Here is a 144,179-nt window from a genome sequence, read left to right as displayed (position 1 = left end):
TTCTTAGTTCGAGAAAATCCACTGTGAAGTGTGATGTTACCGGATAATTCGATTATTACCGTAATTATTACTATCATTATCTTCATACCACTGCTGGAACACATGTGCTTGATGATCATTTAATGCCTTTTTGTCATTATCGAAATAGTTGTCCAAGAAGAGGTTCTTTCTCTGTCTACAGAGTCCTTTTCATGTTAATATCAAACACCAGCAATTACTCGTAGTTTATATTAAAACTAAAGTAATTGATGAAGACATTACTTGATAACAAAAACGCGCTACCTTTCTTCATTTAATTGCGCCTAGAAATGGCTGTCGAATACTGCCAAACCAAAAGCCAACTTACTGCCTTCCGATATACGTTGCTGTCAGTTCCCCCATTTGATTTGGTCAACGTGACCTGTTTCAAGTTGTGTATGACAGAGAATGTTTTAGAAAATCAATTGTTTTCCTTTGCAATAAACAGAAAGATTTTCATTCTAAGCTATCCAAGTTCAAAATTTTCGCAATATTAGTTCAAATTTAATATTTTTTTCTATAATGTAGGAAAGTATTTCACAGTTGCAAAACCCGCATCCGACTCATTGACCTTACATTTAGTCGCTGACCATAAATTCTATCTCAGAGTGACACCAGTGTAAGCAACCTAGTGTAGCGAATACTGTTTGCTAGTGCTCTTTCTCACCGGAAAATACACAGTTCATTTGTTGTCCTCCGTAAGTGCACTATGACAGTAATTTCTCTCTGTATGCAATGCATACGGATTGTAGAATTTAGTGGTGCTCTCTCTTCCATTTCTGTATACAATATGCCTGACCTAAATGGGCCCTTATCATTACAGGCCCTGGGCGGTGCAACATCATACTGAAAACAGTAATGTGCTTATACCGACAACCACACTGTTCGTTTTACATGATTTTGTAATCATTTAAATAAAACAACATGACCTTCCAGTGGGAGACATTTAGTCCCCCTTTTCCTTCTGTGAAAGTTGTCAGTAAGCTTTTTGCCTTCCAAGCAGCGAAATGCTGCAGAGTACAGCCGGTAAACGATTCATAAACCACGATTTAGTGCCGTTAAGATGATTTCTTTAAACATTGTCGTAGCTGAAGGAAATTAGTTTCTTCTTAAATCTATCTCAAATAGGAAAAGCTCTTTATCCAGGTACGAAGGCTGTAAAACAAACTTTCCACTGTCCGTGTCGGGTTGATCTTTTCATCTGATAGCACTGCATAAGTATTTTGTCTAAGAGGTATCACAAGTAGTGTTCCAGTAGCTGTGGGAACCATTGCTTGAAAACAAGTTTAACACTAAAGGGTACAGTACTGCTAAATATTCAGAATGATTATCAACCTAAGTCTGCGTTCATCCACAAACTGATGCGTATTTATAATATTGAAGCTAGACTGTGTATCCTTGTCTTCCTTGAGTGGGCATTGGCTCAAATGGCCCTGAGCACTATGGGACTTAACTGCTGAGGTCATCAATCCCCTAGAACTGAGAACTACTTAAACCTAACTAATCTAAGGACATCACACACATCCACGCCCGAGGCAGGATTCGAACCTGCGACCATAGCGGTCACGCGGTTCCAGACTGTAGCGCCTAGAACCGCTTGGCCACTCAGAGTGGGCATTGGAAGGCGTTTACACACACATATACAATACCATAAATACTTCGAACGCTATAGTTAATGTTGCTCTCATAAACTAATTTTGTTTTTCTTCAGCGTGCAATATGTGTTGTAGATACAGTCTTGGACAAAAAAAATTGAGCACCGAGCCGTTCACGTAAGTTGGACAATACAGTCGTGCTCCCCTCAGAATTCTATGTCTGACGATATGCTCGATCTGGCAACATTGTAGACTGTGGCACTTCCCGGAAGAAGTCTTGACTGCAGTCTGAGTACATCACTCTTGACTACAACCGTACTCTTGAGGTAAAACGCGAGATTAGCCAATACGACGTCTGGCAACCGAAAGCGCAGCTAGCGCCATTCGACGGCCAACACCGCGGTTCCTGGTGTGTCCGCTGTGCCGTGCGTGTGATCATTGCTTGTACAGCCCTCTCGCAGTGTCAGGAGCAAGTATGGTGGGTCTGACACACCGGTGTCAATGTGTTCTTTTTTCCATTTCCAGGAGTGTACAATATATTTCGCTTTCTTGGCCAGCCATCTGCCTCTGAACACCGCATGCGTCTGAGTTCTCTGGGACCCATTAGCTGCCTACCGGCGGGGACTGAGGCACTGCGCTGCCTCGCCTTCTGCCGACAATGTGTGCTCCACTCCTCATTCTCGAACGTGTAAAATGCTTTAATGTTGTTGAGTGGTGACCCACAAAATCTGTCTACAATTTGTGTTTCACACTCGATGGCAATGAAGGCACAAAACCGTTTTTATTTGATGAGTATTTTATTACACTAGTATGCAATACATCAATGTGGCACAGAATTAATTTCATCGTTTCTGATCCAATGCGCTATAATTAAAGCATATCCTGTTCTTTTTCCTTTCACAGGAGATTCTTCATATAGTTTATTTTGTCATTGATTCATATGTGTTAGTCAAGGCACAGGGAGTAAATGCAATCTACGTCTACATCCCTACTCCGCAAGCCACCTGACGGTGTGTGGAGGAGGGTACTTTGAGTACCTCTATTGGTTCTCCCTTCTATTCCAGTCTCGTATTGTTCGTGGAAAGAAAGATTGTCGGTATGCCTCTGTGTTGGCTCTAATCTCTCTGATTTTATCCTCATGGTCTCTTGGCGAAATCTACATAGGAGGGAGCAATATACTGCGTGACTCCTCGGTGAGGGTATGTTCTTGAAACTTCAACAAAAGCCCATACCGAGCTACTGAGCGTCTCTCTTGCAGTCTTCCACTGGAGTTTACCTATCATCTCCGTAACACTTTTGCGATTACTAAATGATCCTGTAACGAAGCACGCTGCTCTCCGTTGGATCTTCTCTATCTCTTCTATCAACCCTATCTGGTATGGATCCCACACTGGTGAGCAGTATTCAAGCAGTGGGCGAACAAGTGTACCATAACCCACTTCCTTTGTTTTCGGATTGTATTTCCTTAGGATTCTTCCAATGAATCTCAGTCGGGCATCTGCTTTACTGACGATTAATTTTATCTGGTCATTCCATTTTAAATCACTCCTAATGCCTACTCACAGATAATTTACGGAATTAACTGTTTCCAGTTGCTGACATGCTGTATTGTAGCTAAATGATAAAGGATTTTTCTTTCTATGTATTTGCAGCACATTACACTTGTCTACATTGAGATTCAATTGCCATTCCCTGCACCATGCGTCAATTCGTTGCGGATCCTACTGCATTTCAGTAAGATTTTTCATTGTTACAACCTCTAGACATACCACAGCATCATCCGCAAAAAGCCTCAGTGAACTTCTGATGTTATCCACAAGGTCATTTATATATATTGTGAATAGCAATGGTCCTACAACACTCCCCTGTGGCACACTTGAAATCACTCTTACTTCGGAACACTTCTCTCTATTGAGAATGACATGCTGCTTTCTGTTATCTAGGAACTCTTCAATCCAATCACACAACTGGTCTGATAGTCCATATGCTCTTACTTTGTTCATTAAATGGCTGTAGGGAACTGTGTCAAACGCCTTGGGGAAGTCAAAAAACACGGCATCTACCTGGAAACCCATGTCTATGGCCCTCTGAGTCTCGTGGACGAATAGCACGAGCTGGGTTTCACACGATCGTCTTTTTCGAAACCCATGGTGATTCCTACAGATTTCTTGTCTCCAGAAAAGTCATTATACTCGAACATTTCTTTCTTTGATTCCCTATGATAAATGGATGCGATACATTGTGTCAATACCTTTCAGAACCTGCTCTATAGCTACTCAGGTAAATTGTTTGTTTTGAGGTCGATACATTAATTAATGGAGAAGTGCATGTTGTTCAAAAGTGATATTTAAAATATTCAGTTGGATTTAAGGTGACAAAATTGCCTATATTTGAAGCTATCCAGAGAAAAAGTAAGTTGCTAGAGGCAGTGTTAGCAAATGTCTGCAGAGAGTTCCTATTGCTATTGTGGAAATTTAGCTTGGAGGCCCTATAGTAATCAAGAGGTTCTTTTCCTTCATACTTATCACCCTGGCATGTGAGTCTTAAGTGAAGAACAATATTGAAATTCGTATCGTTGACGGTCGATTCGAATTTCTTCAGAGACGCTTGTATTGTGAAGTGGCTTGGCAGTCAGAAAGCTGAGATCTATGACCATTAACACAACTTACTGAGCCAAGCCACCAAGAGAACTTGATGTGTAAAGGTTTTCTTCCGATTTCGTTACAGAATTTTTTCTGGAAATTCACAGCTCCATAAAATAAATCATAAAAAGAAACTGGCACACACTAGCCCCTACCACAGTTAGAACTGACGACTCATTGCGACATTGCGACACGAGACAAGGGCGGTACCACAGGGCTATGGACACACTGCTGCCAACACCCCTCTCCTCATGGTATTGGTTGCTCAGCCTGATAACGAATCGTGAAAGATAATTAAAGTTGTCACTTATGTGAAGAATAGCATTTCTTTAGCCTAAAAATTGAATTTTCTGTCTCAGTGTCTTAGTTTACATGAGGATTATATAGCACGAGTCATTCAAATGGAAAGGGAATATAAAGTGAATTTAGTGAGTCAGTTCAGTACCATACGCGGAAGTGATTAAACTGTTTCAGTGTTGCCAAATGTTTGTGATGATGTTGCCAATTCTCAGCTGTGCTAGGAACAGCTCTGTAGCGGTATGCAAAGAGAATTCCGTGCTCGTGTCATAGGAGGATACGGAGAGGAGGCGCGGGGTTTGGTTAATATGCAGCTTTTCTCCTACCAGTTGTGTCAAACATTCAGGTGTATAATCTTCCATCACGATTACAGTTTCCCACAAAATACATATACGAATAAAAGACTTACCTTGTTACTTTGTTACAAAAGATCATTTCAGTACAATAAAAAGTCTTTGAAAATCAACTTTGCCCACCTGTCGCGAAAAGTAAGATAACAAACACTTTGCAGCTCGAAATCGATTGCATCTATGTGTAATCTTGTGTTCACACAAGTAGAATTTCATGAATTACACGAGAATGTAGAAAAATGTTGGTGCGAATGGGAGCTATAAGAAACACAGTTAACTAATTATTCTGTGCCATGTAATAATGATTTCAGAACAGAACTAAAAATTATGCCCATTAAGACAGAAACTAAAGTGCATATGTGGGCACTGTGCAGATCTGCGCTTTTTCATCTTCAGATATATACAAATCAGCGTATTTATTGCTTTCATAATGTTTCCCTCTTATTTAGTATTCTAATGATGAAATGGATCCACACCCATGAGTCTGATTGTTTCATCGTATCCTTCCATCTACTATCTTTGTGTGTTATTGCTTGTGTTCAAAAAGCAAAATATTATGCCTGCTCCCACGAAGTATTAGAACGAGGTCGCAAGAAGGCTAACGAATTATAATCAAAATACACTGAGACGCCAATTTGTCTGTCGTCATGGTGTTAAGTCGACAGAAATAGTTGGGTATTATTGCCTGCATTGCCGGCATCCCATTGTTGTCTTCTCTTACTGAGATTTTGAAATTACCCTGATCACAAGACTCCGAGATAAATGTGTATATTCTGCATGACGAAACATCCCACATTCCATTCATCCTGATCCATTCGTTCCGTGCATTGGCAGCAATGAGTGATAGGAAAGCTGTTGTGAGGTGACGAATAACAATAACAACAGTAGTAATAACAAATCAGTAATCAAGGATGTTAACTGCATTACAGACAATTGTTAACGATTAACAATATAACCAAAAAAGGCTGATTGTTCAATTGGCGCACTGCACAGGTGTTCTTACCACTTTGTTACTGAATTCTGTTCTGGCTGTTTGCAGAGAGAAAAGAAAAAACCATGTAGCCATACATATCGCTAGTACAACGAGATATTGCCTATCAACTATCCCTGCTTTACATCACGAGACGAACGTGGTATCACCGAGCTGATATTTGAAATACATTTCTGTTTTCTCTCTCTGTCTCTCTCTCTCTCTCTCTCTCTCTCTTTATTTTTATTTTTTGAGGAAAGCATCGAGAAGCGCGAGTAATAAGCAAGTAGGCGTATAATCTATTTACAGTTATTTTCATCGGGATACATAATGCAAAAATACACCTTTTAAGTGTATTACTGCGTAATTTCAATTATTGACAGTCTATTCATGAGCATGCTCGCATTCAGTGGTGAAACCTATCACAGAAGCAACACACAAACGAAATCTCGCTGCATTGACGTGTTGTTCGATATATTGCTCGGAAAACATAACTGATTCATGTTGCTCAATACAGCTCTATCAGATATCAATTTGGATAAGTACCAAGTGTATAAAAGGATTTCTCGAAATACACAGAAAGGCACATAGAGGTATTACACTGAAACTTAGCTGACCAAGATTGTAACTGGGGTCGACAGCATCGTCGTCTACCACCTTGACAACTCTAATGGCGACAGTGCTTGGCCAGTTACTTACGTTTACTGGTATCAAAAGTACACCATGAAAACACAAAAATGTTAATAACCCGAAGATCATTAACTTTGGAACCCGTAGTAAAGTAAAGCAGTCATCAGTCGGAAGATTGGTTTGAACACCACAGTGCTTTAATAGGCACGGTCTTGTTGAACGTGATATCCTTTGGTTTCCTCCGACCTTTGAGTTGACTTACGTAGCCAGTTAATAGGGGAACCTACAGTTTAACGTGGTTTTCGGACCACAGTGCAACTAGGCATTTTTCACATCAACAAACACTGCCCGAGGGGAAATAAGTGTAAAATGGCACATAAAAACCGTGGGACTGAGGAACCGAACCCAAGACCTTTGCATTCGTAGTCTTACCACGACGTAACAGCTAGAACCCATAACTTACTAATAAAATGTATTATTTTTAGACGCTCTTTCGGTGTACAGCACTGAAAATACGATTGTCCGTCCTCAACTTTGGCCTCGATTTTCTCAAAAGCTAGGGAGTGTCTAGCAGAAAGCTAGAACGTCCACGCAATTGAAGCCCTATCATGTGCACACTGGCCTGCTAGTGAAAATTAATGCGCATTTTTAATGTCTATTCATGTGTTGCCAACAGTCGCAATAGGTGTCGTTATTTCTGGTCAAACACGCACACATCTTACTGTTGGTAAGTAAGCAATTGATACTCAAGCTATATTCGTGGATGATAAAAATGGACTGTAGGTGTGTTGTTCGATTGTCGCTCAGGGACAAAAAATTTGCATCCTTATTTTAGATTTAAACACCTTGCAGCTGGTAAGAAAAACCGATAATAACATTTGATTTCATTTAGTTAACAATCCGATTACATGTTGGGTTCGTATCTCCGTCACAGAACTTCACATCATGTGCTTCATCTTTAAATGCATGTACACATTGTTATTTCTGAATGGAGGTATATCAGACATCTTTCGTGATTAGCTAACAGGGACGAAAGGGTCTTGATAGGAGTCCCAGTTTATTACAAAAACTGTCGTCTTTTATTTTGAAGTTTGGATTTGGTTACTGATATTGGCGAAAATTTCGGTAACTCATGCCTCTTCTTGACTAGTCAGCAATATGATATGATTAGATTAGATTAGATCAGATTAATACTTGTTCCATAGATCATGAATACAACATTTCGTAATAAAGTGGAAGGTGTCACTTTAATGAAAGATTTCTTTATGTACAATGATTCTATTCCTTTACAACAATTATTTACTCTCTCTCTCATTCTTTTTTATTTTTATCTCTCTCTCTCTCTCTCCCTCTCTCCCTCCCTTCTCTCTCACTCACACACACACTCACATATTCCTTTTTATTTTTATTTGTTTGTTGTGCTTTACTATCAATGAGGCACGAAAACATCCATGAATCAGTTTCTTAGTTTTGAGTACACTTACAAAAGAAATATAAAAACAACTATGAGAGTGACTGATTTATGATGCTTAGTTTTCAACCAGTTCAAAATGGTTCAAATGGCCCTGAGCACTATGAGACTTAACTTCTGAGGTCATCAGTCCCCTAGAACTTAGAACTACTTAAACCTAACTAACCTAAGGACATCACACACATCCATGCCCGAGGATGGATTCGAACCTGCGACCGTAGCGGTAGCGCGGTTCCAGACCAAAGTGCCTAGAACCGCTCGGCCACTCTGGCCGGCAGTCAGTTCTGTGTATTATTAGTAACTATGCTAAAGTCCCTAAACCTAGTTACAGAAATGCAGATCAGACGCGTTATGTATTGCAATCCATAGCAGCCGTGTCTTTGAGACGCCACCTATGGTTACTTCCCAGCCCGCTGTAGGATCACATCAGTTCGTCTTCTTCCTGCTGGTACTGTAACTCAGATTTGGCAACAAGGCAAGGTATGTTTGGCAACTCTGTGATCGACAAGTTACTTCCTGGTATGCACGGAATTAAGCCTCAAAGTTCACTTGATTTTTCCTGTAATTTCCATTGAATAATCTGAGTTATTATCGCTTGAAGTGTAACAAAAGATTGTAAACTTACGGTTTCCAGCCCAGAAAAGTCGTTTCAAGTGGAAATCGCAACTAATGTGGTCCTTTAAATAGCGGCTTACGAGTTCTAGCCGTTATTGCCTTCATAAGAGGTAGGCAATACACATACCTCTTTGCTAGCTCTGTAGTAACGAGTTTACCTGTGAAAAAGCGTTTGTTATAGTTCACGGTTCCAGTCTCGCTGACTGTTACGTTTTTATCCCTTCTGTGAAAGACCTACAAATAGTCAGATCAAACATCGATAAGGAAATCGCAAGAAAATATTTTCAGCTCATAGTGCAATGGTGAAAAACTTACACCTCTTTCCGCTGCTGACAAGCAAATTTTGGGTTTCTAGGAATACATAACTTTATTTATGAAATGCAGCATTTGCATACCTCTTGAGTATGGCAAAGCATACCAATTAAACACAGACCCAATCGAAATCTAAGTGAGTAGTATTTTACTAATTCGTGCCAATACAGACTTTCATTGTAAGGTTATCGTACGTAGTTTTATTTCACTACTTATAATAGTGTGCACAATTTTCGTAAGGGTTTTTTTAGTGTTGTTAAAACAATAGTAAACGTGAGAGAGAAATTAATCATCAACGATATATGCGAATTCTCTGATATTGTCTATAACAGTCTGACAATGCACATGCAGTTTATTAATTACATGCATGTAGAAAACTTGTTCTGAGTTAAAACTGTCAAAAAAAGGTTTGAAGAAGAATAAAATGCCACTACCACACGACACCTAATGTAGGAAACGCTTTTATGACGTATTTTGGCACGATGTGCTCTCCCCATATATAATACAAAAGTTTCTAGGTGCATCCGCTGCCTGGTCGTCTATTAAACCTGAAAAGTACAGAATGTCACAGAAGTTAGCCCTTTTTTTACATGCGACTATTTTGGGAATTATGTTCAAAGTTCCTTTAAATTGATAACTTCAGCAGACAAATTGCCTTTTAAAAAAACGTAGCAGTGAATGTAATCAAACTCGCAACGTCTTATCTACGGTGCGCAACGATTACCATTACACTATTAGCTGACACGTAGTTACAGCAGTTCCAGAAGTCAACATTAATTCCTCCAGAACTTCCGCATTCCACAGTGCTCTGAGATAATGCATATGGCCAGATCGAGACTTCGGAGAGACAGACAGTTACAGCTTTTCTTTTGCACTGCATGGCTTTTTTTAACAAACATAGCGCAATACAGTAGCTCAAGTGGAAAGGAACACTTCCTATTTAAATCTCTGCATCCCACAGTGTTGACAGTTCTGTGTAGGTGGCAGTTACGTGATTTTATTTCAGTTACTAGAAAATAGTCGAATGTATGCAATGGGTAGCCGAGTCAGCTAGTTCATGAAGATTCAGTCAAGCAAGTAAATGAATGTACTGAACATGCTGCAAACCACTACAGGGAGCCTGTGTGTCAGAATTCTCATCCAGTGTGGCGCAAAGTCCCAGAGAAGAGGATTTGGTGGTCTGTTGTGTTTATGATAAGTTCATACACTTATGGTCTTGGTTCGATTCCAACTTCTGCTAATGATTTTTCACCAGTAACCTTTCTTATACAAAGTTATTTATTTCTAGTGACGAAACAAACGCTATGTAGGGTCACAGGACACTTATTCCATCTTTTATTTGAGCTTCTGTATGTCGATAAAATTGGTTCTGAACTGTGAATGCAACTCATACCGCCCTTAACACGAAATTAGATTCCTTCGTGACAATACAGCTCGACTCCAATATGTTGTTTGTTCAAAATGCAGATTCCTCAACATCTCCACATATTTCACATGAATGGGTTTGAATCCTGGCCCAGCACTAAAGTTTTCATTATGTATTATCAAGCTCTAGCATAAGAACATCTGTCTGCTGGTGGATAATAATTTTGTTTTTAATGTATTTTCATGCGTTATCAACCTAACGATATCTGACGTTTTTGACTACCATCGAGACAGAATTATTTGTGAGATCACTGCAAGTTCAAGGATGTTATTCCGAGATGCTGGTGGAGAAAAAATCGTTAGTTGACGTCTCTTCGTGTGTAGTCAACAACGATATGTGTGGGGTTCGATTCCCAGTCAGCACTGAACTCTTCGTCATATTATTTCTGGTTCAAATATGCTCACATGTCGCTGCTGGTATAACAAACCCATATTTATCGTTCGTTTTACCTAGAATATAACAGCAATAGGTGTCGTGTTGGAGACCTGGGAAGGAAAGAATTAATGTTTCGTCTCGTCATGTCAGTTAAAACATCTAGCTACTGCCGAGAAAATCCGATATGTCACAGTTGATTGTGCTTCGGTATCAATCCGATTAGGTTTTTGGGTTCGAATCCTTGTCCAACACAAAGCTTTACCTCAAGGCATTTCAAGTAAGTTACTTGTGAAGAAGCAATATTTAACATCTATCGTAGTTCGTTAACAGGCACAATAGATCCTGGGTAGGAATTCCCGTCCGTTAAAAATGTTTACTTTATGTAATTTAAAGTTGATATTTGCTATCTGATACTGTCTAAAATCTAGGTATATCACTCTCTGTATTTCTAGTCAGGAATGTCTGTTACTTTCCGTCAGTCACAAAAACTTTGCTTAGTATGCATCACCTGGGTTTGAATCCATATGCAGAACGCAACGGTTCATCGTGTCATTTGAAGGTCATACATATTCTCAACTAACTGTTCGTGAATAACTTAAATTTTTAATGTCATTTCGTGTTACATAATAAGTATGGTATGTTGCTTTGAAGAGGAAATCATGAATACGACGAACTTACTACGTGCATTACCTATCTACGTAATAATGAGAGTGGTAACATTTCAGATATGTCATTTATTGTAATAAATGTGAGCTTACAAGCTTCCCACGTACTTGAAGTTCTCTACCACTTGTAGTTTTTCCCCTCCACAAGTTATATCCACATTTGGCCTATTCTTCTTCCTTGTTGTGACAATTATTTCACTTTTCTTTGCAGAGAAATGCATTCCATATTGTGCTGCCGTTGCCTCCCATACATCTAACTGCTCTTGCACCTCCTTCTCGCAATTTCCCCATAACATCAGGTCATCGGCAAAAAGCACTGCTTTCATTTTATGATCTCCAATTGCATCTGATACTTGCTGTAGGATTTCATCCATAACAATAATAAACAATAAAGGCGAAATTGCACTTCCCTGTCGCAGCCCATTTTCCAGCTTGAACCATGCAGTACGTTTCCTCCCCACTTTCACACAACTCTCACTTCCCTCATACATTTTTCTGACTTTTCGTGTTATCTCTTCATCTATCCCTTTTGCGTTCAGCACATCCCAGAGCTTGTCCCTATAGATACTGTCATACGCCTTCTCAATATCTAATAAGGCCATGATTAAGTCCTTCCCGTACTCATAGTGCCTTTCCTGCAGTTGCCTTACCGCAAATATGAGGTCCGTTGTTGATCTTCCCAGTCTGAAACCATACTGCTCCTCTTGCAGTCTACTTTCAATACTGCTTCTTATTCTCTTCCCCAGGATCTTTTCATAGATTTTTCCACAGTGGCATAGCAAGGTGATTCCTCTGTAGTTCTCACATCTCCTTTTATCCCCTTTCTTGAAGATCGGGACTATAATTCCTTTCTTCCAATCCTCAGGAATTCTGTTCTCCTTCCACACCACCCTCAGCACTCTGTATAGCCACTGGGTTCCTACTTCTCCTGCTGCTCGTATCATATCCACTGTTACTTCGTCCCAACCTGGTGCCTTGCCCCCTTTCATCCTCTTTATGGCTTCTTCCACTTCATTCCAAGTTAGATCATCAATTTCCCCACTATTATAATCGTCTGCTGCCTTAGGCTCTCCATCGCTGTTAGTTACCCGCTTGACGGCATTCAACAGATCTTCAAAGTACTCCTTCCAAATCTTTTTGAGCTCATGCATTTCCTCCACAACTCTTCCATTATTATCCATGATCCTCAGGCACTCGCTTCTGTCGTTCCTCTTATTTCTTACCATGGTGTAAAGTACTTTTTTCTTCCCTTCACTGTCCTCTTCTAACATTCTTGTCCATTTTTCCATCCACTTCTTCTTCTCCGCCCTTACTATGGTCTGTGCCGCTTTCTTGCTTCCCTTATATTTTACCCTGGCTTCCTCTGTTCGGGTCTGGAACCATTCTCTGAAGGCTTTGTTCTTTCGAAGTACTGCCTCTTTACATATGTTGTTCCACCATGGGGTTTCCTTACTTCTCCTCTTTGTACTAGTTCTTCCGCACACAGTCTCAGCTGCCTCAACTAGAGCCCTCTTAAAATCTCCCCATTCTTCTTCCACTGTTCTCTGATCTTCCTTTGGCAGCTTCTTCCTGATCAGTGTCTGGTACTGGGTCCTCCGTTCATCCTATTTCAGCATCCATGTCTTCAACCTTTTCTCCTGTATGTCTGTTGCCCTCCTATCCTTTTTTCTCTCAGGGTGGCTACCAACAGCCGATGGTCACTGTCTAAGGCCTCAGATGGAATGACCTTAACATCTGTGAGGCTGCTCATCATCTGCCTATCCACTAGTACATAGTCTACTACTGAAGTTTGGGACCAGTCTCCACTGTACCAAGTTATTTTGTGGCTACTTCTCTTCTTGTACCAGGAATTTGCGATCGCCAGCCCATTCCTCTTGCAGAATTCCAGCAACAATTTTCCTTCTCTATTTCGGTTCCCCCAGCCCTCTGGTCCTATTATCTCCTCGAATCCTTTCCTGTCTGTGCCAACATGTGCATTGAGGTCCCCTATTATAATCTGATTACCTCCATTTAGCTGCTTTTGCATGTCATCTTCAAATTCTTCCTTCTCCTTTTTTGTACACCCCACCTGTGGGGCATATGCTTGGATGATTTCAATGCTTTTTCCTTTCACTCGTACTCTGGCTTTTATCATTCGATCATTGATACCTTCCACCTCCTCCTGCAGACCCTCTCTGACCACTATTGCCACTCCATTTCTTCCCCTCTCTTTCCCTATCCAGTACAGTTTACATCCTTTACTTAGTGGTTTTTCACCAACTCCTCTCCACCTAGTCTCAGCATGATTGAAAGTAAGGGGGGAAACGCAATGGAAATAAATGAAAGGTGCAGAAAAGCAGGGCAGTTCTTCAAATGCATTAGGGGGCTTATTTGGAGCAAGGAGGTGCCACAGAAATGCAAGGGAATTATATACCGAACCTACTTTGTCCCCATATTGGCATACGGAAGTGAGACATGGGTAATGCACAAAAGCGACAAAAGTAGAATACAAGCTAGTGAAATGAAGTTCCAGAGGAGCAGGTTGAGTGTAACCAGACGAGACAGTTTGCGAAATGTGTATGTGAGGGAAAGACTAAAGGAGGAACCAGTACAGGACAGGATAGAAAAATCAAGACTGCAGTGGTATGGACACATGAAGAGAATGGATGAGGGAAGAATTCCAAAGAGGATGTTTGATCTGCAACTGGAGGGGAAGAGGCCCAGGGGAAGACCAAGAGATAGATGGGTGAAGGGAGTGAAGGAATGTGTGACGAGAAGAGGAGAGAACTGGACGAAGGTGGAAGAGGGGGAATGGTGGAAAGACAGAACACGATGGAGAGGCTTGTGTTCCCGACAGACCCAGCCAGTGGCTGGAAACTGTCCAAGATGATGATGATGATGTGAGCTTACAAGCCTTAAGGACAGTCTTATCTGTGGTAAGGTGTTCTCTGATATTTTTAGTGTCATGGTATACTTTACATCTTGAGTTATTGCGATACAGAGCAGTGTTTTTTAGTGGTGACTTGTTGGAACCATTTTCAATAGTCAAACGACTGTACCGAGGAGCGATTAGAGGACCTGCTAGACAGCTGCGTTTTGCGGGTTGCATGCGAATCCGTCTTAGAGACGGACCAAATTCTGCTTCCGCCGATCCGCATATTAATATGTAACGCAGCCAATGAGATTGCTGCTAACGTAGAACCTTTTCTCTTCGCGGATCACACTCGCGCAGTGGTATCTGGACGCACAAGGTATTATAACGAGTGTACAGACCTCCGATCAGTCAGTCTGCATTAGTCTGTAGTCAAGTTTCAGTCTGCACCTACTAAGATTATCATATTCCTGTACATAGCCATGAAGAGAAATGTATAGACACTTTGTCAAGTATCAGAGATATGTGAGAATAAGATTAACGTACCAAGACCAAAGGAACTTCAGATTGTCAATTGTAAATAACATCCAGAACCAAGTTAAGTAAGGTCTATGCTTTTTATTATTTTAATAAATGTGTGTGAAAATTAATCAAGTTCTGTTTAAAGTTGCTCACCGTCAATCTCCTACTCTAAGCGTGCAAGTGGCATTTCTGTCATCTGACCTAACGGCAGAAGATAAACACGCTACGATAAGACCACGAGACATATTGCTGACACTCGCCTACTTCGTTAGAGCGACAAGTCAAATAATCTGATGGTGTGTGTACCGAAGGTCTTACAGTACGCACACCACAGATCCGATCAGACAGACGTAGTTGGTAAGAAGGGCGAAGGTTTGGAGCTTGAAGAGTTGAAGAGGAGACCGGAACGCCACACACGGTCATAGGTGCATTCAATGTCCAGGAGAGGAAGACAGGGCAGCGACAGGAGTTGAGCTGTACAGAGAGGAGGTGAGTGAGGTGAAGAAGGAGGTCATCGGTAGAGAAGGACGGCCGAAAACCACACTGGGTAAAGGGAAGGAGGCGGTGCTAGCGGAGATGCTGGTGGACGCGTAGGGTAAGGATGGTATCCAGGACCTTGCTGAAGACCGCGGTAAGGCTGATGGGACGGTAGGAGGAGACAGCGGATGGCGATTTGTCAGGTTTAATGAACATCAGGATACGGGAGGTTCTCCACAGGCTGGGGTAGTAGGCGGTGGACAGGACCACATTATAGAGCCTGGCCAGGGTGGAGAGGAAGGAGGCAGGAGCTTCACGAAGGTGGTGATAAGTGACACAATCGTGACCGGGAGCGGTGTTGCGTTCCATGCGGAGTGTAGTGATAGGGGCATTGAGTTCCGTGTGTGCAATGTTGCCCAAGTACTGGAAACCAGGAGCGAGGGGAGGGACAGAGGTGTCAGTTCGATCACGGACATCCGGGAAGAGGGAGTAATTGAACTGCGGATCATCTGAGTTGGTAATGATATTGGAGAGGTAGGAGGCAAAGTGACTGGCCTTACTAAGGTAGTCAGGGAAGGGTTGGTTATCATGAAGGAGAGGGTAGTAGGGGGGGGGGGGGGGGGGGGTTGATCCGGTAAGGTGGCGGAAGGCTGACCAGTACTTGGACAAGTTGATAGGAAGGGTAGCATTAAGACGGGTGCATGTCTGTCGCCAGTCCCGGCGTTTCTTAGCCGCGAGCAAGTTTCTGATGTCCACAACTCTCTTGTAATTCCCTTTTTAGGTACTCCACGTCGACGTCTGCTCGTAGATACGTATCGTCGGTAGGTTTTCCGGCTTTACTTCCCGACGTGGCAGTGACGACTCTCCGAGGAGGTGCGGGCCTTGTGTTTCGCTATTACTGCGAGTCTTGTAAATATCGCTTTTACTTAGTAATTTGCCCGGCTAAAACTCTCCCCTTTTATGATTAAGACAGCTCGCGCCACCTTTCGGAGGGAGTGGGGACGTCAAAGAGTCACAAAAGTTCATATTAAGCAGTCCGGTCCGTAAAACACGTAAACGTTCACTTCAGTTAGCGTGTTAGTTAATGCCTACGCTTTCCGCTAGGTGGTGCTGACTTACTGCTGAATAGCTTTGGTTCCGTAAAACCTTCACTGATTAGTACTAGGTAAATGAAATAAGTACAGCACTCTTGTATTTCACTTTCACTCTATATTCAAGGATTAAGATGGTGATGGATGATGGTCTATTTAAAAGGTTCCTAGCCTGGAGGTATCTAAATAGTCCGCAAATGCTGATATGCACGTGCTCTACGTCCAGATTCGCAACTAACGGCACACGACACTTTCAAAAGTCCACACATTAATATCTGAATACCGGTACCTCTGAATTCACTCGTATCAGCAGATAATTTTAGTTTCTGTCGTCCATATGTCTGTGAAGTTCCAATCTAGCACTGAAGTCCTAAAATCCCCTTAATACTCCCTTGCTACCAACAGTCAGAGATCGTACACTACATCACTTTTAATCTCCGTAATATTCTAACAGTTTATCTTTAATCTTAACACAATAAAGTCCAATCAAATTATTGTCTCGTTGACTGACATGGGTTCCCCACCCCTTAACGAAACAATCAAGGGAAAAAGGCGGCAATAATGACGATCAGGCCTTTTTATGGGTTTTTCATCACAAGAGTTTAACGTCACTGCCTTCTCCATGACGGAGCTTCCGTGTCTTTGCTGTACTTAGACATTAAACTACTTGCTGATATACTATAATTTTGATCTGCAATTACCGAACTCTTGATTCTATCCGAAATATGGAATGTGCATAACCGGGACTTTAAGGATAGAGTGAAGAAGATGAGCATACTAAATGAAATCTTGCCGATATTCGGCACATCTGTGAAAGAAGTACAGAGAAAGTAGCATAACTTGAAGACACGACCCCTTTGCCACTTGCATCCAATCGCTTGTTGTTTTAGGAGTCTAGAAAAAGACGATGTGTAATTATTACATGTTCTATTTAATTAGCTTGTCACTTTCCATTTTATGAGCATTAGGAAAAAAAAACATTTTATAAGCATATCATTCTGTAAAATGCAGTTTATTTCAATAAAAATTTAATTTCATTGTCGTGTTTTCACATACCTTCAAATAATTTTCCCTTTTCAAGATGTCAAAAATGGCTCTACATACATTGGGTATGATCTGAGAAATCGTCCTGACGGGAATATGAAACAAGTACATTAGGGAGTTGTATGAGTCTCCTACAAAGAAAAGATTACAAAATTCAAACTTTTTTTGGTTGTATGTTTCATATAAATAAATGAAAAGGCCTATTTTATTCGTAGTTCGCTTGTAGCTATAAATTGTAGAGTGACTAGCAAACGTGCCTTTGCTGAAATAGCAGTACGGAAGTTTGCGTCTCATTTGGATATGATGGGCGCTATTAACGTCAACAGACACTCCAGATCATTTGAGTACATTCTGCAAAAGTTTTCAAAAGAATCCATGCTCTCGATACAAAGTTCTTGCAAAAGGTTATTATAGGCACCATTTTGCGATCTTCTCATTATCCACTCTCTAACCCAAATACTTCCCTATTTCTTTTTCACGTTTTTCATTACAATTATAAGAGCTGCAGCATATCTCACCCGCCTACTTGTCATTTTATACTCCTACTTGTCATTTTATACTTCGACTGACACTGGTAGTGGTACTGAAAGCATAAGTAAACAGTATCAGCAAGTAGTTGACGCAAGTTTCTTGTCAAAGAACTTGCGGAAGAATAGTGCTTAGTTCTTGCACTGCTGTGTAAACACAGCTGCAAGCGGCTCACAATAACTTGTGGCAATAACTTCTGCAAGCGACTTGCTAGTGTAAACTCAGCTTAATACGTAAGATGGTTGCATAAAATTAAGTCACCACATTAAGTAAAATGTTAAATATGAATGTTACGCAGACGGCATACTTACTATAATCTGCGTTTACTGCTTGCAGGAAACAGAAATAAATCCTAAAAGCTGCAAGTTACTTGCAGATACTTCTTGCGTGGTGTTCACACTGGAAGCGGAAAACGTAGAGCAAGTCACTTCTGCAATAAATTGCTACGGTCGCAAGTCGACTTGGCGATATGTTTACACTCGCAACTCGCTCGGCAAGTTCCTCCGCGCAAGTAAATTGCTGAAAATAACTTGCTACTGTAAACCCTGTGTTACCGACGACACAGTGGCTCCCATCAGGTCACGACAGAGCCGCCGCTTACGTGGCGAGAAACCCGAGTTAGATTCATATTCAACAGATCGCTATCTATTGGAGACAGAAGAAAAAGATGATGACGTCACGATGACAGCAACTGTGTATCATCATATGATGACGCTGTGATATGCAAATGATTAGCTTTTCAGAGCATTCACATAAGGTTGGCGCCGGTGGCGACACCTACAATGTGCTGACATGAGGAAAGTTTCCAACCGATTTCTCATACACAAACAGCAGTTGACCGGCGTTGCCTGGTGAAACGTTGTTGTGAGGCCTCATGTAAGGAGGAGAAATGCGTACCATCACGTTTCCGATTTTCATAAAGGTCGGACTGTAGCCTATCGCGATTGCGTTTATCGTATCGCGACACTGCTGCTCGCGTTGGTCGAGATACAATGGGTACTGATTTCTCAGGATCTATGCACCCAAATTGCGTGAAAATGTAATCACATGTCAGTTCTAGTATAATACACTCCTGGAAATGGAAAAAAGAACACATTGACACCGGTGTGTCAGACCCACCATACTTGCTCTGGACACTGCGAGAGGGCTGTACAAGCAATGATCACACGCACGGCACAGCGGACACACCAGGAACCGCGGTGTTGGCCGTCGAATGGCGCTAGCTGCGCAGCATTTGTGCACCGCCGCCGTCAGTGTCAGCCCGTTTGCCGTGGCATACGGAGCTCCATCGCAGTCTTTAACACTGGTAGCATGCCGCGACAGCGTGGACGTGAACCGTATGTGCAGTTGACGGACTTTGAGCGAGGGCGTATAGTGGGCATGCGGGAGGCCGGGTGGACGTACCGCCGAATTGCTCAACACGTGGGGCGTGAGGTCTCCACAGTACATCGATGTTGTCGCCAGTGGTCGGCGGAAGGTGCACGTGCCCGTCGACCTGGGACCAGACCGCAGCGACGCACGGATGCACGCCTAGACCGTAGGATCCTACGCAGTGCCGTAGGGGACCGCACCGCCACTTCCCAGCAAATTAGGGACACTGTTGCTCCTGGGGTATCGGCGAGGACCATTCGCAACCGTCTCCATGAAGCTGGGCTACGGTCCCGCACACCGTTAGGCCATCTTCCGCTCACGCCCCAACATCGTGCAGCCCGCCTCCAGTGGTGTCGCGACAGGCGTGAATGGAGGGACGAATGGAGACGTGTCGTCTTCAGCGATGAGAGTCGCTTCTGCCTTGGTGCCAATGATGGTCGTATGCGTGTTTGGCGCCGTGCAGGTGAGCGCCACAATCAGGACTGCATACGACCGAGGCACACAGGGCCAACACCCGGCATCATGGTGTGGCCGTACACCACTGGTGATCGTCGAGGGGACACTGAATAGTGCACGGTACATCCAAACCGTCATCGAACCCATCGTTCTACCATTCCTAGACCGGCAAGGGAACTTGCTGTTCCAACAGGACAATGCACGTCCGCATGTATCCCGTGCCACCCAACGTGCTCTAGAAGGTGTAAGTCAACTACCCTGGCCAGCAAGATCTCCGGATCCGTCCCCCATTGAGCATGTTTGGGACTGGATGAAGCGTCGTCTCACGCGGTCTGCACGTCCAGCACGAACGCTGGTCCAACTGAGGCGCCAGGTGGAAATGGCATGGCAAGCCGTTCCACAGGACTACATCCAGCATCTCTACGATCGTCTCCATGGGAGAATAGCAGCCTGCATTGCTGCGAAAGGTAGATATACACTGTACTAGTGCCGACATTGTGCATGCTCTGTTGCCTGTGTCTATGTGCCTGTGGTTCTGTCAGTGTGATCATGTGATGTATCTGACCCCAGGAATGTGTCAATAAAGTTTCCCCTTCCTGGGACAATGAATTCACGGTGTTCTTATTTCAATTTCCAGGAGTGTATATTTGTCCAATGAGTACCCGTTTATCATCTGCATTTCTTCTTGGTGTAGCAATTTTAATGGCCAGTAGTGTATTATGGCGACACACAACGACAGAAGAGCAAGGGTGAAGATAAATTAAAGAGCAGGGCACAACGTCCAGGAGAAACGACAGCATCCTACATTCAAAACATCTTGGAGCTGTATAAAATAGTGGATCCTCAAATGAAGGAGCAAGATAAGATTGCATGAAGGGTGTTGCTGAGGACACGTATCAAGCCCTACTCCTGAAGGAGGTTTCAACGACAGACGATTTCACAACATGGTGTCAGTAGATCGAGACAATGTGTCAAAAAAGAATGATACGCAAGAAGTTTGAATGGCTTCTAAACGTCGTATCGATGTCTGTGATGGAGGAAGAAACTGGTTTCACAAGTGTTCTTCGTCAGATAGTGAGAGAGGAAGTTCAGAAGGCATTTGGGTTGTACAGCGAGCAAAAAACCGAGACGCTTCAAGAGGTCATAAGGGAGGAAGTAGAACAGATACTGAACCCAATCTCTCGTCCTTCATTTCCTTTTAAAACAGTAAAAAAGTCGAGACTCAGGCGAATTTAAGTTCCTACAATGCCGCATGAGGAACTTGTTTGGACAGCCAAGGAAGACTGATGTCTGGAGGACCCAGGATAACCAACCAGTATGTTTCCACTGTGGACGACTGGGACATGTGGTGCGCTATTGTCGAGGAAGGCGGCGGATATTTGATGACGCCCGCACTAGAAGACAGCACACTGATCTTAGCCGATGCCAACTTTGATACGACGAAGGTGAACAAGAAGATGTGGGTGCAGGACGACGTAGATCACCATCGCCGCAAGCTAGCCGCTAGAGAGGACGCTCCCCAACACGCCAATCAAGGTCTCCATCGCCGTTTAGAAGCTCCAGCCGATCACCTAGCCGGCACAACCTGGAAAACTAAAGGGTTCAACCTACCTTAGAGGTGAGGCCGCCGAAGAGAAAAATCCTCCGCCGTCGATCACTACAAAAATGATAGGAAACCACGTCGATATCCTCATAGATGGCCGACCAGCCCAACCTCTTGTGAACTCTGGAGCATCATATTCAGTCATTTCGGAGAAGTACTGTCGCCAGTTGCAGACAACCATATTCGTCAACAACAAAACATCTCTGCTGAAGGTGGCTAATGGGAAATATGTAAAACCTACAGGAAGATGTGTCATTTGTGTGGGTATTAGTGGCCATACACAGCCCTTAGAATTCATCATCTCACAAGATTGTAGTCATGACGTCATTCTCGGATGGGACTTTTTGAAAGTTTCTCAAGCGGTTATAGATTGTGGTTACTCGAAGATTATGCTAGACGAGATGAGATACTGTGGACAGGAAGGTGCACATCTGAGTGTGTGGATGAAGTGATCATTGCTGCAGTCAGCGCTAGAAAGGTAGCTGCAATGTGTCATACCATGTATCAGCTCATGGATCTTATAGTGGAATGCAAGAGAAGCATACCTACCACTGAAGAACAACTTGGTCATCCCAGCCTCTGTCGTCGTTTAAGAATGGATTCGGTGAATTGTGGATAGTTAATGTCGCCGAGAACCGCAGATTCTTTCAAGACACATGTTGTTGTTGTTGTGGTCTTCAGTCCTGAGACTGGTTTGATGCAGCTCTCCATGCTACTCTATCCTGTGCAAGCTTTTTCATCTCCCAGTACCTACTGCAACCTACATCCTTCTGAATCTGCTTAGTGTATTCATCTCTTGGTCTCCCTCTACGATTTTTACCCTCCACGCTGCCCTCCAATACTAAATTGGTGATCCCTTGATGCCTCAGAACATGTCCTACCAACCGATCCCTTCTTCTGGTCAAGTTGTGCCACAAACTTCTCTTCTCCCCAATCCTATTCAATACTTCCTCATTAGTTATGTGATCTACCCATCTAATCTTCAGCATTCTTCTGTAGCACCACATTTCGAAAGCTTCTATTCTCTTCTTGTCCAAATTATTTATCGTCCATGTTTCACTTCCATACATGGCTACACTCCATACGAATACTTTCAGAAATGACTTCCTGACACTTAAATCAATACTGGATGTTAACAAATTTCTCTTCTTCAGAAACGCTTTCCTTGCCATTGCCAGCCTACATTTTATATCCTCTCTACTTCGACCATCATCAGTTATTTTGCTCCCCACATAGCAAAACTCCTTTACTACTTTAAGTGCCTCATTTCCTAATCTAATTCCCTCAGCATCACCTGACTTAATTAGACTACATTCCATTATCCTTGTTTTGCTTTTGTTGATGTTCATCTTATATCCTCCTTTCAAGACACTGTCCATTCCATTCAACTGCTCTTCCAAGTCCTTTGCTGTCTCTGACAGAATTACAATGTCATCGGCGAACCTCAAAGTTTTTATTTCTTCTCCATGAATTTTAATACCTACTCCGAATTTTTCTTTTGTTTCCTTTACTGCTTGCTCAATATACAGATTGAATAACATCAGGGAGAGGCTACAACCCTGTCTTACTCCCTTCCCAACCACTGCTTCCCTTTCATGTCCCTCGACTCTTATAACTGCCATCTGGTTTCTGTACAAATTGTAAATAGCCTTTCGCTCCCTGTATTTTACCCCTGCCACCTTTAGAATTTGAAAGAGAGTATTCCAGTCAACATTGTCAAAAGCTTTCTCTAAGTCTACAAATGCTAGAAACGTAGGTTTGCCTTTCCTTAATCTTTCTTCTAAGATAAGTCGTAAGGTCAGTATTGCCTCACGTGTTCCAGTGTTTCTACGGAATCCAAACTGATCTTCGCCGAGGTTGGCTTCTACTAGTTTTTCCATTCGTCTGTAAAGAATTCGTGTTAGTATTTTGCAGCTGTGGCTTATTAAGCTGATAGTTCGGTAATTTTCACATCTGTCAACACCTGCTTTCTTTGGGATTGGAATTATTATATTCTTCTTGAAGTCTGAGGGTATTTCGCCTGTTTCATACATCTTGCTCACCAGATGGTAGAGTTTTGTCAGGACTGGCTCTCCCACGGCCGTCAGTAGTTCCAATGGAATATTGTCTACTCCGGGGGCCTTGTTTCGACTCAGGTCTTTCAGTGCTCTGTCAAACTCTTCACGCAGTATCATATCTCCCATTTCATTTTCATCTACATCCTCTTCCATTTCCATAATATTGTCCTCAAGTACATCGCCCTTGTATAGACCCTCTATATACTCCTTCCACCTTTCTGCTTTCCCTTCTTTGCTTAGAACTGGGTTTCCATCTGAGCTCTTGATATTCATACAAGTCGTTCTCTTATCTCCAAAGGTCTCTTTAATTTTCCTGTAGGCGGTATCTATCTTACCTCTAGTGAGATAGGCCTCTACATCCTTACATTTGTCCTCTAGCCATCCCTGCTTAGCCATTTTGCACTTCCTGTCGATCTCATTTTCGAGACGTTTGTATTCCTTTTTGCCTGTTTCACTTACTACATTTTTATATTTTCTCCTTTCATCAATTAAATTCAATATTTCTTCTGTTACCCAAGGATTTCTACTAGCCCTAGTCTTTTTTCCTACTTGATTCTCTGCTGCCTTCACTACTTCATCCCTCAAAGCTACCCATTCTTCTTCTACTGTATTTATTTCCCCCATTCCTTTCAATTGCTCCCTTATGCTCTCCCTGAATCTCTGTACAACCTCTGGTTCTTTTAGTTTATCCAGGTCCCATCTCCTTAAATTCCCACCTTTTTGCAGTTTCTTCAGTTTTAATCTACAGGTCATAACCAATAGATTGTGGTCAGAGTCCACATCTGCCCCTGGAAATGTCTTACAATTTAAAACCTGGTTCCTAAATCTCTGTCTTACCATTATATAATCTAACTGATACCTTTTAGTATCTCCAGGGTTCTTCCATGTATACAACCTTCTTTCATGATTCTTAAACACATGTGCATAGCAAATGCAGAACCGTTAATTGCAGAACAGCTGAGCATCATAGAAACCTCCCCTGACGAGTCTGTGGACGAAATTAACGCTACCACTATGAGACAAGATCTTCTAGCTCGACTATCACCAGAACTCACTAAGGAACAACAGAAGAAGTCACTTGCCATTCTTCAAGAGTTCTCTGAATGCTTCAATCCACAGGTGAAGAGCAAATTAGACAAATCAGTGGTGAAGCACTGAATTAGCACTGGAGACCATCAACCGACAAGCCAGAGAGCATACCGTGTGTCAGCGATGGAACGTCGAATAATTCGCGATGAGGTAAATGATGAAGAATGACATCATTCAGCCTTCACAGAGCCCACGGCCGTCACCAGTGGTTGTCGTCAGGAAGAAGGATGGCAGTTGGCGCTTTTGTGTTGAGTACAGGAAGCTTAATAAGGTAACTAAAAAAGACATTTACCCTCTTCCACGAATTGATGAACACTAGATTGTCTGAAGGGGGCTAAGTTTTTCTTAACCATACTGGAAAATTGAAGTAGATGAGGCTGATCGCATTCATCACCCCTGAGGGCCTGTATGAGTTTAAGGTAATGCCGTTTGGTTTGTGTAATGCACCAACGACTTTTGAACGAATGATGGATAATCTTCTAAGGCACCTGAAATGGACGATGTGTCTTTGTTATTTATATGACATTATAGTGTTCTCAGAGACATTTGACGAACACTTAAAAAGACTGAGGGCCATTCTTAAGTATCTCCAACAAGCTGGACTGAAACAATCGAAAAAAGTGTCTCTTTGGAGCAAAAGAAATCAAAATACTTGGGCCTCTTGTGTCAAACGAAGGTGTGCGGCTACACACAGAAGAGGTGAGAGCTATAGCGGAATTTCCTGTTCCTAAATGTGTTAGAGATGTAAGAAGCTTCATTGGATCGTGCTCTTATTACCGTTGCTTTATCAAAGACTTTTGTATCAAAGCCAGGCCAATCCAAGAGTTGTTAAAAGCCAATGCTAAATTTATCTGAGGTGGTGCTCAACAAGATTCTTTTGATGTGCTGCGAAAAGCTCTGACTACTGACCCTGTGGGTTCAAATGGCTCTGAGCACTATGCGACTTAACTTCTGAGGTCATCAGTCGCCTAGAACTTAGAACTAATTAAACCTAACTAACCTAAGGACATCACACACATCCATGCCCGAGGCAGGATCGAACCTGCGACCGTAGCGGTCGACTGACCCTGTACTTTTTGTGTCGTGAAACAACCCAATGCTTTCTGTTTGACATTGACCATTGTATAAAAGATGTGATGAGCAGTAATTGTTTGGGTTGACTTCAGCTACACAATGCAAAAAGAAAATTGCAAATATCTACCAAAACATCAGAGAAGATGTGCGTGACAATGCAGGAGTGTCACCCATATAAGTAAGATGTATTTTAACTATACAGAACTTCAGTCTATTAGAAGTTTTTCTAACCGTCCCTTTCATGGCATTGCAACAGCTGGAATCTGCTCTATATTGACGAGAGATTGTATAGCCTCATGATGCACCAGTAATGTTTTGTCAGTCATTCATATCAGCAGATCCATTAATCAGGTCCTGACTCACTTTTTCCAAGAAAGTTCACGTACTCATTTCACTTGTTTGTTTGCTTTTTTTGGAAAAACTAACCCAAACCCTGCTGAATGGATCTATTATCGTACAATTTATTCACATCTGAGTCATTTTTTCATATAAAAATTATAAGAAATTAATTTTTTCACAAGGGTGAATGAATCTTCTGAAAAAAGTGAACATAAAGCAAGACACTTAGAATTTGTGGAAAGAAGGTGAATGAAATTTTATTATCGAATTTCAGGATCTGTCTACCTGAATTCAAGTATCTCTTGTTATATTTAACTCCTATATGCCTAAATTTTTTCTAATTCTTTCTTCTTTAACAGCCATAATATTTTGAAAACAGCAAAATGATTTCAATCAAAACACCTACCACTCGTTTCTAAGTTTCGGGCCTCGGACCCCATGCACATAACACTTAATGAACACTAAGTTCAGAATTAACTGAAATGCTTCATTTTTTCGCGTTGTTATTAAGTTCACAGGCGAGTGTAGAAAATGTTTTGCCAGATGGCTAGCTCTCTCTACATTTGACACACTTCTGACTCCATCAGATCTATGGCCTAAGTCTTTCAGTTGACATATTCATGCAGAGTTTGACAGAGAAAAAAAGTTGGCAGTTTGTATATACAATTGGTATTTAAGAGACCAAATTGATTCAGATTAAGTAGTTTATAATAGTTTATTTTGTATGTAAATAAATTATTTTTTCCCATTATTGTATTCTATTTAATGGGATGAGATGCAAACAATATTTAATATCAATTATAATATTCAAAGTAATATTTTTAAAAGAATAGTTTATTGTAAAATGGAGAATGTCCCCCTATTAATTTAAATGGAACTTACTTCTACGTCATCTACTGACAGATTTTCACGCTACCTCGACCAAGTTTAAAGTATATGAAATTCAGTTGTTGTTATAACTTTTTTATTTTTACAGATAATGGAATTTGGATTCATTTTTTGGATAGGGATTTTATCCCTGAAAAACCACTACCTGCAATACACATAAGTAAGTCTCGTTGCATAACCCACAGGGGCAAGAGGTACCTATTCAGAAAAAATGTAATTAATAAAATCAGAAATCATTTAATGAGTAAGGTACTAAATTTTTCAGTTTAAAAATTCTCAGTTAATATTCTGTGTTAAGCATGGTAAATGATGTTCTTTTTATCATATATTTTTATTATGCCAAAGTGATTGCAGGAATTTTATCATTAAAAATTGCACAAAGTTTCGTAGTTGCCTTCTGACTTGTAATAATATTCTTTCTACAAGTCATATTAATGAAATAAATTGGATAATTTGATATGAAATTATACAGACTAATTATCTACATCTGTTTCAGCAGAATAGCTATTTTAAAATTGAGAAATGTAGTGTAAGCTTTCAGAAAATTATTTGGAGGATTAATAGTCTACATTTCCTCTGAGAAAATTTCATTTATTCCATTTTTCAGTATATATTCTGTGATTTAATGTGATCAAATAATGAACAGTCTACTGCTTACTTTTATGATTTGTCTGAAATGTAACAAATACGAAATATGGCATATCAAATTTTGTGAAACTATAGAAATTTGCAATATCTGACTAAAAAATCTTCTAACCATTTAATCCTGCAACTCTACAGCTTGAGATTCATAAAAAGAGATTGGAATTTTCACATATTTCAGTATATTTTCTCTTTGTTCAAGTTCATAATTCAGTTCATATTTAACAATTGGTACACTAATTTCCACAGATTCTACAACAACTTGTTTTGGGGGTGTGTCTTTTGTTTCAACTCCAGCTTGGTTGACATCAGACCATCGCAAAATAGCATCTCCAGCACTTAAACTCCAAGTAAAAATTGCTGTCAAATCTCCTTCCCACATAATTTCCATATAACCTTTAAGAAATCCACTAAGTATTCCAAGTGGGTAGTGTGCTTCATTTTTCTTACTCTTTATGTTTCCATTGTTAAGAATAAGACCTTCCATACCTATATTGTCAATAACAGATGAAATTAAATTCAGCAGAACTGATGAAAAAAATAAAAGGCTGTTCAATTCTAGATAAAATATAATTTTTTTTTCTTTAAGGTTATAAATTGTATGTTGGATAATCTGTGCCATCAACTCCAGTAATACTGAAGCTGATGTATAATTGTGCATGGATAGGATATAACTATACATAACAGATATTCACATTAATTTCTGTATCCTTGTTGGGTACATTCAAATGATTTTTACTTTTCCCATTCACAGGGAATGAGTAAAGCTGATAATTCTTGATGTTGTTCATGATTTATTAAGGAAACAAATGTATTGAGACATTTCTGAGACAACTATTACACAAGCACCATTAAAGTCAATCCAATTGTCATTTTCATCAGTTATAGTAATTTCTAAATTTTGAATATGATCAAAAATTGGAATATATACAGGATAATTTGGTTCACAAAGTACTGGTCCATTAAATTTAAGATTAGGCCTGGCTGAAGCAATAATATTAGTTCCTCAATGAAAATGATCAGTATGTCTTACAACATTCCATCAGCTAAATCAAATTTTATATTTATTAATTCGCTGATATTGAAACTTCCTGGCAGATTAAAACTGTGTGCTGGATCAAGACTCAAACTCAGGAGTTCGAGTCTCAGTCCAGCATACAGTTTTAATCTGCCACAAGTTTCATATCAGCACACACTCCACTGCACAGTGAAAATCTCATTTCGCTGATATTACTTTCAGTAAATTTTACCAAACGTTTTTGATTTATTTCAGTAATTTGATCTTTAAAACCTAAAGTTTCTCCAAAAGTAATTTTTATCCATATACAATTTAATAACACTCTCCATAACATCTCTGTTTAAAAATTCATCAGCTTTAATGTTTAAGCCAGGATTTTTTAATAAACAAATTGTTCTAAATTTTTCATACTATATTTACCGACAGGAATTTCTATTATTTCTTTATCTCCACACAGTTTATTATTTTTGGATGTAATATTTGGTTTTAAAAAGTTGAATAAAAACCAACTAATTAAATATTTTTTGTAAGTTTTTCTTACTGGAATGGTTAATCTTCTTTTTTCTTCTTTTTGAGAACAAATGACTTACCACTCAATTGAAATAGATGACCCATTTATATTAATAACAATTTATTAAGTTAAATGAAACCTGATTGAGAGAGAAAAATAAGAATTCCTGAGAACAAGCCACGAAAATAAACATGGTCAACTATTACCTGATTGTATTCAATGTTGAATACAATGAAGTGGTTGTGGAAAAATGAAGTTAATGATTGAGAATTATATCCTAGCATCTGGATAGTTGAATTGGAATAAAATTACCCATTTGAACATATATTCTAAAAGCTCAGATCAACCCAAATATCAATCATTTATGAAAGTGTGTGAAAAAACTGAAAATAAAATTCACAAAAAAATCACTACTTTTAATGAAAAGAATGAAGAAATTATTCTATTAGACGACTGTCAAAATAATTTGGTTGTTATATTTGATGATTCCATTCTTGAAAAACAAGATATAGTTAAAGAATATTTTACTAGAGGTAGACATAAAAGAATAGATTGTGTTTCCTTAGCTCAAACTTATTCAAAAATACCAAAACAATTAATCAGAGATAATACAGGGTGCGCCAAAAACTGTATGCACACTTTCAAGCATCATAGAAAATTTATTTCCCGTTCTACAATGTTAAATTTCTGGAAATGCAAAGCTTAAAGTCCAATTGGAAAAATAAGTGTACTTTGCAAATGTGATTAATGTTCAAACTGGTGGCCTTCAGCATCAATACATTTCTGAATACGAGTCACCACTGAGTCCGTGCATTGTACCAAAATGTCCAATGAGATTTCTGCGCACACCGCCAGTTTACGTTTGTACGCCTCATCTTTTACTGTGCCCCATAAGAAGAAACCCAGCAGCGTGAGGTCTGGAGAGCGTGCAGGAAACTCGATTGGTCCCCTGCGTCCTATCCACTTGCCTGGCACAATGTGATCCAGGTATGCTCGTACGTCCCTATGATAGTGCGGCAGGGCGCCATCTTGTTGGAAATAAAACTCATCATTACCATATAATGCACGAATGGCAGGGAATATGGTGTCAGCAAGCATTGTTAAGTACATTTCTCCAGTAACAGTACCTTCAAACCAGAAAGGCCCAATGAGTCCTCTTGCAGACAAACCACACCACACATTTACACCAGGCAAATTCACAGCCTTTTCAACTGTAATGTGAGGATTATCTTCAGCCCATTACACACAATTGTGCCTATTGACAGTTCCATTGAGTTTGAATTGGGCTTCATCCAACCAAATTATGCTACCCATAAATCCCGGTTCACATCTCACCATCTCCTGAACCCATTAACAAAATTCTAACCTTCGATCTGGTTTAGATTAGATTAGATTAGATTAATACTAGTTCCATGGATCATGAATACGATATTTCGTAATGATGTGGAACGAGTCGAATTTTCCAATAAATGACATAATTAGGTTAATTTAACAACATACTTAAGTTAATATAACAACTTTATTTTTTGTGTTTTTTTCTTTATTTTTTATTTTTATTTTTTTTTTATATTTTTGTTTTGCTTTTTTTTCTTTTTTTTTCTTAATTTATATCTAAAAATTCCTCTATGGAGTAGAAGGAGTTGTCATTCAGAAATTCTTTTAATTTCTTCTTAAATACTTGTTGGTTATCTGTCAGACTTTTGATACTATTTGGTAAGTGACCAAAGACTTTAGTGCCAGTATAATTCACCCCTTTCTGTGCCAAAGTTAGATTTAATCTTGAATAGTGAAGATCGTCCTTTCTCCTAGTATTGTAGTTATGCACACTGCTATTACTTTTGAATTGGGTTTGGTTGTTAATAACAAATTTCATAAGAGAGTATATATACTGAGAAGCTACTGTTAATATCCCTAGATCCTTAAATAAATGTCTGCAGGATGATCTTGGGTGGACTTCAGCTATTATTCTGATTACACGCTTTTGTGCAATAAATACTTTATTCCTCAGTGATGAATTACCCCAAAATATGATGCCATATGAAAGCAATGAGTGAAAATAGGCGTAGTAAGCTAATTTACTAAGATGTTTATCACCAAAATTTGCAATGACCCTTATTGCATAAGTAGCTGAACTCAAATGTTTCAGCAGATCATCAATGTGTTTCTTCCAATTTAATCTCTCATCAATGGACATACCTAAAAATTTGGAATATTCTACCTTAGCTATATGCTTCTGATTAAGGTCTATTTTTATTAATGGCGTCATACCATTCACTGTACGGAACTCTATGTACTGTGTCTTATCAAAATTCAGTGAGAGTCCGTTTACAAGGAACCACTTAGTAATTTTCTGAAAGACAGTATTGACAATTTCATCAGTTAATTCTTGTTTCTCAGGAGTGATTACTATACTTGTATCATCAGCAAAGAGAACTAACTTTGCCTCTTCATGAATATAGAATGGCAAGTCATTAATATATAATAAGAACAACAAAGGACCCAAGACTGACCCTTGTGGAACCCCATTCTTGATAGTTCCCCAGTTTGAAGAATGTGCTGATCTTTGCATGTTACGAGAACTACTTATTTCAACTTTCTGCACTCTTTCAGTTAGGTACGAATTAAACCATTTGTGTACTGTCCCACTCATGCCACAATACTAGAGCTTGTCTAGCAGAATTTCATGATTTACACAATCAAAAGCCTTTGAGAGATCACAAAAAATCCCAATGGGTGGTGTTCGGTTATTCAGATCATTCAAAATTTGACTGGTGAAAGCATATATGGCATTTTCTGTCGAAAAACCTTTCTGGAAACCAAACTGACATTTTGTTAGTACTTCATTTTTACAGATATGTGAAGCTACTCTTGAATGCATTACTTTCTCAAAAATTTTGGATAAAGCTGTTAGAAGGGAGATTGGACGGTAATTGTTGACATCAGATCTATCCCCCTTTTTATGCAAAGGTATAACAATAGCATATTTCAGTCTATCAGGGAAAATGTCCTGTTCCAGAGAGCTATTACACACGTGGCTGAGAATCTTACTTATCTGTTGAGAACAAGCTTTTAGTATTTTGCTGGAAATGCCATCAATTCCATGTGAGTTTTTGCTTTTAAGCAAGTTTATTATTTTCCTAATTTCAGAGGGAGAAGTGGGTGAGATTTCAATTGTATCAAATTGCATAGGTATGGCCTCTTCCATTAACAGCCTGGCATCTTCTAATGAACACCTGGATCCTACTATATCCATAACATTTAGAAAATGATTATTAAAAATATTTTCAACTTCTGACTTTTTGTTCGTAAAGCTTTCATTCAATTTGATGGTAATACTGTCTTCTTCTGCTCTTGGTTGACCTGTTTCTCTTTTAATAATATTCCAAATTGTTTTAATTTTATTATCAGAGTTGCTGATTTCAGACATGATACACATACTCCTGGATTTTTTAATAACTTTTCTTAATATAACACAGTAGTTTTTATAATTTTTGATAGTTTCTGGGTCACTACTCTTTCTTGCTGTCAGATACATTTCCCTTTTCCGGTTACAAGATATTTTTATACCCTTAGTAAGCCATGGTTTGTTACAAGGTTTCTTACGAGTATATTTAACTATTTTCTTGGGGAAGCAGTTTTCAAATGCATTTACAAAAATGTCATGAAATAAATTATATTTTAAATTGGCATCAGGTTCACGGTACACCTCATCCCAGTCTAACTGCTGTAGGCTTTCCCTGAAATTTGCAATTGTTAAATCGTTGACTGAACGTACTACTTTGGAGGACTGTTTAGTATTGCTGAATGGAGCTATGTCATATATTGTAACTAGCTGTGCACCATGATCAGAAAGACCATTCTCAACAGGCTGAGCATTTATCTGGTTAAACTTATCTTGGTCTATAAAGAAGTTACCTATCAGTGAGCTGCTATCCTTTACCATCCGAGTAGGAAAATCAATAACGGGTGTCAAATTGAAAGAACCGAGTAATACTTCAAGGTCATTTTTCCTATTACCCTCTTTTAGAGAAACTACATTGAAGTCCCCACAAATAATAATTTGCTTCCCCCTGTCTGACAGATAGCACAACAAGGAGTCCAAATTTTTCAGAAATAGATGAAAATTTCCTGATGGGGACCTATATACAGTTACAATTATAAATGTGCCTTTATTTAATTTAAGCTCACAGGCACATGCTTCTATATGTTTCTCTACACAAAACTTTTTTGTTTCTATACTTTTTGCACAATGATAACTTTTGACATATATGGCAACTCCTCCTTTCTCCATATTTTCTCTCATTACATGTGCAGAGAGCTTATAACCACTTACATTTACCTTATCCATATCGGTAACAATGTGATGCTCAGACAGGCATAGTATATCTATTTCATTCTCAGCTTCTAAATCTTCTAAACAAACCAGAAGCTCATCTACTTTATTCTTTAAACTCCCAATATTTTGATGAAATATACTTACATTATTTTTAATTATACTTTTATGAGAACCTTTCCTTATTCTAACATTTGCAGTACTCTCCTGTCTGAGTTTCTCATTGTGCTTAGGCCTAGTTCCTATACCAGTGGTCACATGGTGTTCAGAGAGGCAGATTATGTCAACTGGGTTGGGTGACTTTAATTCATCAATGCAATTACCTAGGACTGAGATACAACTTGGTGGAGATAAAATTTCTGGTGATTGGTGAAGATTTATAATTGGTGGCTGTGATTGGTTATCCAATGTGCTAGAATTGTGCTGTTTAATTTCTTTCCTAAACTGAAGATTTGTTTCAATCCTGACCTCTCATAGAACTTGACATCTTTCTGTCTTACCTATCCTAAAAAAGGTGCTGCTCCAACACCTGTAACCACTGGTATTTTGCCATTCATGGCAGTGCCTCCCCCCCTTAAATTTCCTGCTATTACCCCAGCCAGTTTCCCCTTCCCTTTTCTGTTGAGATGTAGGCCGTGCCTGGTATAGTCCCACCTACTGAGATAATCAACAGGAACCACACCAATATGAGCCCCCGCACCCGACCCAAGCAGCCGTTCCAACTCCAAATTAACTCTCCCAACAGAAGAGTTCAAATAAGGCCGGTCATGGCGTCTCAGGACAGATACAAATTCAACATTGGTGTGTCTCGATGCCGACGCAATCTTTACCAGGTCACACTCTATACTGTACCCAGGATCTCTGTCAATGCTGTTCCCTGGCCCTCCCACAATAACCACGGTATCTTCCCTGGTAAATCCTTTACAGAGTGAACCTAAATCCTCTGTCACCTGATCCAGACTAGCACTTGGTTTGAAAAAATTTGTGACCTGGTATTCTGGTCCTAATTCCTCCTGCAGAAGTTGGCCTACACCTCTGGCATGAGAACTGCCTAACAACAAAACTTTCTTCCTTTTCGATGACTTTCCTACATTCTTTTTCAATTTCCTATTGAAAGTTTGTTGTGTCCTGTCTACACCTACCTCTGCTTGAGGCTCATCAGTTTCTAACTGAAGCAACAGGTCAAACTTATTTTTGACATTCACCACAAAACTGTCAGACTTAGTTCTAGGCCTGTTCCTTCTGCTACCTGTTGCCACTTCCCACCTCTCTTTGCCCTTCTCCCTCCTTAACCTGTCCAGATCTTCCCTAGCCTGATCTAGCTCAGCCTGAAGGGCAGCAATTTTCCCCTCCTGTTCCACTATCTTCCTATCTCTGCTGCAAATCCTACATAACCACTGATGAGCCTGATCCACTTTCCCAACACCCACGCCACTGCAGTCCCCCCAGTGAAAAAAACTACTGCATCCATCACACCAAACCCCGGAACTAACAATTCTGCGGCAAGTCAGGCACTTCTCACTCATGGCAAAAATAATACTTTAGCTAGAATAAATCAATTAAATTACCGAAAATCAAAAAAGACGTTACAAGAATTAAGCCTATTCACAAATGTATATAAGCAAGTTTCTGATTTAAAATTCCGCTGTTTTTCTGAGATCTGTATAAAACAACGAAGGTATACGCTATTTATTATATATTTCACTCGATGGAATGAAGAAAAGGACAATTAAACGAGATACTTTAACTTTGATTCTCCAAAAACGTTACGAGAATTAGGCCTATAAACAAATGTATATAGGCAAGTTTCTGATATAAAGTTACGCTGTTTTTCTGAAATCTGTATTAAAATAATGAAGTTATACGCTATTTACGGTAGTTTACTTATTTGTTACCGAGAAACTAGTTAAATTACCGTGAAATAAGAAACAAACACGTTTACAAAATTTAAGCCTAAGAGCGACTTCGCGAAGTTACGATCTTTTCGTGTTTTCTGAAAAAATACGCAAAGAAAAGTCAAACCTTTAACGGCAAGACTAAACGATACACTAATGCACGTATTTAATTTGTTGTCGGCGTTAAACTAAATTATATTCCTGTCTAAATCACTTAACTTTCTGGAAATGGTTTCGGGCGTCACTTACTCGGCGGCCATCTTGGAAGGATCGTCGTCACTTAGCTGTTGCACCAGCCTTGGATGTACACACAAAACTTGCCCTTCTTCAGAATGTGTAGCACACTACTGGCACTTACATTCCTCTCACATGCCACTTGCCTTGAAGATTTTTGAGGCGAACGCTGAAATGGTTCCAAGGCCGCAGTTGTGGAATCAGCATTTGTAACTGTACGAGGTTGCCCTGATCGACCTTTATGCACATCACACACCATTCCATGAATTTTGAATTTGTCTCGTAGACGTGTAATTGTTAACTTTGAAGGTGGTTCTGTACCATACTCACTTCTCCACTGTCTTTGAACTGCAGCTACATTCTCAAACTTCCAGTACCACTTAATTACAATAGTGTGTCGATTATCCGAACGTTGGTCAACCGAATGACCGCTTAACCGAACTGTGTACTCGCTTGCACCTGTTACTCTCCCACCCTACCGTCCATCATCCCCCTCACTCCCAAACCAAGTTTCCCACACTAGTCGCCACACTGGGCCACCACTGGCGGAACATTGCTTCTAATGGGGCCTTCACAAGGCGCTGCTGACCGGCCAAGCCGCCAGTCGCTGTGTTTCAACAATCAGCACACTTCTGTTGGCTCAGCACTGGCAGTAGAAGTAGCGGCAGTATCAAAGCTGTTCACAGCAACAGCTGCTCGTAAGCTTGTTGGCTTGCTTAGACAGACCAAAATAAAGGATTTTTTTAAACGTTAATTTTGTATACTGTGTGTATTGTTCATGCAAAATGTATATGTAATATGTATATATTTTTGTTTAATAAACTGTGCCACATACAATATATTCCTACTGAAGTTGCTTTTGTATGTTACTTTGCAACACTAAAAGAGATGCCTGTTTTTATGAATAAATTTACTGTACAGTACATATTTTTGGCAAATAAACATGTACAGTTTGATTATCCGAACAAACCAGTTTTCCGAATGTCCCCCAATTACTTCGGATAATCGACGCTCTACTGTATCTGCTTCTGTGCTTCAAAGCTCAAAGACACGTCCGCCATTTTGCAGTTACTTCCTTGTCACTGGTGCCACCTGTTGAAGAAACATAACATTACCTTCTCACAGATATCTAACCTTGTAGAATGGGAAATAAATTGTCTATGATAGTTCAAAGTGTGTATACATTTTTTTGATGCACCCTGTATTAATTTTAATATTTTCAGACAAGATGACACAAATTTAAATATTTATCATAAGCTCATTGGAGGTGATTTTGAATTTGACAATTTTTTTTAAAAAAAAAGTAGAGTAAATGTTGGAATGATCAATTTGTATTTTTCATGATATACATGACTAGGAAACCAAATGAAGGCAAGTTCAGATATAAAATATAGAATTTCATAATAACACAAGGGTAACAAATCTTTATTCTTGATTTTCTAACAACATGAACATTAAACAAGAACATTGAACATAATTGTTGAACGTTGAGCTTTAAAATAAAAATTTAATATGTAACTGATCTTTTTTTTCATCTTTAGTAAACGTTTCTGAAATGCGACCCAGTAGTTGTTGAAAAAGCCAGTCAAAATAGAAGAGTAAAAGAGCAAGTAAAAGAGAGTTTAAAAATGGAAGAAACTACCAAGAACAGAATGTGAAAAATATAAAAAAGAAGATCAACCTGTTATCAATGCAATCAAACAAGTAAAATGAGGAATAGAGGGTTTAGGTGATAGTGTTCTGAAAGTTATTGAAGGAAATAGAGAGCTTGATAAACAAATGGTTCCTTATCATCATTTTCATCCAAAAGAATTTGATGTTCCAGATGAATTTCCATTTCCACCAATTAAAAGTCCAGATCATGACTATACATTAAAGGCTGATTGTATAAAGCATTTAACCACAGATTATGACCGAACATGACCTCAGATCAAAGCTTAACCTGAAAAATCTGCATTGTATAAACATTAATACCAGATGATATCACCATGAAGTCAGATCATATTTGACTGGTGAAAATTCGCAGTTCAAAGTCAGGCTCAACTCTAATCGTCGGCCTATAGTGTTGTGGCATTATGATTCATCGCTTTTTTTTTTTTTTGTAGATTCCAATTGAAATAATAAAAAAAGTTATTGTTAACACAACAAATGGTAAGTAAATATGATACTAAGCCACTCCCACCCCACTGATTCTCAAAATAATTTTTTGATCTGCAAGCTTAGGTTAAGGGAACTATCAGCTACAGTGTGTGCATAATGATCAATATTATAATAGCTTTTAGGAGACAACTTGTAATTTATATGATTAGTTCAAAGGCGTTATATAGAGACTTAACAGCAGAGTAAGAAAGGAACATTCAAAACGTTTGCAATGAACAGAAGTACAGGATTTTTTAACAGCAACTAGTAACTATTCAGAATCTATTATATATTTTCTCTCCCAGCCCAAGCAGTAGTAACTACGCAATTCAAATTAAATTTTTAACAACCAAACATGCCCTTAAATTGCTATGACAATTCCATGTATGTACGCCGATAAATAGAACATAAGCAAGTCTTGAAATACCTAACCTCACGACATTCATTCATATCAGTCAGTGGCCAAGAGCTTGCATGACTACTATGCAATGCGTCACGTGTTTGAACCCACGTCAGATCTCTGAATTTTTTTCTGTTTGTTACTACTTTCTCCACTTTATTATTCACAATGATAATTATAACATTATCATGCTATTCCATTCCATACATTGAAACCATACCATACTTCATGTTTTCCGAGTGTTCTGTACCATTGTTGGAAAATATTCTGTGTGCAACAACCCTACATGATATGAATTACATTGTTTCCTTTCGTTTACTTTACAGGTATCTGAGAGATCAGATGTGTGCACTGAGGACAATGATGACTAGGTCCTGCCAGCCGGTGTGGCCGAGTGGTTCTAGGCGCTTCAGCCTGAAACCGTGCGACCACTATGGTCACAGGTTCGAATCCTGCCTTGGGCATGGATGTGTGTGATGTCCTTAGGTTAGTTAGGTTTAAGTAGTTCTAAGTTCTCGGGGACTGATGACCTCAGATGTTAAGTCCCATAGTGCTCAGAGCCATTTGAAACATTTAAACGACTAGGTTCAGCAAGCTCCCTGCACCTTACATGAAAGGGTGAACCCACTCTTGAATTAAATAACACCTCATTTAAGCTGATGTTTTGTACATACGTACATACATTAATGCTTGTTCCATAGATCATGAGTACAACATTTTGTAATGATGTGGAACGTGTCACTTTAACATAGTTTTTCTTTACACAAAATAATTAATTAGGTAATTAATTAATTTTTTTACATATCTAAGAATTCATCTGTTGAGTGGAAGGAGTTGTCATTCAGAAATTATTTTAATTTCCTTTTAAGTGTTTGTTGACTACCTGTCAGACTTTTAATACTATTTGGCAAATAGTAAAGATTTTTGTGCCAGCATAATTCACCCCTTTCTGTGCCAAAGTGAGATTTAATCCAGAATAGTGAACACCATCCTTTCTTCTAGTGTTGTAGCTAAGCACTTCACTATTATTTTTGAATTGGGATGGGTTATTAATGATAAATTTCATAAGTGAATATATGTATTGTGAAGGTACTGTGAATATCCCGACTTCCTTAAATAAATATCTGCAAGGTGATCTTGGGTGGGCTCCAGCTATTATTCTGATTACACGTTTTTGTGCAATGAATCCTTTCTCTCTTAATGATGAATTTCCCCAAAAGATGATGCCATATGAAAGCAGTGAATGAAAACAGGCATAGTAGGCTAATTTACTGGTATGTTTATCACCAAAGTTTGCAAAAACCCTAATAGCATAAGTATCTGAACCTAATCGTTTCAGCAAATCATCAATGCGCTTCTTCCAGTTCAATTTCTCATTAATGTACACACCCAGAAATTTTGAGTATTGTGCCTTAGCAACAGACTTCTGTTCATAATCTATATTTATCAATGGTGTTATGCCATTTATTGTACAGAATTGTATAAACTGTGTTTTCGCAAAATTTAGTGATAGTCCATTTGCAGAGAACCACCTAACAATTTTCTGAAAGACATTATTTGCAATTTCCTCAGCTGATTATTGCTTCTTGGTAGTGACTCCTATACTTGTATCATCAGCTAAGCTCCTACGTTTAAAGACGGCCAAGATCTGTGCACGGCAGCAATATTTTTGGAAACTCATGTATACATCCTCTGTTGGAAACAGGAGAAATTCTGAAAGGGATACTTCTGGAAGACAGTGGCTATCACTGTTGCAAGCATTTGTTGATGCCACTACTTTGTGAAGAAACAGATGCTGAGTGGATCTATAATCGTGCCTAAAAGAATACATGGTTTTCTGCTGAGAGAATGTTTGGGTTACTGCAAAGATGATTTCTCTGTTTGAGTTTAGGACTCAGAGTGACAGTAAATTGTGCAGCAGTTACAATAGTTGCACAATATGGCTGTCAACACATCAGAGCAGGAGTCTGAAATTGATGACAGTGTATTTGCTGGAAGAGTGTATGCAGACATTCCAGTACCTGCAGAATGTGAAGTTAACAGGGATCATAATGCAGTGAGAGCGGTGTTCATTAAGAATGTATTTATGTAAAAAGTTAAAAAATTGGAATAAATGTGCAGAGTCAGTTTGAAAGCCAGATTTTCTTTTTCTTTCCTTTAGTTCTAGTTACTTCTCTAGTTACTTACGGAATTCTGTATCAGAACAAAAACACCTTGAATAATATTATAAAGTACCTGCTGCAAATTCACCTCAAAATATTTATCAGAGCATATGAAAATGTATCAAAACACAACATATAACTTCAGGATAAAAACTGTCCACAAAGAAATTCCATTAGGCTACATACTAACAGAGAACAGAGATAACAGCAGTCACAATGCAATGAGTGTGAAATTTATTAACAAGGTATTTACACAAAAAGTACAAGATTGGAAAAATTTACAGTATGTCAGATTAAAAGTCTGATCGTCTTTTTATTTCTTTAAGTTCCAATTCTTTTATTTCTATTTTGAGAGTTTCCATTCTTATCTCATATTCTGCAAGCAAGCACTGTACTTTGATGTTATGTTCACAGACAAGGCGTTTTAATCTTCTGTTGTAAAACTGGTAAGTCTTATCAAGAACATTTTTTGTTCTTTTGGTTTTGTGACAAATGCTGATACTATTACAGAATCCTGACTGGCCTGTTGTATATCTACCGGTAATTAGAGGCTGTGTGAAGTGGCCGCAGGGTTTGAGGTGCCATGTCATGGATTGCGCAGCCCCTCCCACCAGAGGTTTGAGTCCTCCCTGGGGCATGGGTGTGTGTGTTGTTCTTAGCATAAGTTAGTTTAAGTTCATTGAAGTAGTGTGTAAGTCTTGGGACTGATGACCTCAGCAGCTTGGTCCCTTATGAATTCACACACATTTGAATTTTTTTTTTTAAATTGGGGTTATTTTCCATGCTAAATACACAATGCTGTGCTATTACAGTAAAGTTGTTACATTGTTTTAGAGCATTACTGTTCTTGCCAACTCAATGTAAACATTCTGTCTTTCATTTTCATTTTCATTGTCTTCAACAAGAGCAATATTTTCGTTCGGAGTTACAGCTGTCTCCTCATTTATTGATGTTGTGAATGAATTGCGACCAGAGTTATCTGAATCTGTATTAGAACAAGAAATAACAAATAACATTATGAGCTATCTCTTACGTAGTAAACTTGCTTCAAAAGAATTTATGCAATCGCAAAATATTTACAAACCACTGCACCTAACTTCAGGATGAAACTCTGCATCGTCATCGTAGGGGTTGGAAATAGGGAAAAAATGTGGCTTCAGGGATGCAATTAGGTTTTGATCCACTTTCTGTAACAGTAGGCTTTACGAAATTACTGCCTCCAGTTTTATGCATTTCAACCTTGGAAAGATTTGATACTATTTTTGCTCCAATTTACATACAACATACATAAAAAATGAAATGTAATAGTTAGAAAGTACATCTTGAAATTATACCTTGTCATGTGCCAAGGCTTTCTTGGTCCTTTTCTTAAGATTTTTGTATTACATTTACAAACTTTTCCAATCATGACATGTCCCGGTGATTTGAGAATTAAAGTCAACAGCTACTTCTCTCCATGCCTTTACCTTGTTGGTCACAGTGACTTTATCTGTTTACTTGTATTCAATTATATCTTTATATTGTCCCAAGACAATTTCCAGCAATAAATCTTTCTTGTATTGAGAAAAGGTTTTTTTTCTGTTTGCTCACTTCCATAGTTGTAGCATGACACCATCAATAATAAATACTATGTTCATGATAAGAATAAACCTGATGTAGACATTACACCATGTAGTCTTCTTCATGTGCTTGAATCTCATTGGATTTTGTTTCACGTAGAGTGGAAGTCAAGCTGTGACCAGTATAGTAAAGTATGATCATAAGGATACATTTTATGTTTCACCGGTGCATTGAACTTGGGACAGCACTGTTCAGCCAGTGGTCCAACTAACCTGCAATGACATGAGCAGTTCCAGTTCAGACGTAAAAAGAGACGAGCAAGGAAACAGTATAGCTTCGAATGTCATTTAATTTTTATCGAGATGAAATAATATTCGGCAAAACTCCAGCGCTACCGCACGCTTCTCAGGTGACCAGATGCAAAGCGTAAAATGCTCTTGTTCTCATCTGACATAGTATTCTAATTACACAAAAAAGAGGATAAAAATTTTTGACTTAAGCCCAGGATAATTTTTCTGAGTGAGCTGTGTGTGATGCAAAAGCATACTGCAGGGATTTCACCATACTGTTGAATACTGAAGCCACTGAAGGTATTAATTACAGTCAGTCATCTGGTAATCTCTTAGATGCTTCCTTCTCCAAATTGTTGAAATAGTTTTCAGTTCTGGAAGTGTCAAATGCTATGTTGATAACGAGCCTATCAACAACAGAGTCCACGAAGCCAACCAGGATCCACATTGTAAGTTATAAATCTTTTAAATCTTTTTGCTTCTTCTTTTTTTGACTTGAAATTAAAGAATATAATCCAGATTCATCTATAATCCATGTTTGTTTTTTGTTATAAGTTAAACCAATATGGGAGACAAGTCTTACATTTTGTAATATCTTATGCAGGTCTTTATCAAGAATTTTTCTAATTGCTTAGTTTGTGTGTTTATATTGTAATATTTTGGCAATGTCTTTCCTTTGAACCATGGATTATTATCTGTATCTACAATCATTAACACTTGCTTATTATTAATGTTAACTTGTTGTAGTAATAGCATAGTGTTTACTTGAGCTGCAGCTCAGTTCCATGACTCCAACAGCAATCGTTATATTTAATTTCATTATATACGTGTACCTATTTTATTGTTGTGATATTATTGTAAACTAATTTATAACTTAAATATGTCTTGCAGTATTAAATTACTATCATAGTAGAGTCGTATTCATGTATTTTGATAATGTTGTGTCTTGACGCTGTCTTTCCAGCTGTGGCTGGTGAATGACATAGAATTGATAGTAAAGGTAATATGTACAAATGGAATATAAAGGATACAAGTGGTTCTACAAAGGAGTACCTAAAAAGTGTTAGAAGTAACAGAAAATGCAAATATACTGATATTAGACTTCATCTTGATAGCAATAACCCTGATATTTTAATTTCAAGCAAGAGTCGATCGCACAAAAATGAATATATGGTCACAAATGTTCAAAGGATCTAGACAAAAAAGGAAATGTGTTAGGTCATGCATTTTACCAAAGAGGAATAATGATCCAGTAGAAATACATATGGATGATGATGAGTTGTGGTACTTGTGGAGATTGAGATGAATATATCAAAAGGTGAGACAAATCTGCTTGAAGCTTCAGTTCATGAAATTGGTCACTAATTTGGTCTAGATCATTCAGATGTTTATGAATCAATAATGGTTTACATTTAGAATTATTTCAAGATGACATCCATGCTATTCAAAATTTCAAGGTAAAAAAAAAATATCAATACAACTATACTAAAATCTACACCAGTTGCACCAAAGGTTAATCCAAATGAATGAAAGCATTGTGTGAAATCCGATCACTTATTACTTGCAAATGGGTTTTTTAACATTTTTTTATAAGAAGTGAGTGTGGATAGATAGTGATATGGATGCAGAATTAATAACCGATTGGTTAAAATTCTTGCCACAGGATTTACAAAAAATAGATGGGGTGTTTCAAAGAGTGTATAGTGATGTTATTTTATATGTTTTTATTATATGTCTTATATGTTTTTATCAAATGGTGTAGTAAACTCAATTCTGCTAGAACATTTTTACTCTTTAATGAATTTTTCTGTATAGTTGGATGAATGTGGTCTTAAATATAAATAATGAGGAATTATAAGTTGTCAGTTTCCAGGCTTACCTACAGGACAAAATTCTGCATTCAGATATGTTAATGGATTATTGTATTTTTTCAAGGATGACATTTTTATGAATATAATGAATTCACAAACGAGCTGGTGCAACTGATTTGTCTTTATTTGGTATCGATTGTTATAAATCATCAGAACTAATTACAAAGGTAATAAATACATTAAAAGATACAGTACAAAAATTTGAAATTTTAAAAATCTATTAAATTTTTTTGTATAAATGGAAGCTCTTAAATCCAAACTGTCTAAATATTGTTAAACTGAGAAGTCAACACATAATTTTTACTACACAAAAATACACAAAAGATAGTACAGAACGATGTGTAGACAATGTTTAAATGAATATCGTGTAAAAGTGTAGAATCAAAAACGAGTTCCTTGTGTTTGCGGAAAAAATATTTCTAAATGTTATTACACAAATCATTTATAATGAATTCCTAGTGAAGAACATTTGAAAATATAATTATAGATGAATAATTATGCAAAACAATAATCTGATATATCTACAAAGAAGTTTGTCAGGAGATGATAAGTTTTGATTTTTTTAACTTAATCCATCACATAAAGATAACCATAATAATAAATGTAATAAATTTGTTTTAGAATATATGAGGAATAAGAAAGGAAATCATCCCATACTTAATTTTTAAATACCTAATTTTTAAATACGTACTAAGCAAGAATTCCAGTTGAATTTTGAAATCTTAACCTTTTACAAATCCAATAAATTTTGATTTTTAATAAAGAGGGGACTAAAATGGCGAATCTCACGGTTGTTCAACTTCATGATTATAGTAAAAGATATAATTTAAGAGGTTAGTAAATTAAACGAATCTGAGCTGATTACATTTATTAATAGACATCAAGGTGGAACTCTTTGGAAACAGTTACCTTGTTTTAATGGTGGAATTTTCGAAACTAAAGAAGATGAATCACTAAAAAAAATATTTCCAGTTTCAAAAATGGCTTTGAGTTAAAAGCAACCAGGGAAGTAGTTAATGATTATCTGGTTAATAAAGCATTTGCTGACAGATTACCAACTGTAAATTTTGAAAATAACAAACTCAATTGAACCTAACCATTTCTTAACTGCGGTAAATGCAAAAATTATGAAAATTAAAAATGATAATCTAAGAATACATCAGAGACTAAAAGTAACTTTTAACCTTTTTTGTGAGTACTAAATGCAAAGTAAAAATATTATGGATTTTAAGTTCTAGATGGAAAAGGATTTTAAGTTCTAGATGGAAAACTACAGGATCACAAATGAAGTGGAAGTTAATTCAAAAATGTAAGAATGGTAAACAAAATATTTTATCAAAAATGGGTAATATGGATCAGAGTGGACATTAAATTATCGATTTGCAATTAAGAATTGACAGGTATGTTCCACTGAGGAGATTGTCTTACATTGACTTACCAGATAAAATAAAAAAGCATGTATTAATGTACAGAATAATGAGCTGGTCTATAAAAACTGCATTATATCCTGTAGATAAAAACGTGGGAAGAGTTACAAAATATAAAAATGTTAGTAATGATTATGAGCAGAAACTTGAAAATTTTGAATTTCCAGTAGTGGTTGATAGCATTCCAAAAATTGTGGGTAAAATTAATGTATCTATTAATGTTTATTCATTTGAAGGAAAATATCAAATATATCCATTAAAACTTACAAAATGTATGAAAGAGGGACACGTAAATCTCCTTTATTTCAAGAAATAAAATAATTCACATTATTGTTACATAAAAAATTTATCTAGGCTGGATTTTTATCACATTAATAAACATGAAACTGTAACATTTGTATGTTATTTGTATTTACTCCTTTTCAATAGTAAAGAAAAAGCAGATAATCAGACATCAAATTGTTCAGTTAAAAAACCATTAAAAGCAAAAATGGCAGAAAAAGATCCATTTTAAAAATTATCAACATACACAGGAAGTTTCACTCGAGATTTATGCTGATTTTGAGAGTATATTATTGAAGATGGATAACTGTCAACCAACTCCAGAACATTCATACACAATGAAATATCAAAAACATGAAACAAGTACATTAATGTGAAGTACATTAATGAACAGTATAAAGATCCTGTTGTACCAAGCTGCCATAAAAATTTATTGAATGTATAAAACAAGAACTAAAATATATTGGAAAATTCATTCTGAAACTGAAGAAATGAGACCAATAACAAAAGAAGAACAATCATGATATGGAAGATAAAAAAATTGTACACTGTGTAAATGTCATTACTCACAGGAAAATAAAACTGTTTGTCATCATGATCATTTGACTGTGAAACTATATAAATCTGTTATGTAATAATGGTAATCTGAAACTGACACATCTGAGTTTTGTACCAATTTATTTACGCAATCTGTCAGGATATGATTCACATCTGTTTGTAAAAGAACTTGGTTATGATAAAAAAGAGAGATTTAATACCTAACAATAAAGACAGATGTATCAGTTTTGGTAAGAAGACAGAAATTTGAAGATGAGGTTTATCGACACATTTAAATTTATGGCTTCTGCACTTGACAAACTTTCATCAAATTTGAAGAGAGATGAAACGAAAAGCAACTGAATATTTATCCCAGAAGATTTACTCAGTCTAGTGATCGGAAAAGATGTTTATTCATATAATTACTTCGATTCTTGGAAGAAATTTGAAGAGACACAATTACCAGCAAAAGAAGCATTTTATAGTAAACTGAATAACTGTGAAATAAGTGTTGAAGATTCGGCAGAAACCACAGCTGGCATCTCACAGGCAAGCAAAGTCAGGTGTGGATGGTAGCAATGTCATGGAGACAGCTCTGAAAAGAGAATCCTGATCAATGGATTCCTTGTGGAATCACCGTTTGGCCCAGGAAATGCACTTGGAGTGACCAAGTCTGGTCTGTCCCGAGTGCTGCCCTAAATACCACTCAGTTCTAGGATACAGAAGAGAATAGGCCAATGCAGCTTGTTGCCTCTAGCTGTGCTTGGGTCGCTTCCTGATGGTCAGTCCGAGCATGGCTGCCATGTCTTCCAGAAAACTGTTCTCTGTGTGTCAGGCATCTTCAAATCATTGACTTGCTGATGCCTCAGGCATTAAGCCTTGGTACAGCAGCCACCATATCCTCCTATTGATGAATGGGAATATTACCTGTCCCGTGCATATATACATCAGAGAAACTTTCATTTGTACACAAGAACTTCTATCTACTTGAAACAAATAATGATGCAAATGATCACCACATCCATACTATTGGTAACATTCACCTTACTGAGTAAATGCTCTGAAAATGTGAGACACAGAGACTGTGTGCTATACAATGAATTACCTTGCTCAATCAGAAATAATAAAAACTAAATCAGGAAGAATGTCATAATTGTAAGGCTCCAACTTTTTTTTATTCTGGTGGTAAATTTATAGAGACCAGTTTATGTCAAGTGCAACTTTAATTTTGTCCACAATGCAATATCGAGGAATGTTGTGATAGTTTAGTTTCAGTCAATTCTTTTGTTGATATGTATGCTCTGACCTCTACAGTAAACACATCTTCAAATGGTAAATGCTTCTTCAGCAATCGCCGTAACATGTGACATGCATCTTGAATATGATTTTGTGGATACATAAATAAAACACATTACTGACACTTATGTATATCTAATTTATGACTAGTCTAACAGCACATTGACATTGTTATACACCCAGAGGACAGTTTGCAAGCAAAATTCATTGCTTGACATAAATATTACTGCATAAATTATAAGCCATAGTGAATAGTGTATTAAGCACAAAGGAGGCAACATTTAAAAGCTACTAACACCATATTATTCAATTTGCAAAATATTTCCTACAAACATGAATTGTTATATTAATTTTTCAAGCTTATAAATTACAACCTGTTGCTCCTTTTTAGCTTTCTTATACTACTCCTTTGCTTTCACTTTATCTCACTTGTGGCTCCTTTCTAAATATTTCACAGTGGAACACAACCCCAACCTATTACTTCACATACAGATTGAACATTACACCAAATTTTCATCATCTCTCACCAACACTTTTTTTTTTTTTTACATTTAATTTGTTTTCGGTTGTAGTTGAATAATGATAATCTCACTTCTACATTTCTATTAAAACAAAATACAGTATAGGTCATTCAAAATAACTGACACATCAACACTTTGTACATTACTTATTCTCAAATTGTTACATCATTTCCTACAATCTTAAGCAACCCTTTCATTCTCAATACATTTCACCCACAAAATGCTAAACTACCATCTTAAACCACAACATTTTGACTATATCTTACACACAATCAGACACAGCACAGACAATTCTTTCATTAATGCCAAAGTAACAAATCTCCCTCATATGATCATCTCTTTTTAATACGACTGATGATTACAACTGCTTTTATACATGAGATAGCAGTTATCTGTTTTAATATCCCTGGACTTACTATGAACATTGTATATCTTCTATTTAGCTGTTCATTGACAAATACATTTAGGTGAGAGCAAAATTTTTGACAGGACATTACATTTTCTTGGCCCCTTCAAAATTCTGTTTTCCTCTCAAATTTTTAATTCTACTATCTCTACTACAGATTCCAAAAACTGAGCACGTACTGCATACAAAACAAACAGTTCAGGTGGTAACTGAACAAACTTACAAGATCACAGCTAACAGACCAAGCCTTAATCTCACAACAAAGACTTATATTACACAATTTCAGATGACCATTTAGCATAAGAAGTAGACACTGACAGTCACAGACAGAATGAAACACAATGGCTCTTTGGTGTCCAGAGAGATAAATTAAAATGTGTGTGTGTGTGTGTGTGTGTGTGTGTGTGTGTGTGTGTGTGTGTGTGTGTGTTCAGTAAACCAATGCTTTTGTCACCGGATCAACATAATGAGATATTCTTCTAAGACTATAACAGTTAGTATATATATTTTTAATTATGATTCTAGAAAAGTTAATAGGTCACGAAAAGTAGTCACTAGACGTTAATGTAACTCCTTTATTTTCAAAATGTGTTTTGGGCATGGCCCAACATCAGATGACCTGCTAAATTAATGACACATGTTTACATTACTAGTGTAAACAAATGCAGAATTGTAGTTGTAAAGGCATGATGGCTTGTAAACAAAATTCAAATTTTTTTTACAGAACTACGTACCACAACACAACATGAGTACAATGCTGTGACAAAGATTTTTTTCACTTTATAGTACATGAAGTTAATATATTCTGTAAGAACAGAAATACTGATATGACAAGGGCTGCTAGCAGATGAATGCATGTAGCAGCTGTCAACATCGCATAAGTAAACTCCCTGACACTAGATGGCATGTGAGTTGTGGTACTGCTGTCTGCTAGTATATTACTTTTGCATAAGATTTGTTTTACAGTAGAAACAGACATTTGTTAAGTCTTAAAGTGGTGTGTATTTCATGCCAACATATAGGCAGAGTAAAACATATTACAAGTGGTAAAAGATAAAACATTGAAGTAAAAAGATTAAATCTATGCATAAAATCTAAGTTACAAAGGAACTTGTTTATTTGACACTATAGAAGATAGTACAATTGTACTAATGAAAAATGTAAAAGAGAAATTAAGCCAGCATCTCATCTCATTAAAAATGCTGAAAAACCATTGTCTATCATTTCTTTATTGATTATATTATCTGGATTAGTATGATGATGAGCATAAATTTCAGGTCTTCTGCAGTGTTCAGATCCCTACCTTTGGGTTCAAAATGCCCAAATGTAGAGTGTTTAAATTATCACAATAGGACATTACAAATAGTCATTTTCCCTCAAATGGCAGCCCAAAGCACTGCCATTACTCGCATAATTGTGTTCCCTTAACCTTGTTTTAAAATCCCTTCCCATTTGGCCTATGAAAATACTGTCACAGGACCCACATCTAATCTTATAGAGGCCTGCATAACTGAGTTTATCTAATTTTTTGTCCAAGCTGTATTGCAGAAGAATCCAACCTGCACTTTAGCCTTCACAGATACATTAGCAGTTTCTTGCACCAGGGACCAAAATATGACATGGAAATGCAGGTGACATTGTCTTTTAGTAAACCTATGTGCTCCCCCACATTATTAAAAACCTTTTTACCCAATTCTTGAATTATTCTTTTCTGCAAACCCATTAGGTAAACCAACCTGCACTATTGTGTTACTTTCTTTGTTAATTGTAACACTGTCCAGTCCTAACTTCACCACCCGATAGAACACTGAAGAAAAATACACAAGTTTGTGTGTCAAAGCATAAACTTTGTCATAATTACCCAGATAAATAAGAAATATATCATCAACACACATGTGGTAAAGGTACACTGCTCTTTGGAGATACCAAGAAATTTATTCTCTAAAATATTTATAAAAATAGCTGAAAGCAAGTCAGATGGACCAGAACCCATAGCAAGCCAATCTTTCTAGTTGTATGTTTTTTTGATTGGAGGTAAAATAGTTGAAGGAAAGAAACAGCCTAGTAAGCTCAATCAATTCCATTGCTTGAGTGTACTCAATTTTTCCAAACTTAAAAAAAAAGTACAATATCTAATGTTTCTTCAACAGGAATACTTGTATAGAGATTCTGGATATCAAACAAAGCAGGGACTGCACAACTTGGAAGTTCTAATCTTTTCAAAATGTGCAACATTCCATAACTACTTTTCATACTGCACAAATGATGAAATGTAAACAACTGTTTTATCCTGGTATTACAGAAGTTATTAACTAAGTAGTTAGGGATGTGACAGCCACTGGTAATTGAACGGAATGGATGGCCTATTTTATGGAGCCAAACATGATCACAATTTTGGCATTTGGCAAAGCTAAAGTGCAGGTTGGGTTCCATACAAAGAAAAAAAACTTGGATTTTTTGTGACAGTTTGTATGAAAAATTGTTTCTTTTTACATTTCGAATATAGCAGACAGTCTGAGCTATTGATACAGGTTTTAAGATCATTATTGAAAGCTGCCAATGGCTGTTTTTTTACTTCTTTTATTTCACTGTCCATGTATTCACTGTCATTATCTAATATTACAGAATTATTCTTGTCTGCTTTCGCTAATAGCACATTATTATCATGTTGCTTAGCGTTAAAATTTTAACAAATCAAATTATTTGAAAATTCCATTTCATGTTCAGTAAAAAGTAAAGCACAATAAATTTCTATGGGAATGTCAGCTTGTGCAAATTTTGGATCTAGAATGGTCAACTTAATCAACAATGAGTTTTTGAGTGATGAGTTAAATATTTTCAGTGAAGTCTTAAATGTCAATCTTCCTTCACAATGAAATGACAATGTTATTAAACAGTGATCACAGAAGTTAAGAGTGGATGTGAGCAAACAAAAGTTCCAAGCTTTCCATCATATGCTTGAAAAAATCTGATTTACAGTAGAATTTGAAACTAAGGATTTTTTAAACTTCCTAGACCTGTGAATTTCAAGGGTGGGCTCAAAACTGAACACAGACATTATCTGTAAGCAAACTACAACAGATCTAACAATTGCAGCTGATTACTGTCATCCAGTTGCACATTAGCATGTGTATTTCTCTTCAGTGTTCTATCAGGTGGTGAAGTTAGGACTGGACGGTGCTACAGTTAACAAAGAAATTAATATGACAGTACAGGTTGGTTAAACAAATGGGTTCATAGGAAAAACAATTTGAGAAATGGATAAAAAGATTTTTGAGTCAGACAGTTTTACTTAGACATGGTCCCCCACATTTCCATGTCATATTTTGGCAAGTGGTGTAACAACATTGCTAATACCTTTAGCAAAGCTGCAGCGCAGGTTGGCTTCCATACAAAAAAAAAAAACCTTGGATTTTTTGTGACATAGTTTGGATGCAAAATAAAGTAAATTCAGTCATGCAAGTGTCTATAAGATTAGATTCAGGTCCTGTGACAGTATTTACATACGCCATATGGGAAGGGATTTTAAAACAAGATTCAGCGAGCGTAATTATGTAAATAATGGCAGTGCTTTGGGCTGTTATTTGAGGGAAAATGGCTATCTGTCACATCCTATTGCGAGTAATTTAAACATTCTACATTTGGAACCCGAAGGCTCCAGAAGACCTTGAAATTTATGCTAATTGTCTTACTAATTCAGATAATGTAATCAAAGAACAAGTAAGAGACAATGGTTTTTCTACATTTTTGATGAGCTGCTGGTTTAGCTGCTCTTTTACATTTTTCATTAGTGGAGCTGCACTATCTTCTGTTTTATTTGTGATGTACACATAGTGTCAAATAAAACAAGTTACTCCACAACTTTGATTGTATGCATACAGGTTTAATCTTTTTACTTCGGTTTTTTTATCTTTTACCAATTGTCTTAAAAACTGAATTTTTACATTGCCTATATGTTGGCACAAAATATGCACTACTTTAAAACTTCACCAATATCTGTTTCTATTGCAAAATAAATCTTATGAAAAATGGTGTACAACCATGCTGCAGTGCCGTGCCGTTGAAAGCCATTATATTCATTTATCTGCCAGCTGTCAATGTGATACCAATATTTCAGTTTTATTTGAATACAATAACTTCATGTATTATAAGTCGCAAGACTTATTTGTCGCAGCATTGTACTCATACTGCATGGTGGAAGGTATTTCTATTTTTTTTTCTTTTTCTTAAATTCTGCTTAAAAACCACTGTGCCTGTATAAATCCAATACAGCATGTGTTCACATTTGTAATGTAAAAAGGTGTTATTAATTTAGCAGGTCATCTGATGTTGGGCCATGCCTGAAACACATCATGAAAATACAGGAGTTCCATTAACATCTAGTGACTACTTTTCATGACTTTTCAGCTTTCCTAGAATCATAATTAAAACATATATACTAACTGAGAAGCCCAATCCATCGTGTTATGATCTTAGAAACACTTCTCGTTGTGTTGATCACAAGACAAAAGTGATGGTTTACTGTTGCATTTTTTCCCTCCCTGCTGTTTCACAGAATTATTTTCGGGGGCAGTGTACCTAAGTTAAACAAAGTGTTTATTCAGCAACTCGCCAGATCTGAACCCGATCAAACACATCTGAGATGTGATCAAACATGGCATCAGAGCACATTGCTCCCCCTCCCTGTAATTTATAGGAATTAAGTGACTTGTGTGTGTGTGCAGATGTAGTGCCACTGTGTGAGGTAGATAATCATACAAGTTGCAGAAGCCCTTACGCTGATCAGCAAGAACATTATGACCACCGACCTCCTATTGATATAAACCTGTCCAGGCATCAGCATCACCTAGTGAGGAATGACTACTAGTCAGTCACATGCATGGTGCATGTGGCATCGGTGGGATGCTGTATGTGTGTAGAATGAGGAAGGAGCACACACTATCTAAGTTTGACCGAGGATAGATTGTGAAGGCCTGAAGGCTCGGCACAAGCATTTCGGAAATTGCGTGTCTTGTTGGGAGTTTGAGGAGTGTTGCGGTGAGTGTCTTCAACATATGGCAAAACCGTGGTGAAATCATATTCAGAGGGCACACGACCACCAGCACTAAACATTAACACAATGGCAGAGTGTTGCTTGGTCTGGTTAATCTCAATACCTTCTTCATCATGGCAATGGGGGGGGGGGGGGGGCACAAATCTGTCATCTTCCAGGGAACAGCTCTCTGACAACTGTACTGTGGGATAGAGGCAAGCTGGCAGCAGCTCCATTATCCTCTAGGGAACATTCACATGGGCATCCATGGGTCCAGTGGAGCTTGTGCATAGCACCATGACAGGCAAGTAGTATCGTACACTGGTTGCAGACCACGTAGCACCCCTTCATGACAATCAAGTTTGCTGGTGGCAGTGGCATTTTTCAGCAAGATAACGCACCATGTCACAAGGCCAAGTAATTTGAGGGCGTGGTATGAGGAACATAGTGGCGAGTTCCACCTGATGTGCTGGCCCTCAACTCACCAGATCCGAACCTGATCTAACACATCTGAGATGTGGTCAAACATGGCGTCAGAGCTCACTGACCACCCCCCCCCCCCCCCAGAATTATTAGGAATTAAGTGACTTGTGTGTGTGTGTGTGTGTGTGTGTGTGTGTGTGTGTGTGTGTGTGTGTGTGTGTGTGTGTGCAAATGTAGTGCCAGCTCCCTCCAGTGACCTATAAAGGCCTCACTGCTCCAACGCCATAATGTATCACCACTGTTATCCGTACCAAAGGTGGACATACTGACTGTTAGGTAGGTGGTCGTAATGTTCTGGCTGATCAGTGTTTAATTCTTACTCACATCCCAATACACTTAGTCCATAATGGGTTGTGTAGCTTACAATAAAAATCAGTTTCAGCTGAAATATAATTTACGTCTTCACAGTACAATACAAACAGTTTCCATTTAGACTTCACCTCCTTGTCGAGGGTTCTTCCCATTGTGTGTAACTGTCGACAAGGAGCCTTTAGCCTTACCAAGCTTGGTCCCTGACTCCATTCACACACTGCTGCCACAGTGTCATTTCTGTCACAGCTGCTGTCTGGGTAGCATCATAACAAACAATGGATATCAGACAGATACCTAGCGCTGATTAGGTTCACATGGCAGTTGTGTCTGCGCTTCACTGATGCTGTTGCCAGAATGGATTTGCAACTTTGTTCCTATCTATCATTCACTTATGCTTTTGCTGTGTTGTACATTTAGAAAGAGAGCTGTGATTTTATTTACATACTATAGCTATTCTTATCTGCGAGGTAAGGTAACTCTGTTTCTATTGAAACAGATTGCCATTTTCCTGTAGTAGTATATAGTACATATGCTTACTATACACTCAAAATACCATAACTTTTGCTATGTAGTTACATATTTATGATCACCTCTTGGTTTGTAACTTATACTAATCATTATTTAACAACACATGAAGCAATATATAACATACACAAGAAAAATTTTCGTATGGAACTAGAATACCCATTTTTCTTACATGAATTTAGTAACAGGAAAAATCTGTTCATCAATACCGCAATGCAAAAAGTTATTAGGCAAACAATGGCATTTTCTTTTCATTGTGTCTACAATTGGCAGAATTTTCCAGAGTCTGTCTTAGATTTTTCATTGATACTACAGTACTAACCAAGTGAACCTTAGGTTCAGTAACTGATCTCTATTCATACAAGGGAGGATTGGAAAGTAACACATAATAATTTTTTCTGCCCTGGTATTGGAGCTAGAATGCTGAAATTTCAGCTGTAGTTCAAACTTCAAACTATATTGTCATGAAATTCTAATTTTCATGTGCATTTCTAGCGAGAGAAGCCTGAATTATGAAAGAAACACTGCGCGCATTTACTGTTGTCATCTTGTGAAAAGTGTAGTTTGATATCTGTGGACCAAAGGGCATAAACCAACTGAAATTCACAGAGACATGTGCAATATGTAGGGGGATGACTGCATGGATTGTAGCAATGTCTCCAGATGGTGTGCATGCTTCCAAGAGGGCCCTATGAATCTTAGCGATTCACCACATTCCAGCCATTCGGTAACAGCTGCAACCCCGCAGAATGTTGAAGGCATTGAGGCATAATTTTGAACAACTGATGTGTGCAACTGTGAATCTTATCACAGCAGTTGGGAAGGGAGTGAGACAGGATTGTAGCCTATCCCTGATGCTATTCAACCTGTATATTGAGCAAGCAGTAAAGGAAACAAAAGAAAAGTTCGGAGTAGGTATTAAAATCCATGGAGAAGAAATGAAAAATTTGAGGTTCACCAATGACATTGTAATTCTGTCAGAGACAGCAAAGGACTTGGAAGAGCAATTGAAAGTGTCTTGAAAGGAGGGTATAAGATGAACATCAACAAAAGTAAAACGAGGATAATGGAATGTAGTCGAATTAAGTCTGGTGATGCTGAGGGAATTAGATTAGGAAATGAGACACTTAAAGTAGTAAAAGAGTTTTGCTATTTGGGGAGCAAAATAACTGATGATAGTCAAAGTAGAGAGGATATAAAATGTAGACTGGCAATGGCAAGGAAAGCATTTCTGAAGAAGAGAAATCTGTTAACATCGAGTATCGATTTAAGTGTCAGGAAGTCGTTTCTGAAAGTATTTGTATGGAGTGTAGCCATGTATGGAAATGAAACATGGATGATAAATAGTTTGGACAAGAAGAGAATAGAAGCTTTCGAAATGTGGTGCTACAGAAGAATGCTGAAGATTAGATGGGTAGATCACATAACTAATGAGGAGGTATTGAATAGAATTGGGGAGAACAGGAGTTTGTGGCTCAACTTGACAAGAAGAAGGGACCGGTTGGTAGGACATATTCTGAGGCATCAGGGGATCAGAAATTTAGCATTGGAGGGCAGTGTGGAGGGTAAAAATCGCAGAGGGAGACCAAGAGATGAATACACTAAGCAGATTCAGAAGGATGTAGATTGCAGTAAGTACTGGGAGATGAAGAAGCTTGCACAGGATAGAGTAGCATGGAGAGCTGCATCAAACCAGTCTCAGGACTGAAGACCACAACAACAACATCACAGCAGTTCAACGTTACCTGTGGTGCAGTGAACAATATTGTTCAGGACATGGTGAAATTTTGTGAAGTAGTGCTCACTGGGTGCCTAAGAACCTGACAGACAACCGCAAGGGCCACCAAATGATAACAATCTTGGGTCACCTAATGTACAACACCACAGAAGGGCATACTGAAAGGAATCACCACTGGTGATGAGTCAGGGTACTACTACCCATTTGAAACTGAACAGACCTCAATGGAGTGGAAACATGCTTGGCACCAGTATGAAAAAAATTCAAAGTGTCTCAATCTGTTATGAAAGTGCTTGTGGCAGTGTTTTGGAATATGCACAGAGTGTTATTAGTGGAGTTTGCTGAACATAGGATCACCGCAAATGCTTCAACCTACATTAAAACTTAACCATAGTTTCATTGTGCCCTTTGTGATAAATGCCAAAATATTAATTCTGAAGGTATCAGACTTCTTCATGACAGTGCTTGCCCCCAGATTGCTGCTCCTGCTCTTGAGAAAATTGCCAAATTTGGGTGTGAAGTACTCCAGTATCCACGATACAGTCCAGACCTTGCACCATTGGACTTTGATCTGTTTGGTTCCATGAAGAAATTCTGGCTGGCCAACGCACTGCACGAGATGCATAAGTGAAATCAGCAGTCCGCAGATGGTTGTACTCCAACCAGACACACTTTTACTAACAGTGCGTATTGAAACTAGTACCATGATGATAGAAATGTGTTGAAAACTTCGGTGACTATGTAGAAAAGTGAGTAAAAGATGTAAGTTCATTTGTTATCTTTTTTGTTTTGTTACCTATTAAACTTTTCAGTAATAAAATTATTGTGTGTTACTTTCCAATCTTCCCTTGTAGTATCAATAAGAGCACATGATGGAACGGATCTCTGTCAGCACACGGGAAGCTTTGAATACCTCTTACACGCTATCAATAAATTAATCCCAGATGTTATTACTCAGGATTACCCTTTCTTTACAATACTGTGTGTGTTTGTGACCATTCCTGAACCCTCAAAAAAAATTTTTTTTAGGTAGTCAGAAAAACAGTCTGCAGGAAGTCCACTAGTGGAGGATTGCAGAATAAAAAACAGGAATAGGGAATGATTTAGATAATTCACATCACATCTCTTACCTGTCTCTGTAATTATATTTTGGTTCATGAAAGTTTTCAATGAAATCTCATCTCGGGAAAAGCAATGGTCTGGCACTTTCTGAGATACTGTGAAGATTTGTATACTTCAAGAACTTCTTCAGCACAGATATCATCATTAAATGAGTCCTATACTTGGTAACTGTTTGAAGAAGAGGCCAAAAGTTTGTCATCTTTATCTGGCATAGTGTCATTAAAATCAGAATCCTCTAAGAGAGAACGAATCTTTCGAATCTGCATATAACAAAGCTAATGTGCATCAAAGCTTTCCCATTAAAAAAACTGCATGAGAAGCAGTGATAGAGAGAGCACATAAACCTGCTTACTCAGGGATAATGTTATGTAGTAAAAACCTAACCCACACAGTCAAGCTAGTAAAAAAAAAAAAAAACCCACAGAAATTGAGATTACTAATAACTATTAACAGTTTCCTTTCCAAGCAACTATACCCAGCAGATTGCTGATATAGCTCAATTTAACATAATTGTAAGCTACTGATATAGCAATGGCATAGTGCTTTCATCTTAGCAGAACTCAAATAGTTTGCTCTGACCTATTGGTGCTTAGTGGCAGCATAAACAAGAGAAATATGTAACCCAGAACATGCACAAACATTGCCAGGTCAGTTGGAGGCAAGGCGACTCAGTCGAGCCAGGGAAAGGTAGGGAGGGGGGCAGGGGGAATTGTCAAACTTGCACCATCTAATATATTATTTTTTTTATTACAAGAGCATCATTACAAAATGAATGCCTCTCACTTTTTATACTGAGCCTCGGTCAAATTATGTCAGTTGGTGCTAATTTCTGAATCTTCCCACTATGAAAGACAGCTGCAGCAGAAGATCATTCCTAAATGGTGTCTGACATCAAGGTGAATTTGAAACAAATGTGTCATCAAATTACTCATTACTAAAAAAGGTTGTACCAGTTGAAATCCATCAATAGTATTAAAGATGTATGGATATGCTACAGTAGATGTGAGTAATGTGATACGCGAAATGTATTCACATTTGTGAATATGGACAATCGTCAGCTGTACAACAGAATGATCACAATGAAAATTTGTGCCAGACTGGGTCTGAAACCTGGGTCTTCTGCTTATCCCACACAAGTGGACACCTTGCCATTACTGAGCCCACACATCCAAAGGAACTTTGCACCGCACTTCTGAACAATGCAGGCACTGCAATATCACGAGCAATGTGAGTTGATGTACAACATTGGGTTCCATTTTAGTGGAAAGGACGTGCACACTAAGCCAAGCCATGCCCAACACCACTCAAGTGCCATTCATCACGACAAACAGTGTCTTGATCAAATTATCCACAATGACTGGCAGAGTATGACTGAGAAATTGTGTGCACAGCCAAATATCAGCTGCAGCGTCTTAAAAAAGACGCTACACAACCTTGATTGTCTCAAAATCTGTGCGAGATGGGTTCCACAGTTGCTTACACGAGACCACAAATATCATCTAATTGGAATCATTTGTGAGCCACTAGACCGATGAAAGCTGAAGGTGAGAATTTTCTAATCACCACCACCAGAGATGACACATGGGATCGCCATGATGGACCGCATTCCAATACAGTCAATGGAGTGGAAACGTGGGAAGCTTCAGGAAAGAAATAATCTGAGGCATAGCCAAAAGCAGGCAATGTGAAGCACACATTCTTCTAAGGCAGGCAGGGTGGGACTCTTTTGGATGTCAGAGACACTGTCTATTCCGAATACTGCAGGGAGATACTGACTAAGCTGAAGGCCCAGGTTTCCAGAGGTGGGCCAAAGAAGAAAACAAATTTCTGCTTGAAAAATGATAATGCCAGGCTCTACAACAGTTATGCAGCCGTGGAAGTCACTGGCAAATTTGCCTGGACTATCCTAACACGTCCAGTCTATAGTTCTGAATTACCCTCTTCATACTTCCATCTCTTTGGGATATTGAAAGATGGATTATGTGGCCAGGAATTTCCAGGCTCTGACAGAGCTGTACAGCACGTTTTTATGAGAACACTACATGCAGGCTCTTGTTCATAATTGACAAAAGTAATAAACTAACAGTGGTGACTGTGTGGAAAAATTAAAGTATATATCTGCAACCCTGTTGTATTTAACTGTGTTTTTGTGCATTCAGTGTCTGTTATGTGTTCCATGAAAATAAATGGGAAGCATTAGTTTCAGAACAACTCTAGTGTATTTCAGCTGAATGTCACGCAAATTCGTAGCACTAGCAGCTTCAACTTCTTAGGACGTTATCACCAGATGATATGACTATGTTACACAGCACCTCATCAAGGTATTACTGAACAGTGTTTACACTGTGAAAGCAACACCTGACCTGTTCTGTTGAACTTTGATGAGGTATTATGCAACACAGTCAAAACATTTGATCATGACTTACTCAGAAAATGAAACTGGTAATGTTACCCATTAGTGTGATCTGAGATCAAAACATATATAAAAACAGTGTTAAGAAGTGACTGGATGATGGAAACCAGTTGAGTAAAACAAATCAGAAGGGATACAAAAGGGCCTCTTTTAGGAATTGTACAAAGTGATTTTGCATAGATTTGTGTGTGAAAATAAGATGAATTTTGTTTTTCGAATAGGAGTGAGTCAAAGTTTGGTAGGGATGTTAAAAGGGTTATTTCAGTAGTTAATAACAAACAAGTTACAAAAAAGAATAACATAAGCTCAGTTCAGATCAACATTGCTCATCTAACTGAGAGGGAGAGGGGTAGGGTAGGGTAGGGTAGGGTAGGGTAGGGTAGGGTAGGGTAGGGTAGGGTAGGGTAGGGTAGGGTAGGTTAGGGTAGGGTAGGGTAGGGTAGGGGTGCGGTGGGGAGGGGAGGGGAGGGGAGGGGGTGGGTAGGAGAGGGTTCAGGGATTGTACTGATGTGTGGCACCTGCAGTCTGAGTGGCATGCATATCTCATATCTTACTACTGAACTATGGTAGATGTGGAACTCTACAAAGAGTTAGTAAAGCCAACTCACAATTATTTAAGGAACTTGATTGTTGTTTCTTTTTTATAAAGGTTGTATTTTGTTATTTTGATATCTGTTCTGAGGGCATCCAAGGACATGTGTCTTATACATGAACAGACAGCGTGTCTACTGGGAGTGGGACAGTGAAATTCAAATCACTTGCTGTAAAAACTCTTTAGACCATGGAATTTTGGCATGAAGGAGTGTAGAATTTTATAAATCAGTGAACGGCAGGGGGAGACAGAGCAAAATGAGAATGTCGAGGAAGAGAAGGGTAGGGGTGGAGGAAGGAGGAAGGGAGGGAAGGAGGAAGGGAGGAAGATCAGAGTTAAAGGTCGTGTTGATAATGAGATCATTCGAGACATAGTAGAGGTGGAGGAGGAGGAGGAGAGAAGGTGGTGATGGTGGTGGTGGTTAATTATAGTCAGTATGAGTTTGATCTAGAAAGAACTTAATTGATTCTTTTACACACACCTATAAAAATACAATCAAAGAGATGTTCAACTGATCTAGAAAGAACTTAATTGATTCTTGTACACACCTATAAAAAATACAATCAAAGAGATGTTCAACTGACTTGAAGGTGTTTTATTTTAAATGAAAGTGGTGTACAGAATGCAAGTGCTTTTTAGTTGTTTGGTGTAACAGAAGACTGCCCAGGAGTGAAGTGCAAGAACATAGTCGTAAGAGTATGGTGGATAATCATATTTCAATGGACTACCCACTATTACGCACTATCTGATCAAAAGCATCTGTACATGCTAATGAAATACAGAACTGATCAACAGGTGTCAGAAGAGGTAGACCTGCCAATATAAAAGAAGGCAGGGCATATTTTGCTGTCAGCAGAAGAGCTCAGTAACTTCAAAACTGGACTAGACATTCAACTGAGTAACAAACCCATTAAGAATGTTTCAACTCGCATAAAACTTTAAAGTCGACAGTAGGTAATGTGACTGTGAAGCGGAAATGTGAAGATGTGACCACAGCTAAACTGAGACTGGCCATATCCCACATAGTGATGCACAGACTGTTGAGCACTGTGGAGGACAGCTGTAAAAAATCACATGAAATCAGTGGAGGGAAACACTCATGATTTCCAAAGTGCTACCAGCGGTCCAGCAAGCACAGTAGCTGTGTGTAGGGAGTTAAAAAGGAGAGGGTACAATGGTCGAGGACCTACTCATAAACCACACGTATCTTTAGTGATGCAGGAGGTGGTGTAAAGAGAAACACCATTGGACAGTGGATGACTGGAAATGACAGGCACAGAGTAATGACTCACGCTATACTAAGTGGCAATTTGATGGATATGGGTTTTGCGAATTCCTGAAGAACACTGCTTGCCATCATGTGTACTGCCGACAGTGAAGTATAGGGAAGGTGGCGTTATGGTATGGGGATGCTTTTCATGGTTAGGGTGTGGGTCCCCTTATTGTGCTTAAGAAAATGTTAAATGTGTACGGGTATGAACACAGTTTACAGCACTTTGTACCGTATAGGAATAGTTCGGGAATGAAGAGTGCTCATATGCCTGAAATTGACTGCCCAGCCCTAAATCCTGACCTGAAACAAGTGGAATAAGACTCCTTAAATGTACTGGCATTCCCAGAATCCCAGTCCGAACCCAGTAAAATACCTTAGGTACGAGTTTGAACGTTGACTCCACTCCGAATGCCAATTATCTACACTGCTTCCTCCTCTGGCTTTGGCTCCTGAGGAAGGATGGCTGCCATCCCTCTACAACTATTTGAAGACGTCACTGTTACTTTTCCCAGCACAGCTCGTGCTGTAATAAAGGTGAAGATTACACACACCTCATATTAATGCCCACTAACAGGTCCAGATACTTTTGATGAGAAAATGAATACAGAGAAATTGTAATCCCTCAGCTTATATTACTGTCTGCATATCCAGTAATAACCCAACTTGCACCAACTGCAGCTCTTCTCTAATGTTCCATTAATGTGTTAACCACTCATCTAAATATGTCCACTTCGACATCCTGCTGCCCCATAATGTCACGAATGCACAGCATGCAGTGAAACCAGTATACCCAAGACTCTGTATACTCACACAGACTACTGACAGGCACACTAAGATGCCTCATCTGGGGTGCCTTGTGTGTCAAATGTTTCCATTTTCTCCCATAATCACTTTAGTCTGCACAGTGTCACCATCACACAATGCTGTTTTGTTGATCTCTAAGCTCCATCACTTTGCAGGCATATATGTACCTAAAGGATGAAAGTGAAAAACTACAAATCAAAATGCAGAAAATAAATTACCAGTGTTTTTCTATTATAAATGCATGTTTCTAAGCATTAAAAACTCATACCAGTACAGTAAATTCTAATGCTGCTGCTGCCGAAGTTTTTGTTTACTTAATATGAGAAAATTTTAATTCAGTGCTTATGTGTCTAATGTTATATGTGATACTAAAAATGTCATATGTTGCTATTTTTCCCACAACACTTAAGTGTAATCTAATGTAATCAAATCTGCTAACAAACTACATAAAATCTAGGCTCTACTTGCATTTTACTAGCTGACAAAACATGTACATGATACAGGTATGTTATACATACTGGAAGGTATCCCCATACGAGTATCTTGATCTGAATTGTCATCTATGTCTGAAGGATCAGTTCAGTAATTTTCATCCCACTTCCTCTTCTTGTTCTTCTTTCTGTATTAAATGTAAAAACAGGCAATAAAAGCTACAATTCATTACAACAGTTTCAGCATGTTTCACAAAATATCAGTATCTTTTCCTTATTTATTAAGAAACCTATTTGCTTAGCTTCTATTCAACCTAATCACTTGTAAGACACACATTGTTTAACAGTTCCCCACATAAATTTGCACGAAATAAAACACTATTAAAATAATTAGAGAAGAGAATGGACAACTTTGTAATCTAAAATTATTAATTTGTTACATGAAACTATACACACTAATTATTAGTGTATTTTTGTTACCAGGAAACTAATCTTGCAAAGTGGTCAGAATTTTTGTGAAGTTTAAGAAGTAAAAGAGAGGTAGTGCTAAAACTTAAGTAGTGGCTGCATGACTCTCCCTTTCGTGTGTGTGTGTGTGTGTGTGTGTGTGTGTGTGTGTGTGTGTGTGTGTGTGTGTGGGCGCGCGCGCGTTTGTGTGCGCGTGCACGTAGGGGGAAGAGGGAGGCTGTAAGGCCTTGTACAAACTTTTGAAATGTTGAAGTTTATTTAAAAAATAGTGGACATTGCTTAACAATTGGTATTATGTTACAGGAACATTTTATAATATGGCAGTTGCATAAAAAAATCTACTTGATTTCACACGCATATAGGAAAAAAGATACTACTGTAGCTGAAGATAGAAATTGTCTTTGAAATTTAGTATTACATGTTAGATGGTGCACAAAAAACTACGTTTGGAATTAATTATAACCTTGTGCCAATTCCCTTCGGTGATGCAGAAGATGAAACAGGTTGATAAAATTAAATATTTAATCACATTTTGGAGACCACTGTGATGGGACACTATAATTAAATTATGTTATCTTATACTGTCCACAAAATGTAAACTGAAGATTTCACTTATATCTATTGCTTTTGTGTTTTACAGAGGGTTGGATAAGCACCTTCTGGGAGTTCATGCTGCTCTCAACAGGGAAATGGTTCCCTAACAGCTGTTTCATCAACTGCATATTGCTATGAATGTTGTTCAGATGTAATGACATTCACGTGGATCAGATTTATTGTAAATCCATTAAAAACTTGGCCACTCTTGTCCCCTCCTCCCTCCCCCACTTTAAAAGGCAAGCTTTCTGGTTTGATCCCAAACCAACACACAGTTTTAATATACCATAAAGTTCAAAAATTGTGCACATTCCACTGCAGAGTAAAATACTCATCGTAGAAGGCTGTTATTTTCAGCTTCTTACACTCTGATTCAAGATTCAGAATGAACATTTGCGGGACATAGCGCACACACATCATGTGAAATGTTTGTCCCATGAAATGTTTGAGGACTTCAGGTATTCTCAGTTCTTGAAGATGCAGTCAGAATATCAGTTTTTTGATGTTCATCAGGAGTTTTAGCACTGAATGGACATAACCTTTTTTGTGTTTGAGCCATAAAAAGACTTTTTTTTTGTCCAGTGTGATCTTCCAAACACAATTATTATTGTTATTATTATTATTATTATTATATGTCTCCCAGTTTAGGATTCCCTTTATTATTATTATTATTATTATATGTCTCCCAGTTTAGGATTCCCTCATGAAGTCCATGTGAGTACATAAAACACAAAGCAATGTTCACGTAGAAGTTTGAAAGCATTTTTAAGACTTGGTTGATGATAACTGTAAGACATCTCTCCGACAACGTGTCACCCCAAGAGCAGCGACACCTAACAAAAGGAAGTCACTTCAAAACATTGACTTCAACAGATCTATCTTGAATGGCTAATGCACAGACAAAATATTTGTAGCACTGTAGCATCTGTAAACATGACCTCCTTATTTCGACTGGGTGACATTATACATGCTTACAGTGCATATTCAAGTATAGAATGAAAAAATATTTAGTATGTTAACAATAACACTGGTTGGGTCCACTCCGCTATGTTTCAAAACTCATACTAGATTTAGTCTATTACCTGATCTCATTTACTCTGTTGTATATCTCTGGCTTCTTAAAAGTTCTTATAAGAGAATTCCAAGATGTTTCAATGATTTCTTGTCCCTAGGATCAAATTTTTAATTTGTGTGGCTTCTGTGCTTGTAAAATGGTGAGGTGTTGGTACAACATCAGCAGGTGTTTTGTGGTATTACATCTCGAGGACAGGGAATAGTATAGGTTGAGGCCAGGGAGGATATGTTGTAGAGAGAGTTCCCACCTGTGAAATTCTGAAAAGTTGGTGTTGGTGGAGAGCATCTAGGTGGCACAGATCTGGAGAGAGACTGTGTCCAATAGCTTAACCTCTCAACATAAAATCCCAGTTATAACATTTTTATTATTTTGACAGGAAATTAAAGTCCCGAGTATCCTCTGGCAATTTAAGAACAGACTTTTTAAAAAATAAACCCACATTTATATCCATTCCAGCACTGATAGTTAAGTGTTTAGCTGCTAGAAAGCATCTAGTCCTACATTAGTAGCCTGGTTGTCGTGTTTTGGTTGAGGTGGTTGCCACTACATATCGTTTTCACTGTGCACAGCTTTGGATACTTGACAACAAAATGCGTGCATTCAGCCTCTCTCTTGCATTATGGTTTAGACTGTAGTGATCCTGAGTTTGACACTGAATTTAGTGGCTCAGGAAGTAGAGAAGAATGTGACGTTACTTCACTGGAGACTGAAAGTGATGATATTTCATCAATTGAGTGACAAGTGCTCGGCAGTGGTACGAGATGAATGCATCAACTGTGCTCCAGCCAGCTCCTCAAAGATTTATGTTCACAGGAAACCACTGTGAAATACACTATGAGACCTCAAGCAACACAGAAACTAAAATATGACATCAAGTTTCAGGATATTTTAATCAGAGTCCAGTGCACAAGTATACCTCGGAATTCTGTTACTGGTAACCTTCAAAATTTTGTAACTCATTATTTAAAGCTTTAAAACTATCTTTATATGTTTAATATGTAATGCCATTCATATAGGGTGTTTTACATTAATAAAAAATAGTATTTGGGACAATTTGAAAAAAAAAATCAAAATGTTAATGTACTTTTAAATGTGAGTGTCTGCCACTCAATGCCTCCTGTATGTGGTAAGTAACATTCTATCCTAATGCAGATTATTGTGATTCCCTGAAGGATTTTCCACAAACCTACAGACCTTACTTTTATTCAATACTGCAGCAGAGCTTTAAATTTCAGACCTTAAAGGTGTAATTAAAAAGCAACAGTTCAAGCCATTGTTCTGTAAGTTGGTCAAGCCATTGTTCTGTAAGTTGACAGTACTGTTACCAGTGATATAAGGAATGCCCTACAAATGGCCGTATACCACAGGCAAGCAAAACATGGTGACATCCAAGCCTAGGTTGAGCGAGTGGGTATGCACCCCGTAAGTAGGGATGGCTGAGTTGTTGGCAGTGGCGATGAGGAGGAGGAGAGCAGAGGATCAGGATTTAAGAATAGTTTGCAGATGAATACGAATAAGTCAGAATCGGTGTAAATGAGGTAGTGGGCAGGGGGACTAGTGGCATTTAAATTCTCTTTGAATAGGCACTGTGAAGTGGTACAGTGACCGGGCGTATCTACTGCCAGTGGCTGCCGGGGTTTGGGGCTCGGAAGCATGAAAGTTTGCAGTTGGTTGCATTCTCACTGGACCTCTGTTGGTACAAGCAAGCTGTGCCTAGTTCACGGTGGTTGTCATTGTCAGGATGGCAGTTAGAAGTGTGCCTGCAGGAGCTGCTGTTTTCTCCTGGGCCGGCATCACATATGTGAGAGTGGTCAGCACCTGGCAGTGGGTGCATGAGGTGTACATGGGCGACGCTGGTGGAGAGTGGTGGTGTGAGTGATGTCTTGCATGCAGTGGGGTGGGGTGGTAGGGGTGGGTGAATAGCTGGTTGGAGCCGTGGGGAGGTAGCCAGCAATCTGTGCCACAGCTACAGTGGGGAAGGAGTACAGGGTTTTGAACAGTTTACAGGCCAAGACCGTTGCGTTACCTAACGATAAATGGGTGTGTGAGGCCACGGCAGCCAGTATGGGGGCAGCAGGGTGCACAAACCAGCAGTTTAGGAGCAGGCCTTTGGGGAGGATGCACAGTTCGACGAGTGCTCGGATGTGATCAAGCAACAAGGATGGGTGCATGTCGTTGCACTGGTTGGACGGTAACAAATTATGTGCACGTTGCAGCTCTGAGGGTGCAAAGCTGGATATGATGCATTCTTTTAGTTTAGTGTAGCTGCCACAGGGGGTTGCTATGAGATAACATCCCAGACTTGAGTGGCAAGGGTCGTGTTGAGCTGGCAAACAACCATTCTGAATTTTGTTGCATCATTCGTGATAGAGCAATCTCCAAAAACTGCCTCGATGGAAGCAAACCATAGGCATGAATCTTGTGGGTTGAAAGGAGCCAAGTGAGCAGCAGTGCGATCGAGGGGAGGGTATAATGATACAGCCTTCCCCAAAATTCATATGAAATGTCTGATACCACATTTTTTATATGCATTCGGATAGTTAACGGACAATTCAGTGCTTCCTAAGGCCTTGTATGTTTGTCTTTATATATATCATTCTGTCCTATTTGATAAAAAACTTTATATTCATTGCAAAGGCATGTGGAATATTCAGGAAGGATGGGCGTTGTCGTAATTATTGGTGGATTTTTGTCATTGATAAGATTATGAACATATACTAAATTAAGTAACTAGTCAAGAAACAGAAGTAATAAGTCCTTAGCAATAAATAACTAGAGGGTGCAGAGATGTTAGCATGAAAAATCAATACTTCTAATTAACAAAATAGTGATCTAAAAAATCCAGTAACAGAAGACCTCACTGTCTTGAGAAACAGCTTAAAAGTTATTACCAAGCAATGTATTTTCATTTATTATTTATTTTTATGTCTTCCTCTGGAATTAATATTCTTTGCAATTATATTTCTAATTAACTCTCCAATTGTTTACATCTCACAGTTTTCCAATTTCCAGAATTTGAGGCCTTATTTGTGCATTTTACGTAGGTAATTGGATAAAGCACGAGCTCTGTACTAGCATTGAATATTAGTAACCAAATCCAAACTGTAATTAATTACGTAACTAAAATAATACAAGAGACATTATTTTAATTAAAGTTCAGAATGATTTTCTTATGGAAAACAAAAGATATTACTATAAAAGGTTGTCACTGAATATTGTATTTTATACCTTATTTGGCTGTAACATCAGTTTCGTTACATTTTGTAAATTTTAATTGTAACATCAAAATTGTTAAAATTCAATAGAAGTGATGCAGCATTGCTGCGAGGATTCAGTTTTGAAATTACTTTTGGAAGTCAAAGAGATCAGTGAAGTCTGTCCGTGTTTTGGTTACACGACGAGTGTGACGTTCGGATGTCAATTAATGTGAATAAATTTTGTGAAGCAAGAAAATTTTGCATTCATTCAACAATGGACTTAAGTAACATTCAACTTGAATCATTGCAAGGGTCTGCAGCCAGCTCATGCTGGGCACGCAGCCCTATTAGCCAGTGCTGTCAATTGCATGTGGCGTTCTGACACCTCCAAAGTGCTTGTAGGTGCTGAAGTGGCTAACATGGGGCTGCTGGCTAGAGAGCCCATCAATCGTGACCACCATAGGGCTGGAAATATGTGGCAGCAACATTGAGACTGAATAGTGCAGGCAGTGTGCCACAGTATGCAGGATGGTGCTGGCAAGCAATATTGCAGAGCAGAAAGTAGGTAGCACACGCACGGCGTGGATCACACAATACAATCTTTGCCTTGTGTTGTTGTGGGAAGGGGTGTTCAGTAGGCTGCACGATAACACTGTGACCTGTCCGGGCACACCGCTCTCAGCTCAAGGAGGGGCGCGGAAGGGTACTGCGGTGTGCACGGTGGGACTGTGTACATAGAGGGGCACGGGGAGAGGTACGACAGGGTGCAAAGGGAGGGCATGTGTGAAGGGGTGCGGGAGAGGTGCAGTGACGCATGCGGAGAGGTGGCGTGTGTGGAGGGGTAAGGGAAGGTTGGAGAAGGTGAGGGGTGGGAGAGGGATGCATCCTGCCAACCTTATGGGAGCTGATTTTATGACCGTGTGTTTTGTATCCTACCTGGAAGGCAGTGCGTGGGTCTGCTCCTGTAAACTGAAGGGTAGGCTGAATGTAGGAAGTGAGTTGTTGTTGTGGTCTTCAGTCCTGAGACTGGTTTGATGCAACTCTCCATGCTACTCCATCCTGAGTAAGATTCTTCATCTCCCAGCACTTACTGCAACATACATCCTTCTGAATCCACTTAGTGTATTCATCTCTTGGTCTCCATCTACGATTTTTACCCTCCACACTGCCCTCCAATGCTAAATTTCTGATCCCCTGATGCCTCAGAATATGTCCTACCAACAGGTACCTTCTTCTTGTCAAGTTGTGCCACAAACTCCTCCCCAATTCTATTCAATACCTCCTCATTAGTTTGTGATCTACCCATCTAATCTTCAGCATTCTTCTGTAGCACCACATTTTGAAAGCTTCTATTCTCTTCTCGTCCAAACTATTTACCGTCCATGTTTGACTTCCATACATGGCTACACTCCATACAAATACTTTCAGAAACGACTTCCTGACACTTAAATCTATACTCAATGCTAAGAAAATTCTCTTCTTCAGAAACACTTTCCTTGCCATTGCCAGTCTACATTTTATATCCTCTCTACTTCGACCATCATCAGTTATTTTACTCCCCAAATAGCAAAACTCATTTACTACCTCAAGCGTCTCATTACCTAATCTAATTCCTGCAGCATCACCCGATTGATTCGACTGCATCCCATTAACCTTGTTTTGCTTTTGTTGATGTTCATCTTATCCTTTCAAGACACTGTCCATTCCATTCAACTGCTCTTCCAAGTCCTTTGCTGCCTCTGACAGAATTACAATGTCATCGGCAAACCTCAAAGTTTTTGTTTCTTCCCCATGGATTTCAATACCTACTCTGAATTTTTCTTTTGTTTCCTTTACTGCTTGCTCAATATACAGATTGAATAACATCGGGGAGAGGCTACAACCCCGTCTAACTCCCTTCCCAGCCACTGCTTCCCTTTCATGTCCCTCGACTCTTATAACTGCCATCCAGTTTCTGTACAAATTGTAAATAACCTATCATTCCCTGTATTTGACCCCTGCCACCTTTAGAATTTGAAAGAGAGTATTCCTGTCAACACTGTCAAAAGCTTTCACTAAGTCTACAAATGCTAGAAACGTAGGTTTACCTTTCCTTAATCATTCTTCTAAAGTCATAAGGTCTGTATTGCCTCACGTGTTCCACCATTTCTATGGAATCCAAACTGACCTTCCCCGAGGTTGGCTTCTACCAGTTTTTCCATTCGTCTGTAAAGAATTTGCGTTAGTATTTTGCAGCTGTGACTTATTAAACTGATAGTTCGGTAATTTTCACATCTGTCAACACCTGCTTTCTTTGGGATTGGGATTATTATATTTTTCTTGAAGTCTCAGGGTATTTCACCTGTCTCATACATCTTGTTTACCAGATGGTAGAGTTTTGTCAGGACTGGCTCTCCCAAGGCCGTCAGTAGTTCCAATGGAATGTTGTCTACTCCCGGGGCCTTGTTTCAACTCAGGTCTTTCAGTGCTTTGTCAAACTCTTCACGCAGTATCGTATCTCCCATTTCATCTTCATCTACATCCTCTTCAATTTCCATAATATTGTCCTCAAGTACATCGCCCTTGTATAGACCCTCTATATACTCCTTCCACCTTTCTGCTTTCCCTTCTTTGCTTAGAACTGGGTTTCCATCTGAGCTCTTGAGATCCATACAAGTGGCTCTCTTTTCTCCAAAGGTCTCTTTAATTTTCCTGTAGGCAGCAGCATCTATCTTACCCCTAGTGAGATAAGCCTCTACGTCCTTACATTTGTCCTCTAGCCATCCCTGCTTAGCCATTATGCACTTCCTGTCGATCTCATTTTTGAGACATTTGTATTCCTTTTTGCCTTCTTCATTTACTGTGTTTTTATATTTTCTCCTTTCATCAATTAAATTCAATATTTCTTCTGTTACCCAAGGATTTCTACTAGCCTTCGTCTTTTTACCTACTTGATCCTCTGCTGCCTTCGCTGCTTCATCCCTCAGAGCTACCCATTCTTCTTCTACTGCATTTTTCCCCCCATTCCTGTCAATTGTTCCCTTATGCTCTCCCTGAAACTCCATACAACCTCTGGTTTTAGTCAGTTTATCCAGGTCCTATCTCCTTAAATTCCGACCTTCTTGCAGTTTCTTCAGTTTTAATCTATAGTTCATAACCAATAGATTGTGGTCAAAGTCCACATCTGCCCCTGGAAATGTCTTACAATTTAAAACCTGGTTCCTAAATCTCTGTCTTAGCATTATATAATCTATCTGATACCGTCTAGTATCTCCAGGATTCTTCCATGTATACAACCTTCTTTCATGATTCTTGAACCAAGTGTTAGCTATGATTAAGTTATGCTCTGTGCAACATTCTACCAGATGGCTTCCTCTTTCATTTCTTAGCCCCGATCAATATTCACCTACTATGTTTCCTTCTCTCCCTTTGCCTACTCTCGAATTCCAGTCACCCATCACTATTAAATTTTTGTCTCCCTTCACTACCTGAATAATTTCTTTTATCTTATCATACATTTCATCAATTTCTTAATCATCTGCAGAGCTAGTTGGCATATAAACTTGTTCTACAGTAGTAGGCATGGGCTTCGTGTCTATCTTGGCCATAATAATGTGTTCACTATGCTGTTTGTAGTAGCTTACCTGCACTTCTATTTTTTTATCCATTATTAAACCTACTCCTGCATTACCCCTATTTGATTTTGTATTTGTAACCCTGTATTCACCTGACTGGAAGTTTTGTTCCTCCTGCCACTGAACTTCACTAATTCCCACTATATCTAAGTTTAACCTATCCATTTCCCTTTTTAAATTTTCTAACCTACCTGCCTGATTAAGGGATCTGAAATTCCATGCTCCGATCTGTAGAACGCCAGTTTTCTTTCTCCTGATAATGACGTCCTCTTGAGTAGTCCCCGCCTGGAGATCCAAATGGGGGACTGTTTTACCTCTGGAGGACGCCATCATCATTTAACCATGCAGTAAAGCTGCATGCCCTCAGGAAAATTTACGGCTGCAGTTTCCCATTGCTTTCAGCCGTTCGCAGTACCAGCACAGCAAGGCTGTTTTGGTTAGTGTTACAAGGCCAGGTCAGTCAATCATCCAGACTGTTGCCCCTGAAACTACTGAAAAGGCTGCTGCCCTCTTCAGGAACCACACATTTGTCTGGCATCTCAACAGATATCCCTCCATTGTGGTTGCACCTACAGTACAGCCATCTGTATCGTTGAGGCACGCAAGCCTCCCCACCAATGGCAAGGTCCGTCCATGGTTCATGTGGTGGGGGGGGGGGGGGGGGGGGGGTGCGGGGGGGGGGCGGCGAAGGGGGGGGCAGGGGGAGGAAGTGAGTAGGAGCAGGAAAAGATGAAATGCTTTGGTACTGCATTTAAATTGAAATCACCTTTACTATAGAAAGAATTAATTACATTAGGCTTACGTAACTTTGGATGAGATGAGCATGTAGGTGCGAAGCCATACATCAAGTTACAATGGGAAAATATGTAATGGCTTGCCCACTATGAAATAGTAATAATGTTGCTTGGTCGGCTACTCGGAATCAAATGGGCTGAATCTGGAGCGGCGCTCGTAGAGCTGCACAGTGCCAGCTAGAAGGCGCTGTCGTCAGTATCATAGTGCCAATCTAGCAGAGCGCACTGATGTTTTTGTATCATAGCTATCGATACCACAATGTGGGTTATGCTAATCAGAATAATAAAAATGAAAAGCAGCGAATTTTGGTGATGAGGCTTGGTGGATTGGGTTAGAGTGGGTCACCAGTGAAGGGACAGTTTATGTTCCCTTCTATATGATAAGGGGCATACATGACTAAGCAGTGTGCAAGTTAAAGAAGATGACAATATATGATGGGACATGCTGGAAGAGCCGTGCGGCCTGGTTCTGACATATTATACCTAAAAGCTAATGACTACAGTAAAATTCAATGAGCTAATACCTCTTAATAAGGAGTGCGCTTGTTTGGGATGGAGACTCTGGACAGGACACACCACAAATGGCCTTTGTTCGATGTCCTCTGGCGGCATGGGGAAACCTATTTCTATAGTGTGCTTGGTGGCAAAGGGGTGCCAAAGTGGTCAGGGATAGAATTGTAATAAACCCGCCTGATACGCCTGGTGTGCACTGGACTTCACTACACTATTTCCACTATGCTGCATACAGTATTCCAATTGCTGATACCGGAAGGACAAACAAGACATTTGGCAAGCACCTCAAGGAAACGCATATGAGGATGTGGTGCAGAAAAACACAGTAGCACTCCTCTTGTTAAATGAACTATGATAGGTCACTGACACTGAACGTAGGATGAGAATTCTGCGGTTTACACATACAACAGAAAAATGTGGCAGGTGATGATGCAAGCCATGTGGTGTTGTGTGGGCGAGCTGCCAAGAGCATGGCTGGGGGTGTTTCCTCATCGGAGTAGAACAAGAGATACTTGAGCGACAGTTCGGTGTGCTTCACATCTGGAAAGCACGGGTGTCTAAGTTCTCCCTCTGGCAAAAGTGACCAGTGGAGATGTTGGGGGCCTGGTTTACGATCTGCACAGCCCATCATTTGCTGCTACAGACGGAGTTGCAGTGTTACATGGCTTTATACTTAATTACAGACTTACTATTTTATCAGTTGATATGTTTTCACCACGTAACGTCCGCTGCTTACTCCCTTCTTCATTGCTGAGCGATGTATCACTTTTCGTTCTGACGCCGCAACTCTTCCTTTCCTATATCTTTACTACTTTTTATCTATATAAATGATGAACTATTGGTTTTGCCATTTAACAACTTTTTAATAACTGTGGAAGTATTACAGGCATCGGGTCCCACCTAATGTGTCACCCGCCTATACGTTTTACATGAACCTTCTAAGACTCGATCGATCTGTTTACAAAGAGGAAGCAGAATCTCTCTCTGCCTTTGATGCTGTCCAACAACGACCTAGGAAGCTTGACGCCCTCATGGCCCAGGCTCTTCTGTGGCTCGCGGTAGTTTGCAGCATTCATTTTATTCCTTGCCCACCTGCCGCTACGTCGAACTTTCGTGGTGATCGTTGGGCAACGTCTTCCACGTTATCTGCAACATAAATAAACTTTCTTCCCACAGTATTTCTGTAAACCCAAAAACAAACTGAAAGAACATAATAATAATAACTGTTCTTACAATTATTCGTATAAGTCTTGGTCGATTTAATGAGGGGTGGGACAGGCCTAAGCCTGTCGATCGAAGGAGTCGCGAAAGACTCTACTTGAAAATGGAAATGCTAACTGATGTAATGAGGAAAAGAAGACTACAATTTTATGGACACATACACCGAATAGATACTAACAGATTAACCAAGAAGATCTTCAACTTAATAAACCTTAATAAACAGCTACAAATAAAAACATACATGGTTCACTGAAATTGACAAAGGTATGAAAAACACAGGAATTGGAATGGACATAATAGCTAACAAAACACTTTTTAAAAAAGCAACACAAAAGACAGGATTTCAGGAAAGAAAGTGGTCTGCAAAAGAAAGAAAGTGGACACTGGAGGAAAAGGAGCAACACTCTCAAAGAAACCAAAGTTGATTTATTGTACCCTCCGAAAGGGTTATTATAATAAATAAATAAGATGAAAGAGAGTTTAGTGAATGTGGACTCTAAACTGCATGCCTTAAGAGCTATGAGGACTTCACCTTTGCTACTATGAAGCAAATTGCTTTTACTGCAAGTTCCTCGCTTTCCTGAAGAGCTATGACCTATTGTTCACCTTCAGTAGAACAGATTCATTTCACAGTATCAAAGATGAAGGGGTGCTCGTGGCTCTTAATGTATGCATTTTTGGAGCACATGTTTACTAGACTTTTCTTCTCCTTGTTATATGAGGAATCCATCCAAAGATTTTCCATCAAGTTTTGCAACACCATGTATATTGTGGTTGTTGTTTGAAAATACAATAAATCTAATTTCTTCCAGAATGCCCTTTAACCTGCTTTCCTCTTCCTTGCAAAGATTCATTGATGCTGCTAATATTATGATCATCATTCTGCAGGTGTGCAATAAATGAAGATTTCTAGTGCTTGCTTATGTTTGTGTGCTCTCTGAATCTGGTGGAGAAACATCTACTTTTTTGCCCCACACAGAAATTTTCACATTCACCACATTTGATTTTATAGGTTACATATTATGTAAATGGTTTTGTTTTGTGGGTGGTGTGTCTCATTATCATCCCTACTTTATTTTGCACAAACAACAAAGTAGGGAGCACACAAACATAAGTGAGAACTGTAAATCTTCATTTAGTGCACAACTACAACACTACAATCATAATACCAGCAGCACGAAGGAACCTTTAAAGGTACTACATACTGTAGAGAAAGGCAGGCAGATTAATGGACACTCTAGAAACAATTGAGATTTATAGCTCCTTCCAAGAACGACCATGATACAGGGTGAACATTAACAAAATTGCAGGGATGGATTCCTTACTGGAAATGGAGGAAAAGAGCCCTGTGAACATGTGTCCACAAATGCATTGTTGCCACAGTAGATGGCACAGACGAATGACAGTTCCTCTGATTACATGCCGTGTGTTCCTTGTGTGTTGTAGGTGACAAGGATAGTAGCGGCTGTCATGCGGGATACAAGTAACCGTACTTTGGCTATTGGCAGACTGCTTGCCTGGAGCTTGTAGTTGGGTTTGTCTCAATATCCTGTAGAACCCGGTCCTCCAGGTCTTGTGTACGCACAGTCTGCTACCTCCCTGCACGTTCATCTGTCTGAAAGGACCATCGATCACACAAATACCCAAAATGGGCTTGAAATGTTCTGAGATGTGGTTGGCGTTTGTGAGGGTAGTCATTTTCATACAGCCGTACTGCCTCTCGACCATTTCCGCCTTCTTGGCCATATACGAACACCATCTCGGCATGTTCCCAACATGAATACCGGACCATTTGGCTGCTTACAGTACACTGAATCCATCACATAGTCTGCGACATGCAAGGAACATATGGCATGTGGTCAGAGGAACTGTCTTCTGTCAGTGCCATCTACCATGGTAGTGATGCACTTCCGGACACATGTTCATAGGACCTTTCCTTTTTTCCTCCATTCTCAGTCAGGAATCCATCCCTGCTGTTTGACAGTTTAACTAATGCTGAGCCTTTATATTCTTAATGAACAAGTAGACCTCAGAAATAAAACTTTTCGCAACTGCTTTAGACATTTACTCTAATGCATTATAAGTGCACACTTTTGGACATGTCAACCATTCAAGATATACACTATTCATTCAAAATTACACTACATAAAATGTATTGTCATAATTGCTAATTGACTAGTGCCATTGACTGGTTGCTTTTTGATGCATATGCATTGTAATCTCTGTCCAACATCAACCTGCATGTCAAAAATCTCATAAGTACGTGAATGTCAACAAACTACAAAATTAGTTCTAACCCCATTTTATATTGTTGTCAGTACATTGTATTATGTTTTGCAGATGCTTAAAAATGGTGTAAATTCCATTATAACAGTTAAAAGCAATACAACACCATTTTTAAAGTAGTTGTTTTGTCTGTAATCCACTCTAGTCACCAAACTGACAATTCCTTGATGCCTAAGAATGTATCCCATCTAAATATCCCTTCGCTTTCTGCTGGTAAACCTTTTATGGTATAAGGTTGTGGTCTGTTCCTAACATTTTGTCCAGAACTGCACTGGGCATCTTCGGTGGTGTTGCTCCTCCATTGAGTCTTGCTGACTGGTGGGTTGGATGTCTGAGAATGACATATATATTACAGAAATGGAGCATGGCCAGAGTCACACATGATCTTTGACAAAGATAAAACTTAACTATCAATTGTCATCTTGTCAAAAAAAAAAAAAAAAAAAAAAAAAAAAAAAAACAGTTTAGTGACTCAGCAGAGTTACTGTCCATATCCCGCTAAGTTTCATGGTCTTTTCTTACCTATTAACATTATTCCTAAGTGTATATATTTCAATGGCTTCTCTACATAGCTGTGGATAATAGTTCACCATCTTAGACAAAATTTTAGTTTCAGAAAAGTTGACTGAAGCACAGCATGAAGTTTCTTGAAACAAAAATTTTATCTATGACAATGTAGTAGTAGTAGTAGTAGTAGTAGTAGTTGTACATTTGCATCTACATCTACATCCATACTCCGCAAGCCACCTGACGGTGTGTGGTGGTCTCTTCGCGAGATATACGTAGGAGGGAGCAATATAGTGCTTGACTCCTCGGTGAAGGTATGTTCTCGAAACTTCAACAAAAGCCTGTACCGAGCGTCTCTCCTGCAGAGTCTTCCACTGGAGTATATCTATAATCTCCGTAACTCTTTCGCGATTACTAAATGATCCTGTAACGAAGCGCACTGCTCTCTGTTGGATCTTCTCTATCTCTTCTATCAACCCTATCTGGCACGGATCCTACACCACTGAGCAGTATTCAAGCAGTGGGCGAACAAGTGTACTGTAACCTACCTCCTTTGTTTTCAGATTGCATTTACTAGTAGCAGCTTTATTCATCCGTAGGTCTCTTTTTACAAGGATATACGACATGTCAAAGTATTTACAAATTTAGACCAATTTAAAATAAGCTAATTCGTATACACATATATTTACACACTTATAGTTAGAGACAATCATTAGATTTACTCCTGGTATACAATACTATTTTTACAAATAACTTATTAAATAATGTAATGCCAGTGTTCACTCATACCTCATTATCAGTCACTGCACACACTATATGTTCATTGTTTCATAACATGAACTATAAAACATAGGGATAATTTCCATGGGAATGAAGAAACAATGAAACTTAGCAACATATGGACAGTGGCTCTCCTGAATCATTAAACAGTTTGTTATCTTTGACAAGACAACAATCAATAGTTAAGTTTTATCTCTGACAGGATCATCTCTGCTTATCACACGTAACTCTGGCCACGTACCCTTTTCTACAGCGCATATGTTGCTCTTAGATGTCTGATCCATGAGTTGGTAAGACTCAATGGAGGAGCAATGCTGTGGAAGATGTCCAGTGCAGTTCTGGGTGAAATGTTAGGAACAGAAGAGTTTCATGGAAGGTTTACCAGCAGCAATGTCATTCAGTCATGAAAGCCTTCATTCTATTACCCCTTCATTTACTCAAGTTGTGCCACAAAGCTCTTTTCTACTAAATTGAAATCAGTTCCTTTCAATTAGTTATTCCATCTACCCATGTAATATTCAAAAATTTTCAGGGACACTACATACCAAAGCTTCTAGTCTCTTCTTGCCTGTTTCATCTAAAGTTTATGTTTCACTTCTGAATAATGCTCCACTCCAGACAAATAAAATAAAAAAGACTTTCTAATGGTAAAATTTACATTCAATGTTAATATTTTCTTATTTTCAGGAAGGCTATTATCTATTCTACATTTTACATTCTCTTCAGTTCTACAGTCATCAGTTATTCAACTGCTCAAATAGCAGAACTCTGTTTACTACCTCTAGTGCCTCATTTTCTAATCTAATTCCCCATCCTCACCCCACCAGCACCTGGCTACACTTCATTACTCACATTTTACTTTTATTAACATTTGTCTGACAACCTGTTCTCAACATACCATCTGTTTCGTTTAACTGATCTTCAAGTACTTTGCCAAAACTTAAAATGATAATATTATCTGACAATTATGCACTTGCCTCAGTTGCCAAAATTTTGTTCTTTATTTTGAACTTCTAATGATGCATTTTGAGTTACCCCCTCATCAGAGCATTTCACTGTAATGAATATTTCTCTATTTTGTCTCACACTGAACTCTTATGCCACAGTTATGATGAAGGGGAAGCCCAAACATGTCATGAGAAGTTGAAAATACAGAATAATTTTTGGCGACCAATACAAGTGTATAATCATTAGTGTCAACACAGTCACAGATCTCTGAAAGACTTCTTGTCTAAGGTGATGAAATATTTGCCTCACTGGATATATGCAGATGTAAAACTGTGGTACATTTCTATACGTAACATTATGCTTAGTGTGATGAAAATTAGGTTCAATAAAATATGTTTATCTAATGGCGTTACAGCTTCGAAATTTACCCTAAAGGTGTCTCTAGTACATGTTACACTGTATTCTTATGCCACAGATCTGGTGGTGGGGTAATCTAAAACACATCATCAGAAATTAAAAATAATGAAAAAATTTTGGTGACCATGACATGTGTGTCATTAGTGCCATCATGGTTGCAGATTTCCTCAAAGACTTCTCATCTAAGGTGATGAAACATTATCTGAACAATATGAATATAAGTGTTTCATTATCGCAGTGATAGAACACATTGTTGTGCAAGGAAGAGTTGCTATTCACTGACATTATTTGAAACTGTCTTAAATACTGCTTTGAATGGAAGCAGGTGTATGAGAAACACACACACATGGTAACACAAGAGATGTTACAGTGGAGACCTCCCCCATTATTAGGTATGCGGAATAAGAGTCACTTATTGGTTTAAATGGCTCTGAGCACTATGGGACTTAACTTCTGAGGTCATCAGTCCCCTAGAACTTAGAACTACTTAAACCTAACTAACCTAAGGACATCACACACGTCCATGCCCGAGGTAGGATTCGAACCTGTGACTGTAGTGGTCGCGCGGTTCCAGACTGTGGCACCTAGAACCACTCGGCCACCCTGGCCAGCAGTCACTTATTGAAAATTAAATAAAATATAATACTGATTCTACTTTTTGGAACAGCAGCCATTTAACTGTGCTAATGATGTTACTATGTTACTGAAAGGAGGTCCCATCATCTTCAGTATGTCAATACAATCGTGTTGGGAATTCTTACAGCACAAGCTAGTAATGGACATAGGAGTATTTACCTAATCAGCAAATCACTGAAGGATTGACAAAATGTAATTAAACCGTATGGACCCAATACCAGAAGTAACACAAACCAAGTTTTATTTTGGAATGAAATTTTCACTCTGCAGCAGAGTGGGTGCTGATATGAAACTTCTAAACAGATTAATAACACTTGAATTCAGGATCTTTGCCTTACCAGTTTTGCACGAGAACTTCTGTGAGGTTTGAAAGGCAAGATATGACATACCGGTGGTGGCAGTAAAGCTGTGAGGATGGGTTGTTACTTGTGCTTTGGTAGCTCAATCACTTCCCCGCAAACGACAAAGGTCCCAAATTCGAATCTCGTGTGCTTGTGCTCCATCTCTAATGACCTCGTTGTCGACGGGACGTTAAACAGTAATATTCTTCTCCTTGAATCTCGCTCCAGCACATAGTTTTATTCTGCCTGGAAGTCTCAAATTTTATTCTGCTTCCACATGAAGAGATTCACAATAACAGTGAATGTAGTATGTTGTTGTTGTGGTCTTCAGTCCTGAGACTGGTTTGATGCAGCTCTCCATGCTACTCTATCCTGTGCAAGCCTCTTCATTACCCAGTACCTACTGCCCGCCTACATCCTTCTGAATCTGCTTAGTGTATTCATCTCTTGGTCTCCCTCTACGATTTTTACCCTCCACGCTGCCCTCCAGTACTAAATTGGTGATCCCTTATTGCCTCAGAACATGTCCTACCAACCATTCCCTTCTTCTCGTCAACTTGTGCCACAAACTCCTCTCCTCCCCAATTCTATTCAATACCTCATCATAAAATAACTGATGATGGTCGAAGTAGAGAGGATATAAAATGTAGACTGGTAATGGCAAGGAAAGCGTTTCTCAAGAAGAGAAATTTGTTAACATCGAGTATAGATTTAAGGGTCAGGAAGTCGTTTCTGAAAGTATTTGTATGGAGTGTAGCCAGGTATGGAAGTGAAACATGGACGATAACTAGTTTGGACAAGAAGAGAATAGAAGCTTTAGAAATGTGGTGCTACAGAAGAATGCTGAAGATAAGGTGAGTAGATCACGTAACTAATGAGGAGGTATTGAGTAGGATTGGGGAGAAGAGAAGTTTGTGGCACAACTTGACTAGAAGAAGGGATCAGTTGGTAGGACATGTTCTGAGGCATCAAGGGATCACAAATTTAGCATTGGAGGGCACCGTGGAGGGTAAAAATCATAGAGGGAGACCAAGAGATGAATACACTAAGCGGCTTCAGAAGGAAGTAGTTTGCAGTAGGTACTGAGAGATGAAGAAGCTAGCACAGGATAGAGTAGCATGGAGAGCTGCATCAAACCAGTCTCAGGACTGAAGACCACAACAACAACAACAACTTCCTCATTAGTTATGTGATCTACCCATCTAATCTTCAGCATTCTTCTGTAGCACCACTTTTCAAAAGCTTCTATTCTCTTCTTGTCTAAACTATTTATCATCCATGTTTCACTTCCATACATGGCTACACTCCATACAAATACTTTCAGAAACAACTTCCTGACACTTAAATCAATACTCGAGGTTAAGAAATTTCTCTTCTTCAGAAACGCTTTCCTTGCCATTGCCAGTCTACATTTTATATCCTCTCTACTTCAACCATCATCAGTTATTTTGCTCCCCAAATAGCAAAACTCCTTTACTACTTTAAGTGTCTCATTTTCTAATCTAATTCCCGCAGCATCACCCAACTTTCTTTTGACTACATTCCATTATCCTCGTTTCGCTTTTGTTGATGTTCATCTTATACCCTCCTTTCAAGACACTGTCCATTCCGTTCAACTGCTCTTCCAAGTCCTTTGCTGTCTCTGACAGAATTACAATGTCATCAGCAAACCTCAACGTTTTTATTTCTTCTCCATGGATTTTAATACCTACTCTGAACTATTCTTTTGTTTCCTTTACTGCTTGCTCAATATACAGATTGAACAGCATCGGGGAGAGGCTACAATCCTGTCTCATTCCCTTCCAAACCACTGCTTCCCTTTCATGTCCCTCGACTCTTATAACTGCCATCTGCTTTCTGTACAAATTGTAAATAGCCTTTTGCTCCCTGTATTTTACCCCTGCCACCTTCAGAATTTGAAAGAGAGTATTCCAGTCAAAATTGTCAAAAGCTTTCTCCAAGTCTACAAATGCTAGAAACGTAGGTTTGCCTTTCCTTAATCTTTCTTCTAAAGTCGTAGGGTCAGTATTGCATCACGTGTTCCAACATTTCTACGGAATCCAAACTTATCTTCCCCGAGGTCGGCTTCTACCAGTTTTCCATTTGCCTGTAAAGAATTCACGTTAGTATTTTGCAGCTGTGACTTATTAAACTGGTAAGTTCGGTAATTTTAACATCTGTCAACACTTGCTTTCTTTGGGATTGGAATTATTATATTCTTCTTGAAGTCTGAGGGAATTTCGCCTGTCTCGTACATCTTGCTCACCAGGTGGTAGAGTTTTGTCAGGACTTGCTCTCCCAAGGCCATCAGTAGTTCCAATGGAATGTTGTCTACTCCTGGGGCCTTGTTTCCACTTAGGTCTTTCAGTGCTCTGTCAAGCTCTTCACGCAGTATCATATCTTCTATTTCATGTTCATCTACCTCCTCTTCCATTTCCATAATACTGTCCTCAAGAACATCGCCCCTGTATAGACCCTCTATATAATCCTTCCACCTTTCAGCTTTCCCTTCTTTGCTTAGAACTGGGTTTCCATCTGAGCTCTTGATATTCATGCAAATGGTTCTCTTTTCTCCAAAGGTCTCTTTAATTTTCCTGTAGGCAGTATCTATCTTACCCCTAGTGAGATAAGCCTCTACATCCTTACATTTGTCCCATAGCCATGCCTGCTTAGCCATTTTGCACTTCCTGTCGATCTCATTTTTGAGACGTTTGTATTCCTTTTTGCCTGATTCACTTGCTGCGTTTTTGTATTTTCTCCTTTCATCAATTAAAGTCAATATCTCTTCTGTTATCCAAGGATTTCTACTAGCCCTTGTCTTTTTACCTACTTGATCCACTGCTGCCTTCGTTACTTCATCCCTCAGAGCTACCCATTCTTCTTCTACTATATTTCTTTCCCCCATTCCTGTCAATTGTTCCCTTATGCTCTCCCTGAAACTCTGTACAACCTCTGATTCTTTCAGTTTATCCAGGTCCCATCTCCTTAAATTCCCACCTTTTCGCAGTTTCTTCAGTTTTAATCTACAGTTCATAACCAATAGATTGTGGTCAGAGTCCACATCTGCCCCTGGAAATGTCTTACAATTTAAAATCTGGTTCCTAAATCTGTCTTACCATTATATAATCTATCTGAAACCTTTTAGTATCTCCAGGGTTCTTCCATGTATACAACCTTCTTTCATGATTCTTGAACCAAGTGTTAGTTATGATTAAGTTAAGATCTGTGCAACATTCTACCAGATGGCTTATGGTTTCCTCTTTCATTTCTTAGCCCCAATCCATATTCACCTATTACGTTTCCTTCTCTTCCTTTTCCTACTGTCGAATTCCAGTCACCCATGACTATTAAATTTTCATCTCCCTTCACTACCTGAATAATTTCTTTTATCTCATCATACATTTCATCAACTTCTTCATCATCTGCAGAGCTAGTTGGCATATAAACTTGTACTACTGTAGTAGGTGTGGGCTTCATACCTATCTTGGCCTCAATAATGCGTTCACTATGCTGTTTGTAGTAGCTTACCTGCACTCCTATTTTTTTATTCATTATTAAACCTACTCCTGCATTACCCCTATTTGATTTTGTATTTGTAACCCTGTATTCAGCTGACCAAAAGTCTTGTTCCTCCTGCCACCGAACTTCACTAATTCCCACTATATCTAACTTTAATCTAACCATTTCCCTTTTTAAAATTTCTAACCTACCTGCCCGATTATGGGATCTGACATTTCATGCTCCGATCTGTAGAATGCCAGTTTTCTTTCCCCTGATAACAATGTCCTCTTGAGTAGTCCCCGCCCGGAGATCGGAATGGCGGACTATTTTACCTCCAGAGTGTAGTATAGAAAGCAATAAAGTCTCATAACTATAGAATACATCAATATACAGTCTCGTAGGTGAGCATACAATAAGTAAGTAAATGTAAGTAAGGCCGAAGGTCTGCCAAACTGGGCTTATATTGGGCTGTTGCGCTTGCTACGTCATCTGTCAAGGTTGTGGTATGACCTCTCTAGGCCGACTGTGTAGTGCGCTGTTTGATTATGCGTGCTCATACTGCAAGCTTACAACACTCCTTCCGCTTGGAGAAAAGTGTCCTCTATGAAGATGTCCCCGTCTTCACCAATATGTGATAACTGCTGATGTTGTGCTGTCACAGACGAATACAGTCTGAAATGGAGCAGATGCAGACACAGGTGCAGCACCCACCGTAAGGGAGCATCAGTGATGGAGGTGCTGTGTCCGTGTCCACATTCAAGCAGGCCCTCAGCAATGGAGGCAGCAGAGAAGACTGCAGCAGCGACAGGGGCTGTATAGATGGAGGTGGCCCAGTGCCGATTCCTCCACCCGACAATGGCGGCACATAGAGTGAAGGGGGCACAGGAGTTGGAGGAGGCGTGGACCACAATGCGTGTGACAGTGAAGTTGGTGGAGGCAGTTGCAGGGGCAGAGGGCTCTCCAGTGCACGGTCAGTCACTTACGGACGGAACCGGTCGTAGTGTCGTGTCACCGAGCCATCAAAGGTCCACACGGCACAGAGTCAGCAGCCTCAGCAGTGGTGGATGCCTGCTGGTATCCACTTAGGGTGCCAGCCAAACCCATGGACCCAGACAGCGGAGCCCGGACGACACTGTGGCAAAGCAGGCTCCGGTGGCTGGCCACACATCGGCCACAGCAGATGGAGCAGTGTACGGGGCTGAGGTTTGTGAAGCAGCTCCGCTGGGCTACAGTCAGCGATTAGAGTGAACCTGTATGAACTCGAGAACCTATCGAAGGCTTCCTTGGGAGAAGATTGAGTGATAAGTTTTTTCATCTCGGTTGCGAATGGACAGAACAGCCACTCTGCCTCTTCATTGGACTGGATATGAAAGGGAAGGGCTGTAACATGCCAGATATCCTTCTTTGTACAAAAATATTCATAATATTGAGACACCAACTGTGAGCTGTTGTACATAGCAAGTGTATATGGCAGTTTTTCTAAGGAAAAAATCTTGGAGAGGGCTGTGACCACAGCAACCGTGGATGGGGATGGGCAACGGACCAGATGAGGAAACTTTTAGAGAGTGTCAACAACTACTAACCAAAAGGAGTTAAGGAACAGACACGCAAAACCAGTATGAATATACTCACAGGGGTGCTGTGGGGGGGATGGGCCATGGGGGAAGAGGGGCCTGTGGTGCTGCTTGATGGGTGGCAAACTGTGGACAGGCTATCACAATACACACGATTTCATTGTAAATACCTGGAAGGGTAGCAATTTTGTACAAGAAATTGTACAGATGATCAAAACGACTTGTAAAATGATTTAGATAAGATATCTGTATGGTGTGAAAAGTGGCAATTGACCCTGAATAAAGAAAAGTGTAAAGTTATTCACATGAGTACTAAAAGAATTCAGCTAAATTTTGATTACACGTTAAGTCACACAAATCTGAGGGCTGTAAATTCAACTAAATACTTAGGGATTACAATTACAAATAACCTAAATTGGAACAATCACATAGATAATATTGTGGATAGAGCAAACCAAAGACTGCGATTCATTGGTAGAACACTTAGAATGTGCAACAGGTCTACCAAAGAGACTGCTTACACTACGCTTGTCCGCCCAATTCTGGAGTACTGCTGTGTGGTGTGGGATCCGCATCAGGTGGGACTGATGGATGACGTTGAAAAAGTACAAAAAAATGGCAGCTTGTTTTGTATTATCGCAAAATAGGGGAGATAGTGTTACAGACATGATACGTGAATTGGAGTGGCAATCATTAAAACAAAGGCGCTTTTCATTGCGACAGGATCTCCTCATGAAGTTTCAATCACTTTTCTCCTCCGATTGCGAAAACATTCTGTTGGCATCCACCTACATAGGGAGAAATGATCATCACGATAAAATAAGACAAATCAGAGCTTGCACGGAAAAATTTAAGTGCTCGTTTTTCCCACGTGCCGTTCGAGAGTGGAACGTAGAGAGACAGCATTAAGGTGGTTCACTGAACACTCTCTGCCAGGCACTTTATTGTGAATAACAGAGTAATCACGTAGATGTAGAAACACCGCAGTGGTCCAGGTGGAGAAGGTGCATGATGCCCTGCTGCAATACCGAGATGATCACAACCCTGGGCACCAACTCTTCAGTAGGCAACAGTAACAAACCACCAAGGCCTGAGAGATGGTGGCAGACAGTACAATAATTATGCAAAGGATTCAATACTCAGCCCAGTGATTCATCAGACCAATTGTGGTGGTCCAACTGAACAACCTGACATAAGACAGGATCAGCCGTGATATCCACCAAAATCAGACAACTGGTAATGGGAAGACCATCCACAATGTTTTGGGCTTCTATGTCTACATGCAAACACAACAATTCAGCCCGATCAAATGTTGGATAGTGGCCAGCTGGCAATGGAGAAAGGGCATCCACATGAATGTGTTGTGCTGTGGGTCAGAAATGAATCTCACAGTTATAGCGTGACAAAACAGAGCTCAGCACTGCATGTGATGGGCCATTTTGTCCGGCAAAGAGGCCAAAAGACTGAAAAGAGACACTAGAAATTTATGATCAATAATCAAATACAACTTAGAACCATACAGGAAAACACAAAATTTTTTGAGCATGTCACAACAGCAAGAGTTTCTTTTTCTATCTGTGAGTAGTGCTGTTACACCTGATTCAGAGATTTGGAAGCATATGTAACAGGGAGTTTGGAATCATCCACATATTTGCATACCAGAACAGTCCCAAGGCCACACTGGGAGGTAACTGTGGCCAGTACAAGATATTAGACTGGTTGGAATGTAACTAAGCAAGGTGCAGAGTGTAATTTTGACCTTAGAAGGGTAAAGGCAAGCTCACAGGCAGGCACCCAGTGAAAAGGAACTTCTTTAAGTGGCTGGGTCAACCAGGAAAAAAATTTATGGTAGTGGTACACAATCATTCCGAGAAAGGCTTGCAACTCTTTACCATTAGCAGAACATGCATCAACATGCCGTCATAAATGCTGGACAGCAGAGACTTCAAAACTGAGATAAATGGTACAATACGAGAGAAGGAAAGTTGCTACTCACCATACAGTGGAGTCACGATAGGTGCAATAAAAAGACTCACAGGGTCATTGCTTTCAGCCATTAAGGCCTTTGTCAGCAGTAGACACACACACACACACACACACACACACACACACACACACACACACACACACACACACACACACAAAAAAAAGCACAAGCACAAGCACAACTTGCACAGACGTCTGCAGTCTCAGAGAGCTGAAACTACACTGCGAGCAGCAGCACCAATGCATGATGGGAGTGGCGACTGGGTGGTGGTGGTGAGGAGGAGGCTGGGGTGGGGAGGGGGAGGGATAGTATGATAGGAGTGGCGGACAATGAAGTGTTGCAGTTTAGACGGAGGGTAGGAGAGAAGGTGCGGAGGGGGGAGGGGCTAAGTAGCAGAAAGGAGAGAAAGAGAAATAAAAATAAAAAGAAATTAAAAGACTCGGTGTGGCGGTGAAATGACGACTGTGTAGTGCTGGAATGGGAACAGGGAGGGGGCTGGATGAGTGAGGACAGTGACTAGCAGAGGTTGAGGCCAGGAGGGTTACAGGAACATAGAATGTATTGCAGGAAAGTTCCCACCTGCCCAATTCAGAAAAGCTGGTGTTGGTGGGAAGGATCCATGCGGCACAGGCTGTGAAGCAGTCACTGAGATGAGGGATATCATGTTTGGCAGTGTGTTCAGCAACAGCCCCATTGTGGCCGGTTACTGTGCCCCCACTGAGAGAATCTCTGCTCTCATAGACCAACACCTTCAATCTATTACCCAGAACTTATCCTCCTATATAAAAGATACCAACAATTTCCTCAACCGACTCTCCACAGTTCCTTTCCCTTTACCACACGGTGCCCTGCTTGTCACTATTGATGCCACCTCCCTGTACACTAACATTCCTAATGCCCATGGCCTTACTGCTATTGAACACTACCTTTCCAGATGCCCTATGGATTCCAAACCAACAACCTTCTTCCTAGCCTCCATGACCAACTATATCCTCACCCACAATTACTTCTCCTTTGAAGGCATTACCTACAAACAAATCCGCGGTACGGCTATGGGCACCCGCATGGCACCTTCCTATGCTAACCTATTCATGGGTCATCTAGAGGAATCCTTCCTAAAAACCCAGAATCCTAAACCCTTCACCTGGTTCAGATTCATTGATGACATCTTTGCTATATGGACTGAAGGTGAGAACCTTATTCACATTCCTCCAGAACCTCAACAACTTCTCCCCCATTTGCTTCACTTGGTCCTACCCAGCCAAAAAAGCCACCTTCCTAGATGTTGACCTCCACCTCAGAGATGGCTACATCAGTACCTCCATCCATATCAAATCTACTAACCGCCTACAATACCTCCACTTCGACAGCTGCCACCCGTTTCATACCAAGAAGTCTCTTCCACACAACCTAGCCACCCGTGGTCGTCACATCTGCAGTGACAAGCAGTCCCTCTCTAAATATACTGAGGGTCTCACTGAAGCCTTCACTGACCGTAATTATCCTCCTATCCTTGTACAAAAACAAATATCCCGTGCCTTATCTTTCCAGTCTCCCACCACCTCCCAAAGTCCCACAGTCCGGCCACAGAGAAGTATTCCCCTCGTAACTCAGTACCATCCAGGACTGGAGCAACTGAATTACATTCTCTGCCAGGGTTTCGACTACCCCTTGTTGTGCCCTGAAATGAGAAATGTCCTACCCACTATCCTTCCCACCCCTCCTACCGTGGTATTCCGCCGTCCACCGAACCTACACAATATACTCATCCATCCTTACACAACCCCTGCTCTCAATCCCTTACCTCATGGCTCATACCCCTGTAATAGACCTAGATGCAAGCCCTGTCCCATACATCCTCCTACCACCACCTACTCCTGTCCGGTCACTAACATCACCTATCCCATCAAAGGCTGGGCTACCTGTGAAATCAGTCATGTGATTTACAATCTAAGCTGCATCCACTGTGCTGCATTCTATGTAGCAACAAGCTGTCTGTCCACTTGAATGGCCACTGACAAACTGTGGCCAAAAAACAAGTAGACCACCCTGTAGCTGAACACGTTGCCAAACACGATACCCCTCATCTCAATGACTGCTTCACAGCCTGTGCCATATGGATCCTTCGCACCAACACCAGCTTTTCTGAATTGTGCAGGTGGGAACTTTCCCTGCAAAACATCCTACATTCCTGTAACCCTCCTGGCCTCAACCTCTGTTAGTCACTGGCCTCACCCATCGAGCCCCCTCCCTATTCCCATTCCAGCACTACACAGCCGTCATTTCACCGCCACACCCAGTCTTTTAATTTCTTTTTATTTTTATTTCTCTCCTTTCTGCTACTTACCCCCTCCCCCCTCCGCACCTTCTCTCCTACCCTCCATCTAAACTGCAACACTTCACTGTTTGCCACTCCCACCATACTATCCCACCCCCTCCCCGCCCCAGTCTCCTCCTTACCCTCACCCAGTTGCCACTCCCATCATGCACTGGAGCTGCTGCTCGCAGTGTAGTTTCAGCTCTCTGATACTACACACGTGTGTGCAAGTTGTGCTTGCATGAGTGTGTGCGTGTGCGTGGATGTATGTGTGTCTACTGCTGACAAAGGCCTTAATGGCCAAAAGCTATGACCGTGTGAGTCTTTTTATTGTACCTGTCGCAACTCAGCATCTCAGCTGTATGGTGAGTAGCAACTTTCCTTCTCTCGTATTTTTACATTCCATCCTGGATTTTCCATTGTTTGAGATAGATGTTAGATGGCAGAAAAAGTTGTGATTTATCCGTGTCACATTTCAAGGTGGCCTGCAGTGCCATGAACAAGGCATGCAGGTTTTACAAATGTTCATCTGTTGGGGAATCTGAGACCCCAATATTATCAAGGTAGTAAATGCAATCTGACAAGAAGGCCGTGAGTTCATCCAAAACTTGCTGGAAAATGGCAGGGGCACTAGCCACATTGGATGGCATGCACTGGTATTGATATAACTTGAAGGGGTAGTCACTATAAGGACACATTTGGAATCATCATCCAGAAGCAGTTGTAAGTAGGCTTCTGATGAATTTAGTTTGAAAAAATACTGGTCTCCAGAAAGCTGTGAGATTTCACATGGACAGGGTAAGGGATAGATATCAATAACAGACTGTGGATTTACAGATACTTTAAAATCACCACGGAGCTGAAGGTTCTCCCAGGTTGTTTGATAATTACCAATGGAGTAGACCATTCACTAAAGGAAAGAAGCATGATAACACCCAAAGCCATAAGTCAATCTAGTTCCAATGTGACATGCTCCCGTAAAGCTATTGGGACTGGGTGAGCACAGAAAAAAAAAGGGAGGTACACCATCAGTTTCACTGTGATGTGAGCCTTGAAAATTGGTAGCACACCCTAAACCTTCTAAAAACATGGAGGATTATTCCGAGCAGAGTGCATTCAGTTGTGTGTACAGAACCTGATCTGATACCAGATGTACTTCATCAGAAATAGAGTACTCAAAAATTCTGAATGCATCTAACCCAAATAAATTTTTAGTGTTGGCATCATCAACTACTAGAAAGGTCAAAGGCCGAGCAACCACTTTTTCAGTATGGAAGTAGAAAACTGTACCAGTATGGGTATCTGTAGTAATTAACCCACTGATGAGAGACAGAACAATGCCGGTGATCTCAAGAGGTTTGAGAATTAAACAAAGTCACTGCTGCAGCCATGTCCACTTGCATTTTTAACAAGTACACACATGTACACCAAAGTAGTTTGTTTGGGCCTACTGTGACTTTGGAAATACTGCTCACATTCATGTTCATGTCTGGTGAACAAGGTAGATAGTTGAACACAGACACAATATTCCCATATTTTTATGATGGTTGCACGTCATCCTGTGCTTTAGGCACAGAGCCTGCTCATACTGAACAGAACAATATAGGCATGACAGAAGAGGAGCAGACAGCTGCTGTTGTGACTCTTAACTGCAGCTTAGCACAGCACTGTCCCATGCAGCATAGAGGTTGCAGTTACACGGCCACGTCTTCCCCCTGTAAGCTAACTGACAGTGGCCGAGGTGGAGAGAAAGCAACGGTGGCTACTTCTCACTGTGCTTCTATCTGATTTTCTTATGTCCTACATACTTCAAAAGACTGAGCAATGTTCAGAACATCTGTGAGAGGGGGATTTTCACATTGTAAAGCATGTTCATGAACGTCCCTGCCAGAGGTCAGGCATATTGTAGCATCACAAACCATTGAATCAGCATACGACTCCTTGTGGACCTCAGTACAAACTGGCAATGATTGCTAAGCCCACAAAGTTCCACTGCTTGAGCTCTATACGGCTGTTGCGACAGCTTTTGACAGTGGTAGAACTCAATGTGAGCAACAATAATGTGAGTATGTTTCCAATGATAATTAGAGAGTAACTGACATTTCATCGAAAGAGAAACTGGCAGGTTCCTGAAGAGGAGCTAGCTGACACAAAAGGTGATGAACAAAAGGAGATATCCATGACAAAAATAAAGACTTACACAAGTTGGGGTCAGCAACTCTGAAAGCTTGAATACGTTGCTGTAGGCATTTTTCAAACACGTCCCCATCTTCATCATACAGAGGAAACAGTAGAGGTTGCACCAACGGTAATGGAACCTGGTGCATCAACGAGGCTGCCAAATTGTTTATTGCCACAGAAAGAGCCTGCTGTTTGTCAGTGGAGCTCACTGTTGTTGAACAAGAGATTGGAGCAATTCTTCAACTGACATATTGGCTGTATATCAAACCAAGAAACAAAACGTGCAGAGTAGAATAGCGCACGCATTGCCAAGTATCTTGTAACATTGTACAGACACAATATCAAAAGTAACACCAACCAAGTTTTATTCTGCTTCCACATGAAGAGATTTGCAGTAACACTGAATGGAGTATAGAGTGGGTCAAAGTCTCATAACTAAAGAACAGATAAATACACAGTTTTGTAGGTGAGCATACAATAAGTAAGTTAGAAACTTCCTGGCAGATTAAAACTTTGTGCCAGACTGGGACTCAAACTTAGGACCTTTGCCTTTCGCAGGCAAGTGCTCTACCATCTGAGCTACCCAAGCACTACTCACACCGTCCTCACAGCTTTACTTCTGCCAGTACCTCGCCTCCTACCTTCCAAACTTCACAGCTCTCCTGCGAATCTTCGCAGGAGACCTAGGTTCGCAGGAGAGCTTCCGCTGCAGAGTGAAAATCTCATTCTGGAATAAGTAAGTAAACATAGGTGAGACCCAAGGGCCCAGAATGCCGGGCCTATACTGGGCTGTCACACACATGGCACAGCACTTGCTGTGCTATCTGTGCAGGTTGCGAAGTAACCTCTGTAGGCCAGTTGTGGAAGCACTCATACAGCATGCTATTTGATTATGCATGCTCACACTATAGACTTACAACAATATATTATGTGAGACAGTTATAAAGGTTTGACAGATGTGGTGAGAAAAATAGAGATCTGTAGCTGATCACTCCAAGAAAAAAAATTATTCCAAATATGTGTTCATAATCTTAAAGCTTACAGGTTATGCCAAATGTATATGAGCAGTTCATGCTACTCACTAAGACATCCAGAGACAAATTTTTTTTCTTTTTTTTTTAGATCTGATTTTAAGGAACTTTTGACCCATTACTTGATAATGTGTTCAGAAATCATAACGTTAATGTGTGTACATTGTGGTATTGCTTTTGTAAGTATAACTGATGTGTGATGCCTGTCATTATTGGACATAATTTTTCCATGTTGAATTAAGTGTGCCTCCTATATGTGTTAATCAGCTGGTACCTCAAGATGATCTGAAAGCATCTGCTGGTGTGTGTACATACATTGCAAGTTTCATACTGTAGAGCTGTGGAACACTCCTTAGCAAAAATACCTTTGTCGTTCTTCTACCAGTTGGCAGATTCTCTCCACGGCTTCCCGGTGCCTCTCAGTTGCCTCACTCCACTCGCGGGTGCCCTTCACTACTTCTAAATTTGATTCGATGAAGTCCACAGTCCACTCCAGCAAAAAATCCCGCTCGTTCTCCAATGCAAACACAGCTGCAGTTGCAGTGACAGCGACAGCGACAGAACGGTCCCGACTGAGTTTCCAGATCACCCAATACTCACACTCGGTACACAGGAAGAACAATTCAAATCTGTGAAACGCCACCAGAAGTTCCACTGAGGCATCCCAATAAAGATTATTTGCTTCGGCCGAGTACATGTAATACAGAACCTTTTCTAAAATTTGAGGTTTCATATCTGGAAACTCCAGTCGTCCCTTCTTCGATACCTCCGAGCCCGGCTGCAGCATACGGGCAAAGACGGGGCTACGGGCAGCCAGTATTGCTCTGTGCGCTCCCATCTCGACAGTTCCTGCACACAATATGAAGTCTACGAAATTTCCTGACAGTCGCAATGACTGTAGATCCTGTTCGAAACTCGACTGCCGCACTGGCTTAATTGCTCCTACCCAGTGCTGTACAAGGCACACCGTACTGATTTCACATTCGAGCCTCACCCCTTCTGTATTCTGAAGGAAAAATTTGCAAGGGAAACAATGCTGTGACTCTGACCCTTCGTCAATCACACAATCTGTTTTTTGAGTGCAATTCATTCGTACTTTTTCCTTAACACTCAGATCTACTTTTATGCTACGACCTCCTTCACTTTTCAACAGGTGGAAGCGTACTTCGTATGCCCATTCACGAAGTTTGTAGAGTCTTAGCTCCCAACGAACTGACTCGGGATGGCAGAAATGAGGTGATGCCACAAACTCCCTGCCCTCGGGCCAGTAATTCAACCCTGAAACTGTCCATCCGTAGATCACTTTCTTTCTTTCACAGCACGTGTGGCCCGAATCACACACAGTGTCCGAAATGCCCTCACAAGTCATGGAAATGCTGTGCTCTGGCACACATTCTGAGGCTGAAGAATTTCCTGGTGTAGCATCCGAATATGAACCAGATGTAGCAGGTGGAGAGTGATACCTACGGAGAAGAATAAAGCAGCAATATTACTCTGTGATATAGGTGCATGCAACAGGGAAATTATGACACACACACACACACACACACACACACACACACACACACACACACACACATTGGGGTGGCTCTTATTTATTTATTATTATTATTTTTTTTTTTTTTCCAAGTTTGATTTATTCATCATGTTATTCTCGAGTTGTTTCGACCATGCTTGTGGTCATCTTCAGACCTACAAGTCAAATACAAAGTCTGATCAGAGGGCTACATACATTAAAGAAAATTTTATAAAATTACAAAGTGCTGAAACCATTGTAGAGCCATACACCACACCTGGATTGCTGAGTGGCATGCATCAGTCCACCAACAAAGATGACTCTGTAATGAACAAGTCGGCAGCATGGTGGATTACATGTGTGATGTGATCCACCCATTCCTAGAAGCTGCCTCGATGTTCAAACACAGCCACCAGCTGGCTTAGCATACAGTTAGATCTGTTGATCATCGATTTCAGCATCTTCCTTTCAAGTATTGCTCCATCTGGTAGGTGAATCCAGAGTGTAAGTGGTCACTCAAATGTAGGTCATCTGTTACTTCCCACTGGGCAGTGTCTGAGAGGGGTGGAGAGCAGAAAGAGAGGCCAATGGCTGAGAATGACCCAGTGCAGTATATCATGTAATTGTAAATTTTGAAATATATTTAAAATACGTACGAGTGTACAATTGATGTGGTGGCAAAACCTTTGCTTTGAGCGACTGCGTTCCAGAGAATCTACATTACTTACCAATGTATGGATTCTTTACTGCTTGCGGCATCCAGTCACTGGTTCAGTGAATATTATACAACTAATTGTAAAATGGCTTAAGACCCTACTTTAGTCCAATGTCTTTCATGTACAGTTGTTCTCTATTTTCTGACAATTGGTAATTGTTCATTTTGTTCATGGTACAATAAAAAGTGTTATCTTATGTACATGTTCTCTTTAAGTAAACAGAACCAAACTTCAACCTTAGCTGGTGTACTCAATTGATAATGAAATCCAATCATACAATTGCTTTCCATGAGACATGCAGGAAAGGCAACACGAGGCACACTATACCAGCAGTGGCACAGAAAAGAGTGGGATAGTGTATGTTGTTGATGTACAGCTCCTGAGATATCATGAGGGTCTCCTAAACTCAACCCCTAGGGCAAGTGTGGTCCAAGCCCCATAATACATTATGGGCAATTAAATTTCCCAATAGGAGAAATGATTGGGAGAGGTTCTGTTGGAGCCACAGAGTCTATTGCACCTTGTAGAGGTAAATACAGTGAGCAGACAGTGATCCTCTGATCCACACGAACTTCAGCTGCTACTGTTTGTAGGCCAGTAACCAAGAAGAGTACAGAGGAATGATGACAAACACAGCTACACCTCACTTGGCCCTGCCCCAGTTGGGTCCTCCTTGCTGTGGAGGGCACAGCCTCATAGCACAGTGACTTCAGTAAGCTTAAAATTATGTTTCCTTTAAGCACAAGTATACAAGACGCTCCTGGGCTACGATTTTCAGTTCCTCCATGTGTGTCCTGAACCCACTGATACTCTACTCTAGTATCAGTGAGGTTTTTCTTTCACCCAGTGTGTGCTTCCTGTAACAGATGGAGGCTTTGTCTGAGGGCTGGAGAGTGTCCCAGGAGGACTTCATATCCCCTTCGCTCCTAAGCAGAATTGTGAGAACTGTCAGACAGAAAGAGCTCAACATGGTCAGATGGTTTACTTCCTGTCTTCATCTGTGGTTCATACTTACCATTAGGGTCTTTTTTTGCCTGAGATAGCTTTGGAGGAACAGCTGTGGCACTAGTAGTTGGATTGCTGGTCTGTTAACCACATTCTGCCTTTGGAGGTGCTGGGAGCTCCAGAATGTTGGTGACTGCGAGTTTTTCTGACATTCTGAGCGCGGGAAGAGCTATGGGCGTCAAAATAACAGCAGATTTACAAGTGCCCTGAAAAATGCAGGTAGCAATGCTGACATAGCAACCTCAATTTGTGTAGAGGCCTAGGCTGCCATAATAGGCTTTTGAAGAGGTGCATCCAAAGAAGCAGTGAATGGAGTAGGCCACGTGGCCTTATAGATCCTTTCGACCACACCATACAGGATGTGCTTCAACGTTTTGAGTTCCTGTATCTTCCTTTCTTCAACATAGATGCTGCAGTCTCTAATCCAGACAGCATAATCCTCCGAGCAATTTATAAACTTGGAGGAAAGGAACAAACGATGCCGTCATGGGTCTCTTTATCACATATGCCACAAGTGGCTTGACTGCACATTTCAGTGAAGAAGGAAACCTACCTTGACATGCACTGGAAGTTTCGTGCTATCAGATGCAAGGATAAAGGAGTCTGATTTGACCAGATTGCCTTCTGCCATTTTTATTGTATTTTGCACATCAATTATACCTTCTGGAGCCCACTAATCTCTAGGTTTCTCTTTTGGAATATCTACACAATCTGTGCAAGACACAACACCTTTGCTGTACTTTAAGGTGTTGTATAGCTCCATTTCAACTGCATATTCCCTAAGGTGTTCAGCTTTCTGCAGGTCCACTGCCTATTGGGAACTAGAAGTTGAACCAGCAATGTCCAATTTCGTAGTTGCTTTACACATTCTAGATTCCCAGCAGTGCCCTCAAAAGACTTTCAAATGTAGAAAGGTGAAATCTTCGCAAAGCTACCCTCTTTCCTTGAAACTATTAAAAACACATTCTGACTAGCAGCATATATTCTGTTACTAAAATCAAAAGTACTGGCATTACTTCCCGTATCAGTACAACTGGTGACATGAGCCCTCTTGTTAGGCTGGGTGTTGATATATATCAACAGTATGTCCATTCCACTGGGAGCTGAAATGGCAGGCTCAAGCGTTCCATCTCAAGCCCACAAGCAACTAGGAAAACTAAGGCTCCACACAGACGTAGCCCCTCTTGCCTGCGTAAGCCTTATATAACCAAGATTCGGCAGGTTCAACAGAGGTTCAACTTTTCCATCTCAACAGCCAGACATGTGATTGGTGCACAGTTCACTTTGAGACTGAGGTCTTTTTTTTATAGAGAAGTTTATACTAGTCTCGCAAAATGGGTAGCAAAGCCGAGATCCCTGTAACACACAACACTCCATTGTCCCACTGCACAGTGCTCACTGAAACATGCCCAGAGCTTATGGTTATAGAGGACTAGTGAAACTTACGAATCTCTATTTCAGGACACCTGGGTTCACCTAGCTCATACCCAGGAAATGAACACTGTGCTCCCTGAGGTGCTCAACGTTTGGCAAAATCTGGGGGCACTTGAGACTTATTCGATGCCACAGGTGTGCCAAGCAATACACCCCAAAAGGAACTTGCAAAACTGTGTACACAATGTCTACAGGAGAAAACAATTCCCCAAAACTGGAACAATGCTGCAATTATTTTACTTCATAAGGCAGGTGAGAGAAAAAGAAACAACTACAGATTCATCAACCCACTCTCTGTACAAGATACTGACTAAAATTATCACCAGTGGCATATAAATAGTTTCATATTTAATCAAGCAACGGAGTAAGCTGACTGCAGAAGTGTGTGTGGTAGACAGACCATTTGAAAGTTGTGAAGAAACTACAGAATGGAGCAGTGAATATGAACTATCACCCTGTCTAGGATTCAAAAGTCTTAGAAACTTTTTATTCAGTTTCAATAAAATCTGTCCTGACAGTGCTTGAGAGGCTGTGCATTCATACAACCTACCCCAATCCACTGAAGAACATACGAGACATAGCCACAAAGTCTTATTAACTTGAAAAATCAAAGAGTCAAAAAATTTTGTGCAGTACATTAAAAAAATTGAGTAATAGTGAGTACAGTACACCAACAAACAAAGATGTGCCTATCTGTTATAAGCTTCACTTATTGGTGGCTGAAATATCTCATGATTGTATATATAATAAATAGATGGGCAAGAGCCACCTGGACAGCCGTGTGCTGGCTGCAGATCGAATCCGCACTACGGGTTAACAATGAGGCAAGATGCGCTGGCCAGCCTGGATGTGATTTTTAGGGAGTTGTTCATATCCCACTAAGTGAATACCATGTTGGTACCAAAGACCTGTGTCAGTTACATGATTCACAAGCTTTAGAAAACTTTCACTTACTTTCACTCACTTTCACATGAATAACACTACACCCAGACTACTGGGGTACACATATTCTGTCCCAGGAAGTAGTGGATTGGCAATAGGAACATCATGCAGCTAATCCTTAAATTAAGCATTTCAAATTTGTTAGTAGTCATGCTGACCCTGCCACAATGCAGAACAAAGGCACGATAAAAAGAATAATAATCTGGTGAGCAAGATGTGTTCCTGTATAAAAAGATTTATGTTAATTGCCTGTTAATCATTCAAAAGTTACACTGAAAATTTAAATAGCTTCTTTTTTTCCATCTTATCAGATAGAGATCATGCCTTTCCGTGAGTTTCAAACATATTGTATATTACTGCAATTTACATTAAGAACTGAATAACTATTAGGTCTACAATTTTGCTTCCACTGTTTTGCAATACACGGCAGTAGCAGCAAGTGGGTTTCAGGTGATTGGTCATAGGTGTAATTCAATAAGCTTAGGCATCTGTAAACATAATGCCATAAAAATATTAGTCGATTTGCGATTGCATCATAAGGTTATTCTCGATTAAGTACGTCAACTTATGTACCCATTTCTTGCCATTAATTTTCTGCTTTAACATGAAGAAATCTGTGGCTGTGGCTCTTAAAATGCTGGTAAGACCAATGGAGAGGGAACTATTAGTGGAAGAACATGCAGAGAATGTTTTCAATGCCTTAAGAATGGTGATTTTGATGTCAAAGACTGGCATGGCGGTGGAAGACAGAATGATTTCGTAGCTACTGAAACAGATGAAGACAGTCACAGGACATCATTATCAAAAGCAACTAATATGTTCAAGTCCAGCACTGAAACACAAATGGCCACAATACAGCGATAGACACATAAAGGTAACTTTGCAGCAGGTCAGTGCTCGACACCATGTCGCAAACCCCATCAAAATATACATGTAAACGTTAAAATGAGAAGTCCTATCCCTCCTGCCGTATTCTCCATATGTTGCTCTCTCTGACTACCACCTTTTTCGATCAGTGGCACACAGTCTGGCTGACCAGCACTTCCGATCATATGAACAAGTGCAAAATTGAATCGATTCATGGATCCCCACAAAAGATGACCAGTTATTCCACCACGGGATTTGTATGCTATCCAAAAGTTGGGAGAATGTAGTGGCTAGTGATGGGCAATACTATCAATCATAATTTTTTTGCAAGTTTTTCACAATAAAGCTCCGAACTTCGAGAAAAAATGGTGGAAGCAAAGTTGTAGACCTAGTATTTTTGTGAGATAATGCCTTCACTCCCTCCCCACCATCTTCAGACGAATCTCACATCTGTAGCAATATGGTACTTACCTATGCCTGTGTACAATATACCATTAACTGTCATGTGATATTACAATGAACACTGGCACTTACAGCCACCAGCAATGACAGTCATTGGATATGAATAGTTAGATAATTTGTACAATGAGTGGCAAGATATGTTTTTCATTTTCTTTTGGATTAACAAAAATTCCCAATGTCTTGCTTTATGTCCATTGAATCCTGTCGAATATCTTTGCACCCACCCTCTGAATTTTACACAAAGAGGCAAAGCATTATTTTTGTTTAGTATTTTAACTGTTCACAAGAGATTTCCACTGAAACTGATTTCTACGCCAGTAACAAATGTCATTGAAAATAAAATGTATGAGAAAGTAAGAGTAAGACTTCCATGACTATTACATAGACTGCATCTGCTGTTATCTACTTTAAATAATATTCTTCCTCAAGTGTGGCTGATAGTTAAAGTTTCTGAGTTGGAGAAGGCCCAAACTGTGTATAAAAATACATTTCTCAAAAATGAATTACAGAATTATCAGGATGCATTTCAAACATTTCCCACACAAATGTACATAACACAGACCACAGTTTCAGACATGTTGATGACATCGAGTGAGGTTTTTTGAACAGATAGTAGCCAGTCTGAATGCTGTGCTTTGAAATGCCAGTTACCTATATGTAGAGTGTGGCCTCTGCACGGTACAGCTCTAGTGGGCCTCCCAAAGGCTCAGTCCCTCCAGACGAGCTGTCCTATATGACAAACAGAATTTAGGAGATGACATATAGGATTTCGTCCTAATCAGCTAAAGCTCATATTTGGTGAGTTTTACATTATAACTTATGTTCTATTAACATATGCTGCTCCAAATCACCAGCGCATTGAGGAGCTCTTGAAAATGCCTTGTTTTGGTACAGTTTGTTGTAAGAAAATGATGGGAAACATCATATAGGTCATTAAGTAAATTTCAGATTTCTTTGTTTTTGTATTATAACTAGCATCTTATAAAACTAAGCTGCTTCAACACAACAGTTTACTGAAGGTACATCAAAACTGTCTCATCCTTCTTACTATTTTTCACAATTAAATGTCAGTTAATGACATACCAGAGATTAATGTCATCCTTCAGGGGGATCACAGAACAAAAGAAGTTCACAGTTGCACAGTGGTTAGAGGTACAGACTTACTTTATCAAATGTGGTTGGTTCTTGTCCTGCTCTCTCAATTTTTTTATTCACCTTTGAATTTTCTAAAGGATTCTAGGACTTTTTTTATCAATTTCAAAGAAGTATGGTCTGTAACATTAGACATTATGTCTCTCTCTCTCTCTCTCTCTCTCTCTCTCTCTCTCTCTCTCTCTCTCTCATGAGTGAGTTTGCTCCACTGTGTGAGCATTCAAGGGAATATAGGCCAATGAATTGCAACATTGTTTTCTATGTCACTGCCTAATTCAGCTGCAATTCAGTATTTAATTATTCATCCAAAAATCACATTCACAGAACAAGAGCCATGATGTCAATGACTCATTGCCATTTTATTGCTCAAACTCAATCACCGAGGACTGAACACATGCAGCTTAGAATTAAAGCGCTAAAACACTAAGCATGCACTGAAGCTAACATACACAGCATTATAGATCTCTTGAAAATGCACTTTTCAGTAAAATTTGCTATCCCTCGGAAATCTAGAAATCCAGCAAAACAGATCGACAAAAGTGATTTCTTTGTTATCGGTGATTCCATGTTAAAAAATGTAGTGGTTCCGAACTGTAAAGTCAATGTTCGCCCTGGAATCCGACCACAGCAGATTGTGAAACATTTCAACAACATTAGGAACACGGAAAAATCCAACCAAAACAACAATGATTCCAACACAAATTTTAAAGGCGTGATAATTCACGTAGGGACAAACTCTATTAGAAGCAGCAGACAAGAAGAAATCATAAATGATATTCGTAATGTAATTCGGTCAGCCAAAGGTTTGTTTACAAGCTCTAGAATTGTTATCAACGGAATTCTACAAAGAAGATCGGTGAGTAACGCGTATACAAACAAAATAAACACCGGCATTAGGGAACAGTGTGACGAACTTGGTGTTTTATTTGTTGACCCAAATAAATTTCTCGACGACAAATGTCTGGGTAGGGATGGCCTGCACCTAAACAGACTAGGTGCAATGACTTTCAGTAAAATGCTCCTGGATTTATGTAAAATTATAAAAAATAAGGGAAACTAATACGGTCTGCAGGGGGTGACTATCAAAGAATAACATATGCAAACAAAAAACATGAGTGTAATCGTAATAAGGAAGCAGTTGAACCAAAACAGAACGACATTAAAACGAAAAAAAGTGGGAATGCAAATAGCGGTGGAAAAAATTACTTAACAGTTGTTCACCAAAATATATGTTCCCTAGCAAATAAGACCCAACAGCTAGAAGTGGAGCTGGAGTCTACAGAGTGCTTAGTTGTTTGTCTCACTGAGCATTGGTGCAATGAGGCTGAAATTAATCAGTTAGTCTTGCAGTCTTATAATTTAGCGTGTGCATACTGTAGGACCTCTATGAAGTGTGGAGGGTGTTGTATTTATGTAAAACAAAATTATCAGTATAAGACCAGAAGCGATTTATGTGTAATCAGTGAAGAGCAACATTTTGAACTGGCAGCAGTTGAAATCAGGGACCAATACAGGTGTAGGAATTTGATTATCTTATGTATATACAGATCTCCTAGTGGAGACTTCAATATCTTTTTCTCCAAACTTAATCATGTTCTTGACAAGATATCCACTCCAAAGAACCACATTCTCATATGTGGAGACCTAAATGTGGATAAACTGAATCCTGATTCTACATGGGACTCATTACAAAGTCTTGCTCAAAGTTTCAATTTAGTTCCAATGGTTAACAGTGCAACCAGAATAACAAAATACTCAAAGACAGCTGTTGATCAGGTATTAACAGATTTAGGCAAAGAAAACTGCGAGGTGGTGGTAGCAGAGCTAGGATTATCTGATCACTCAGCTCAAATCATTAATATAAAAGTGGCTCCAGAAGAAACAAAGAAAATGCATATTTACAGACGAATTTTTTCAAAAAAAAATAGACATGAGTTTGCCAAACAGATAGCAGGACAAACATGGGACTCAGTATACTCAGAGGTAGATGCAAATGAAAAATTCAAAAATTTCATGACATTGTTTAAATTAAATTTTGAAGAAACATTTCCTAAAGTATTATGTCCACTACCAACAGCAGGAAAAAGCAAGTGGGTCATAAAAGGAATCAAAAAATCATCTGAAACTCTAAAGTATCTGAGCTCCATTAAACACAGCCAAACTAATCCCGCTTTCTCACTCTTTTATAAAAGATATAGGAAAACATATAGGAAAATATTGTTTGCAGCAAAGAGAGCTCATAACTCAAAAATAGTGCACTCTGCTGAAAACAAAAATAAGGCAGTATGGAAGATTGTGAAGCAGGAAACTGGTACCAGGAAAATGAATCTGTCAAACTTGAAAATCAAAGAGGAAGGGACTCTAATAAACGACCCAATATATTTGGCAAACTATATAAATGATTATTTTAGTAGCATAGGAATAAAATTACAGGAAAATTTTCTAACAGCCCCTCAGGTCAAAAAGCCAAATAATAGTGTATCACACTCAATGGTGTTATTCCCTACAACACAGGAAGAAGTCTATAAAGCAGTCAGCAAACTGAAAAACAAAAACTCAGCTGGTCTGGATGAAGTCCCCATTTTTATAATTAAGGACTGTATCAAGAGCCTACTTCCACCTTTAGTTGATATTATAAATCAATCTTTCAAGCAGGGCTACTTTCCAGACTATTTAAGATATGCGAAATTACTACCTCTCTTCAAAAAAGGTGATGCAGGAATAATTGAAAATTATAGGCCAATTTCCCTACTATCACGCTTTGCAAAAATATTAGAAACTATTATGAAAGATAGGCTAATCAATTATTTAAATAAATACAACTTACTGTCTGTTGACCAGTTTGGATTTCGATCAGGGAAAAGCACAGAATCAGCAACAGCACACCTCACAAAACACATTCTAGAAGCATTAGATAAAGGGAACTACACAACAGGTATATTTCTTGATCTAACTAAAGCGTTTGATACAGTAGACCACAACATATTGTTAAATAAGTTAGATGAACTTGGAATTAGGGGACTTGTGAAAAAGTGGTTCCAGTCATATCTAAAAAATAGAAGACAGATAACTGAAATCTCACATATTTCAACTTGCTCAAACTATATTGTAAAGTATACTTCAGACCCAAATTATGTAAATATAGGTGTCCCACAGGGTAGTGTCCTTGGCCCAGTACTATTCCTCATTTACATAAACGACTTCCCACAGAGCATCAAGCATGGACAAACAATATTGTTTGCAGATGACTCAAATGTTCTAATCAGTGACAAATCACCAGATGCACTAAAAGAAAAAGCCGAACAAACACTAAACAGTGTACGTGAGTGGGCATCCAACAATAAACTAACACTAAATCTTAAAAAAACAAATGCTGTTAACTTCTATGTCTGCAAAAAACCACACTTTAACAACTTTAAGTTAAACAATGAAACTATAGAATGTGTAGACTACACAAAATTTCTTGGTATGCATGTTGACAGTCAGTTAAAGTGGGAAGAACATATTAAAATACTTAGTAACAGAATCGCTACAGCATGCTATGCTCTGAGAATTCTGACTGCAGTTTGTGATACTACATGTGTCAGATCTGTATATTTTTCTTATATCCACTCTGTTATTACCTATGGAATAATATTTTGGGGAGTCAACAGTAAAAATATTAAAATAGTTTTCAAATTACAAAAAAGAGCAATTTGTATAATAACCAAGAGTGGCAGTAGGGCTCACTGCCTTGAACATTTCCAAAAGCTGGAAATCCTAACTGTCCCCTGTGAATACATTTTTCAAAGTGTTATGTATGTAAAAAAAAATATTGACTGCTATATGAAAAATTCATTAGTACACAGCTATGAAACTAGAAACCAATTCAATCTGCATCTAGAGAGGAAAAATAAAGTTAAAACTCAGCAGAGCTTGTTCTACAATGCTGTTAAATTATATAATAAATTACCCCAAAAAATAAAAGATATTGACACAATCGGACAGTTCAAAACAAAACTAAAATTTTTTTTACTAAATAAAAGTTATTACGCAGTAACGGACTATCTGAATTAAAACATGTAGTGTAATTAAAATAGCCTGCATTGTAATACATGAGGAAATAATTTTGATATGTAATCAAAAATTGTACAGTACTATAAGAAAATTACAAATTACACAAGGATATAAAACTAATTTAAGATACCTAAAAATGTGTGTAAATACTAATTTTATGTGTATAATTGTAGGTATATTGTATTGTATATGATTTTGCTGACGAAATCCACACAATGTAAATTGTTACATGGATTAATAAAGAAATCAATCAATCAATCAATCTTGGCTTGCTGTGATGGACAGATCAGTAGTGTAGTCAAATGTCTGGGTTAGATCTGATCAATAAATGTTGTAGGCTTGAACAGTATGAAAACCACAGGCTGTGTCTGTTCTTATACTCACTTCTACTTAATAAACATTTACTTCACATGCTTTGCCTCAGTGGTTCAGTGGTTAAGTGCCACACAGCAGATCTAAAGGTTTTGCATTTGATCACTGGTCAGTCCAGGGTCTCTGATCTTGCTACGTTGCCGTATAAATGCTGAGTTGCACCACAGTTCACATTAAAACATATGTTTATCTACAAAAATGTATGAACAGTACTGGCTACGTCAGTTCAGAGGCTGGAGGAACTCAAGGACATGGCCTAATAAAACACTTTGGTGCTCAAACAATGACTGTCTTACCTTTTAACCATTAGCTCAGAAGAAATTCCACGAAATGACAGGGAGTGAAAAGCATGAAAACTAAGCCAAGACCAATCTCTTAAGGTAACACAATTGCGAGAGTCTGGTAAATGCATATAATAAGTCTAAAATATAACGGGACTTTTTTATTTATCTATATCAATTTTAATCTCTTCAAAATAGTTACCATTAGATATTATAAAACTCAGGCCAGTGATTTTCAGAGAGCTTTCAGCTCTCTCACTGATGTGTTTTTTAATCTCATTTATGCTTGTCTTTATTTTTTTAAAACAGAAAAAAGTTACATAGGGCCATGTCTCGTGAACATAGGGCCATGTCTCGTTAACAGCGGGGTGAGGGCAGTGTTACAGCATTGTCTTCGGTGAAAAATTCACGAACAAGCAAGTCCTTGACAATGAGTGTTCATCAGAGATGAGGGTATCATCAGGAGTGTCCTAGGGAAGTGTGACAAGACTACTTTTGTACTATATGTACACTACCTTATTGCCCACTACTTTGGTTGTGTAAACTGTATGGTCTACACAGATTTTTTGTTTTTCTTTAATGGAATTTTATGCTGTTCACAAATTGCAACATCATCTAAACTTTTTGCATTAATTAAGGTCATAGAAGCAAGGTCTTTTCTGAATGTACTTCTGACCAAAAAGCAATTCAGGTAGCTGGAGACCAAGGTAATCATATCTTTTGTGTTCCTACAGTGATATTTCCCCAGAAACTTTCATTCCCTAACACAAATTTCATTCTATCTAACCAAGCAGTGAAATACCAATTTCCATAGATTTAGCTTCAATTTTTTTTTTTTTTTTTTTTTTGATATAACAAAATATTTTCTTAAATATTTTCATCATTCCTTATTTCACCTGCTTAGGGGTTTAACTTCCAAAAACGGTGAAACATGTATTTTTTATTTCTAACAGAGAAGCTAAATACAAATATTTATAGATTTAGCTTTGAAAATGCTTTTGTAACAAAATAATTTCATAAAATTTTTCATCCCCTGTTTCACTCCCTTAGAGGGTTGAATTTGAAAAAGGCTGAAGCACATTTTTTTTTCTTTCCAAGCCAGAAGTCAAATACAAATTTTCATAGATGTAGCTTTCAAAATGCTTCAGTAGGTCTTTAATAATGATTCACTGGTTTTTTTAAGAAAAAAAAGATCATCCACTATTTTACCCACCAGTATTTGAATTTCTAAAACTTCTGACTGAGATATCAAACACCAATTTTCATAGTCCTAGGTTCAAAAGTGTCTTAATAATGACATATTTTCAAAAAGCCTTTCATCCCCTATTTCACACCCGTAGGAGTGGAATTTTGAACAATCCCTTCTTAAATGATGCCTACGGTATAAGATCAACACCCTCTCCAAAATTCAAGTTTCTGTCCTTAGCACTTTGGGCTGGGGAATGATGAGTCAGTGGACCAGTCTTGTCCTGTTTCATTCTTAGCAGTTGACTTTCCAAAAACAGTGAAACACACAATTTTTTTTTCATTTCTTACTGAGGAGCCAAATACCAATATTCAAAGATTTAGTTTTAAAAATACTTTCACAATGAAATATTGTCATATAACATCTCACTCCAAATTTCAGCGCCTTAGTGCTTGAATTTCCAAAAACAGTGAAACACTATTTTTTTCCTTATTTTTACTGAGAACCCAAATTCAAATTTTTATAATGAAGCTTTAAAAATGTTGCTGTAACGAAATAGTTTAATAAAACATTTCATCCTGTAAAAACAATGAAACACACAATTCTTTATTTGTAACTGAGGAATCAAAAACCAATTTTCATAGCTGTAGCTTTAAAATACTTTACTACTTCTTTAATAATGTTTTATTTTTTTAAAAAAATATTTTAATCTCTATTTCATCCCCACAGGGGTAAAATTTCCAGTAATGCAGAAACACATGTTCTTTATTTCTGACTGAGGAACAAAATACCAGTTTTTGTAGGTCTAGCTTAAAAACTGCCTTAATAGTGACATATTTTCAAAAAACCTTTCATCCCATATTTCACATCCTTTGGGGTGAAATTTCAAGAAACCCCTTCTTAAATTACCTCAACAGTATAAGATCCACACCCTCTGCAAATTTCAAGTTTCTATCCTTGGGCTGAGTGATGACGAGTGAGTCAGCGAGTGAGTGAGTGAGTGAGTGCGTGAGTCAGTCAGTCAGTCAGTCAGAACGTTGCCTTTAAGAGATAAATGATCTGTCAGATAGGGTGAGCAGCAATCCGCAACTTTTTGCTGATTATTCTGTAGTATATGAGAAAGAAGCATCATTGAGTGACTGTAGAAGCATACAAGATGACTTTTATGGAATTTGGTGTGCTAGATGGCAGCTTGTTCTAAATGTAGTGAAATGTAAGTTTATGCAGAGGAATAGGAGAACCAGACCTGTAATGTTCAAATTGGTCTGCTGCCTGACACAGTCACACCAGTTAAATATCTTGGTATACTACTACAAAGCAATATGAAACGGAACATGCACATAAGGGCTGTAGTAGGGGAGAGTTGTAAGAAAGTGTAGCTCATCTACAAAGGAGACCATGCATAGGACACTGGACATCATATTCATAAACCCACCTCATCACTAACTACTCCTGAGAAACTTGAATTTGCTGCTGTTTTCATCTGAAATTCAGAAATTTTGCTGTCACATGTTTCATACCTAAAATAACTGAAAAAGTCATGAGATGAACAAATGATATGCAAACATCAGCAGCAGCTCCTCTGATAGTGATTCAGAGATTTCTCATTATCATTTCTTTCACTGCTTTATCGCTTGATGACGTGCTATGATGTCTGGGACACCTGTCATCGTCAATGACTTCACAGCCTTCTTTGAAACACTTATACCATTTGAAAACCCTTGTTTTTACCCAAAGCAGACTCACCAAAGCAATATTCAATATTTTCAAAACTTCCTTGCACATTATTCTATTTTGATAGCAAAATTTAATAGTTCTTTGATCCATTTTTATACACAGTAAATAACTGAAGAAACTAACAAAACACCCGTGGCCTGAAACTTTCTGGAAGATTAAAATTGTCTGCTGGGGCAGGACTGCCATTTGGGACCTTTGCTTTTCGCGAGCAACTGCTCTACTGACTGATCTACCCAAGCACGACTCACAACTTGTCCTCATAGATTTACTTCTGCCAGTACCTCATCTCCTACCTTCACAGGAGCTCTCCCATGAAACTTGCAAGACTAGCACTACTGGAATGTCCCAAGTTTGAGTCTCAGTCCAACACACAGTTCTAATCCCCCAGGAAGTTTTGTGTCACAACAATTCTGCTACAGAGGGAAAATTTCATTCTGGAAATATCCCCCATGTCTCCCTAATATCCAATCTTCCAGAAGTGCTAGTCTTGCAAGTTTCACAGGAGAATTTCTGTGGAAGGTATGAGATGAGGTTATGGTGGGAGTAAAGCTGTGAGGATGAGTTGTGAGTCATACTTGGGTAGCTCAGTCAATAGAGCACTTGCCCACAAAAGGCAAAGGTCTCAAATTCAAGTCTCAGTCTGGCATACAGTTTTAATCTGCCAGGACGTTTCATCTCAGTGTACACTCTGCTTCAGAACGAAAATTTCATTCTGGACACATGTAGCCTTTTTGACAATTCACAACAGACCAAATATCCAATATGGCTAACAGTGTGCAGACCCTTTTCAGGAATTTTTTTACATCATAACACTGAAAAAATTATGCAAACTGGAGTAATAGAAAATACAAAATAACAAAATTGGTGTTATTTTTTGAAAACACCTCACATTTGAGACACAAGGTGCATTCTTGTATATATACTGTTAATGTTAATAGCCTGTTAACCATTCCACTTTATTATACTGTGTCATATGGAATAGTTATAGAAAATGAAAGTACTAGAAGCTAATGAATATTATGAGGTTTGCCTGGAAAGAAATATCACTGGTTCCATCTTAATGCTCCTATTGGATGGAGGATGATCTACTTATCCAAGCTAGTTGGTGGGGCTGTTAGCTTCACAAGACGAGCAGTCTCAGTTTCCTCCAACTGCTTGGAGAGTCAGGATGTGTCCCTACCTGAACCTCCACCTGGTCGTCCAATTCCACCTGCGACAAAGTGTTCACTGGAACAACTGCATGCAATCAAATTCTGCAAGAAACTCAGGAAGTTCACTGCCAAAATGTATCAAACAACTGAGCGGGAATTTGGGAATGAACATTTGTCAAAACAGCAGGTGTTTCAGAAGCACAAGGCGTGTCTGGTAGGCCAGGATGAAACAGACAACAAAACTTGCTTCGGAAGCCACGCAATATCAAAAGAAAAAAGACAGTGTGACTCGTATCCTTCAACTTTTGAACGCAGACCATACAACGAGTGTTTCTCTCATAGCTCCAACTCTGGATGTGCCAAAACGATTGTCCACACAATTCTAATGAATCAATTTCAGAAAGAAGAAAGTGTGAGCGAAACTGGTTCTGAAAATTTTGACTGACTGCCACAAGTGCAATTGAGAGCTCATTTGTGAAGAACTCCTGGAATTGTGTAGAAATGTTGGACAATGTTATAAATGATGATGAGTCATGGATTTTTGAATATGACGCTGAGACAGAGACAAGATGTGGAGCTCTGTATGGCACACCTCATAGCTCTTATCCGGTCAACTCACGCCCCGAGAAAGCACAGATGAGCAGGTCCAAAGTAAAGGCAATGCCTATTGTCTTTTATGAACTAATGTTATTGTCCACTGCAAGTTTGCACATCTGACAGATAGTCAATTTTGCCTTTTACATGGAAGTGCTCAAAAGACTGGGGAGGGGGGGGGGGGGGGGGGGGGGGAAGGCACGGTTGTGCACATCAGGCTGCACATTGGCAGTTCCTGGAAGCTCCACAGAGACAATCTGTGCAGCTACAGTGTCTTCACAGTGAGAGGTTATCTGCTCAAAAACAATGTGGCAGTGCTGCCCAGACCCTCTACAATTCTAAGCTCACTCTGCAACACCCTTTTGTTCCTCAGCTTGAGACAGCCTCGAGAGGACACAGTTTAGAGACTGTTGACAGTGTGAAAACTGCTCTTACATGTGCCCTAAGGACATTCCAACCCGGATGTTCCAGGTTGCCTACAACTGGGAATCTCACTGGCAAAAATGTATTGAGGCAGAAGGACCCTACTGTTAAGAATTTTTACGTATTGTACATTTTGGTTAAAATGCAGTTACTGTGTTGTGGCTCTTCCTTTACGTGCTGCTGTTAAAATTCATTTCCATTTGAAAGTTGGTTACTCGACTTTGTACGTACCTGGTGAATGCCACATTTTCATTTTCAGTTATGTTTCTGTCAACCAGATTTGTTAGTGTTGGCGCAGTAGCAATCGTCTGTGCCCGTGGAATTGTTCCTGAGGCTACCGCCTTGAGTACGTATAGATTAACATGGAAAAACGAGAATGGTTGCAGGCTTTGTTAAAACAGACATAGCATACAAATGTGATAATGATTATGGCCTGAGTATGTCATCTAGTCAGTTTTAATTAACTGTGGGTATATGACTAAAAAGGAATAAATGTCTCACTTAATATACATGGTGAAACTTAAAATAAAGTTGAATTATGTGTGTTTTAATTTACAGCTGAGAATAACCTGTATTTCCACTCTGTATCAGGTATTGGCATAGCATATTAGCAGGTTATGTGAGGCTACAGAATCTGATGTCAGTGATGATTTCTCATGCTACTAGTTATGACAAACTATGCCAATTTTAAACTACCTAAGTGATGTGGCTCGCACTTGGCATGGCTATTTACCAGCCATCAACTTTGACTTTAAAGCACTATTCTGGAAGAATTACTTTAAGTGAAATATAACAACTAAACTAATCAGAACCCAACAAAAATATAATAATGAAAAGATATATGTCTTGTATTGTATGTTACATGGAACATGACAGAATTTCTTGGGATATTGTCATATTTCCTCATTATAGTCAGGTTTTGAGTTGGCAGAGCCAACAAATGTGACTGGAGGAAGACTGGCTGTGGTGACATACGGACCTGTAGTGTACCCCAGTGATCGTTTTTAAAAATTTGTGGGGTATTTTCAAAATGTCCCAATTTCCAAGATTGTGGTTATTCAGAAACCAAAGACTACAGTTTAAATATTACAGAGTACGCTGTTTTATATGACAACATTCTGCACAATATATTCCATTATGCTGCCATGTAATTTCATATTTTCTACATCATGACAATATGTAGTGAACACTATTTTCTCGCTGATTCTGCCACCGCCTCCAATCGTGTGACTTATCATTTGTCACATCCACTTCCCAACATTCACCACGCAAATAGTTATTCACTGCAACACAAGACGGAAAAAGGCACCAACATTGTAAGTGCACTTTTACCTACCTTTCTGATCGATGAATTAGCTTTCATTTACTTTAGTGACATTACTTTCCAGACAAACCTCACACTTTGTCAAATTCAGTGGTGCATTACCTCTCTGATCCTCCGGAGATCAATTTGCTGATCATCTTTGCTGCCACAGGGCACTGGTCAATGATGTCTGCCCAGCCTACGGTCCCCACCACCTTCTCAAGATGGGTCTTAATGAAAGCCAGGCACACCTCCTGTAGGTAGAAAGACGAGGTGAGAATTGCACACGCAGCAGTTACGGCAGCACTGTCTATTGTCAGCTTCCTCGCCAGCTCCGATTCGCACTCCGACTTTGCGTACGGGAGCCCGTACTTGTCGAATGCCACCAAGAGCTTCTCCGTTGTATCACTCGGTAACAGCACACTGTCAGTGTAGACATAGCGCAAGACCTCCGACACGACTTCCGGGTCCACGTCCGTGATCTCCACACGGCCTTCTCGAGCCTCCTTCGTATCGTGACGGAGCATGGCTGCAAAGACTGGACTGCGCGCACTCAGAATTGCCCTGTGTGCTTCCAGCTGGACACCTCCAGCACACAGTGTGAAATCTGTGTACTTTTTTGAGTCCCACAACCGCTTCAGATCCAGTTTCAGACCACCTGCGACTTCCCAGGTCGGAGGACTGATGTTCTCCGATACGACTTCCACGATCTCCACTTCAAATTCAAAAAGCCAGTCCTCCCCATTGAACACGTCCACAATGCACTGCAGAGGAGATCTCTCGCCTATTTGAAGAGTGCAGAACTGCAGCCGATATGCCTGGCATTCCGTACCGTCCCGACTTGAAACGGAAGCACTGAGGGTCACCCCCACAGGCTGCGAACCGGCGCTAGCCACGAGACGGAAGCACATCCTTGGCGTGCCAACATCATTTTCCAGTTCTGCACACCATTTACTTGAATTTGGATGAGAAAAAATGGGCGATCTAAGATCTTCTGTGGCCTCGGAACAGGCACTCAAGCCACAAACACTCCAGTAGTAGTTGGTTTTCTCCGGTGCCTGTAATGTTGTTGTTCCTAACAGACTCACAGTATCAAGCCTACCAACATCATCTTGAGGTGGGCTATGCCTTGCAGCTTTTACAAGATCCATCAATTGAGAATGTTTGCAATGTCTGTCCTCTAATGCTTGATGCCCTGTTAAAAAAGAATAGGATATTATTACTGTTATACATATGTACAAATTGAACAAATTAATAGAAATTTTCTCCAACTAAATCAGCATTAATTCATGTGTGGTACTTCACACTGTGAAGGAGACATTCCATGGATGAGGAATAAATTATGGTATTTTGACAGTATTTCAGTTAGCATTAACCACAATGTTTATTAACATTTCTGGCTGTTTTGAAACTGACAGATTAAAACTGACAATCACTGGGCCTAAGACCTGTTTTACTCAAGTAATTCACATTATGAGAAGAACAATGTGTTTCAGGAGAAGATTTCCATTCTCTAGGAAAACTTATAAAACTAGCATTCTAAACAAAACTGGATAAAAACCATTCTGCTCATTTTATAAAATACCAGACAAAGAGAATTAGTCTGGTATTTCAGAGGATAAATGGTCAGATTTTCATTCACTTCTGTGCAAATATGCTAGGATTCTTGTACGAGTTTTCACTGAAGATGTGGGTATTATCTCCAGAAATGTTGTTTACTTTGCTACCTTAAAAGCATTAATAAGCAATGTGTTTGGAATAGCATGAAATGACTTTCAAAACTGGATATCATAATCTCTTAGAACTAAAACCTAAGTTTTAAATTAAAAGAAGTGTGTCAGAAATAATTATGTAGGCTGCATTGACAAAAGGGTTTTGAAGAGGACTCTGCAAGATGCACAGTTATCAACATTGTACAACATACATTTTGAAGCTCTGAAATCTGGCTGTAGAGAAGAACAGAGAAAATTAAATGTTTGGACAGAGTAGGGAATGATGACATACTTGAAGAGCAAAGGAAATAAGAACTCTACTGCACTATGGCAAAAAGGTGAAAGTGAACTAGGTTGGATGTATTCTAAGGAAAACTGTACACACAAAAATTTTCATTTTAAGGAAAACTAGATGGAAAGAGAAGCAGACATTGAAGATATGATTTGCGGAGAGTTTTTGCAAAAGGCAGTTTTAGCAAGAAACACAAAACTAAGTACAGCTAAAACGTATCTTGTCAGATTTATATGAAAGGGGGAGGCAAGAATGAAAACCTTAAATATATTTTTAATTGAACAAAAATGGAGCACAAGTGTATCATTTTCCAACATAGTCTCCCTGTAATTCGGCATACTTCCTCCAGCATGTATGAAGTGCACAGATTCCTCTTGTCATATTGCAAAATAACACCTGTAGTCAGAAGTCCACATTGCTTTGATCTTATTGCAGGCCAGATCTGATTTTTTAATGTATTGGCATATGACAGACTAGTCGTGTCATGTTCCAAGACATCACCTCGCTCATCCCCAAAGAGTCGGGAAACACTTCCCTGAAGACGTTTGCATCCAGAACTTCTTGGGTTTCGGTGGTAAGGAATGGCATCATTCCTCTCTTGCTCTCTTTGTTTCATGCTCGTGGAAGTATACACAGGTTTCATCTCCTGTAACGATTCTCACAAAGAAGCCATCACCTTCTGCTTTAAAGCACCACAAAAGTTCTTCACAATGTCAATGCATCACTCTTTAAGTTCTGGAGTGAGCTGCCATGGCAGCCATCTTCCATACACTCAGTGAAACTTAAGCACTTTGTGAGTGATGTGATGGGATGGGCTGAGCCATGACTAAGGGTCTGCATACACCATCACAGCAATTGTGCATCACAATGGCTTCAATTGCTGCAGCAGACTCTGGTGTCACAACAAGGCATTCTTGACCCAGGGGCAGAGCATCTGTATTTCCAAACTTACTACTCTGTTCATGCATTCGCTGCAAAGGTAGACATGCATCATCATACTGGACTTTCATTCACCAATGGATTTCAATAGGTTTCATACCTTCACTGCGCAGAAAACATATGACAGAAGAATGTTGTTCTTCCTCAGGGTATGTCGCAAGCATGACACTCATTTTCAACAGGTACTGTGGTCGCATTTCACTTGAACATAATATGCTGTCACCTCTAGGGCATTCCTTACACCACTGGTAACAGTACTGCCAACTTACAGAACAATGGCACGAGATGTTATTTTTTTAATTACACTTGTAAATGATAATGAGTAAATTCACATCACTTACTCTTGTGTTGCTAGCTTTTGGACAAATCATTTTCTGGAATGCAGAATTCATCTGGAAGTTTGCATAGTTCTCAGTTTAGTTTACATGCCTTTCAACAACCAATTTCCTTTGCTATTTGGTGTGTTGTTATCTCTACTTCTTAAATTATTTACACTCCACTATTACTTTCCATTACTATACTTCTACTGAACAAATTTTTTTTATTTATTTTAAAGTTCATTCCACAAAACTAAAGAGAGAACACATACACAAATTATACTATCACTCTTGTACTCAAATTAATGCAATCAGACACTTGCTGCAAAGCATGGTGTACTAAACTTCACTATTTTCATCTACATGCTGGCTATTTTAACTTGTTAGCTCATTATCATCATAAGGTGGTGTGTCTATTGTCAGCTTCCTGAAGCAATTGTTGTCTCCATGTGATCCTGTTCCAGGTCAACTTCTTCATCATCCAGTATTTCCTCTTTCCACTTCATTCAGTATTTTTATTCCTTTTGTTCCTACTTTCTTCTGTCCTTCCACTGTACCTCTGATCCTCTAACTGCTATAATCAGAACACCTTTTCCTCTTAGTATGTGTCCCACCCAGTCTGCTTTCCTTTGCTCAATCACATTTACAAGAGATTTTTGGTCCTTTACCATTTACAGTACTTCACAGTTTTATGGTTCTTGTATGAATTTTAGACATTCTTTCATTTAGTCATTTATATTGATACTGGTAGATTGCTTAAATTTGTATAAAACTTCACATTAGCAAGAATGATAGCTAAATTTTGTAACATATTTTCATGTGTCCAGCTAGGGGGACAATTCCATGTTTAAGGAAAGATGACTGACGAGCAACATAGAGTGTCCACTTCCAGTCAGCAAAATCATAAGAAAACTGTGAACTGTGGTAGAAACATGGAGCAATGATAGCAATCATAAGGTACCTTGTCAACAAACATCTAACTGTAAATTCCGCCAATACTTGATACTCAAAATGGAGGCATCAAATCAATAGCAGCTTTCTGTGGTCGGATAACTAGAGTTCTCACAAACATGTATATTTAATGAGTATAGATACCGTTGATACTACATGTCATGTATTTAGGGTAATGTCTTCTGCAAAACAGTCATCCAGACTGCTTCTAAAGACATGTCTGAGACAGTTTGTGTTGGAGGAGCATGAATTTCATAAATCTTGTAATTTAAGGAAAATCAGAATACTCCAAGTTATACATTTTCTTACGCAAGCTCTGTGCCAACAAATCTCCCTTCACTTGTATGGTTGTTGTTCAACATCGTGTTTTCTATGCATGTGTCACAATAAATAATACATTTTTTTATAGGAATTTCAAATTTTATGTGGCATATTTGTCAGAAAATTACTTTACTGTAAGTCATATTTGTATCTCATGAATGTAATGAAATTTACATCTGAAACTGTTGCTTTTGCATATGTATAATTAAAAAAGGTGGGCTAGATTATGTCTTTGTGGCAGGGCAGTTCCTATCTTCACTCTCAGTAAAGTACAACCATATTTTCTTGGCTACTCTTCTCTCTGGTACAGAGTCGGTAGATGTTGCCGAAATTCGAGCCACTAATATTTTTATTCTTCTCGCTGCCAATGTAGACCTGACACTATAGTTGTCATTGTATAATGCTGAACTTCATTTTGATGCGAGTCATTTGTAGCAGTGAGTATCATTTGTATGTGACCTCTCTTACATCATCATATACTTGGGAAGAAGAAAAAAACAAGAAACTGAGCACACACAAACCACTTATTACAGAATCTGTAATAAAGTAGTGTTGCTAAAGATCTCAGCAACACGTCAGGTGGTGTCATTATGTCTGCAATATTTTGATTTCGCGTTCAGCTGTCACATTTAGAGAGCGGTGTCAAGTGTTGATGAAAACCCCAACAGGGCATTCTCGTGGCAAAATGTGGATACACATATGCAAAGCATCAAGTTCTTGACAACAAAGAAAATGTTCTCTGCACGTTATGACTTTAAGAGCATATCGGCAGAGCAACAGCCATTGCATTGTGGTGACACACTAATCCTTTATACACACAGTTCTTGGCTCTGGAATTCTTTTCTGTGGATAAAATAAACAAAATACAGAAAATTTTTTACACTGCAGTAAATGGTCATTGTTGTCATGCTCTTCAGTCTGAAGACTGCTTTGATGCGGCTCTCCACGCTAGTCTATCCTACCGAAACCTTTTCATATACATAACTACCACAATGTACATCCATTTCAACCTGTGTACTCTACTGAAGCACTGGCCCCTCTCTACAATTCTTACCCACCGTACATTCCTTGACACTTTCAGCTATGTCCTATCAAACGACCTCTTGATTTAGTCAAGCTGTGCCACAAATTTCTTTTTCCCCCATCCAATTACATACCTCCTCACTACTTACACAGAATGCATATCCGATCTTCAGCATTCTTCTGCAGCACCACACTTCACAAGCTTCTATTCTTGTCTTGTCTGAACTGCTTCTTGCTCACATTTCACTCCCATTCTAGGCTACACTCCTAATAACGCCTTCAGTAAAGACTCACTCACACTTATATCGATATTCGACACTGACAAATTTCTCTTTCCCAGAAAGGCTTTTCTCGGTATTCCCAGTTTGCATTTTATATCTCCTGAACTTCAGCCATCACTTATTTTGCTGTCCAAATAACAGAAGTCATCTACTACTCTATGTGTCACATTTCCCAATTTAACTTCCTCAGCATCATCCAATTTGATTTGCCTACATTCCAACACCAGTGTTTCACTTTTGTCAATGTTCATCTTATAACCTGTTTTCAAGACATTAGCTGTTCCCTCCAACTGCTCTTCCAAGTTCTTTGCTTTCTGACAGAATTACAATGTCACTGGCAAACCTCTAAGTTTTTATTTCTTCTCCCTGACCTTCAATTCCCTTTTCAAATTTCTACCTGATTTCCTTTAATGCTTGTTCAATGAACAAACTGAATAACATTGGAGAGAGCTACACCATTATCTTACTCCCTTCCTTCATACCCTTCAACTCTTATAACTGCTGTCTGGTTTCTGTACAAGTTGTAAATAACTTTTCATTCCCTATATTTCAACCATCCTATCTTTACAATTTCAAAGATTGTACTGCAGTCAACATTGTCCAAAGTTTTCTCTAACTCTACAAAAGCTATAAATGTAGATTTTCCCTTCTCAGTCTATAGTCTGGGATAAGTCATAGAGTCAGTATGGCCTTACACACTCCTACATTTTTCTGGAACCCAAATTTATTTCCCTGAGGCCAATTTCTACCAATTTTTTTCCATTCTTCTGTAAATAATACATGTGAATGTTTTGCAATCATGAATTATTAAACTGATGGTTTGGTAATATTCAAATGTGTCAACTTCTGTCTTCATTGGAATAGGAGTTATTACAGTCTTCTGAAAGTCTGACTGTATTTCACGTCTCACACCCTGTGTATGAGGTGAAACAGTTTTGTCATGCCTGGCTCCCCCAAGAATCTCATTAATACTGAAGGAATGTTGTCTACTCCAGAAGCCTTGTTTTGGCTTAGATCTTCCATTACTCTATCAAATTCTTCTGACAAAATCATATCTCCCATTTGTGATATCCAAGGATTTCTACTCGGACTTATTTACTACTTCTTCTCTTTCTATAACATAGCCTTCGAGGTCACTCTATGTGTATTTCTTCCACCTTTCAGGTTACCCTCCTCTGCTTAATACTGGCTTGCAGTATAAGATTTTGGAACTAATACAATTGCTTTTCTTTTCTCCAGAGGCACCTAATTTTCCTATAAGTGGCATCATTTTGGATATCTGTATTCCCTTTTGCCTGCATGTTAAATGCCAATCTTCCTTCTTTCCTTGCTTTTGCCTGCTTCATTTTTATATTTTCTCCTTTCATCAGTTAGATTCAATATCCCCTGTGATATCCAAGGATTTCTACTCGGCCTTATCTTTTTGAATATGTGATCCCCTGCTGCCTTCACTATTTCATCTCTTACAGTTACTCATTTCACTTCTATTGCAATTCTTACTCCTCTTTCAGTCAATTGTTGCCAAATACTCCCTTTGCAGCTCTTAATAACCTCTCACTCTTGTCAACTTATTTAGCTCCCACCTCCTTAAATTCCCACCTTTCCGCAGTTCATAATCAATGAATTATGGTCCAATTCCACATTTGTCCTGGAAATGTCTTGCACTTTAAAATCTGGTTTCAGAATCTCTGTCTTAGCATTAATACATTATTTGAAACCTTTTAGTATTTCCAGGTAACTACCACCCAACCTTCTTTCATGGTTATTAAAACAAGAGACAGGGGCTATAGCAATAATAATAATAATTAGTTGAGCTTCTTGTATAGAACAATTTTTAAAAACTTCAAGTTTCCTTATTGTACCAAGTGAGTGCATCTGCCATTCTGTTGTGTCCATCAGGAAAACTCTAAGTGTCTCACTAACAGTTCTCCACATGTGTGTGTAATAGGAGTCAATCTGGAATACCACTTATCAAGAAAAACTAACTAGCACTGTCTATCTGGGATTAAAATTTAATAATAAACTGCGCCCCAAATCTAAGGACCATGCTTTTCTAATTCACTATCTCAGTTGGTTATTCCTAATGTAACAAAAAAATTATACATTGTTCATTTACCCTCTTAACAATTTTCACTGCACATGAACACACACACTTGCAGATGACTTTAGGACCACAAACTGAAGTTAACTGAATTACTTAGTAATAATTGAATATATTTATAGTCATCTGATTTTTTTAATGTATCAATGTCTGTAAATCCAAACTGAAATAACTTTTACTGTTACTATTAGTACATAGATAATGTTTAAATATCTTTAATATGTATTTTTTTAGGCAGGTGAGCATCTGATTTTTTTTATTATTATTGCTGTTGAAGCTGTAATGTATGCATGGAGCAGTGTAGGACTAGACAGGAGATATGTGGGCTCAGGAAGTTTAATGAGACAGTGTTGCAGCAACCATTGTGGCATTTTCCTGAACGTACAGCATCTTGAACCACAGGCTAATATTTTAATAAACACGCTTCCAAAAGCATTTATACCTTGTGTATATAGATCTTACAAGTTAGCTCAAAGACTTGAAAAATGGTTGTACTCTATTCATTGGTCTCTCAACACTCCTCACTAGACAAACATGCAGAAAAACTCAGGACCATATCTCCACATCCACACTGCCACACATGTTTGATCTATCCCCAACAGAGAATAGCAGCAAACAATTAAAATAAATTTTACAATCTGAAAAGCCCCCCCATGAACCATGGACCTTGCAGTTGGTGGGGACACTTGCATGCCTCAACAATACAGATAGCTGTACCGTAGCTGCAACCACAATGAAGGGGTATCTGTTGAGAGGCCACACAAACGTGTGTTTCCTGAAGAGGGCCAGTAGCCTTTTCAGTAGTTGCAGGGGCTACAGTCTGGATGATTGACTGACCTGGCCCTGTAACACTAACCAAAACGGCCTTGCTGTTGTGGTATTGTGAACGGATGAAAGCAAGGGGAAACTACAGCCGTAATTTTTCCCGAAGGCATGCAGTTCTACTGTATGGTTAAATGATGATGGTGTCCTCTTGGGTAAAATATTCCGGAGGTGAAATAGTCCCCCATTCGGATCTCCGGGCGGGAACTACTCAAGAGGACATCGTTATCAGGAGAAAGAAAACTGGAGTTCTACGGATCGGAGCGTGGAATGTCGGATCCCTTAATCTGGCAGGTAGGTAAGAAAATTTAAAAAGGGAAATGGATAGGTTGAAGTTAGATATAGTGGTTATTAGTGAAGTTCGGTAGCAGGAAGAACAAGACTTCTGCTCAGGTGAATACAGGGTTATAAATCCAAATTAAATAGGGGTAATGCAGGAGTACGTTTCATAATGAAAAAAAAAAAATAGGAGTGCGGGTAAGCTACTACCAACAGCATAGTGAACACATTATTGTGGCCAAGATAGACACGAAGCACATGTCTACTACAGTAGTACAAGTTTATATGCCAACTAGCTCTGCAGGTGATGAGAAATTGATGAAATGTATGATCAGATAAAAGAAATTATTCAGGTAGTGAAGGGAGATGAAAATTTAATGATCATGGGTGACTGGAATTCGAGAGTAGGAAAAGAGAGAGAAGGAAACATAGTGAGTGAATATGGATTGGGGGACAGAAATGAAAGAGGTAGCCGCCTGGTAGAATTCTGCACAGAGCATAAATTAATCATAGCTAACATTTATTTCAAGAATCACGAAAGAAGGTTGTATACATGGAAGAATCCTGGAGATACTAGAAGGTATCAGATAGATTATATAATGGTAAGACAGAGATTTAGGAACCAGGTTCTAAATTGTAAGACGTTTCCAGGGGCAGATGTGGACTCTGACCACAATCTATTGGTTATGAACTGTAGATTAAAACTGAAGAAACTGCAAAAAGGAGGGAATTTAAGGAGATGGGACCTGGATAAACTGAAAGAATCAGAGGTTGTTCAGAGTTTCAGGGAGAGCATAAGGGAACAATTGACAGGAATGGGGAAAAGAAATACAGTAGAAGAAGAATGGGTAGCTTTGAGGAATGAAATAGTGAAGGCAGCAGAGGATCAAGTAGGTAAAAAGACAAGGGCTAGTAGTAATCCTTGGGTAACAGAAGAGATACTGAATTTAATTGATCAAAGGAGAAAATACAAAAATGCAACAAGTGAACCAGGCAAAAACAAATACAAACGTTTCAAAAATGAGATCGACAGGAAGTGCAAAATGGCTAAGCAGGGATGGGTAGAGGACAAATGTAAGGATGTAGAGGCTTATCTCACGAGGGGTAAGATAGATACTGCTTACAGGAAAATTAAAGATACCTTTGGAGAAAAGAGAACTAATTGCATGAATATCAAGAGCTCAGATGGAAACCCAGTACTAAGCAAAGAAGGGAAAGCAGAAAGGTGGAGGAGTACATAGAGGGTCTATACAGGTGAGATGTTCTTGAGGACAATATTATGGAAATGGAAGAAGATGTAAATGAAGATGAAATGGGAGATATGGTACTGCGTGAAGAGTTTGACAGAGCACTGAAAGACCTAATTCGAAATGAGGCCCTGGGAGTAGACAACATTCCATTAGAACTACTGACAGCCTTGGGAGTGCCAGCCCTGACAAAACTCTATCATCTGGTGAGCAAGATGTATGAGACAGGTGAAATTCCCTCAGACTTCAAGAAAAATATAATAATTCCAATCCCAAAGAAAGCAGGTGTTGACAGATGTGAAAATTACCAAACTATCAGTTTAATAAGCCACAGCTGCAAAATACTAATGTGAATTCTTTACAGGCGAATGGAAAAACTGGTAGAAGCCGCCGACCTCAGGGAAGATCAGTTTGGATTCCGTAGAAATGTTGGAACACGTGAGGCAATACTGACCCTGCGACTAATCTTAGAAGAATGATTAAGGAAAGGTAAACCTACGTTTCTAGCGTTTGTAGACTTAGAGAAAGCTTTTGACAATGTTGATTGGAATACTCTCTTTCAAATTCTGAAGGTGGCAGGTGTAAAATACAGGGAGCAAAAGGCTATTTACAATTTGTACAGAAACCAGATGGCAGTTATAAGAGTCGAGGGACATGAAAGGGAAGCAGTGGTTGGGAAGGGAGTGAGACAGGATTGTAGCCTCTCCCCGATGCTATTCAATCTGTATATTGAGCAAGCAGTAAAGGAAACAAAAGAAAAGTTTGGAGTAGGTATTAAAATCCATGGAGAAGTAATAAAAACTTTGAGGTTCGCTGATGACATTGTAATTCTGTCAGAGACAGCAAAGGACTTGGAAGAGCAGTTGAACGGAATGGACAGTGTCTTGAAAGGAGGGTATAAGATGAACATCAACAAAAGCAAAACGAGGATAATGGAATGTAGTCGAATTAAGTCAGGTGATGCTGAGGCAATTAGATTAGGAAATGAGACACTTAAAGTAGTAAAGGAGTTTTGCTATTTTGGGAGCAAAATAACTGATGATGGTCGAAGTAGAGAGGATATAAAATGTAGACTGGCAATGGCAAGGAAAGCGTTTCTGAAGAAGAGAAATTTGTTAACATCGAGTATAGATTTAAATGTCAAGAAGTCGTTTCTGAAAGTATTTATATGGAGTGTAGCCATGTATGGAAGTGAAACATGGACGATAAATACTTTAGACAAGAAGAGAATAGAAGCTTTCGAAATGTGGTGCTACAGAAGAATGCTGAAGATTAGATGGGTATATCATATAACTAATGAGGAGGTATTAAATAGGATTGGGGAGAAGAGAAGTTTGTGGCACAACTTGACTAGAAGAAGGGATCAGTTGGTAGGACATGTTCTGAGGCATCAAGGGATCATCAATTTAGTACTGGAGGGCAGAGTGGAGGGTAAAAATAGTAGAGGGAGACCAAGAAATGAATACACTACGCAGATTCAGAAGGATGTAGGCTGCAGTAGGTACTGGGAGATGAAGAAGCTTGCACAGGATCGAGTAGCATGGAGAGCTGCATCAAACCAGTCTCAGGACTGAAGATCACAACAACAACAACAATCTGAAAAGTTGTGTTGGAAGCTAGAACTCTGACGATGTATATAACTTATCAATGACCTGTGTCACACAATTTTGTTTTCAGGTTTTCCATGATCTGGCACTATTTGAGACTTCACTCCATGTGGTAAAATATTTAGGAACATTAAGTTCATTTGTATACGCTTCATGTTTGATTTACAGGAACCAATGTTGGAAACAGTTGAAACATGTGATATGGAATAATATTTATGCACTTTATTAACTGAACGAGTAAAATGGTCACAGAATCCTGTTCTGAACTGATTCCCCACATTAATAATGATCTGTAGGGTACAGCATGAGTGAGCTCAGGCCAGTTAAGATGTGGTAAAAATCTGTTGTGTGTACGTTTGGGAATGTAGCCTTTAACGAGACTAGGCTACAGTCCCTAAACTTGGAAAAGAAAGCCCTCTCCTACTGTGGACTTTTGGCGTTTTATAATGGGGGAACATGTAAAAATGTTACAGAGTATAAATAATGTTATTGCATTTTAAGAACACTTACAAATATTGGAATAGAGAAAAACTTTTATACCCCTTAGAAGGACTGTAGGAATCAGAAAAGGGTTTCACCAGAAAGAACCATAAACTTTAAATAACTTATATCATGGCAGATATCTCACAAGAACTTCTCACTATTAAGTGGTCCAATGTATGTAATTGTGAAACAATAAACACAGATATTTTACACAGGGAAATATATCTGACAGTGTCATCTCATAAAAAAATTGTGTTATAACAACTTCAACATTTATCACTGGGTTATCATGGTTATAGTCTATCTGACGTCAGTTCCATTGCTTATTTATTTATTGAAACATTCCTCACTGTGCTTGCAAAACCTAAACACAGTTTAGAAGTCTTCAGGCATCCGTTAATAATGATTATTGTTAACCTACAATGTGTTGAAAGTATTTAATTAAAAACCATCACTTTAAGTTGCAAAACTCTACCCACCAAGTGGTAGCAGAAGAAAATGGCTAAAGGATGTGGAAATGCACGAGCTTTCAGAACCAGTGACTCTTTCTTCTCACAGAAGGGTTAGTGGAAGATGAAAAGGTTTGAAGGAAAAGGGCTGGTAAGGCTTAAGAAATGGTAAGAGTTGCAGAAAAGTCATCCAGAATTCCAGGTCAGGGGAGACTTACTGGACAGGATGAAAAGGAAAGTCCAACTTTTAATGTCTGCAGTGGATGAAATTTGGAAGGCTGTGAACGTAAAGGTGGAAGCTTGGTTAGTAAACAAGAGAGATATTGCTGAAAAAAGATGATGAAAGAGTCAATAAGAGTGGAAAGCTAAATTTGTTATACAGAGTGGACCGAAAGTAATGTCTGATTTTGCAATTCTATTGATGGTATGTGTAGATAGCAATGAAATCCATCTTGTTTTATTGTCTAAAGTATGCCATTTTTATCACATTTTCTCCAGATCCTGTAAGCTTCTGATGTTCCTTTGAAGCCAGAAAGATGTCAGGACACCTAACAATTGAGGAGGGGGCTAAAAATGTACTAATATTTAAGGTGTAGCAGTCTGTAATTCAGATCAAAAGGTAGTGCAGGGATAAACACAGAAGGCAAGCTGCTCATTTAAGACAGAGTGTATCAAATACTGGAGCACACACTTGAGTTGTAACTTTTGGAAAGATCATGGTATACAATAAACTACATTTCTGTAAAAGACTGAGTTTAGAAGTAAAATATTTTAGGAGAGGAAAAATATTAAAAATAAGGAGTTACTTCCACTCACCATGTAGAGGAAGAAAAGAGACAAGTCAGAAAATTTAAAAAAATATATAGAAAAATAAAAGGGAGCAAAGAAAAGGAACAGTTACTGGAAAGAAATGCTGAGACCACAGATATTAATGTAAATTTCGGCCAGGTGGATGGGGAGAATGGAGCGCATGTTGTAAAGACAACTGCGTACTTTTGAGAAATACAGAAGGCATGTGTGGTGAAACAGGTACTGAGGTAATAACTGTCATATTGCAGAGTATGCTCATAACAGGATATTGTGTGTTGGCAGTATACACCCTCTGTCTATGTCCATTCATCCTAACTGATGACTTGGTGGTACTCGTACCAATGTAGAGGGCCAAACAATGATTACATAACAGCTGGTAAACAACATGTGTTTTTCAAAAGCGGGCTCTGCCTTTGATAGTACACCTGGTCAATTAAAACATTAAAACCACTGATCTATTATCAATATATTATTATCAGTATAAACCTAGCCAGGAGACAACAACATCACCTGGAGAGAAATGACTGCCAATATCTCTCTCTCTCTCTCTCTCTCTCTCTCTCTCTCTCTCTCTCTCTCTCTCTCTCTCCACACACACACACACACACACACACACACACACACACACACACACACACACAGTGCAAGTGGTATCAGTGGGCATACTGTCCGTGTGTAGAGTGAGGAGGGTATGTGATCTACCTGAGTTAGACTGAGGGCAGATTGTGATGGCCCGGAGGCTCAGAATGAAGAGAGAAATTGCACAACTTGTCAGGTGTTCAAGGAGTGCTGTGACGAGTGTCTTCAACACATGGCGAAGCCACGGCCAGACATCAAGGTGTTGAGTGGCCATTACTCATTACAGATATCGGACATCATAGGTTGGGCAGACTGGTAAAACAGGACAGGTGGTGAACTGTGGCAGCACTAACATCAAACTTTAATGCTGGGCAGAGTGAAAATGTGTCTGAACACACAGTACACTGAACACTCCTAATAATGGGTCTCCACAGCCGACGACCCGTGCATGTGCCAGTGTTAACATCACATCAGCAACTACGACTGAAATGGGCACATGACCATCAGCACTGGATGTTGATGCTCCATTATGCTCTGAGAAACATTCACATGGGCACTCAAGAGTCCAGTGGAGCTCGTGCAAGGCACCATGATGGCCAAGGAGTATCGTACACTGGTTACAGACCACATACCCCCTTCATGAGAATCATGGCATTTTTTAAACAAGATAATGTGCCATATCACAGGGCCAGGTGTCATAATGTTCTGGCTGATCAGTGTAAGTCTTGCTGTTACAGAGCTCACGTAGGAGGTTCCAGGGTGGTGCATCGGGCAGTCTTAAGAGGAGGGACAGTCACAGGGGTCAGAGCCAGAGGGTACGAAAATTTTTTGCGTAAGGAGCATAGGGTGTGCAAGACAAGTGTGTTACAGAAACTTGGATGAGAGGTTTTTTTTCAGGGGGGGGGGGGGGGGGCAGAAAACTATTATAAGCGGGCAGGGCAAAATATCAGACAGAATCGACCTCATCCCATAGAGTAAGTCTCTTCTAACACAGGGTTCTGGCTGACTCTTCCATAGCTCAGCCCATTTCATAAAACTCATCAGTCCTTTTCCTTCACCGCCCTTCCATTCCCTTCAACCCTTCTGGCAGGAGGAGGAGTCATTGGCTCCAGAAACTCACCTGATTTCACAGCTTTTTGTGTGTCTTTTCCTCATGCTACTGCTGCTGCTGCTGCTAGGTGAGTAGTCTTGTTCATCAAACCTGTTATACTGAGTATTTTTGTTGAGGCATCATTTGTTGCAACATGTGCCAAAATCTGCAACTGATTGCACCCTGTTGCCTCAATGTCTTCAGAACAGTTTCTTCGACATCTTGAATGAGGCACCCTAGGCATACACACTGGATGCACAATCTGATCTTTCACATCCTTTCTTGACATTTCCCTAAGGGGTAGCAATAGTCGTGGAAAAATTCAAACTTCCAATGTTAACAGATTTGTACCCATTTGCACATGCTTTCCCTCAACACAGCAGGCTTCCGACAGGTGAAGTTTGTCACAATAGCTCAGTTTCAGAGCAAGACAGTGCAATGTACTGAGATACTACACAACAAGAGTTTGCAACAGTTGGTACCAGACATACCATGGACCTCCATCCACAGCAACAACATTGCAATGCACAAACCAATCCTGCTGCCATTGAGAACCACGTGCCCTGGAGTGGCAGCGCTATTCATAAGAGAGAAGTGCACTTGAGTAACCGTGCATAAGATGATGATGTGAATTGTAAGTCTGAACGCCAGACTGAGTCTTGCTAGGAAGTTCCTGAAGAATGTTTAGTGTGCGATTCGTTGAGTGAGACAGAAATAGTGGCCTATAGATAGACAGTGATTATCCTTCACTAGAAACTGAACAATGAACAGAATTTTTGTGTATGGACAGAGACCACCTGCCTAGAGTTTTAACTGAGTACTGTTAGTTTGGAACTGTTCTTCGAATAGTACATCAAGGCACAAGATTAGTTTTCTTCAGACTTTAGTTCAGACATTATTTAATTTCTGTCTTTGAACTGTAGTCAACACAGTACAGATAAAATAAACCTGCATTCTACAACTGCTGTAACTAATCTTACCAAAGCTGAGTAATATATTTTACTATTCACTATTCTGTGTTACTTTCATTGTGTGTATGTGCTGCCCTAGAACCCACACATTTGCTGTACCAGGACACCTTTATTAGATTTTTTCACAGAAGCGAGACTTTTATCAAAGTGGGTTCCCCCAGTCTGCAACAGACAGCACTTCAAATTTAATGGTAAGGAGTAAGGGTGTAGTACCCTGAACTGTCCCTCCTATGTACAAAGGATTAAACCCACTACAGACTCACCACACAGTCAAGACAACAAATAGTGATGAGCACTATTTTTCTTGGAGAAGAGCCAGTACCTACATGACAAGACAGTACTTGAAGAATCTCTGTTATCACCCCACATACCAAACCACAATAGCTTCCAATCATTTGAAAGCAGTCCAGAATATTCCAGCTGCTTGTAAACAGGGACAAATTCATCCCACACCCAAGAACTACAAACACAGGAGGGCTCCTGTGATAGAATTACCATACATAATATAATCATGCAGAATGAGTATTATAGTGACTGATTGCATCGTAGTATACCCAATGTATTGGTTCAATCAAAAAGTTATAGTTGTGAATCCAACAAATGTGATCAAAGGATCTTTCTAACATATTTGAAATTTACAGAACCAAGCTAAGACAAGATACCTATTTTAGCTAGTTTTAAAATCTCTATTTTTGTGAGACATTTAGGAGTTTTCGATGAACATTGCACCAATTAGTTTAGTCCTGATATTTTGTTCAGTGATTTTTTTCCAACATCGAATTATGTTAAATTTTATATGCAACACATTTTGCGTAAAATACATCGTAAGAAAAGTGAAAGCCAAGGAAATTACTGCTCGATTAAGTGCATAAAATGCATACATCAAGGCTCACATAAAATATATTGCGATATTATTGGGCGCGTTGCTACTAGTAATTTTAGAATCCAGAGCCATGGAAGTCAGTAATGGGAACAAACCAACAGACTCTTGCAAAATCCATTTTCAGATGGCTGGAGATGGTAAACTGCACTGCTTTTATATTTTGAAATGTATATATGTTGGCTGGTTGGTTGGTTTGGAGAGAAAGGGACCAAATATCAACCAGTCCGGGTAGCAAATATTATATAAAACATTTTGGATAAAATGATTTTCGGTATTGGTCCGCGTTATCGTAAACAAATAAATCATGTAAACTGACGACGTTCCGACCGATTTACTGCGGAGCCCTTTCATGAACTTGTACAAAGCAGTTGCAATGTATTGGGGCCATAACCTACCCAATGCAGATTTCAGTAAGTTTTGTCCAGCGTCAGTGGCACACTGAGATATCAGGTCACATAAACAAATAAAGACCTGTTGCCGTTAGTATAAACATTTCCGGCATAAATGTTCCGAGGATTAATTATGGATATTTCTTTCGACGTAGTTTTGCTGTCACAACTGTCAAACTAAAATCGGATAGCTACGCTGTCACAGCTGTTTTGTTTGTAAACTGAACATCGAGTTGCAGCAGGGTCGCCAACTGTAAAGTTCAATTTCCTCCTATTTTGCATTTGAAATTCCCCTAAATCAGGTCAGACATGCATAAATAGTTTAACAAAATAAATAGCTATATTATTAATTTTTTTTGGGGGGGGGGGGAGGGGCAGTGGATAGCAGTGATCGGAACTAATTAAATAACCGTAACACTTTCGACGGCGCAACCGTGTATTGCAATTCTGGAGTGAATTCTAGTGTCTGATAATAAGACTCTTACGCTTGAGCAGTTACGTCATACCAGAGGCAAGCGGTGAAGTAGCGCAAATTTATAACAATAATTATTGAATCTATCGAGGTCACCGCTGGAAAGTGGGGATTTGGAAAGGAAGAAACTAAAATGTACCACAATAATGGAAAAATGAAATAAATAACGATGTATTTCAAACAGTGGCATGAAATGTTAAAAAACCGACAAAGGAATCATGTAGCGCGTTTAAAATTAGTTATGACTTTTGACGTTTGGCTGACCGGAACGGGACATGACGCCGTTGCCCAGGTAACACCAATGGCGAGCCGGCTTTCCCTACTAAGCAGCCAGCGGTTCGTCTGATAAAGTGCCCCTGTTGCCAAACTATGAGTAAACAGCACCACGTGGTATCACGCTGTAGATGCGTCAACGTTTGACGCCTCTCGTAGTAAAGTCGTATTTTCTGGAATTGCTGTTCTGTAGTCGTCAGGTATTGTGAACAAGTGTTTTGTGTTACTGTTGCATTAATGACAACAATGCAGTATATCTGCATACGAGATTTGCAATAAAAAGCAGTCTGGGATGTTGTAAAAAAGGAAACGGGGAGAGGCAAACAAACGCATAATAACATACTGCTAAGGGAGGGGGATAAGGTAATAAATGATCCACAACACTTAGCAAACTTTGTAAACGAGCATTTTTCAAGTATTACAGAGAAGTTACAGCAAAAATTCCCAAAAACAAATATAACACCTGTAAACAATATCACACTAAATACAATGATGTTACTTCCAACCACAGAGAATCAAGTCAATAAAACTGTTCAAAAACTAAAAAATAAAAAGTCAGTAGGCTTAGATGAAGCACCAGTGTGTGTACTGAAACAATGCATAGGGATTATACAAGTCCCCATGACAAATATAATAAATGAATCCTTCACATCAGGACATTTTCAGAGCAGTTAAAGCAGGCAAGAGTTGTACCTTTGCTTAAGAAAGGTAATGCAGAAGACATAGAAAATTACCAGCTCATTTTCCTGCTGTCAGCATTCTCAAAAATAATAGAAGCAATTATGAAAGACAAATTAATGAATTACTTGAATAAATACAGTCTTTTAAGCGAATCACAGTTTGGTTTCCAAAGTGGCAAAAACATGGAGTCACCCATAGTAGAATTCACAAAAGTTCTACTTGATGCTCTTGATAAAGATGAGTGTGTCACAGACATATTTCTGGGGGCGTTCGATACAGTCGACCACAAGATTCTATTAAATAAATTAGAAGCATTAGGCATTATAGGGGTAGCTAATGACTGGTTTCGATCATACCTAACAGATAGGATACAAAGAGTAGAGATCACACACACTAGAAATAGATCTAAACATATCAGAATCAAAATACATTGATACAGGGGTTCCGCAAGGTAGCATATTAGGACCAACACTGTTCCTGATATACATCAATGACTTTCCCAGTAGTGTTACTCATGGTGAAAAAATTCTCTTCGCTGATGACAGCAATATTATAGTCACTGAGAAAACAAGTGAACTGCTTGCCAAGAAACCAAATGAAACTCTCAAGGAAGTTTGTGACTGGTCAATAAACAATAAAGTGACATTCAACATAAAGAAAACTAGTGCCATGAATTTCAGTTTGAAGAGTAAAAACGACAATGTTAAATTAAATGTAGGTGGTACCTGTATAGACTGCATAACAAATGCAAAACTTCTAGAAATGAATACTGATTCTCAGTTGAAGTAGTGTGAACACACAAAGGTACTTGCAAACAAATGTCATCAGCATGTTATACCCTTAGAATCCTATCACCAGTGTGTAGCATGCAGTGTCTTTTAGTTACATATTATTCATATGTACACTCAATTCTTAGCTATGGCATTCTTTTTTGGGGAACAAATGCACAAAATATGAGCACAATTTTAAACTCCAGAAAAGAGCCATATGAATAATAACCAAAAATACTAGTCGAGATCTTTGTAAAGATCTGTTCAAAACACTAGGGATTTTAACTGCTCCATGTGAATACATTTCCCAGTCAGTTGTACACATCAAAAATAACATTGGTGATTACTGCACAAACAGCTCTGTCCATGACCATGCAACAAGAGATAGACTCAACTTATATTTTCCAAGAAAAAATAAACATAAAACTCAAAACAGCATTTTCACCAAGGAATAAAACTGTACAATAAATTACCAAAAGAGATTTAAAAAATTGCAAAAATGCACTTATTTAAAAAGGCAGCTAAAAAGTACCTGATATGCAATACATTTTATACATTGAAGGATTACTTAGATAAAACAGAGTAGGGGTTTGATAAAAAATGTTATACAAATAAATAATAATAATAATGATTATAAAACATCCAATATTCCACATAACACCTTCACTTTATGTTTTTCCCCTTCTTTTTTCCTTTCTAGAAATACTTACCCCCAAGATATGCATAGCACAATACTCTTTTTGAGCTCAACATCTCACTCATTATGGAGGGATGCTGACTCAGTTTTTCAGGATAGCAAATGAGAACTTGCAGTACAGAAAATGGCCCAGAGATCACCAATGTGTGTGTGTGTGTGTGTGTGTGTGTGTGTGTGTGTGTGTGTGTGTGTGTGTGTCTGTGTGTAGTGAGTGGTTATGAAACAATGTGCATATAGTGTGTGCAGTGATTGATAGTGAGACATGAGTGAACAGTGTGGCATTACATTATTTAATAAGTTATTTTTAAAAAAATAGTATTGTATACTTGGAGTAAATCTAATGATTGTCTCTAGCTAGAAGCCTGTAAATATATGTGTATACGAATTAGCTTATTTTAAATTGATATAAACTTATAAATACTTTGAAATGTCCTATACCCTTGTAAAAAAAATGTACAGAAGAACAAAGCTACTACTACTACTACTACTACTACTACTAGTAGTAGTAGTAGTAGTAGTAGTAGTATTGCTGTGAAGATAATGTTCTGCTGCAAAACACTCGTCGGAATTCGACAAGAGTAATGGACAAAACGCCATGCCACTCTGTTTTGATGCATAAAGCTCCAACAATGCAATGGACGAAAGCGCAAATTTTGCTCTGGCTACAAAGAAATATTTCATGAGACAAAGTTTAACCTAGCATGTATAAGGCGAAGTTAATGGAACTTTCAGTGTTGTACAAGCCAAAACTTCACGCGAAGTGGTGGACGGTAAAGGACATAGTTCAATCAGTCTTCATCTGTATCATGCTCATTTAAATCCGACAGAGTATAAAGGCCTAGGTGAAAAGTAATGTGGCAAGAAACAGCAAGAAATTTATGCTCACTGAGATTGAAATGCTGGTAAAAGAAGCTACTGTGAATGTTACATGGCAGGCCTGGTCTTGAGTTGTCAGCCATAATACCAAGAAGGTAGTTGAGGAGACATTGATTCATGAAGGTCAGTGACGAGTTCTGAGGAATACATAACTTCTCCTGCTGCCATGTTAAAATTTTCTCTTGTTAAAATACAGCAGAGTTTTGAAATATTCGTCTCACTAACACTGTAATGCAGTTGAAATTGGGACATAATCCTGAAATAGTGTGTTATTAAACTAAGAACTGAGTGCAAGTCTGTCCAGTAGTTTATGAAAGAGCAAATTCTCTGTATAAAAGTAAACGTGTAACTTCTTTACTTATATTGTTACAAAACTCACAGCAGTTCTCGTTTCGCCAAAGCCCTCAATAATTACAATATTTATTTGAAAAAATCTGTAGTCGCTTGAATATCGCTGTAGATATGGCAGTTCGGCATATTAATCATATGACAAAACAGTCTCGTAATTGTTATCATTCGCCAAAATCTGTTTCGATATCTCAAAACTTTTATGAGATATGAGGAATTTATGAATAATTCATCCTAGTTTTTTCACTGACACACGAGTTCGTGCCAGAGCGCTCTATGTACATTCCATTTGCTCAAGTCTGGAAACAGACAGTGCTATCCTGCCAAGTCTAAAGAGAAATTTAATATATTATCTACATTTAATGCACAGCAACAAACACAAATTCATGGCGAAACCTATTTTCCATGGCAAACTAAGAATTTCTTGTAGTAATTTATTTACTAGCGAAATATCACAATAACTATGACCATTAACGAAATGATGAGTGGTTCGTTATGAATCTGACAACTTCAAGTAAGGATGTAAAATTTTATTACTGAAAAGCTTGTTTAAAATCGTTTCAGAAAGATCGCAGATATCACAATAACAATGACCATTAACAAAATGACAAGTGGTTTATTACTGAATAGTTTGTTTAAAATCGTTTCAGAAAGATAGCAGATCGGACAGCTTGCTGTTCATGCAGTGAAGCGACCCTGCCACGTTCCGCATGTGGGCATCTGCAACACACGTTGGCAACTACACTTCCCTCCACTCACTCCGTGCTGAACTGTCGAAAGTCGCAATTCATTTTAAATGCACTATAGTCGTAAAAAAGCCAGTACACAGATAACGAAAATTTGTCATAAGTAACTAATATTGAAATCAGTAACTAGAACTAACTGACATACGTTCTCCAATATTTTTTCACAGTAGTTCAGAGAGCATTTACAAGTTCAGAAATTCTATTACATTTAAGTACACATATATGTTGCAAAAGCGATCTAAATAATGAAGCATGCAATAGTTGGAATCGGTAATTAGAAATTACCTCTTATACAGCTTAATTCTAGTTACCGATTCCAATATTTATCATTTTATTGCAGTAGTTTACAGAGCAATTACAAATTGTGAAATGCTATTTTTTTCATTTTATACACCTGCCGGAAAAATGATCCAATTATAATCAACCATGGAAGTGTTGGAATCGGCAACTAGAATTTACCTATATTGGAGGTCAATTTTAGTTAGCGATTTCAACCATTCAGTGGTTCATAATTTTGGAAATGTGTGAACTCGGTTTTCGTAGAATTTCTAGAATTCTTTTTGATCTCTGAACTACTTCTAAAAAGTAACAAAATTCATAGGGATCGGTTCCAAGATTCTTGTTTCTTTTCCTTTTTTTGTTTCATAATAGTGAAGGGAATAATACCAGACAAAGAAAGCCTATAACACTAGTGCAAACACTTGTTGCAAAAACAATGTAAATAACGAACTGCAGAATGGTTGTAATCGAAAACAAGAACTAACCTATATAGCTTAATTGTAGTTACCGATTCTAATATTTGTTCCTTTTTGTGAATTTTAGTTATTTGTGTACTGGATTTTCTTTTAGGATTTCTGTGTCGGTTTCTCCACATTTCATGCTACTGTTCTTTTATGTTTCGTATATATTATTTACTTATTTCATTTTCCTGTTGTGTTACGTTTTAGTTTCTCCTCGTCCAGAACCCCCACTTTCCCGCAGTACTCCCATTAGATTTAAAAAACATTATTACAAATTAACGCTGTTTCTCAGTATTACGACCTCATAATGCTTTATACTGGTACTGTAATGGATTTAAAGGTTCTCTCTGTTTAAATAACGATAATAATTTACTTCAGATATGTATTTTCTCTTTTTCTGTTTTTATTTACGATGGTTGACTGAAAAGTAATGCCTCCACCGTCGTAGCTCTTCAACAGTTGGCAGCATTGGTATGCGACAGGTACTGGCTTGTTCCGTAGCCTCTTTTCTACAGCTCCAGTTGGCAGGAAGCCTTACCATTTAACAGTTGTGTTGTTACAGTCTAAAGTATGGAACCCTGAGCAGACGGTCGGCCAATGTGATTTAAACAACGTGCAGTTACTGAATTCTTGACAGCAGAAGGTGTCACACCAAAGGAGATTCATCAGAGAATGAAAGCAGTTTCTGGTGATTGTGTTGATTGAGTACTTTGCGTCGTTGGGGGAGTAAGTTTAAAGATGTTGAGGGGAGGACATCTGACATGCATGTCAAACAAAGAGTTGACTATCCTGTGACAGCAACCACCGAGTTTCACAAGCAAAATGTTGTAATATTGATTCAGGACGATCGTCGTATCACTCAAATGGTTCAAATGGCTCTGAGCACTATGGGACTTAACATCTGAGGTCATCAGTCCCCGAGAACTTAGAACTACTTAAACCTAACTAACCTCAGGACATCACACACATCCACGCCCGAGGCAGGATTCGAACTGCGACCGTAGCGGTCGCGCGGTTCCAGACTGAAGCGCCTAGAACCGCTCGGCCACAGCGGCCGGCCGTATCACTCACAGAGAAATTGCAAACACAATCGAATTTCACAAGAAAGTGTGCATAACATTATTGCTTTGCGGGGCTACAGGAAGATCTGTGCACAATGGGTATCCCGGATGCTGACTCCTGAAATGAAAGTGCACATACTTGAAATTTGACAGGAACTCCTCTTGCATTATGAGAATGAAGACACACAGCAGTCACATCAACACTGCTTTCATTGTCTGATGAATCTTTTTTGGTGTGACACCTGCTGCTGTTAAGAATTCAATGACTGCACTTTGCTTAAATCGAATTGACCGACCGTCTGCGCAGGGTTCCATACTTTATATTGTAACAACACAACCGTTCAATGTAAGGCTTTCCACCAAGTGGAGCTGTAGACAAGAGGCTACGGAACAAGCCTGTACTTGCCACATACCAATGCTGCCAACTGTTGAAGCTTTACGAAGATTTAGGCATTACTTTTCAGTCAGCCCTCGTATTTTCGTTACCTTCAATTCTTTTCGACATAATTCGTGAACTGTGATTGTAATAGTATCGACTGCTACATTCACTTATTTCGAATAAGATCAGTTGGTTTCAAAGATTGTCTATACCTAGCATATTTTGTTGACGTGCCTCTCGCGGGCCCCGAGGAAGCACTTCATGTCATCAGAAAGGCTGAAAGTGTGACAGTGTTGTTTTGGTGACTAGATCTGTAAGCAGCTCTATTGACATAAATGACGTCAGTCACCTGTTGTCGCCAGCCTTTATACTGACCTGCCCTCAGCTGTTATTTTGAAATTTCAAGTCAATACAGACTGCTTGAATGAAGCTGTCGTTATGAGAATTAAATGTAGAAACAAGTTTCGAATGCGAACAATCTCGATTATGATGACATACTAATCCGCAGCATAGATAGTTACAGATTAGAGTCTTACGTGATTGATTGAGGTGAACTGATTACGAATTATTATTTGAATGGCGGAGTGATTGTATTATGCCTTCAGGACAATGTCTCTAAATGTTTTTTTTAACATATTAAGTGAGGCTTACTAATGTAACTACCACTCAGACGTTTGCAATACTTAACTACGAATTTGTCTTTGCATCCATACCAACAGTAACAAATGCGGAAAAACGGGTCAAATGCAATAAGAGATATGTAGTGGAACGCCCCTTGCATTTTTGCAGTTTGTGTACGATATATGTACGTAATATGCATCAAACGCACATCGGATGCTTATTCATTGTCTTTTTTATTATAAAAAGTGAATTAAATATGGAAAAATGCATTTAAATATGGCGCAAACAAAATATTAGGCAATGCCACACATCTGTCTGTTACCACCACCTTTATTTCTCATTTTCTGAGTTCCACAACTGTCAACATAGTTATCTCTTTTCAACATAATGTAGACTTCAGACTACACTACAGAAAAGCTTGTTACTCCAGCCAAGGTTTCTAGGGAAGGGGGGGGGGGGGGGGGGGGGAGGGAATCCAATATAGTACTCTAGCCCAGATATGTGCTCTTTCCAGTCTGTGCTACTGATATGGTTACATTTTGATCGTTGACATGTAAACAAACAGCTATATACTAATCACATTTTCCAATATGTAGTTTCTCAAAATGCACTTCATTTTTATGTGGCATCTTGATAAACAGAGCTTAATGAGGAATTATTAACAGATCTGAGCTAATTTAAGACTGTTATAGATCCAGAGTGTATCAGGTACAGTTAAATGTGAAACAAAACATGTGAAATAAATCATGAAGCTTTAGGTCAGTATAACTAATATTTTTTGATGTTGTAGGTAGTCACAATTTTATTCCGTTATTCCGAATAATATATATATATATATATATATATATATATATATATATATATATATATATACACGTGCTACACAAGTAACCAAATGGTGCATGGCGGTAGATACCTTGTACCGCTCAAATGATTTTCTTCTCTATTCCACTCGCAAATAGACTGAAGGAAGAAAGGCTATCTATAAAGCTCAATATGAGCCCTAATTTCTCATATCCTCATAGTCCTTAAGTGAAATATACATCGGTGGTGGTGGGGACTGTTCTCCAGTCAGCTTCAAACGCCAATTCTCCAAATTTTCTCAATAGTGTTCCACAAAAAAAACATTGTCTTCTGTCTAGGGATTCTCATATGAATCCACTAAGCATATTCATAATACTCACATGTTGTTTGAACCTACTGATAACCTACCTAGCAGCCTACCTCTGAGTTGCTTCAATACGTTCGTTTAATCTGACTTGGTGGGGATGTGAAACAAACTGAGCAGTACACGCGAATGGGTCAGACTAGTGTTCTACACTGGTGGTGGCTCTGAGCACTATGGGACTTAACATCTGAGGTCATCAGTCCCCTAGAACTTAGAACTACTTAAACCTAACTAACCTAAGGATATCACACACATCCATGCCCGAGGCAGGATTCGAACCTGCGACCGTACGGTCGTGCGGTTCCTGACTGAAGCGCCTAGAACAGCTCGGCCACACCGATCGGCTCCACAGGTGGTCTAAATGACCCTCTGCTCATTCTCAATCTTCCAAAACCTATCTATCATCCCAGAGGAAGGAACTAATAGTTCTAAAATCAATAAATAGCTTTTCATTCAAGTGCTGTTCTTGTCTCAGACTTCATTCAAAGCATTTCATAACTTTTCAAACAGTACTGTCAGCCTTACATATAATAGTAATGTTAACCAAAGGTGCATCCTTCAGTCCAAACATTGTGTTAATTATAATTAATTATAGAAGGAGAGGCTCATAAAATAATCCTTTACTTCATATTTTTTAACATCTTGGGATTTCCAGTTTTCTGCCTGATGTCTAGCAGCAACCTGTTAAAGACTTTTGTATCAGAATGTAAAATTCGATTCAGAATCGTAGACAGGGACATTATTTTTACTTCCAGTATTTTGCAAATTCATTTCACTGAACATAGTAACATTACACCTGTTATTAACAACAAATATTATTAGGGAGTAAATATACTGAAATTTAAGTATAAGACTCCTGAGGACCCTGAAGAGATTCCTGTTAAGATACTCAGTTATCAGTTTTACACAATAGTTTTACTCACATAGATAAGAGGTTCTATTAACTTTCCCTGTAAAATTTGTATAAAATCAGAAGCTTTCCATAACAGCCTCCATCATCATAATGTTTGAAATACAACGTTATAGTTACCTGGTTGAAATATCTAGACATAATGCAGCAAAGCGATATGAAATGGAACAGGCATGTAAGGGTTGTAATACAAAGGGCATTAATGGTTGACTTCAGTTTATTGGGAGAGGCTTGGAAAAGCATGATTCATCTGTAAAGTACTCCGCACATAGGACACTAGTGCGACACATTCTTGAGTACTGCTAGAGTGTTTGGGATCACCAACAGACTGGATTAAAGGAAAATGTGGAAACAATTTTGAGGTAGGCTGCTACATTTGTTACTGGTAGTTATGGACAACGTGCAAGTATTATGGAGACGCTTTGGGAACTCAAATGGGAATCCAGGGAGGGAAAACGATGTTGTTTGTGAGGAACACTATTGAAAAAAATTAGGGAACTTGCATTTGAAGCTGACTGCAGAATTCTTTTACTGGCACCAATGTACATTTCACGTAAGTCCCACAAATATAAGATGAGAAAAATTAGAGCTCATACAGAGGCATGTAGAAAGTCGGTTTCCCCTCACTCTATTTGTGAGTGGCACAGGAAAGGAAATTAATAAAATCTTCTCAGTTTTCAAGTCACGTCAATTTGAAAGTCCGAGGAAAGAAAATCACTAATAGTTGTACAAGATACGCTCTGCCACACAGTATATGGTGGCTTGTGGAATACGTGTGTAGATGCAAAACCATGTAAAGTTTTTCTCTGCAATTTTTCTTTCTTACTACATTTGAAATTGTGTTAAAATATTATCTTCTATATTCCTATATATTAACTTGTGTGTGCATCTGATCTGTTCCTGCCAATTGGAGGGGGTTGGGGTGGGACGTCAGCACAGCTCTAGGACAAAGAAATTCCCATCATTTTGAAATTCCCGCCAAAATTCCAAATTTCCGCCAAAAGGGTATGTGGCAGAGGGGAAGGAGAGGGGGTGAGGACCCATGTGGCAGCTGGAGAAAACATATGACATCATCTGGGCTGGAGCAAATTAATTGTTAATATTAATTTGATATTATTAATATCAATTTGATATCAAATCAGCACCCATTCTGCCCTTACTCCACTACTGCTCTGACATGCCGTTAGTGCCAAACACAACTGTTCTCATTAGAGAGATTGTCTGTTTCTTAAAAAAAAAAAAACATTGAGAAAATCGTGTCATGCCTTGAGGAAATATCGCAATGGTCACATTTTTTAGGTGATACCTCCAGCTTAACCTCTAGTGCCCCTTTATATGCAATCAACATTGGAGGATTCATGGTAGCACTCGCGTGTCTTGCTGATGTGCTCAGCCAAACATTAGCTCTCAGCAGGTTTTTCCAAAAAGAGACTATTTATGGTAGCAAAGCAACTGAGATCTTGGCCGATACCTTCACATTTTAGAAAACAAAGCGAGAAAATGTGATTGCAGAATCAGGCTGCTGGATGATCAAGCAAACAAACTGGCAGATGATATAGGAAGCATCGTTCTAACACCCAGGATCACACCTTGACAAGTTAATTGGCCCAATGTGGCTCCATAAAGTACTGAAAGCTATTTTAGTGTGAATGTCTTTATCCCTATTCTTGACACAATAAACAATGATCTAGAACACAGATTCTCTAGAGACGTTCTCAGTATCTGTAATCTCAACACGCTTCTACCAAAAATCTGATCACCTTCAACAGTGTCCTTGGAGCCATTCATTAGGGATGCAGAAACTACTGGATCAAAGTACTTCAATGTAACGGCAGAATTGTACGGCGTAGCGGACAGCGCCAGAGTCGCTGCGCTGTGCGCCTATCATGCGGAATGCTGATGGGAAATGCAATCTGAGTTGCGCGCCATGGGTGTACACAGCCACCGGCTACGAAGAGCAGTGTGAGACTGGCCAAATGCGAACATGTATCGCTCTCGACACAGTGATGACGGTTTACCAGACGCGCGTAATGCATTGTCGCACCGTCTTTATCAACAAATGGCAAAACTAAGTTTTCCGTGTACCACATTCTGCACTACCCAGAACTACCGCCCATGCATCCCATCCTAACTGCAAATGGACGCAATAACATTTTACCCGGCCATCCAAAAGACTCCATTAGAAAAGTGGTGCCAGGTGTGGGATTATTTTTGGAAAATCTACAGTCCTGAAAAGTGCAGCGATATGTAAACTTAACATCAGAGCATCTTCACAACACAGTAAGCAGCAGCAGCCAAGGACATCGTCCGACAACACAGGGACATCTAGCGCTAGAATTCAGGTCAGTCTACTCAGATTGGCTTTAAAACGAAAGGCAGTGATGGATTTTAATTTTTTCTGTATTGATTGACCGGTATAGACTGCATTCAAAATGGTAGACGCAAACGCGAGTATCACGGTCGATCTCCAAACCGTTATAGAAGAACTACGAAGAGAGATTCAACAATTAAAAGCGAGCGTAGCCTCCCGGTTGATTTGTCACATGACGGCACTTCTGTTCCAATAAAGAATTTTTCACTGTTGCCATCTGTACCAGTGTTCAGCGGAAAATCTGAGGAAGATGTGAAAGTATTTTTTCGGAAACTCGAAGGCGCAGCTCTGTTGGGTTCGTGGACTGATTCAGATAAGCTAGCAGTTGCTAAATTGAGAATCCAAGGAGCCGGACAAGATTTCATTAGCGCGGAGCCGATTTGCGTGAAAACAGAAGTTTACAATGATTTTAAAACAGTAGTGGTTCAGAGGTTCAAACGCAAAAATTCTACTGTGAGCAACTTCATAGTTTGCGAAGCGGCGTGACGAATCTATCGAGCAATTCGCTGACAGAATCCGAAACATAAATGCTCAGACTTACGAGCTTGTAGAGGACGAAAATGAGAACCGGATCCAATTTTTCAAAGCCGATCAGAGAGCACTTGACACATTCATCCATGGGTTGTGTGGGGAAGAAGTAAACAAAGCAGTCAGACTCGCACGCTGTAAAACATTTCAAGGAGCAGTAGAGGCAGCTTTTGGTTTTGTCGAAGCATTGAGACGCCCAAGTGACATGCGAAAAGAAGAGCGTCGCGTGTTCGATTCAAATGTGGAATGTTACCGATGCAATAGGCCCGATCACAAGCGCAAGGACTGTAAGTAGAACAGGACCTGCCACAACTCTGGGATACAGGGTTGAAGCGGGAACGTGTGGTATCTCCGCTTACAGTCACTCACGTACAGTGAACCGGCTTTATCGCCGCGCCCACGCACTATGCTCGAGGGAGAGGCTTGGTGACAAAAAACGATTAAAGCAGTTTCGGGTCAGGACACATTTATTCTTCCTAGCGTTACAATAAATGACAAATACCATTCGTCGCTAATGTCCGTCCGTGCAGGTGCGTTGCACTGGCGGCACGGCTCGATCACCGATCCCGGAGGGTATACACTCCACTGATGAACCGTGGCGCGACCGCGTGGACAGAGCGAGACAAAAGGCCGCGTCACTGAATGTTCTGCTCCTGGCGCGACCGGAGGCGCCGTAACGTCCGCGAAGGAGCGAAAGACACTTTAACGGCGACTGTGTTTACGACCGCACGTACGCATTTACGGCGGAGTCACGTTGACTCGACGCACGTGGTCCGCGGCGGGGGAACTGAGAGACGTGTGTCGCGTTGCGTCGACTAGCTCGCACTGTCCGCCTTAGAGGTGGCAAAAAATAACGTAACTGATAGAAATAACCGGTTACTGAGAAGTAACGGTTACTGCGATAACCGTTCCTCTGATACAGGCAGTTATTTCAATAACTGTCTAATGTCAACAGTGCCTCGCGCCATCTGTTGACCGAAGATCGTACTACGCTTTCCCGTCAACTCATCGGAGATTTGGCTAGGAACTAACAAGGGAACCTCTCCATCGCACCCCCCCTCAGATTTAGTTATAAATTGACACAGAGGATAGGCCTTGAAAAACTAAACACAGATCAATCGAGAAAACCGGAAGAAGTTGTGTGGAACTATGAAAAAATAAGCAAAACATACAAACTGAGTAGTCCATGTGCAAGATAGGTCCCGTGGTTGGAGTGAGCAACTCCGGAACGAGAGGTCCTTGGTTCTAGCCCTCCCTCGAGTGAAAATTTTACTTTCTTTATTTTCGCAAAGTTACGATCTGTCCGTTCATTCATTGACGTCTCTCTCCACTGTAATAAGTTTAGTGTCAGTGTTTTGCGACCGCACCGCAAAACCGTGCGATTAGTAGACGAAAGGACGTGTCTCTCCAATAGGAACCGAAAACATTTGATCGCAAGGTCATAGGTAAAACGATTCCTCCACAGGAAAACACGTCTGATATATTCTTTACGACACTGGTGACGGCATGTGCGTCACATGACAGGAATATGTTGTCGACCCACTTAACTTGCACACTTGGCGAATGGGTAAAAAGATTCTTCTACCTTGCCCGATTTAGGTTTTCTTGTGGATGTGATAATCACTCCCAAAAAAGTGATGAAAACATAAGAGGTTGTCACATAAACTGCAACAAATGAATGCAACAGTTTCACAGTCGCACAGTTTTCCCTGTGCTCTGTCAAAACATATGTTTTTTACTTTTTCAAATGTTTCCGTGCGTAGACCGTCAAATCCTGAATATGCCCAAGCAAATCTGAACATGTCCTG

At 39.3% G+C, this 144,179-nt stretch overlaps 1 protein-coding gene across 1 annotated transcript; it reads right to left on the bottom strand.

Annotated features, from left to right (window-relative positions):
- Window positions 1–74,142: 74,142 nt before the first annotated feature.
- On the bottom strand, window positions 74,143–129,920 carry LOC124717166. The gene is made up of 4 exons (XM_047243936.1): window positions 129,737–129,920; window positions 112,308–113,379; window positions 93,353–94,450; window positions 74,143–74,406 (listed from the first exon to the last, which is right to left on the bottom strand). Exons 2-4 carry the CDS (start codon window positions 113,333–113,335, stop codon window positions 74,403–74,405), a joined length of 2,130 nt encoding a protein of 709 aa, XP_047099892.1. The 5' UTR covers window positions 113,336–113,379; window positions 129,737–129,920; the 3' UTR covers window positions 74,143–74,402.
- Window positions 129,921–144,179: the final 14,259 nt, after the last annotated feature.

Source organism: Schistocerca piceifrons, chromosome 9 (genome assembly GCF_021461385.2).
Source record: "Schistocerca piceifrons isolate TAMUIC-IGC-003096 chromosome 9, iqSchPice1.1, whole genome shotgun sequence".
Taxonomy (NCBI): domain Eukaryota; kingdom Metazoa; phylum Arthropoda; class Insecta; order Orthoptera; family Acrididae; genus Schistocerca; species Schistocerca piceifrons.
The sequence above is the reverse complement of the archived record's forward strand: the minus strand, read 5'-3'. Positions and strand labels throughout refer to the sequence as shown.

What these genes read in the sequence shown, in the direction of transcription:
- LOC124717166 (XM_047243936.1), bottom strand. Translation starts at nt 113,335, where the DNA reads ATGGATCTTGTAAAAGCTGCAAGGCATAGCCCACCTCAAGATGATGTT. An exon ending in ATCTCCGGAGGATCAGAGAG is followed by an intron (nt 94,451 to 112,307) that starts GTAATGCACCAC and finishes TCTTCTCCGTAG; the next exon opens with GTATCACTCTCCACCTGCTA.